This window comes from Agelaius tricolor, unplaced genomic scaffold (assembly GCF_023055355.1).
Source record: "Agelaius tricolor isolate 1412-34295 unplaced genomic scaffold, bAgeTri1.0.p SCAF_12, whole genome shotgun sequence".
NCBI classification, from domain to species: domain Eukaryota; kingdom Metazoa; phylum Chordata; class Aves; order Passeriformes; family Icteridae; genus Agelaius; species Agelaius tricolor.
Window position 1 is genome coordinate 9,633,108 of NW_027269272.1, and position 143,155 is coordinate 9,776,262.

General features: G+C 46.0%; 3 protein-coding genes and 2 long non-coding RNA genes across 8 annotated transcripts; 1 reads left to right on the plus strand and 4 right to left on the minus strand.

Annotated features, from left to right (window-relative positions):
* Positions 1–9,845: 9,845 nt before the first annotated feature.
* WDFY1 (WD repeat and FYVE domain containing 1) lies at positions 9,846–33,273 on the minus strand. Its single transcript, XM_071437492.1, has 12 exons — positions 33,058–33,273; positions 27,055–27,122; positions 26,255–26,328; positions 25,008–25,062; positions 23,507–23,657; positions 20,772–20,884; positions 18,330–18,456; positions 16,699–16,804; positions 15,269–15,370; positions 14,474–14,604; positions 13,384–13,492; positions 9,846–12,689 (listed from the first exon to the last, which is right to left on the minus strand). The coding sequence occupies exons 1-12, from the start codon at positions 33,192–33,194 to the stop codon at positions 12,630–12,632; spliced, it is 1,233 nt and encodes a 410-aa protein (XP_071293593.1). The 5' UTR covers positions 33,195–33,273; the 3' UTR covers positions 9,846–12,629.
* A 7,188-nt stretch (positions 33,274–40,461) lies between these two features.
* Positions 40,462–64,105, minus strand: SERPINE2 (serpin family E member 2). 2 transcript variants are annotated; one of them, XM_071437494.1, is made up of 10 exons: positions 63,980–64,105; positions 50,437–50,711; positions 49,128–49,247; positions 47,755–47,982; positions 46,485–46,682; positions 43,877–44,075; positions 43,636–43,736; positions 42,550–42,636; positions 41,893–41,976; positions 40,462–41,130 (listed from the first exon to the last, which is right to left on the minus strand). In XM_071437494.1, the coding sequence occupies exons 2-10, from the start codon at positions 50,690–50,692 to the stop codon at positions 41,093–41,095; spliced, it is 1,311 nt and encodes a 436-aa protein (XP_071293595.1). In that variant the 5' UTR covers positions 50,693–50,711; positions 63,980–64,105; the 3' UTR covers positions 40,462–41,092. The 2 variants fall into 2 exon arrangements, with proteins under 2 accessions (XP_071293595.1, XP_071293596.1); XM_071437495.1 differs by lacking the exon at positions 49,128–49,247.
* On the plus strand, positions 63,547–81,774 carry LOC139594887 (uncharacterized). Its single transcript, XR_011680766.1, has 2 exons — positions 63,547–63,815; positions 81,197–81,774. It is a non-coding gene; the product is annotated as an uncharacterized lncRNA (long non-coding RNA).
* On the minus strand, positions 70,774–101,557 carry LOC139594886 (uncharacterized). The gene is made up of 6 exons (XR_011680765.1): positions 101,460–101,557; positions 85,289–85,505; positions 81,393–81,481; positions 75,739–75,817; positions 72,404–72,553; positions 70,774–71,214 (listed from the first exon to the last, which is right to left on the minus strand). It is a non-coding gene; the product is annotated as an uncharacterized lncRNA (long non-coding RNA).
* Positions 101,558–129,886: 28,329 nt separating this feature from the next.
* FAM124B (family with sequence similarity 124 member B) lies at positions 129,887–134,590 on the minus strand. 3 transcript variants are annotated; one of them, XM_071437499.1, is made up of 3 exons: positions 134,485–134,590; positions 132,258–133,566; positions 129,887–130,773 (listed from the first exon to the last, which is right to left on the minus strand). In XM_071437499.1, exons 2-3 carry the CDS (start codon positions 132,975–132,977, stop codon positions 130,072–130,074), a joined length of 1,422 nt encoding a protein of 473 aa, XP_071293600.1. In that variant the 5' UTR covers positions 132,978–133,566; positions 134,485–134,590; the 3' UTR covers positions 129,887–130,071. The 3 variants fall into 3 exon arrangements, with proteins under 3 accessions (XP_071293600.1, XP_071293599.1, XP_071293598.1); XM_071437498.1 differs by having other exon boundaries at positions 132,258–133,561; positions 134,485–134,584; XM_071437497.1 differs by lacking the exon at positions 134,485–134,590 and having other exon boundaries at positions 132,258–133,972.
* Between the last annotated feature and the right edge of the window lie 8,565 nt (positions 134,591–143,155).

Below are 143,155 nucleotides of genomic sequence, written 5' to 3' on the forward strand. Positions count from 1 at the left end.
AACATCTTTTGCAGATCTACATCCATTTTCACAATTAAGGGCATTGAGGGTGTTGATGACATCAATATTCAGAAGAGCTGAGAGTTCATTTCCAAACACTAGGGAGGTGTCAGCAGCTGCAGTCACAGCAACTGATATTCCCACCCCAGCTTCTAGATCTGGTTATCAAATATCTTGCTAAGTGGAAACACTGCTTGCCAACTCCTTTTCTTTTCAGGCCAAGTACATTTTTAGAGCAACTGTGCTCAATGGGATTATTTTGATCTTTCTCCAGGGTTTCAGATCATGCCCACAAGTACTAATTTGTCTCCCTGTAGTGATGAGTAGCACAGGTAGGAGGGAATCAGACCCTTTACTATACAGCACCAATTCTGCACGCAGAGCTACGTAAGCAGAGCCGTGTATTTATTCACAAAAGTAATCCTGATAACACTGAGGCAGCAGCAGGATCGAGGTGTTGCAACACTTACAGGCACAAGAGACTAACAGCAACACATGTCCTTGGGGAGACTTATCTTTTTCTCCTCTGTGCTCTCTCCCCACTCTCTGACTTTGTTGAGACAGCAATCCTTCATGACATGTATCTCTGCTGCACCCACACATGAGAGGAAGCAGAATTTAGTCTTTCTAAAAAGTAATTTTTAAAACAACATGTCACAAAGCACAAGCTGGGCATAAAAGCTGTGTTTCTCAGCTGGATATGAAATCAGTTTTGCCAAACAGACTCTTCCCTGAAACTTACATAGAAATCTGCAAGAGAGCAAACAACTGGAACTATCCTCTTGCTAAGACATGGTACCATTTCCACAAGCACCTTTAATTCCATCCCAAAACACAGTCGTGGCAAGCACAACATTTCAAAATTTCAAAACAGAGGAACCAGTCTATGGAAAGTTTAAATGACCTGTGTAAAGTTCATCACTCGTGAGCCTGGATAAGGCTTACTCCTGGTTTGAAACCCAGCAAACCCTTTTTTCTTGACTCATAACCGAGTGCTAACAACCCCTTTCCATAGACTACATGACAGAGAAATTTAAAGCTAGAGTTCCCTGACAAAAGCACTGTTTCATCAGCACCAGACCCTCAAGAGAAGAAAAGGGTAAGGCTGACAGCACTAATATAATGAAGGAACACCAGCAAGTGTTTGTACTATGGCCTCAAAAAAAGGAAAAATAAAATTCTTACTTGTAAGAATGCACACTCACCTTGTAAAATTCTAACCATCAGTACAGCAGGCAGACTCCAGATCGTCAATAGCAGCGCTGCTGTAAAAGCAGTGCTCCCCCGGGACTACCGTGAGTGCTTTGAAAACTGGCATGTGTGAAGTACCCGCATCAAGGAGGGTTCTGAGATCAGATTCCCTGAAATCAGCTCCCATATTTACTGACCTTCAAGGGCAAAATAGGAACTCCAGTTGTTTACATAAGCTTTACAAGAGGAAACTGGGTATGTAGGGCTGTCTCGGGGTGTAACCAGAAAAGTTACATCTCTACAGGGACTTAAGGTGTGGAGACTGCACTGCTATCTGTAAACTCATTACTGTGCATATTCTATTTGCAAATATAATGACAGGTACACCTTTCTAAATACAGGAGACTAACACATATTTAGCATTCTGGCTTAACCACTGAAGAGAAACAACACAGCTCTGCCTTTGAGGATAGAGACAAACAACAGCACTTGGCCTCCACTGAAGGAGTTGAGAGGCTTCTGATCAGCTGCACTGCCAGTAACTGGTATTACAGGTGCACACAATGGGCAAATTGTGCAAGACAGCAGCTCGGGGCATGCCCACAGAACCTGCCTCAAGCCTGAATTATCAAGCAGTGAGATGGTTTCTCTATTAAGAGGCATCACTGACCATCTCACTGCTTGGGAGCAGGCAGTCTCCCCGTGGGGAACATCCAGCTATAGTTCTCTGGATGTTGGCCACCATTCTTTACAAAAGAGAGCATCCACAGCAACCCTTCTGATCTCATCAAACCAACACCAAGGCAGCACTGGAGAGGCAAAAGGTCCCTTCCCGGATCCTCCTGCCCGTAGCCCTTTAACCCGGAGGGCTGCTGCCCCGTCCAAGCTCAAACTCGCCACTGCCAGCCCTGAGCCGGGTCCGACAGTGACACTGGTGACCGACAGAAGGTTCAGAACCAGACCCACACGCTCTCGCTGATTGTTACCTGATGGAAAGGTGCAGCCAAATCCCAACAAGCCCCATCAGACCCGGCAGTGGTGCAGAGGCACCCGGGCTGGAGGTAACGCTGCAGTGCAAGCCCTCCACTTACCTGACAACAGGGAATACACCTGGGGAAAAGCTCTTCCCAACGATCCCGCCACAGGAAAACCCACCGCCAACACTGACCCGCCTTACCCCCTGTCAGCCTAGAGACAGACACATCCACACGAAACCTCACTCGATCCTTCTGCAGGCACTGGAGCCGTCCTGCACCTCAGCTCCTCGAGTTACAGGAAGACTTTATAAATAAAGCCTCTCTGTAACAGCCTTGTTTTCCTGATTGTCCGAGAAAGGCTCTCGGAGTGACCCGGGCTCATCCCGAGGGTCGGAAAACAAAGCGGAAAAGAAGAGAACTTTCATTTCCCCGAACAGGTGCAAACCTTGTTCGAGCCCGCCTGGGAATGGCTTTCAGCGTGCCGGTGCCGAGGGCAGCCCTGCTCCGCCCGGCCCCGCTCCGCGCCCTGGCAACGCGACCGTCGAGGGGCTCGGCGGCTCCGGCAGGGCACGGGCGGCTGCTCCTGCCCGGCCCGGCCCCGCTCCACTCGGCCCCGCTCACTCACCATGGTGCGGCGGCTGGCTGGGAGCCGGCCCAGCCCAGCCCGGCCCGGCCGCCTCCGTCCCGCCCGCCCCGCTCAGGTGAGGCCGGGCCGCATCGCCTTCCCACAATGCCCCGAAAGGGAACTGCCGGCGCTCCTCCCGCCGCTCCGGGCAGCGCCGCGGGGCACGGGCTGGGGCAGGGCAGGGCCCCACAGAGCCACAGCCCGGCTGTGAGGGTGCTGGCAGGCCGCGTGTGCCGGGCCCCGCGCACGGAGTGACCGCACCTGCTGCCCCTACGGGCACGAGCCGCTCGAAGGGCGCCTTTCCCACCTCGGCATTCCCGACACCAATAATGGTTCCCAACACCAGTTCATGTTTTCACTGGCTCCAGCTGCTCCCCTGTCAAGCATTCATGCCCTAAAGACACGGGTAGATCAACAGGCATGATTGCTCTGCTGCCCATCTCCATCAAAATGGAACTCTGATAGTTTAAATACTTTCAGCGGCTGGGCTTGGCTCAGCGGTGCTTTGTGATGCAGCTGGGTGAGAGGGCAAGACATCAGCAAATCCCCGTAACCTGTGGCAGGGATTTGCTGATAAGCAGCTGGTGCCAAAAGAATGTGTAACATCCACAGACTCAGCACTTGAATCAAAAGATCTAAATCCAGGCCTAGGGCTTCTCAGATTTGTACAAGGAGTCTGATCCAGATGCAAACTACCACAGGGGCATAAAGTGAGAAGACTTAGCATGCTTAAATCCCATGTCTGTAATCTAAAGGAGAGGCATCCCCCAGAGCACAGCATGCTTCAGTTCAGGATAAGGATCCCAACTGCTCAGGCAGGGAAGAACTGTGCCCTGCTCCTGGGTGCAGTGGTGCATGTGAGCCATCAGTGAGAAAGGGAAAAGAAATCCAAAGGGACTTGGGGACTTCAGGGATCCCTGTGGTGTCAGAGACAACCCCTCTGCAGCCTCTGGCTTCAGAGAAGGGAGACAGATCCCTGGCCAAAAGCAATTGTTGCATGTACAGATGAGAGGGCAGTTGGGTTGGAACCTGCTCCCAGTTGGAAATACAAATTTGCAAGAACAGAGTGCAAATGCAGGTGTGTGCTCCTTAAGTTCATTTAACAGCGTGGAGGTAAATTCCACATTTCTCTAACTGTGCATGACCCTTCTCCCCTTAGCCCTGCCTAGGTTTTGGGTTGGCCAGTACAGACATACTGCTGCTGCCTGCTGAGCTCTGGTTTCTGCATGTTCCAGCCCACCAGGCAGCACATGGCACACTGTGCCGTGATGCTGCTGGCTGCCCAGTGCTCTGCTTTCACTTCTGGAGTGCACCACACACAAGGTACAAGGCCCAGCTGCCCCACAGATCTCAGAGATACATCTGCTCACTTGTCCCTGCCCTTTCCAAGTTCACATCCAGGGCCCATAAAGCAGCACTATCTGCAGAGGGCAGGAACATCTCACCCTTCCTGCAGTGGGGTGCAGCACACAGCGTGTGCTGGCCTCACTGGTTTTACTGGGGCACCACCTTGCCTTCAGTGAGCCTGCCAAATACATACTTAGTACAATCAGAATCTGTTAAAGCAGACCAAAACCTTTTACCACATTCTCTGAAGGACTCACACAAAGTGCCACAGTACCCACACTGCCTCTCCCCGGAGATAAAGGTCTGCCTTTCTCAAAACCACATTCATACCCCTGTCCCTTGCACCCCCAGCTCTACCTGCTGTGGCTTATGCAGAATAGAGGTCTGACTCTGTACTTAAAGCCCAAACACTGCCTTGGTGAACAGGGAATGTTCACAGATAGCACTGCAGCTCTGGGAAAGCCAGAGAACACTCAGAACAGGATTTGCCTAACACACAAGAATGTGGACACCACAGTGCAGCTGTACTGCAGATGTGAGGCATCAATACTTGCATCTCCAAAAGGAATTTAAAATTAAGGGATGAACATACCCCTCACTGCCTACCTGTCTAATTTACTCAAGTGATGGACAATAATATTTTTTTTGCTTAACAACTGTTCCCCAATCATTTTACTTTTCTATGCAAAGATCTTACCTAATTAGGCCATAAACTCAAGAGAACCAGCCTGCTGCTTGTGTGTTTTTGCAAGTTATCAGAAAAAAAGTGGCAGCAGCAGCAAACACAGCATGCATAGAGTGAACATTAAGAGCAGTGGCCAAAGTCAGCCCATTATGGCCAATCTTGGAAGCTGGCAGAAAGAAGCCCTACAGAAACAAGCCTGCAGATATAGGATCATGCCTAAATTAGATGCTTTCCAGCTCAGAAAGCCAGGCTGCACTTAATGACTGCCTAACTAGCCATGGTAAGGACTTGGAATTCTCCCCTCCCTGCCTCTCTGCCACTAGCACTATGTAGCTGCATAATTTCCTGATAAAGAAGATAACCATCAGTAGTTCCTAGCTGGGAAGTTTGAGCTGTTAGTGTCACTCAGCAGGGGGAGGCAGCTGGGGTGCACAGTTGTGCCAGGTGAACCAATGGGGTGGGTGAACTTATGTCAGTTAAATACCACAACATGAACTACTTCCACTGCTTCCCTTAGGCTCAGTTAGTTAACTTGAACATGAATGTTTGCAAAGTAATGCATATTTATTTCTCTAACTCAAAACTGCTGCAAAAAGCAGATTTGAGACCCTTCTTTTTTGGCTTCCTTTTCTGCATGGAAGGAGTATAAACATTTTCTTTCTTAAGGGTTCTTTGAAACAGGCTTTTAAGAGAGGCAAGGAGCTTTTTACTGCTTTGGCATATTTTATCATCTTTGCTTATATTCCACTCTCTTAGCAGCCTGTCATATTCAGAAGTAGAAAACATTCACACCAAGAGTTACAGCAGATTCAGTGAGCCTTGAGTGCCTACACCTGATGAAAAAACTTCCCTAGCTCCTAAGTAGCAGTTTTGGTGGCTTTGGGCATTATTTATGTTAAAAGAAGTCATTGCTAAAATGTCAGATGCCTAAATCTGCAACAGGCTTTTTCTTGGGTCCTCCTAATCTCTGCAAGCTTTGTGCACTTCAGAAGCTAATCCGGAACCATATAAGTAAAACTATATATTCAGCAGTGATTTACAATGAATTGGGAACTTATTTTCCTGTGCATTTCAAGAGGAACAAATCCTGTTAGCTTCAATTAAGAGACACAAACTACTGTCTAAAGAACAGTAGGGAATGAACAAAATCTAACATTCTCACTTCCTTCTAAACAAAACTGCACAAGCTTTCCTTCTGAAAAAAACCCAAACCACCCTTTTACTGCAGGAAGAAGCCTTTTCACTGACACTGAGTATCACAATAAATGAGACAGAAAATTGAACACTTATTCTGATTCTAGCCAGCAGATGCTTTGGTGTTGTTTTTCAGCACCTGAACTGAGCTCACAGACTCCTTCAGGTAAGCTGCCCTGTGCAAACCAAGGAGTTGAGGCTGATGAACACTCCACTTGGTGATTTTATAGGAGACCTGCTGTGCAGATTTTTAACCACTCGATACTAGTTCTGTGGGGGAAAGAAAAAAACTTTAAAAGCCCAATTTAAATTCAGCTGCAGGAGGTAGCTTTTAATTGCACTTTGGATCAATAGAGAAGCAACCTAACACTTGCACTTGGTTACTAGGCAGGGCTTGTACTTTTCCAGACTGCTTTTCCAATGTTCCTTTTTCCTTATTTGCTCCCAAAGTCTGGATTCTCCACAATGTAAGTGCAGAACAAAGTATTCATATCACTAGAGCACATACCAAACCATGTACCTGTGCCATAGATGTTGGTATCTTATCAGCAGCAACATGTTCAGTAAGTAGTCCCAACATTTATAAAGTATTAGAAAAGTGTTAAAAATAGCAATCCAAATAATTATAGCCTGAAGTGACAGGTGTACACAAGCACTTAAAGGGTGTCAAGTGGCATTTTATTTCCCAGCTGTATAAAATTAAAAGCAGGCCAAAGGTAGACAGGCATTACCAAAGCTCCATCGAGAATTCTTTCAATCCAGAGAAAACTTGTTCCTGTAGCCCTCTTGTGTTCAGCTGGATTAACAGCTATTACAGCCAGAGCACCCTTCCTTACCTCCCCAAAATCACAGCTCTGCATGCCTTAACTACACTGCCAGTCAGTTCTTTGTCCTGTACACCTTCACTCAGTTTCTTTCATGGTTTTCCTCTTTCCATCCTGGTTTTAAAATCAAAACCCCTCCAGGCTCCCGTGCTCCTGAAACAGCAGAGTGCTCAGTTGGTGTATTCATACCATGAAACACGGAACCACTGCTTTGGAGTAGGACTAAAGCACCTCTCATTGCCTGTGAGCATACTGATATTCCCAGCATTTCTTCTCCATAAAAGGACTGTAATGAGCACCATTTACAGCCTTGTTTGTCTCTTTTAGTTAATGCCTGTGAGTTCAAGTTTTAAATTGAGTATCCCACAAACACCATTTAGACACGTGCAATTCTCTACCCTTGCAGAAATCACCCTGACATTCTCCAAACTCTGACCATTCTGTTTATTCCACATCTTCCCTGCCAATCACCAAGTTATGGCTGCACTGCAATGAGTGCCTAATGGGATGGAGTGTTGTACCTGAGGAAAAGTGGGTTGTGTCCTGAACCACACTCACCTTCCATGTCTGCTGCCTCAGCCATCCTTCATTCAAGCACTGCAAGAGACGTCAGGAGGCTCTGGTGAGCTGGGCAGGTGTGCTTCAAGAGCTGCTGTCACCTGTCTCAGGGAGCCAAACTCCAACATGGATGTGCTGCTGTGGAGGAAACCTGGAGAAGGAGCCATATACTAAGGAAGAAAGAGAAATGAATGAGAGCAGAGAAAAGACAAAGGACAGCACCAGAACTGACAGCACAAGCCAGCCATGGCTCAGCAGCAATGCCATCAAGGAGTACAGGCAAGCAGGGCCCGCCCTTGATCAGCTGCACAGGTGCACTTGAGCTCCTGAAAACTCAAGAGTTTTGGCAGATATACACATGCAGATTTTGAGAGAAGCTGAAAACAGGCTTCAGAAAAAAGACTCAGTATAGATACTGCAAGGCATAGAATCTTTACTTGAAAGACAGCTAGAGTAGCAAAGCCAGGAGTAATTTAAACCCTAATGTGTATTTCTCTATAAACAAGGTAAAGAGGAGAAAAACATGTACCTCCACAACCCATAATATCTTTGTGATACAAACCAATTTAGGAATGAATGTGCCAAATTTTCTGCAGACAAACCAATCATCCCACCAAAATTAATATAATGCATCAGGAGTAAGTCAAAGAATATGCTTCTACTTCTTTGTGTGACCAGATTACACACTAAAACTTGTCAGAGACCCTGGGTATACAAATGTGAGTCAGACAGCAGGTAGCTACAGCAACTCAGAGCTGCTGATTTGTTGGGGGGAAAGAGTCATGCATAGGAGCAGAAAGCAAAACTTCTAATGACCCCATATATTTCACTTTATGATTTGATATTTAATTTTATGGAAAAAAAGTATAGATTACTAATACTATTTTGATACTTCCATTGCCAGAGTAATAAAACAAGTAATGCTGTCTTTAAATCTGTTCAACAATTAGCTTTTGCATATTAAAAGTTGAGCAGACCACACACCTGCCTAGAGCCCATGGCCTTCCATCTTCCAAAGGGACAAAAAGCTTTATAGGATCACTTGATAGAAGTCACTTAAGAGATCTTGATCCTTGCCTTTTATGAAGGAGAGGCCACATTAAAACTCCCTGTAAGATGGTTAGTTGATGACAAAATCAGTTTTTAAATGTTAGGCTGGGAAATTAATAATTTTCTGTAGCATTTGATCATGGCATTTCACAGTTAGTCAGGTTATTCATCACTGAGGACTTGGTCAACATAAAAAACCTTAGAAAGCTTTCCTTCTGAACTGTAGTAGTGAATCTGATCAACATTAAAATCTGTCCCTTTCCTGCATCTTTTGTATTCTAAATCTCCTCAATGAGTAAAGTCAACATTACAGGTACTAAGATCTGGCACAGCTATCTGAAACTTAAATGAAGTTTTCAGTATCAGGAATTTGAGAAGTGATCAACTGTGCACTCTCAGTTAGAAAACCAATACATCTATTTTTGTGCTTTCACTACAAGTACACCATTTGCAATTCTCCAGCATCTTCAACTTTAACTAGAGTTCATATGCCTTATTCAAAACATAAGATGGTCTACATAGACATCTAAACAGGCTTTTCTGACTGTAGATCAGCAACGGCCTCATTTTTTCCAGTCAGTTTTCACTGGAATTTGCCTTGGGAAATGTGAGAAGTTTAAGCAGTTCAAAATGAGACATATCATGTTTAAAAAAAAAAAAAACAAACCCTACAAAAATGATTATATACCACACATGCTCTTCAGCCCTCATTCAAAGGTGGCAAGTTGTCCCACTCTTCCAGATTCCCTCTCTAGCTCCCAAATACCCCAAGGAAGCAGTGAGCCACACAACATACTGATCAACCAACATTCAGACATTCCAAGTGTTACCCAGCCAGCCAGGGCTGAATTTGAGCCTGTGAAGGCTGTGAGGGATAAGGATGCTTTCCAGTTTATCTCCATCCTTTCCCTATGAGAAAGTATCCTGAAATAAGTGCAACCACCTTGTGTGGCTGCAGTTTGTGTCCTCTGTATACATATTTTAGGCTGTGCTCACCCCATCCAGCAAAATGAGCATTTCTTTGGCACCTCAGACAGTCCAAGGCATCTCAGGAAAGGATCCTGTGGTACCCTGCAGGTAAGAACCTTTGCAGAGCTCTGAAGGGCAGCCAGATGAAGCAGAGATGATGTCTGTATGAGCTGGCAAGCAGAACACAGGATAGGGTTACACATCCCCAACTGGGATCACACAGCAGTTGCTCATGTCTCAGCTCACTGGTCCATTGTGGGCCTTTGACCTGCTGCAGCTCATTCAGTTCCAACACAACACACCCAACAAGCTCTCCCAGAACCTACAATTTGTACATGGGGCACATAAAGAAAGAGCCACAGCACAAAATGCACATCATGCTTTCACAGGATGGAAAAAAAGATGGATCATCCAAATAGACTAAGTGAATATCAAGAAATATTTTATTGTACATGTAATCAAAATTTAAAAAACAGACAAGGAGGAGCAAAGGACAGATTTATCTAGATTCTCTTAACTATGTAGGGTACAGAAATACAACTAGGAAAGAATTAACACATATTAGTACCCTTTGCTCCCCTTCCCTGCCCCAATGGAAGAGGTTACACAAGCGAGATCTGTAATGCTTCAAATCAAGGCTTCTCAGTAACTGCACACTTGAGCTGACATAGCTAAGTATGTTCAGTTTGATGAGAGAATGAGTGCCTTCCAAATAGTTGTTTATAAACAAAACTACTCTCTCTTTAGTGGTTTGTGAGCATTACTCATTCAACACCAAGAGTATACTTAAAAGACTAATGATTTAGTGGCCATAACTGTCATTATATCTGAACTGACACAATCTTTAAGTATATCAATTATAGAAAATAGATTCCTTAGGCAGTAGAGAATATATTATCTAGTGGCAAAAACATAATGTAAAGAAAGAGAGGAAGTATTCACAGGGAAGGGAGTGTGTTAAGCAGGGGCACATTGAGTAATCAGAACTAAAAAAAGTTGAGTTCTGAAGTGCTAGCTGCAAAGGAGTCACACCTCAGCATTGTGGGTATGGGTTTCAGAATGTCTGGGTTGGAAAATATGGTACTCATTGCACATCTACATCAATCTCCCACCTTAACTCACACCCTAGATCCTCCTAACCTATTACAGTGGGATATTAAACAATTCTAGCACTGTAATTCATGTTCTGCCTTACATGCTGTGAGGAAGAAGGCATCTGTTCTCTTCCAGAACCAGACAGGACCAAGTCTGAAAGGGAATGCAGAGACTTCCCAGAGCTTATTCACCCCACAACACTTTCCTTCCTAGTTTAGAAGGGCGAAGGCCTTCAGAGCATAAAGCTGCAACTGTTCTTTCTCTCAACATCTTAGAAATAAGCCTTCCCAAAAAGCCTAAGCTATACAGCATGTAGGCAAAATTGAATCAAATGGGTGTGACAAGTGCTGAGTCCTGTATTGAAGGCAAGACAAGTTTTGGGATCCCCACAAAAGATGGTTTTGTTTATTCTCCAGTGGCCCAGTAAGGCCAGCAGATAAAAACTCCTCACGAAACTTCCAGAGAAGGCCCATGGAAAAGCAGACAAAGTAACAGTAACTATCATATTCTGGATTCTAATGCCCTGTGGAGACTATCAGATTTTTGGCTTAAAATGCAAGTGAATCACCATGTATTAAATGATCTTAATCTATTTCAGCCTACAGCATGGTCCAATGCAGATTATTAGTGTCAAGTTACACACCTAGGACTTGAATTCACTAACACTCATAGCACCACTTGATTGTTGCTGTAAGTAAAGACAGTCTAACCCTCAACTCTTCTGCCAGAAAGAGCATATTATCTTTGATAATTGTGTAACACCACCTATTCCAGGCCAGCTGACCTACCTTTTTTTGTCTCCACACATATTGCATTTGTTTTCAGATAAATCTTAACAGCTCCAAGCTTAAATTCTGTGACATATCACCTTAGCTTCCAAAGTTACAAAATAAATTCTTCTTTCAAGTATTCAAATGTAGGAGATTCACTCAACTGACAAACCAGTTTACTGACATTATCTCTCACTAGTTATTTCCTTTAGTGCCAACTGCACAGTCATAAAAGCCTCACAGCTCTTCTTCATATTTCTCAGCTTTGAAACAGGAAATGATCAATGTAGATATCTCAGGATTAACACTCCTAGGTGCAGGGAAAAAAGCAGCTGTTCTGTACCTCAGTAATTATTGCTCAGTTTTTATCTGTTTTAAGCAACATCAAGACAAGTATTTGAATTTATGCTGTACTTTAGCAGAGACAGGCTCCCTAACATTAAAGAACATCAGCCTTTCCACAGGAAAAAACCTCTAAAATTTAGCTGGTCATTTTTTCTTAACTGTTCCTTGTAACAAGGCAGATTTGTTTAGGTTTCCATTCTAACAAGATTACAGTTGTCAGAGTACATGGCTCATACCTGTGGCCAGTCTTTAGAGTAGGTGGGCTGCACGTTTTCATAACTACAGAAGTTTATCAGCTATGCTAAAACACTACATAAAAAGCCCAGGATTGTTTGCAGACTCACCAGCTACCTACACAGAACAGCTGTTCCACAAAAGTGATTTCACTAACAATTGAACTTGAAGACAAACACTACAAGAAAGGCAATAAAAGATCTTGTGTGATCAAAGGTTCTCTTACTATCTCATCTGAAAGAAATTACCTTCCACTTGAAACTATCTCCTCCTTCCATAGGAATAACCAAGATATCTTTTGGAGGCAATTTAGACAGTGACTGCTCAAAAACATTTCAACAGAACTGCTTTTTGGACGAGAGAATAAGTTATTTTACTATTTGCACAAATTGAATTTACTACACTCATTTTACTCTGGTAATGTTTTAGCTACAAGGTATCTGTACAAGATATATCAGCAGAGATAGCACATTGTTAACACTACATATGTAAACTGAGAGACAACAGGTCCTTCCACCCAGGTGTCATATTGCAGATAAACCATTTATGTCAGTCCGAGAGGCTGCGGAACCGCGCTTCAGCACCACGGAGATTCCCGGGGAGCCCAACAGAAAAGCTGTGCTCTACAAGGGTGACTGTCCATCCTGGAACAGCAGCAAGAGGAGAATCAAGCAACCAGTGTTTGCAGTAATATTCTTGAGGAGGGTTCCATTCATTCGGTGCATATTGCTGTACATAAGGTGCATAAACCTGCCACCAAGGAGATCAGCGGGAAGAGAACCCAGTGGCAAGGCTGCAACCAACTACTGGTGTCATGTCCCAGATCTGGAGGAGAATTGTGGAGAATTACACAGCATTAGTGTCAGACTCACAGCTCCTTCTGCAAGAGGCATAGAAGAAAAGATATCCCTGGACACAAGGTAACAACTCCTTTTTAACCTATGCTTGAGGAAAAGCTCATCAAGGGTTACAGCAGCCTTACAAACCAAAAGCCAAATTTGGGGCTCAAGAGTCTTGAACTTCTGTGTAGGCCTGCTATAACAAGTGCTACACAGTTTGTCACAAACATGCCCAGAGCCAAACAAGAACAGGATGGCACAGGCTCAGTTCTGACATGCATGGTGAATGTAGAGCCCAGGCACAGCAAGATTCTGTATCAGTCTGAACTCTATGTCACTGTCTTATAACAAGGGCTTTTAGTGGCCATGCTCCAAGCCATGGAGTTCAGAGCAAAGGAACCTGCACATTTCCTCAGGTCTGTGTCTCTGGGGCTGCTGGCAGATTCTCCTGCTGCCCATGCCTGCTATGTTTGTTCAGAGACACAACAGCTGCACTCCATACAGTGGAGCTACAAGTCATTTCCTCATTCAGCTGCAGAAGAACAGGTTAGCAAATACAATTCCTTCTTCACACAATAGATAACTTGTAGCAATACTTGTCAGGAAAAAAGGAAGAACATACAAAACTGAACTCTCTCTTAAATATCTGCTGGAAATGCAGGAAAGAGATGCAGCAATACCTTCACAATCCGGTCGCTCCCACAAGTCACCATTAGCCCTCTGGAGATGTCCATGGACATGTGTGAAATGTTGTGTTTGCCTTCATGAAAGGTTGCCAGGGAGGTACGGCTGCACAAGAGCAATTGAAATGAAAGCCAGCCATCAGATGAGGTTTCATGGCATCATTATAGCAGTGCAAAATAAACTTAAAAGAAAATTAGGTTGCTCAAGTACTAATAAATCTATTCCAAGAGCTGCAGTGACATATTAAAGGGGACAGAATTAAATTAGCAAGTCATGCTAAGGCACTGCTTGTGGTGTTGTACAGGTTTGACATTTTCTGCAGCATGACTGTTAGTAATACTAGAGCAGAAGTGGGACACAATTAATAAATACTCCTACACCCGGTTAACAAAGTCAAGTTCATTTTTCCCTTGCTGGCTACGGAAGTCAACTAGGGCACAGCATCCTACTTTTCAAAAAAAACCAACCCCAAGCAAACAAAAAGTCCCAATAATGAAAAATCCAATAACACAACAAAAAACCCCAAACACTCTCAAAAATTTCACATCTGATTACTCTGTTCATACCAAAAGAAAAGGGGTTCCTTCATTTCTAAGACAGGTTTAATAAGACAGCAAATGATGTTTAACCTGATTTGCTTGCATGGGGAAAATAATGTTGAGTTCTGAAGAACATTCCCAAAGTTTAAAAAAGTGTACATGAACTAATGCATATACGTCCTGGCAGCTGAAATGCATTGCCTGGCACCCACCTAGCAATGTTAAGTGCAATCAATAGCTTTTAACTAAACTGAAATGTTGAGACAAATATATCTCAAGTCTAGATCTGGGCTCCTGGAAAAGAAGAACTAAAAAAGGATATAAATGTTGTAATTCCATATCTGATCCAAACGCACTTGCAGAGGCAGATGGGGGATCTCTGCAGAGGCAGATGGGGGATCTCTGCCATCACAGTGCTTTCAGTCCCCAAGGCCTAACAGAGAGTCAGCTCAGTGTGTTCTGTAGCATTGTGTGTGGATGTGGAGCAAGGCCAAGGGTTTCTGCACACCAGCAGTGTTACTACAGTTTATTACTCCCTAATACTCACTCTTCATCCTTGATGGACTCAAAACAGGAATCACAGACACGGACCTGGAACTCAAATCCCATGATTGGGTAGCTCGACCGTTTGGTGCTGCACTTGCCACAAACTGCCTGCCCACATTTTCTGCAATGGTGCTTCATGGAGGAAGAAGAAAATCAACAAGTCACAATGTCACTTGACCACCATACAAGTGTCCACTGCACAACAAAAACAACAAAGCTTCTGTTTTGCAACCTGCAGAAAGCAACCTGCTAGGAAACCCCTGCTTCTTCAACCAAAGAGCAATGTCTCTGGAGTTCTGAACAGTCACTTGGATCATTTATGGATTTATCTCCATACTCTGTGTCTATCCTCTTCTCTGGCAAGCTCCTTCTGGGAGAAGGGGAAAAAGAGGCTTGAGCAAGCAACCCAGTTAAAAACATTCTGATGCACTAAGAACAGGGCCATTAGTACTTCACTGGAGTGAGCATCTACATTCTCAGTTATGGGGCGCTGTTTGCCATTTTACACAACACTTGAGGATTAGCTGTCCATAGTTCCAAAGCATGGGAACATTCAGAGAAATCCAACAGAGCACGCCTAGCACAGCCTGCTTTGACCTGTGACAGGTTTGTTGCAACACTTTCACAGAATTTGGAAATGTCCTAGCAGTGCTTAGAAGCCGTAACTTCTCAATACACCTCACTTCAAAGGAGCAAAAATACAAGAGATGAAAAGATCTACCAGCCTTAGAGGTCTTCTGTTTACATTTTGTTCAAGTGCTGAAGTACAGCTAAGCACTGAAACCAGCCATCTCACCTGTCTCAACCCTATCGTTTTTGTGTCCCACATTTGTTTGATATTCCAGAAGAAAGGTTGCTCACACTTCTGACAGGAATCACTTTCTAGCCATTGAGGAGCCTAGAAAAGAGCAGGAAATGTAAGCAATCAGAATTGTTTTCCTCCACACAACAGTCAAGGAAGTTTAAGAACCCAAAGTAAAGTCTTACTTGGAAAGATGCCCTGGTTCAGTTCTGGACATTACAACAATAAATTGCCTAGAGCATAGTACAAAGAAAGTTTAGCACAAAAGCCTCAAACCCAAGAATACAGTTACTGGTTACCTACACACCTCCTACACTTTTTAAGCCTCCAGGAATATGCTATATTACTGCCTTAATAAGAAAACTCATTCAAACACCTACGTTACTAAACCCACTGCAGGCATTCAGAGACTGCTGCTCTGGTTGTGTGGATAGCTTTTAAGGACCAGTGTAGTCCAAACTGCAGAAGCTATGAGGCAGTAATCCCCTTTAAGAAAGGGGGTGTCCAGAAGTAAATTCTGTGACTAATTATCTTTTCTACTTTCATGGGATTGCAGTTTGAAATAATTAGGAATTCATCTGCATTTTCCATCCTGCCCCCATCTTCGTTAAGCATCCCTTTTCCCACCCACACACTTTTCCTGCCATAAATGGACTAGGCCAAATGAAAATAGAGCTTTTACACATTTCAGCTCTCTCAGATACTTTAACTGAACATCCCTGAAAGAGATAGAAAGAGAGGCACAATATTTTTACTACATGGACTTGAATTTGAACATGTATATTCTATACAACTTTATACATCTCATGAGGAATTCTCCCTGAAACTGGAGGAGGAAAGCTGGAACAACAAAGCATTTTTTCTTTTCAGTTCATTTACACTGCTGACAGTAAGAAAACAAGAGCATTCTTACTTGCACCACCATGGATATGAACTGATGCAGAAAGAAAGTGTATGGCTGGGTCAATTGCTGTGTACTGAGATCTTTATAAAAAAAAAAGTTGCCTGGGGACTGAACCTCTACCTTCTGAACTGCATCTCAAAATCTACCTCTCACTTCTTTACCTGTTTTGACACAAGTTGAGAACTTATTTCAAGACTATTGAAGCACAGTCCTTTGGTTTCTTTACTGCAAGAGTTTGACTGCTTTAGATTGTTCCAGAAGCAAAGATCACAGCCATTCCAGTGAACCTGTTGCTCTCTTTGACATAAAACTCTAAGCAGTCCAAAGCACCTCCTGCACTTTTCCATTTACTACAATGCAGCACGGACAGCCATTAGAACAGAACAGGTTTCAATAATATCATTCAGCTTTAAAGTGTCAGACAACATGAGGAAAGCAGCCTGCAGAACTGATTAAGGAAAGTCACATTAGTCTCTGAAAAGGGGAAAGAAAATATCTTTGACGTATGACATGAAGTTACCTCTTCTCGGCTGATATCCATGTTCCAAACAGCAATTCCCCCATCAGCTGAACAAGACACCAGCTGCCGTGTCAGCTGGATGTAGCAGATAGCCTGCACCTTGTCACTGCCAACAAAGCACACACCAGTTACCCACAAGTCTTTAAACAAAGCTTGGTTTCTCAGCAAACCCTGATTCCTTCTCGTAAATCAAGCTACTGAGGAAGGCCAAAACTGATTTTCAGTTTGCTAAGTCCACTAAGTAGAGCTCTGAGGATGAGTGAACAAATGCTGTCACCTGAGCACTAGCCTAGCATCAGGATGTTGAGGGAGTTCTTACAGGCCTGACCAGAACACCAGAGGTACAGTTCCATGTTAACATTTGCTGGCAGTAAGCCCTGATGGTGAACTGAGTGTCAACTGACTCAGAGTGCTTGTGCAAATACTCTTCTGTGTTGGCAAGGAGAGTCACTTGTCAAAACAGAAACAACTGAATAAATAAAGAGAAATATTTGTTTCAAGGTGCTACTAAGCAGCAGGTTCCACTTTTGCTAACAAATCACAGTAAGTCAGGCTGTAGGTGCAAAGCAAAGTATGCATTCACCAATAAGACTATTTAATCCTAAAGAAAGTCATGTCAAAACAAAAGTCTGCCCTAAGAATTTAAACAAAGAATCTGACTAGTATCAAACTGCTTTGCAACATCTAAATTGAATTAAGAAGTCATTCTGCTTCTCAGAAAGAACCTAACTGTTACAAGTCTTCACCAGGACACATGAGGCAGCAGTAAGAGCAGTATAAAGTCCTCCAGTTACTTTTTTGTAACCAAGGCTCTATTTTTAATTCTTTAGCCATAAGACTAAACCCTCAAGATTTAACAGGAGTTCTAGAGCTAAGGCTATCAGTCTTGGTCAAAGGTAGATGGAGATCTATGGAATTAGACAAGAGGAGAACACACTACAAATATCTTTAAATATAAACAAAATCTCTACTACCAGTGCATTTCTAAGTAGAATATATCTTCTGTGGTGAACTGCCTGTCAGACTGAATTAGAGCCCTACATTTAAAAATGGCAGATAGTGTTGGGTGTCTAAAAATTAAGAGTTGATTGTTACAGACAACTACCTCAACTTCAGAAGAGGGGAAACATGACACTTTCTGAAGTTGAGAGACAACCCCTGAAATTTAGCCAATCAGTTATGACCTATCAGTTATCACTGACAAAGACAGGGAGAACAGGAACATATTGAAGCTTATTTTATATGCATACATGAACATGATTATACATAAAGGTTCTACCCCTCCTCTCAAAGATAACTCAGTTGCAGTATTTACAATACAGACACCTGCAATTTTTACTTAAAGGCCAAACCAGATGATTTAGGATTTTTACCCACCTTTTTCTATAAACTATTTCTGTGTTACTTCTAAACCACGGTAACATGAAGACATTAAACACGAAAAAGAAAAAAGCTTTATCAGTAAGGCCTTCCTAGTACTGATTATCCTTCTTCTCCTTCAAAGTACTCAGGATTCTGCAAAGAGTAATTTTCTCCATTTTTCACAATGATTCAAATATCTTGCCATGCTATTTAGTCTTCCTGGGACTGTGTGTCCATTACAGGATGAAAAATAAGACTCCATTACATACTGGTGTCCCTGGAGCAGCAGCGTTCTCCCCTTCCTTCCACCAATATCCCACATGATAATGCTGTGGTCAGAGGCACCTGAGAAGAGCAGCCTTTGGACAGGATCCCACCACAGGGAAGTAATGCTCCCTAGGAGAGAACATTCTGCAGTTAGATGTAAGGGACTGGCTCCCCAACACAGTGATGCCCTCCTGGAGCATTCAAGTGAAACCTGAGGTCCTGCCTTACACCAGCAACATATTGGAAGCCTTAAGGCAAAGGAAACATCCAACAGCAAAGTGCAGTCCTGACAGAGTGGCAAGAAGTACTGGACAACTGAACAGATGTCCCTAAGAAGACAGATATAGCATAAGCCAGAAAGTCTGAGTTCTACCCTTTCTATTTAGGAAGGTGATTGTAAGAGTTGCCAGGCTGCCACATGAGCTTTGGAAGATAGAAGCACCAGCAGCTGCCAAGCAGAAATCACTATCTACAACACAGTGAGGTGCTTGGTCAGTGGCTGCAGCGCAGCTCGCACTGTTCTCAGCTAAAGCTACTCCCTCACATAACCACACAACCTTAAAATAGCTGGACTAAGAAACAAAGTGAGAACTTCACTGCTGTTAGCAAATCTGCCACCACTCACTAAATTACAAAACTAGATTTCAGAAGGCCCAGTGCAACTGTGAATTAGGGATAGAAAGAAATGAGTCATCTGACAGTAGCAGCCTTATACTGAACCCATACCCATGGTAACGTTGCCAGTACACTACAGGAGTAATTTTGTTACTCATGCCACCTATAGTTGTGAAGTTGGGACATTTTATTTCCTTGCAGAAATCCTTCCATTGCTCAATTGTCATCAAAAGCCTTGTTAGTCCAAAACCAAGATGATGAATGGTAATTAGAGCCCAGATCAGTTCTTTCCAATGCTCTGAAGCAAGAGATTTTTTTTTTTTGCCTCCTTTAGGGCTATGCTGTTTTCAGACTGACCCATTTGGAAATAGCATGTGCACCAAAGAGGCATTAACTTTGGGTATTATCTCAGCATTACACAGAGCAGGCTGTTATGCATGGTGAATTCTGGAAGCTGAGAACAAACTCTGAAACCATTTAAATTGCAAAGCAACTGCTTGCTTATGAAGTCACATTTAGCAAGAGCTAGAAAGCAAACAAGACTTTTAAATCAGACTTTTAAAGTCTGTCAAACACAACTGCACTCAAAGGAGAATTAGATGCCATTTAAGTTTAGAGTTACTAGATCTCGAGAATATTACACAAATATGGTGGAGAAAAAAAAGTTACACGTAATCTGATTTGCTTTAAAAAAATAAATGAAGGAAAGAAGTTGAAATAAATAGTACAATACCTGTTTAAGAAAAATCTGTTTCTGCCCCTGAAATAATTTTTTATGGTAGCTCAATTCTTGTTTTAAGGATCACAGTCCCCATTTGGAAATATATGAGCCAAAGGTGGCTGCTGTGTGGACAGCACTGCTGAAGCTGGTGCTTGGAAGCCCATCACAACTCAAGAGACAGAACATAACAAGAAAGCACCACACAGACATACTGCTTTAGAGTAACTGTAACATCTACCAAGAAGTTGCATTTGAACACAGACCAGTACAAAAGTATACAGAGGCAAAGGAGTCTCTAGGGCCAAGAGAATTATTTTGTTCTAAACTGAAACAATCTGAAGTTCTCCTTGAAAGCAGAAGAGACATTTATCACTTGAAAATCTCAACTTGCCTCCTGCATTCAAAACCAGCTGTATCACTTTACAGTCATCTGTAGATCAGGAGTCTACCCAGCTTTAACAAAGCCTACTCTATACCTCCAGCTGTTAAACAAGGCAGCCTTTTCCAGTGGGTCAGAGACTCATGACCCAGTAGTTCATCCCTACCCACATGCAAACTGTCAGCTGATTTGAAAGTTGCAAATACCACATGGGAAAAGGCATTCTCTTGTTTATTTTTCTCAGCACATTATTAAGTTACACATTATTCTGTCATTCTTGCCTTAATCATTACAGCAGACAGTAGCTCTGTATTATGTTATGGACCACCTGATTCTTCATTTGATATAAGGACTTCAGCTGCTCTGTAGAGGATGAGACATTTGCCTTAGACTAGGCAGTTTCTCTAATGCTGAGACTAAAGCTTTTAAAGGTGGCCATCTAGTGGATAACTTGTGTTTAACTGAATGCATATGTTTACTTTTGTTTTTCAGCTACAATAAAAATACCTGTAGGTATTTATAAGGCTAAGATTTGCCTTCAGCAAGTATGTTTGTTCTTTAACAGGAAGTCAAGTATAACTTTCAACAGCTTATGATAACCACTGCCCTGGACTGGTTTTTCATCCAGTATCTACCCTAAGAGGCAGATATGCAACTGACCATCTCACCCCAAGTTACAAAGAGGTACTGTACTGGGAGAGGTGGCTTTAAGACAAAGAGTTACTTTACCTTCATGCCCTTTAAGGGTTGTGATAACTGAACAGGTATTCTGCTCCAGCTTCAGAAGAGTGATCTGTCCAGAATAATCACCAACAAATGCATGCTGAGTTTCATGATCATATCTGAACACCAGTCAAGGAGAAGGTTCACATGTTCAAAGAGTATTTTACATGACTGAAACAATCAGCTACAGAGGTGAAAAAAATTGGGAAAGAACATTTTAATACGCCAGATAAATATTTACATAATTACTTTTAAAGTGGTTGGAGACTGTAATAAACCTTTTTGATTCCTTTCTTCTCATCACACTTCCCTACACATTCCAGTAAAACTGTACAGAAAATAAGACAAGAGTTTTAGAAAGCCACTGGAGAAAGCCATGAGATAATCCATGCCCTAGTTTAAGGCAAGCCAAGTAGCTTCAGGCCATTTCTAGCAGCTGTTTACAGAACACACTCATGGCTGTTTACAAGATGCCAAAACTCATCAGGCTACTTGCTGCAGTGCAGAGCTCTCTGCAACTATGAGGAACACCTCACTGGACACTGGGCTGCATTCAGTCTTACCTGGTATCTTCTCCAATAAACCCTTCATTTTCTAGCACGGTTGTAGTTGATATCTCCAGGAGAGGAAAACCAAGATACAAGGATGCTGACCCTCCACAACAAGTTCACCTTACAGTGGAAGTACACCCCCAGTGTTCCAGCTACTGCCAAGGTGAGGCTGTCTCATTTCTTGTCCTGTTCTCTGGACTTTCCAGTTTACCAGTGCAGGTTCTTGAGTGTGGTATTGAAAACTGACCTAATTTCAGAAAGGATTCTGTCAGTTAACACTGAGATCAAAGCCACACTGATCCATTAACAAGGTGGCACATTGGGCAAAAGCGTTACACCTCATAAGAGTTCTGATACTTGGTTATTGCCACGATGCAACTATGAACTCCAGAAACCAAAGCATGGCAAGTCAATGGAACTAGATGATTTGTTGCTTTTAGAAGACTTTTGTTATTCAGAATATAAGCAAGAGCTTTGAAAGACCCATGCAGCTGATAGCACATAATCCAAGAGCTGTGTATAAAGTTAGGTGTCCTCCTTGAACCACACAGAAACACAAGTTGCATCTAGAAAAGTAGCCCCTGGTATCCAACAGAGGCCAACTTCAGGACAGTCTACCAAAAAGCCCACCACCCTAAGTGAAAATGCAGAGGCTCTGCCATCTGATGACATTCCAAAGTCTCTTAAGCCTTCAGGATCATGAGATAAACAATTTGCTTTCAACAAATCCTCTAAGTCCCTGAACATGTGATCTTTTCTTCATCCTGAAGTTCAGGCTTGCCTTATCCCCACTAATCTAGTAGAGAATAGGCACTCTGCTGTGTTTTTCAGAAGCTTACACATAGGATCACTAACAAACAATGTTCTAAGGAACTTCCTGTTGGGAGGCCAAGCACCTGGTACACACACCAGCAAGCTGGTTCTTCCTAACACAAATCCAAAGAGAGATAAATTAAAATGGATTTTCAAATGTCAAGTTCTTCAGTGGAAATTTATTTTTATATTGATATAAAAGGTCATATTCTTTTCTCCATTTTAATAATAAACTGTGTCATTATTTGCCATAGCATTAGCTATAGAAGCCACTGAATTCAGTGAGACTCAGACTGTTCCCCAGACTGCTGTGAGCTGGTCTCCAATACACACACCAGCTTTAACCTATTCTGTGCTGCATTCAGCTGAGGTGAGCTGCACATGGAATGTTTTGTGGGACACAACTCCCCTGGACTCTAAAACAGAGCAGCAGTACAACAGTACAAACCTGGCAGTTTTTCACTCAGTAAGGCAGGGTCTGCACAGATGGGAGACCTCAGAAGGACAGACATGCAGCTGGCAACTGAGTTTTCCTCCCAGCTTCTTACCAGGACATAGGTTACAGCCACTCTAGAGAGGGCTTCATGTTTTCAAGAGATGATGTTGACCTGTTTCAGTTTTTTAATCTTGCTACTTCTAAAACATTACTGCCATTAAACCTCATACAGCAACCAATACCTTCAATTACTGTCTGGCCACATGTAAACTGCCACCTTTAACAAGTGCTAAAAAAACAGTTTTAGTTTAGTTTGCTTTCAAAAGCTTTGATATGTGAACTACCTTTGAAGCTATTGGGCTTGTAAGTCTTTTACATAGGGTAAAGAATGTCCTGAAGTACTTACAGCTGAATAGACAGAGTGCATAAGCTGCAAATGCTGCAGTTAAATATAGTTTACAGAAAGTAAATTGTACACAGACAAATTACTACTGGTGAATAAAGTTTCAATGTACCTGGTAGCTTAAAGATAGAAAAGATTAACTTGAGCAAAGACAGAAAAATTAAAGCAGTCCAAAGGGTTTCATGATGTTTTACGCTCTGGAAAGACTCAAAGACACACTGGCATCTGTTGAACAAAGGCACTTGCCCAGGAGGTCTGTGGGCCATGCTATAGATACTGTCACTGCCACAAGATGCTACAGACAGACACCTCAAAATTATGAACTAGTACAGACTGGGATTTCTGCAGCTCAAGGTCTCTTCTGCTATCTAATAACCACTAACAGAAATAAAGGTAAATAATGAGAATAAGGATTAGCAGACTTGCAAGAGATGCCATGGATATCTAGCTTTTATACATGGAAAGTTGGGAACAAATTAAGGCAAAGGAACAAAGTAGTCTTCCATTTTCAGGGTAGCAATCATTTTTTAAAGGATACTGTAGACATGAGGCCCAAGAGGTGAAATAATGTCTCCCCAGCATGCTCCCACTCCTGGTGCACATCCAGCTGATACACTTGTCATGACCTGTGCTGATAAGCCACTCTGATGCCAGGCAGAAAGTAATAGCAGACACTCGATTCTGGTGAGCTGCAACAAGAAAGAGATTCTGGCTATTTTCCCCCAAAATCCAAGTGCTGTGTACTTCCATTCTCATTCAGACAGACAGAGGTTGAAGATGATATCCAGGCAATGCCCCAGGGAGATTTTTCATCATTATATTATACTTGCATCTTGGCTGAATGAAAAGGTTCCCATAGTTCTGTTTAGGATTTGCCTGCTGAATAGCTCAAATGAACCAAACCCATCACTCAGCTGATGTAAGCCTTTCCCCAGAGAGAGAGAAGCTGAGTTCAGCCCAGATACCCAAGGTTAAGGAACAAGCAAACCCTCAGCTTCCTCTAGCTAACTCAAGACTTCTGGGGAGTAATGCAACACATCTAAAACCTTGAATTGCTTTACTAAACCCATCTTTTCCTAACTCCAGAGAGCTATGCTCACATTTATATTTCTAAGCACCTGAAAGGATATCTAGTCCATGGCATTCAAACTGTTTCCTGTGACAGAAACCAAATCCCACCCAGCTTGGTTGAGAATGCTGCCACTAAGCAAGAAGTTACACATGCTTCAGAAAGAAGCTTCCCCTGCCCCACAAGATGCAAGTACTTCCCTTGACTGAACTGTCAAATCATCTCCCTTAGGATAAAGGGAGGTTTTGTTGCTTTTAGAACAAGGTCTTTTTCTCCCAAGCAAGACCATTGCTTCTGTTGGTGTCAGGGAGCCACAAGACAAACTGCACTTTGTTTTGCTACATAATCTGCAGTCTTTGACAGCTTCCTTCAGGCCTTTCACATTAATATGCCAATTTTAACCAACAATTGAGTTTTGTATTTCTATAAAGGATGTGTATAGACAAATGCTGAAATTAGTATCTCTATAAATATTAGAACAATCCAACAAACCCTGTCTTCCACATATTGGAAAAATTAGCTCTTTTTCATCCTTAAGGTTGCTCTCCTAAGGTGACAGAGAAGGTACAGACTCTTACCTTGAGCTAGGAGTAACCAAGCACATTGTTAAAAGAAGTAAGGAGAGAAACTGCAAATACCCAAATCACCTTTATAAAGCTCTTGCACCAACACTCATGTAGTACAACTACTCCAGCTGAAGAGCAAAATCCAAGCTTACTAGTTCTGGCTCATAACACTGCAGGCTACTGATGCAGTGAACTTAATGATCATGACTACAGCTTGGACTCAGCTGTCTGACAGAACACTCTTCTTATGGCAGTTATCCCCCAACTAAGTGACCAACTGTAAGGTCAGTCAGAATTAAAACAATTCTGGATTTGATTAATCTGTGACTGTGTCCAGTCTCCCAAGCATTGTAGATACTTTCCCTTTACACAAATGTTAGTGTAGATAGTGGTTAACTCTTTACCTGGATAGGTCTTCACAAAGTTCATCTTATTAAAGTCCTCAGAAATATGAAACTCCTAAAAGCAAAGGGAAATTGTTAGAAGATACCACAGTGGCATAAAGCAACACTGATACCCAAAAAGGAGCAGTAACCTCACAGACCAAAATTTGCATAGCAGCAGTATATCCCACAAAAAACAGGCAGCTTCTCAGGCTGGAGCAAAGCACACTGAAATACCAACTGTAAATTAAGGTTTTAAGTGAACTGAATTTTCAACAGGGAACATCCTTTCAGAACTGAGTTTACTGAAGGGAGGTAATAGAAAGAGATAAGATCTCATTTGTCCTCAGCAGGAGCAAACAAAACTATCTTGTAGTACTTAAGATTTGCATGCTTGTGACTTCACAATGGACAGGTTTAAGTGACAGTGTTCTTTATTTGATCCATTAGACTTAATGAAATTTTAGAAGTCTCAGCTTGAAATTTCCAATAGTTATCACTAGAATTCTCTGGAGTTCTTTGTAGGCTATTCATAGCAGTTATCTGTAGAATCACTCTTTATGACACTCATGCAGTACCCTGGCTCCTTATGGGGCAGTTATTATTTTGACCTTACTTTCATAAAGAAAGGAAACTATTAAAGCATCTGAGAGTCACAAGATTTCCCTCCTTTACCAAGGGGGGAAAGAATAAAACCCAGTTTCTGTTCTGCCAAGTGTATGCTCTCCAAGACAGGGACAGCAACTACAGCAAGAGTATACAAAGAGAGAAGAAAGAATTCCCAGCAAGAAAGGAGATGAACCCAGCCTCTTATAATTTTAGAGCTAGTGTTGAAATTTCTACATCATAAAAAGATGTGCAGCAAGCAAATCCAGAGATGTGAGCATGGCAGGATACAGACAGATCCATACTCCTGGCCAGGGGCAAACCAACTGCAGTTCACAACCCCTGTCAGAGCACCACCATGGCACTCTGCCCAGCTTACTGTACTGCCCTCAAAACATTTCCTTGGCCAAGTGAAATTGTTTGGGCCCACTGCTGCACTAATGGCTCAAGGCCTTGAAGCTACCTGGCTCACAAGTAGCCAGAAGAACCTTTCCTTTGCAGTCCTCCCACACATCTCAGCTGAGCTGCCAAGAAGCTCAGCCATTTAACAGTAGCTGCATTCCAAAATGAATGGAAAGAAAACAGACTATCAGCTGCCAGCAACACATGGACAATCTGAGCAATTCTAACCTACATTCAGAAGAAAAGTCACAACAACTTACCATGATAGCTCCATTATCCTGGCCAACAAAAATCCGTCTGCTGTCATGATGATAAGCCATGGCAGAACATGGGGCTGTCAAAAAAGCAAGTACATCACAATATTTAAATAGAGGTATTAGGATACACATGACTTTAATAAAAGTCAATTCTTTCACTCGGGACAAAAGCTGTTTAAGCAGTTTGACAGAAACTAGTCTGCCTAGCTACCATCCCTTGGAATGACAGTTCAATTCCCACATGTGAAGCTGAGGACAGGAACATGACTACTGTAACTCAGATATACCAACAGGAACCATATGCAAACCTGATGTCCTGCCACAAGGTGCAACTCAGCAAGAGGAATTTTACACATGCTGAAAGCTGAGCTAACAGCAACAGCTGGTTACACCTAAGAACTTGAGCTCACTAAAATTATCTCAAATGCAGCCCTGAAAGAAAAAAATGCACCCCTTGGGAAGCTGAGAGTATTCTTACATCTCAACTGTCAGCTAGTGGTTAGAAAAGCTCACTTAACAGGCAGACAAGTTATCTGCCATCATTCAGGCACCTCCAGCTGCACATCCACAATGATTTACCTGGTGAAGGATGTGGTTCTGACAGAACACTGCCACAGATCTCATCCACCATGCAGCTAGTTTTAAATCAAAGTCTGAGCTAGATTTGCTGCAAAGCTCCCAAAATCAAGATCATTGAAGGAACCCAGCTCTTGGGGAAATGAGAAGGAGGTATTCCTACACAGCACAGCTCCAAACCCCATACTATGCCTGGCCACCACTTCCAACACCCATGTTGTACTTACATGCCATGGTGTGATAGATGCTGGGCCAGTACTGCCCACTGTCCCTCTTCAGCCATACTCGGATTGTCCTGTGCCATGGAAGAGCAGGGAGAAGCCAGCTGTAAGTGCATCATGCCCTACATCTGAACCTCTGCATTAGTTATGGGTCAGCTCCACTGCCCTCAGCTTTTGTGCTACTCAAATATAGTAGAGGAACAACATAACAGAAATAACAGCACTCAAATACTGCTCTAACATAACAAGAACACTGGCACTAAGAATAGGCACCCTTGGATTTGGAAAAGTTTTCTTTAAAACTATTTATACATGGAGTTTCAATAGCATGAAATGGAAATATTATTTCAGCTCACCTCAGAAATTGCTACAAATTGCATCCCTTTACCTCCTTCTTGGCTCTGGCTGATATAAGTCAAATTCAAACTACAGAAACTTTCTATCTTCAGCAGAGCTAACCACAGTTTGTTTATAGCAGATTGAGTGTCTGATACATTTTTAAAAAATTGCAAATAATTTCTTATGGAAGTCCAAACTTTTAAATTTTTACAGCATCTCTGTGTAACTCACCCTTCAGCAAGCCAGATAGTGAATATTAAGAACAGAAGCATCTCATCTTCTAGAACACCACATTAGTGACACCTCCATCCCCAAATATGAAGAATCCATAGAGGACAGTATATCTAACTCAGTATTATTTCCTCTAAGCCATGCCTCTAATCCCTCATGCAGGAATGCAAAGGACAAGCAACATTAGTGGTTGTTGGTTTGCACTGCTTCCCTGCCCTAAATATGATCAGGATTGATGAGCTAGTCAAACATTAACTGAAAAGCTGACAAGATGGCTTGGACAGCATGCCAAGATTCTTTATAGAATTGGATTTAGTCTGCAACCTTCCAGAATCATCTCCTAGAAGGAAAGGATAAGTGGTCTTGTGAGCATTTAGCATTACACTACTCTGATGGCTGTCAAATCCTGGGAGGAGGGATGTAAGGGCATCAGCAAGGAAGTGGAAAGTTATTGTCAATCACAAGCATTCCTACAACAGACACATTGAAGGGACTCTACATCACAATGTCAAGAGCACACATGTAGACAGTGTTAAGGTTAAGTCCTCTTGAAATTTCATCTCCAAACCATTGTTTGCCTTTTTGTTACTGTTTAAATCCAACCTCCTCATTCTTAAATGTTCTGTAAATATATGTACCTGGAAACACTGTCAAGAGGCTTCACTGAGATGTGGTGTTCTATTACTGTTAGCTAATAAAAGTTCTGGTACTCAGAATTCTCTGGAAAAGTACTAGGGGACTGATTAGTTAGACATCATGGAGGATCAACAGTAAAAAGTTTAACAAAAAGAGCACAGGAGGGGACCAGTGTCATGCACCACAATCACAAGAACTTTTGAAAAGTTTTACTGCTCAAAATACAACAGTAGCATTCTAATTTTGCAATCCATTTTAAGGATTTTCTTTAAAAGACCACTCAAAAATAAAGCAGACAATGCCCACCCTTAATGAACTACTTTTTGAAAACTTGAAAGCAATACAGGTGAGCATACACTCCCCAAAACAATTTTCAGCTTTTAAATCAAGTTACTTTTTGATCAGTTTAGGGGCATGTGTACATTGGTCTAGTAATTATTAGTCACTAAATATTTTGCATGAAGACTGTCTCTTAAAAGCTATCATTTCCTCTTTACAATAATCAACAGCCTACCTTATATCAGTGAGTCACCACTTCAGAAGAGCAGTTGCTATTTCTTGGTAGCACAGAATATGGGAAAAACAATGTTTTCAAATCATTCTAATGATGCCAACCTAATAGCACCGGTTAGCACCTATGCACCTTCATCAGCTTTTTAACTTGCTTTTTAAAGCAGCTCCATCATACTCAAACTGTTCTGAACATCTCAGATGGTGGCTTCCATCCTTACTAATTCAATTCTTCACTTCTAGGCAAAGCCATGTAATCATCTTTTATTTTTAAAAATTACATGATAAGTTATCATGGTGATCAAAACCACACATTGGTGATTTTTCAAAAGCAGACTTAGCTTCTTCTCAGTATTGTGGTTAACTGTACTGAACTAGAATAAAGGAGGCAAAGATTTGTTTTTTCTAAGAAATTATTTAATGGGAGTATAACTTCTGTGTTGATCATCAATGGTACAGCCCCTCAGTGAAGTTGAGAGCCTAAGCAAATAGCTACAAGAGTTAGCAAAATTAACTTCTGAAAGCTTCTTATTTTGGTTTAAGTAAGATTTAGACTCTGCTCGCCTCATGCTTGCAAGATAAGCTGTCAGACAGCTTTATATCTAATTATATAAAGCTCTGACTGAGCAAAATTTGAAGAGATCATTTCACAGTAGTCAGCAAGTGACCTCGGCCAAAATGCCACTTCTCCCTGATTCTCCCTCCTACAGACCTGGTTTTGTGATGCATCTCCTTATGTTGGGACAAATTAATTTGTGAAATACCAATTCTTAAAGGACTAGAGAAGTCCTCCAGTAATGCTGCTCCCACAATCTCTTTCAACCACTCAATTGTTATGTCTTTGTTATGACAACTGCCTTAGAGTTTTCAGCACTTTCCTCAAAACTTGGTCTTTATTTAATGAAGACTCCTGGGCTCAGTACCCAAGAAGAACTGGCTACCACTCACTTCTCCTTAAGCTCCCTACTAAGGGCCTAGAAAGACACAGGGTTGTTTGACAGCAGTCTCAGTAAGGATGTAAAAATGCTGAAACTCATAAACCCAGAGATAGATGCAGACTTTCAAAATTCTAGACTCATGTCTCTGAGAGTGGCAGGAGGAAGCAAAACATTTTTTAAAAATATTAGAAATTACCCCCAAACTTCCCTATCATTCAGTACTGAACCAGAAGCTGCTTTCAGCTGGCAGCATGCACATTTATAGAAGCACAATTCAAAGGGGTTTTGGCATAGGATTTTTTAACGTAATATAAAGAAAGACACTCAAAAGTCATCTTCAAATAATACTGACTGCGGCATGACCAATTTCTGAGAGTTTTTATTGTTGCAATCACCCTTTCATTCAGAGAGTGATTGAGAGCAGTGACAGTGCTGTGCTCCAACAGTGTTTGTGCTCCTGCTGCACCAGCTGCCCTCTGGAAGCCAACAGCACAGGCACCAGGGAGGGAGAATGATGGAAGAGCAAGAGCCAAATCCAGCCCTGTTACAACACCAGCACTGCTGCAGGCTACTACACACCTACACCAGCCCTGTTCCCAGCACTGCATCTTCCTAACTCCTTCAAACCACCATCAACCACTGGCAGCTTTTTCCTAGCACGAGCAGAACACTGCCTCTTTCTGGTAGCTTAAATCAAAAATATTTTTACTGTTATCAACCTTGTTCCCAAAACAGCATTAGGAATCTGGTTTAATCACAGTGCAATGGAAGCTCAAAGACACAGCTGACAGTTTTTATCAAATTTCTGTTAAAACTAAACCATGTTTTGACCCAATATTTAAGTTTCATAAGCAAAAAAAACAGCGAAAGCCAACACTGTACTTTAAGCAGCTACTGATGGTCACCAAACAGCAGCATTGAAATGTGCCAGTGACTCCAGAGCTCCTGTGAGCCTGTAGTAAATACACGACTTTTGTCTTGCATTTAGGGTCTTGTACACAGCTGATCATCCCTCAGCATTCCAGCTGCAGCTGGGAAACACTCCTCCTGCCTTAGCTGTTTGTCTGCTGAGGGACACACTGCAACAATTCCCAGCATTGTCTTGCAGCCAGGGTCAGACAAGATGCCAACAGGGACACAGAGTTAATCATCCTTTTTAGATAAGTTCTGAGAAAGCTTCCCAGATGGCAAGTGTCCTGCTGAAAAATCCGATTGGGAAAATTAACTCTTTGTCTCCTGCAGGTATTCTTGTTTCTTTTTTCCTCTTTAAAACTTTCTAAAAAAATCATAGAATTTTGTTGGCATTCACAGAACTACTACGAAATATTTTGTATCCTCTGAAAAAGTAAAACAATTACTTTTCATTCTAGGAAATATAATTTAAAATAGGAAGAGCTACAATGAGTAGCTCTAATGAGAGAATAATCTACAACATTCCCAGGGAATGTTTGTGGACCAATGTTTTCCTCACTACCCAACTTGTAAACACATTCCTCTGACTGGTTATTATGAAATACTTGACAGCCTTAGCTGCATTAAGATGCAATAAAAAAAATACTTTAGCCCTGCTCTCAGTACACACAGCAGCTCTTGTGCTCCTTGTACTCTGCACTTTGCTGCCAGGAGCATAAGCAGTTAGGCAGCATTAACACCTACACCCCCCTTGTAGCAAGCAAACAGGGGAGCACTGTTTGACAACATGCTGAGCTGTAGGTGAAAGCTCTGATGTACTGTAGGAGGTATCCCAGATTAGAGGAAATACAGGTTTCTGAAAGTTTAAAGATTTAATTTCTCACAGTAAGGTGGATTCAGCCAAGTCCACAGACTCACTTGGAAATTACACACATCAAAGGTGGGTGGTGGCCTCTCTCTCCTTGCACAGGTCTGCATCTGACCTCAAAACTTGCCCAGATAAAGATGCAGCTCCATCCTTGGCTCTTATCAGCAGTCTAAGCATGCAGACTGCTCAACCTTCGGCATTAGACCTTGAGTTTAAATGCTGGCACTGGCTGCCACAGGCAAGCCTATACCATGAAACTCTGTGAATGCTGAACCCTGATATGGAGTCTTAAAAATCATTATTTCCTCTTGTCTCCTTCAGGAAGCTCATCAAAGCAAACTAAACACAAACACAAACATTCACACCTAAGTGACTGGAATGAAAGAAAGCTGCCTATTCCCATCCAAAAGCTGTTATCCAACATGTACTGCACAAAGCCATCTCCATAGGAAGGGATGACACAAACCAACTAGACACCTGATTTGTTTGCACTTTTTGACCTAAAAATAAATGCCAGAAAACCCAGTTCAGATAACACTGTTCCTCTGCTGATTTTCTGCACTCATACCCTCCTACTTCTCACAAGGTCAAGCTTTACAAACAAAAAGTCATGCAAATATTAATGCAAATTTAGTTTTATAAGTTTTATGGTATAACAGTAAGATTATACCCACACCAAGCTACATCTCAAAGAATGCACTTTTGTACTTTTAAAAGTTCACCGTTGCTTCAAATGGAGCCACAGTTTCTTAAGGAGCATCTCCCATCCCTCTTTACATTTAAGTGTCACTTTCCACATGGCACAGGTGAAATTCCATCTCTCATTATACACTGCAGATCCCTCACCACTTTCCTGACCACAACCCTCTGTACTACCTACTTCCTCATTTCCACTTTCCTTTCATCTAAGTAACTGTTTACCGACATTACAGCTTCTGTGGCAGACGAGCCAGTGCCGAGAACCAGTGTTAGACTGTGAAGACACCTTCCCTTCCAAGCAGAAAGCGCCGTGCACAGCAGCTCATCACCTCCTCTCCCCTCGGATCTGCCAACTCACTCCCTGCGGGGCTTCAGCCAAAGGGAAGCAGGTTTAGGACCCGCACACCGAGCCACCGGAACGGGCTCGTTCCTCTGGAGCAGCTCGGGAAGCTCCAACTCTCCCGACGGGCAAGGGAAGCAGCGACACACTGCAAGCGGTTCAGGCAGTAGAGCGGAAGGCCGAAGGAAGCACACTCCCTGACTCCTGGTTCTGCCCGTGAGCTCTGCAGGATCCACTCACACACAGGGGCAGAGGCTCCGCAGGGCCAGGACAGCGCGCACGGAGCACGGCAGCTTCTCCCCGCCGGTGGGAAAGTGTCAGCCCCGCGTCCCGCACCGGGCCGAGCCGATCCTCCCTCACAGCTGAGGGCATCTTCCTCCCTGGAACGCGGCTCTCCTTACGGCGGCAGGCACGGAGTCCCCGCGCCTCCCGGCAAAGGCACAGCGCACACCCGCATTCCCGTGAGCACCTCCCGCTGCCCCAGCTCCCAGCCCCGCGGCCCAGCCCTGCCCGGCGGGGAGCGGGCCCCGGGTCACCTGTCCTCGCCGGCCGTGATGACGCCGTCCTCCTTGGGGATGAGGAGCGCGGCGCTCACGGCGTCCTGGTGGCCCTCGACCTTGCTGAGCAGCACGGGCCGGCGGCTCTGCGGCCGCGAGTGGATCTCGGCGGCCATGGCCCGCACGGCTGCGCGCAGCGGCGCCGCCCCGCCGCGCCGAGCAGTCCCGAGTAGCGGCGCGGCCCACGCGCGCCGCTGCCGTCACGGGCGGGGCGGGCCGCCAGCCGTAGTGACTGGAATAGAAGGGCTCGGGCCGTATTTCATGGAAGAGCGGAGAAATCAATCTGGCGGTGGGGGCTCCGGCCGCCCGCCCAGGGCGGAACGTGTGCCCTCCGCTGTCCCCGGGCTCAAACACGCCTTGCTGTGGCTCTCCCGTGGGCTCTGTCCAGGAAAAGTCGTCGCCGTGCCCCCGGCTGAAGGAGCCCAGTCGCTGCCCGTCCCCGCTGGCATGGGGCCACCGTAAGGCAGTAGAGGAAAGGCTGCTCCCCCTCGGGTAATTAACGGAGGATATGGGCTCAGGCAGGACGTGTAGTCACAGGAAATACATTAGCTCCTTTCTGTCTGTTAAAGCAGCTGTAATCCTTCATCCTATAAGTTCTTAAGCAGCTGGGTTGTGCTGTTATTTTCTCTGTGTTCACTGCATGGGAATGTTGGCCACGTAGCTGGGTAACCAACAGCAGAATTCCTTCCCTCGGTGCTTGGTTTTTGGTCTTATATCTAAATACTAGCTTTTGGATGTAGCCAACACACGTTAGGTTTAACTGAAAATGCCCAGACAGAGATGAGCTCCAGGATGAGGTGCAGACAAACCTCCTGGAGCAGGGCGCTGGGGATTGTGTCATTTGATAAGCTGCAGTCCGGGTGGGTGAATGAGGCTTGCCCAGCATCCTGGGGGAGGGCAGCAGACAGCAATTATCTTTTCCCTGACCTGTCCTAAGAGAGGAATTTTGTAGCTGAGAAAGACAGTGAGGGAGATTGGCTATACAGCAAAGGAAACGGACACAGGAAGAACGGGTCCAGCTTGAAGCTTTAAAGATACATGTGGTTAAATAGACTTTGTTTTGCCTTAGTTTTTTTCCCTGCTTCATTATTTTTCCTCTGTATTTCCAGAGTGACTTGGTCACTGAGGACAAGGGTATTACTCCAGGTCTGGCCTAACAAATCATCCCAGTCAAGACAACAGGCAATGACCACTGAAGCAAAATACCTGGCATAGCTGGGTCTAAAATCCTTCAAACACAGTACTACAGGTCTTGATCACATTTGCTGTGCAAGATTTCCCTGTGCTTGTGAATAGCAATGCAGTGCTTGGCCCAGTGAACATATCTGTAGTCAGAATGATAATTTGTGATCCAAGCAGACACCAAAAGGCACCTTGTTGCCCAATGCTCTGGTTATTATTCAGTCTTGTACACACTTATTCCTCTGCTTTTTGGCCTGACCTGCTTAGCTGCTGCCAGTTGTCAGAGGAGAGTCTGGCTCTCCGCCCAAAGAGGGGAAGATGGTGTTCTCCACATACAGAGGCTTCACAGCAGGGATTCTGAACGAATGTGCAGCTCTAGGATGGCATATCCATAGAGAAATGTTTTCAAGAACTACTATCCAAACACTTTTTTTTTTTGATGACTAGTGGTTATGAGCTGTTTTTAACCTTCCTTTCTTATCACATGAGACATTCCCTCTGGCCTCATCATCTGCTACTCATCATCCTGCTGACCTTGGCTAGGGACGCCTGCTGGTGTTTCGGCTTGGAGGTACATCCTCCTACCGGCTCCTCCGGCTCCTGCCTGGGGACCCCAGGAGCGGGGATTGTGCTGAGCCCCGGTGTTTTCCTGCTCCCGCACCGCGGCCCCGCCTGAAGGACTGGCACCGGGTGAGGGACCGGGACCGCCTGAGGGACCGGCTGAGGGACCGGGACCACCTGAGGGACTGGCTGAGGGACCGGGACCGCCTGAGGGACTGGCTGAGGGACCGGGACGCGCCGTGCGGGCAGGGCCGCCAGGGGGCGCTGCGGCCTCGCCGGGCCCGCGCCTGAGGGACGGATCCGCGGGAACCCGGGATAGGGGGATACGGGGGTATGGGGTTATAGGGACTGCGGAATATAGGGATAGGGGAACCGGGGATATGGGGGATAAAGGGACAGGAGGATGTGGGGGAAGGGGTACAGGGGAAATGGGGGTGTGGACAGGAAGATGTGGGGAAGGGGGAGAGGGGGACAAGTAGATACAGGGAGATGGGGACAGGGACAGCAGGATATGGACATATGGGAAGGTGGGGACAGGGAGATGGGAAGAGGGTGATGAGGACAGTGGGATGTGGGGAGAGGGGGATATGAGGACAGGGGGACAGCGGGCTATGGGGACAAGGACAGGAAGATATGGGGCAGGGAGAGAGGGACAAGAAGATAAGGGGTGATAGGGACAGGGGTACAGGGACAGCACGATATGGTGACAGGGGATATGGGGAGAGGAGGATAGGGGGAGAAGGGAACATGGGGAAGTTGGATATGGAACAGGGGGATATGGGGACAGGAGGACATGAGGAACCTCCTGCTGAATCACTGCCTTGTGAAGAGGCAGCCAGACAGGAAAATCAGCCCCTCTGCTTGGCCCTGCTGCTTGCAGGACACTGTTAAGAACTAGCAACAGGGAAGAAAAAAACAAACCAAAAAACAACAAAAAAAAAACACAAACAAACCCCAAAAAACAAAAAAAAAAAAAAAAAAAAAAGAAACCAAAAGAAAAAACAACAACCACAACAAAACAAAACCAGAACAAAACTGTTCAAATGCCACCATTTTGCCTCAGAATGGATTTAGAGGGGTTTGGAGACTTTTCTTTGGGTGATGGTTTCGTTGTTGTTGTTTTGGCTTGGGGGCTTTTTTAAGCCCAAAGTGGAGCATTAAGGTGGCACTGTTTCTCAGAGGGACTGACAGTGCCCCGTCCCCCCCAAAGCCCCATTGCCTCTGGGGACAGCCAGCAGCCAGCTGGGTCCAGGGGCAAGAGGGACAAAGGTGACACAGGGCTGTGCTTCCCATGGGCACACAGCTGCCAGCAGAGCCTTGAACAGGCCAACTGCAGTGTCCTCACCTCAACCCTTTCAGGAAGGGAGAAAAGCCCAGGTTGGTCAGATACAGCAGAAAATACATCCCTGCCTTCCCCCTTCTCCACCACCTGTTCTGATCCCAAACCAGCCGGCACACATTAGTCTGGACATGGAACAAATGCTGCCTGTGATCCAAGGAGACAAACCCAGCCCTTCTGTCTAGGACAGGGTGGCTCACAGCCAGTGTAATTAACTGATGGCCACAGGCTCCAGGTGCTCAGTGCCCCAAAGAAAAATCATCTGATTCACTCCCTCTATTGCACAAACGCTCTTCAGGAGCTTATACACTTAATTACAGGGAATGTGGTGCATTAGGAGCCCAGATGCAATATTCAGGGGAGATGCCATGGACTTACCAAAAAGGCTTGGGGAAGATAATCCTCAGATCAGGGTTGGATTGTGCATTGGCAGCACATTGGAATGGAAATGGCACTGTGTTAATGCACAATGCATCCCAGACAGGGCCCAATATTTCTTCCAGTCTGTACAAATTATACTCACCATGGCCTTGAAAGCAAAAATTAGCATTGGGAACTTGAGCACGATCTGAAGAAAAGAGAGGACAGCACAGCACTGAGCTGCCATCCTGCTGTGAGCTGGCAATACAACCCATCACTACTGCTGCAGCAGCATAGCAAAGTGTCATCTGGTGAGTGAACAGTGCCCACCTGGCCACAGCAGCAAGCCCAGAAACAAGAGCAGGGAGAATGCACTCTGGCACCAGCACCACCCCCTCAGGGAGGAGGGCAACTGCAGCTTCCACCTTTAGGCTCCCCTACAGCCTTTGATAGGAACTGGTCTCCTCCTGGGTGTCCCATCCAATACAAGAACATCACAGCTTCCTGGCACCACATAATAATGGAAATTATTAATGTTAAACAAGTTTCAACCACTGCAGGTATTGCTATTATTACTACTAATAAATGCACACAGTTTAACCTGGTGGAGCTAAGCTCTTTGGGTTTTAGTTTCTTTGAAGTATGAGGGAGAGTTTTTAAAATGTTGCTTACAAAAGAGATATTTCAACTTCTTGCTCTTTTTCATCTTCATTGTGCCACGTTGCTGCTGGGAGGCAATGCAGCCATGCTTTTAAGGGAGAGGTTGCTGTCAGAAGAAGGCTGCCAGCAGGGAATGTGCTGTGGTGCCAAAGGGTGAACTGCAGTTGTCCCTTTACACGTGCTGAGGAACTGGGCCTTCCCTGCACTCTCCACTCTGTCCAGCAAACAGGATTTGAAATCAGCCATGTTAATGAAATGTGGAAGTTGTAAAAGAAAACCAGCCTTTTTAGAGCTTTCTGAAGCTAGAAAAACAAAGTTAAGACATGGTTTGGCAGATTAATAGCCTGCTATTTTACCTGTTAATTACTTCATGACTAACTACTTTCTTCATTACGTACCTGGCTCAGAGAATGCATGGCAAGGTTTACCAAACTCTCTCTACTTATTCTCTAGGCTAAAGCAACTGTAATCACAAGCATTTTCCACAGTCATTTCCTGCCAGGGTTTCAGTCTCAGTCTGAAGAGCAATCAGTCTCTCAGGGCTTTCCACCTCAGAAAGGTTTACAAAGGATGTGTTATCTGTGCTTTTAAAGACTGAGAAACTGAGGTGTCTGTAGAGAGCAGCCAGGAACAGCAGACAATGAGACCATCTGGGCAGCAATTCTGCAACTCCTGCTTGAAGTTACCCATCCATTACTACGATAAGTTAAGCTTCTCACATTCATGTCTCTGTTCTTCCTTGAGGATGGTCCCTTCCCAGCCCTCCTACCCTGAAACATCAAAGGGCTCAGGGGCCCAAAACCATCTCAGCTTTGCCAGAATGACTAAGTTCAACTGTGAAGCAGTTGGGAGTAAAGGAGGAATAGGCTGAACCAAGCAGTGTGAGCATTCACCTTAGACCTGACAGTCCTAGAGACAAAGATGACTTTGAAAAAATTAACATGCCACCTCTACTGACTGCAATCAGATTCCTCAAAGCAGCTAACAGACTGCTACACTAAGGGTTAATAGACTACACTAAACACTGCCTTAATGCAAAAACATCATACTGAATTCATTACTCTATCAAGCAGGACTGGAAATTTGATATTAATCAGCTCCCAGGATGGAAGAGCAGTGTTTTCACAGCACTACTGAAGAGGAAGTTTTTAGCAGCTAACCTGACCCCCACCTTCCAAGGCTTTTAACTCGTTTCCTTTCACCCCAAGCTCCTCTACCCAGTTTATAGGCAAATACCACCAGCATCTTTGTTCAAACCTGCATTTAAACTTTTCTTTTCCAGCATTGAAAAAAGGAAAAAAGTGCTGCCTAGGAGTGGCAGAGCTGAACTCCCCTTTTTCTGAGTGGTGACATAATTCACCCTTGTACAGCAGAAGATTGAAGCTCACCAGGAGTAGCGGTGGCGTGTAGCATTCCCCCTGTTTGCTCAGAGCTCAGCTTGGGCAGGTAGTCCTGGCTCCAGCAGGCTAAATAATCCTGTTCACCTTTGCCAAGCCACCCTCTTCACTGTCCACTTTTGGAGAGAAAAAAAATACCAGTTACCCACTGTTCATGCTCTAAAGCAGTCATCTTATTTTACAAGTTATTTCAGAACTAACAGAAGGGACTGAAAAATTGTTTACACAGAAACTGTGCTAAGGCAAACCTGAAAGCTTATGTCACTGCATTTTTTTCTTGCCCAAACCTAATCCCAAACCTGCTTGCTGCCCAAAGCAGACACTGCTGCTGTGTGTAAGTCCTGTGGGAGTTCAGTTTCAATGCCAACCCTGAAATATTTGAATTCTTAACACAGACATTAAATAGAAGTAACTGGAAAATTAATTCCCATATTGCAATTTTATTTTGATATTAAAACAGCACAGCAGCTGTTACTCTGAAATACAATCCTGCACCACTCCAGAGCCCAAAGATGACGTCTTGCACCCCAGTAGTCAAAAAAAATACAATGTCTGTGTGAATTAAGTCCACCTCAGGTCCTGGCTCTGTAGTTTCTGTGAGGCAACATTTCTCTATTCTTACAGGACAAACCATATTCAAAACAGATGCAAGACAAACCAATGCAAATGTCACTGAAATTGTTTATAGCCCAGTAACTATTCTGTTGTTACTTGTGCTCCTTACCTCCATGAGATGCAAGGCACTGAAGGCAGGTGTGGTTGGGTTAGCCAGGAGAGGTCTCCTGCTCTGCAGGAATCTTTAGTTACATGATCTCCATACTAGTTATTTTCTGGTTGTTGCTTTTGAGTGCATCTTTTTTTCATTCCCCACTGCAGGGTTCACTTTCTCCTCAACAAGACAGGTAGACAACAAGGCCATGCTAAGTTTCTCCATTCACCTATTGCAGACCTAGCCCTCAGCATGCAGTAGGAGCATCCCTTCCCCAGCTTACATGGATTGGGTGGTAGGCAGCCAATACATCCCATAGATCACCTACAGATTTATTCTTCTTGATGATTGCAGTGTTCAACTCAAGCAGGAAAAGAGAGGCTAGCAGATTGGCTCAGTACCTGGCAGCATGTTAGGAGCTCTCAGCCTGGGGTTTGGACTGGGTTAGGACTGACCATGCACAACACATTCAGGTATTCTCAGCTGGAAGCATTTTCTCTTCATCTTGTTTTCTTACCTGACCAAGAGGCTCAACACTCTTTGTAGACACATGCTACAGTCACCTAGCTCCACCAGGGCTGAGTCTGCAGGAATTTCTCCCCTGAGACCAGCAGCCTCTTCTCCCTGAGCGTGCCCTTCAGAGCTGCCAAAGATTTCCCTCACCCACCCCAATCCCTCAGTTGCCACAGAAGCAGCACAACATAGAACCATCTGTGACAAACCAAAGGGATTTACTGCTTATCTTTTGCAAAGAGTTTTGCACTCAGGAGAGTCCTGCAAGGGGTATGAAGAGATGCCATGTGCATATGAACTGCACCACAGGAGGAAAGGGCCCAAAGGTGCACTGAGACCTCCTCATGGGGCAGTTTTCAGCAGTAATTTGGGCATACCAAAATAGAATTCTCTTCAGATACCAAACCTATGGATAATTCATCCACAGCAGAATGACTTCAAAAAAGGTCATCAGAGGGAGGGCTAAAACAAACAAGCAAAAATCCAAACAAGCAAAAAATCCAAACAACCAAACAAACCCCATCACAAAAAACCAACACCCCCCTACGCACAACAAAAAGGTCTCACAAAAGATCTCCCTCCTTTCATTCTTCTTAAATCTCAAACAATTACACAGGGCTCTGGACCCCAATATCCTTCAGCACATCTACAATCCACAACACTGACTGTTCATAATGCAGTTTTATTTTTTTCCTTTGTACAAAAACAAATATAAAATTTAAATCCAATAGAAAGTGTATACTAGCAATGACAAGTTTACATTACAATGAGACAGGACAATGCGATGTGTATTGAACACCACATTAGTTTTAAAACTCTCAGTGATACATGCACTATATAAAAACTGCTAGAACTTTTATTCTATTTCTACCAAGAATATCCAGGTACCAAGATACTCAAGAACCAAAAGTAATCTTGATAGGTGGTATCTACAAAATTAGACCTTTTCCACACACAAGAAGAAACCAACATTAATAGAAACATTTATCATTCTTTGTTAAAATCCTCTCACAAAAAGCCATACATAAAATTCTTAGTAGATACAGAAAAAGCTCAGAAGCTGCTAGCATAGGTAACCATTCAGTAGTTTAGAGAATCTTTTAGACATTTTGAAGAGATACTGTAGTTTTCAATCTGTATTTTCCCCACAAAGCCAGAACTATGTTGACTCCTGTTTCAAAACCTAGTCAGTGGTTAAAACTAGTTCTTGAGTGAAGTCAAAGAGTAGTGTACAAAATATTTAACAGAACAGGGGTGTGCCTGTTTACTTCTTGAAGAAAGTCTTTTCCACATTCAAGGTTTGTTTATTTGTCCCATAAACAAGATTGTACCTGAGGGATGAAACAAAAACAGAGGTTACCGTCATCTGTAAATAGAGTTAAACTTTTCCATGAAAATTTTAAGTCCACAGAGCACAGCCAAGCCACCTCTCCAGTCTTGTCCAGCCTCCCTGAGGTCTGTGAGCCAGGGAAGTGCATGTTTGGATAGGTGGCCAGCTCCTATTTCTAGAGACACACAGCCCTGTTGATGCTCTGTGGAGCCTGGGGATGGGGCTGGCTGCCAGCAGCCTGCTCTTCTCCCAGTGCTGGCAGCAGCACCTTGTTCCCAACTAACTGACATATTGATCATACAGGTCACTGCAAGAAGGGCAATTCTGCTCTGGGAGACTCAGCCCATGCTGCAAAGGAGCTGTGAGCATTATATTGGAACACTCACTTATGTCCAGGGCAGGCTGGGGCAGCACCCCAGATCCCCAGCCCGCTCTTCTGCCTTGGCCCTCGCTGTCTGACTGTCCAGAAAGCTGGGTCCTGTTCAGCAGTTCACTACCAGTAAAGAGCTGTTTCCTCTGCACTCAGGGGAGCTATGACTATTAAAGACTCTTCTTTTATACCCACAAACCTGCCACGCTTGCTTCTGTTACCTTGACAGCCAAAATGGATTTTTTTCCCTGCTCCAAGTTGTATTCCCAATAAAATAATATAAAATTAAGGGCAAAAAAACCCCTGCAAGTGCATTTTTATAATAGTTATTGCCACTATTACATAGCTGATACTCAACTTCTAAGCCAAAAAGTACTTACAGATGCTGCTTACCTGTAGGATTGTGCCGGATGAAAAATACAAATGGTCTGTCTACTATGAACCAAGGAGGGGATGACCTGGCTATTAAAATTGCAGCTTGCAAAAAAAAAAAAAAAAGTTTAGAGTGAGACAAATCAAACACCACAATGCATTACATACTCTATCAAAGTAAAGTTTCCTTGTAGATAGATATATACATGCATGTGTGTATGTATATCTATATATATATAAATATCTGCACCTTGAATAGGTGCAGACAAATGCCTAAAACCAAGTAACTTGGACATTTAAAGCCACACAGGTCACATGATATTCTTACAGGAAGCATTTAAAAAGACAAGACCCACACAGAGCTGGAAGTCTTGGGTTGTCACCCAAAGGCTATAGTAGCTTACTCCTCTTTGTAACCTGGATAGCCAGAATGTGCTATCAGTGGCCTGATATAAAGTCTAAGCTATGGGAAGACACTTCTCTAGAAGTAAGCCTGTCAATATTTCTTACAGTGATCAACACTGGCAAGTTGAGATTTGACTGAGAAATCACATAAAACCCATTAACTGAGTCTGAGCACACTGCTGCAGTGATCTCCAAGTGGGCTATCTCTGCCTAGTGCCAAAGCCTTCTAATGGAGTTTGCCCAAGTCTGACAGTCATCAGTACAACTGCTTACTTGTTGCTGCAGAAGCTTTGGTTCCATCTTCACTAACTTCAATTTTTGTCTTTTGCAGAACGTTAGATACATGAAGACCTTCTGTTCCTGCAAGACCCAAGGAGAACAGCACCTTCAGTAAAACTCACCAAGAGAGTCCTGCAGTACTGTGTAGCTAAGCAGCTCTGTCAGCATGGCCCAGAATACTAAAACCTGCTACAATCCTGCTGGAATCCCAAAGCTGCTGTGTAGAACAATACCTTTGAATGCAGTCATTAAGTGAGTAATTACAAAAATATGGAATAACTTATCTTACTCCTTGTTCCTCCTCATTTCCTAAGTTTCCTTATTGATGGTTTAAGTTAGAAGTGCTCACATGCATTTTTAGTTTTAATTTTAAAAATCCTGAAAAAATTTGCTATCTGAATTTAAGTTACACTCCCATGTGTCTCAACGTCAGGGGAAAAAAAAAGCACTTAGCAACATACCTTGCTTTCAATGAAAGACAGGCATTTGTTTTCAAATTAAGCCACCACAAGGTAAGCTTTTCTGTTAAACAATTCTACAGAAGCTAATCAGGATTTTAATGAAAGTAGAGAGGAGAAATAAAATGACATTTTACAGCTATGAGTTCAAAAGTGTTTACACCCCATTTTCAGATACTAATATTTACAGCTCTGAGTTGGTTCAGTCCCCTAAAGTGTGAATGTTTTTCATGCATGCTTTCTTACAGCTCAAGTCACTAAACACATGCTTCAGGGAAGGTTACACGCTGTAGTTGCAGTATTTGCTATAGAATAAAGGTATTTTTTAAGCCCTGCCAAAGATTTCAGACAATGCCTGAGACCCTTAGGCTGCAATATCAAATCTTAAGAAACTGACCAGCATGATTTACTGCTGTAATGTAAGATGAGGGAGGAAAAAAGCCACTGCAATGTTGAACAGAAGCAAGCAGTCATGCCTGGCTGGCTACAACATAAAACCAGCTCCAATGTCATGGCAACACTTAGCCAAGAGAAAGCAGACAACTGCATTGGTAAAGCAGCACTTTATTCAAAGCTAGGAACTATGAAGGACCACCATGAATTAAAACAAAAAAACCCTTACTTGTTATTTTTGCAAAGTTTGCCTTTGACTGGTCAAACATATCTGTAATACCAAGTGCTTTCAGAGGTTCCTTTAAGTCTGTTTCTGCTTCTGCTGTAAATCTGGTTGGAACAAAAACAGAATGCATCATTATTATGCAGGAAAGTCACCTGAAGTATTCCTTCTCCTGTATCTGATTAAATACATATAAATAACCCCCCAAACACTCCCTGAAGAAGCAGTGGATTGTATAAGTACTTACTTTGGTAAAATAACCTGCACTCTTTTTGCTACCATGGTTGTCATCCAGCTTCCTATTGTTTTAGTGCTGATGTGGGGGATGATAGCAGAGAGTGGCGTTGTGCTTTCGGTGGGCAGTGCAACCAACATGCTGATCATCTCCCCGTGGTATGGCAGCTCAATGATGTTGTACCACAGCTCATTTGGGGTACTTGTAGTGCCTAAAATAATAGATACAAACAAACCCAAACAAACTAGTGAGCCATGGCCATTATAGCCTTATAACCTTAACACAGCTACTGTTAGAAGAGTCTGTCAGGAAAGCTTTGCCCACACTTCAAAACCAACTCTAAAGTCCCCAGGCTTCCTGGTGGGCAGCCCTTCAAAAGGCATAGGCTCTGTACAGCTGCTAGTGTGACATAAAACACAGACAGGCACCATGGAGCATGCACTCATTTAACATACACACTGTTTCCCAGACAAATCTCACCAGCCCAGAGCAGCAAGCCTGCTATGCTAGAAGTGGCCAGGTCAGTGAATTAACTGGATCTCTGCTCCAGATCTCAGCTGTACCACAACTAGCTGTGAACTGAGAATAAAAATAAAGCAAGGAATAGCAGTAGACTGACTTTCCAAACTGAAGAGATTTTGCAGACAAGCTCCTTCCTCCAAGAGTTATTTCAAGACCTCCTGGTTCCTGTCTGAATTAGTCTGTTGCATTTGTTTAATTTTCTTGCTTCATAAGGATCTGATTAGGAAACAATCTGAAGTCTTGCAAGATAGTGGAAAGCAGCCACTTTGAGGCAGTGCAAGAGGCCAATTAGATGAGATGGAGGGAGATAGCAGCACATCTAAGTTACAGCAAGACTGCCTTTGAGCAGCCCTCTCCTCCTCCAAGCTCCCTTTGCTTACTGTGGGATTTCTGGCATGTGGCTGGGAAGCAAATGCTTTTTATAGTAGTTTCAAGTTAAAATTTGTCAGTTTAACTACAGACAGTATTTCAGGCAAGGTTTTAGGATAGCAACAAGATCTTATTGTCTTTCCCCTTTCTTCATCTAAATCTGTACTTGACAGTCCAAGCTGAAAATCTACAGCTTCATTACAAATTTAATCTTGTTGCCAGCACCATGAAAGCTGCTCTGAACTCATATTGCTACAAAACTGGCAGTATTGCACCTCTGTTTTCCAAGAATCATGTCAAAGTTGGCAGTTTCACTATTCCTTTTATTATGGCAGTGGTTCTGAGGCTGGATCCTACAGATATAACACTGGCTGCAGAAGTCAGCTCCAGGACAATCACACAAGGCAAACTGTCCAACAGGTAAATGCTGCTTTCCTGATTTGCTGCTTCCATTACTGAGGCAAACTGAACAGGAGGGGAGCTCAGCTTCAGTCAGCAGATGGGACTGAAGATACTTAAGATATTTAAACTTTAGAGATTCCATTCCAAGCATGGATAAAATAGAAGCCCTCTGTTAGGAAATCTAGAGATAAAAAACCTCATTTGAGTCCTCAGGAAATGAGTAACTCAGCAGTATTTCTTTTGTTCCTTTTTAGCCTTAATAGTTTCTCTACCTTAAACACAGGCCAACATAATGGATATTATAACCAGCATCAGCAGTCAAAGCCTTCAAGATAATAGACTTGCTAAACCCCACTTGAAGTTATAGAACTCATTTGAAACTCCAAAATTAGTATGTACTGCAGTATAAACTCACACTTTCAGCAGTTAAAGTATTACATTACATCTGCTCTAGTATACAGGTCTGGGACAGAGTCACAGCTGTTTAACATAAAGTCTACTAATACTAATTGAGCACTACTGACAGTACAAGCAGGCATTTAAAAGCACAGTGTGTCTTGCTTTTAGATTTATAGCAAGCTGTATTTTCAGGCCTATTTCTCAGAGTGTATTTAGCACACATGGAATTAAGTTCCAGGAAGCACTTCTTAGAAGGATGCAACACAAGTTTTTAATCAGAGCATCCATCTTACTTTGACCACTAAAATCCCCATAAGGCTGCAAACTGGAGCTCTGAAGTACATTGTCAGTCACATCAAGCTGCTGGTGTCAGCTCTGAGAGTCTCTGATGGAAGGCTGGCAGAACCTGCTGAACTTCTTTTCACTTGTGACTCAATCTGAAGAGCAGTTTCACACCTCAGGAGATACAGCCAACATTCTAACCCAGCTCCTCTGGCTCCCACAGGACTGGAGACTGTGCAAGTCTCATTTCTCTATCTGCAGTAAAATATAAACTGAAACTCCAATCTTTCTCTCATATACAGCTCACTACCAGGTAAGCCTCCTACCATTCTGCCTGTTGGCAGCTTTCCTTTATTCTCAGCTCTTATAAACATGTACTTTTCTTTCTTACAGCAACATGCAAATTTCTCAATTTGGGTACTTCAGACTTTCCCTTTTGAAGGCAAAGGATAAGGCAATACTTGACAGAGTATCCAACCTCAAGGCAACTGTTAAGTACCTTGCCCATGCCTCAGCAGCAGGAGACACTTCTGTAACAATCCATCTATATCAGCTACAGGAACAGCTCCATTAAATGTACAGCAAGCTCCTGGAAAGAGCCAATTCTACACCCTTTGTTGGTGGCAGTGGGAGTCACTGGGCTTACCACAGCGGAAGATGGACAGCTGGGACAGCATAGGAACTTGGTAGGTCTTCCCATCAGCTCCATAAAATGGGCGTTTCTTGGTATTTTCAGGTCGAAATCGTGATTTCCATAAGCCCTTGAAATACACAGCATTCACTAAAACCAGTCTGGTCAAACTGCCCTCAATATCATCTGGAGCTACAACCTGATCAATCATACCTAGAAGAAAGAAAGGAATTCTTGAGCATTTGCTGTTGTAACACTGGCCAACTGTTTCTGAAGAACCCAATACACATTACTTTAGACCCCTTGACCTGTGAGTGTGCCAGCTCCTCATGGGACAATGTATTTAAAATTCATAAAGTCAGTGCTATTCTTTGTCAAAAAGTAAACTTTCAGGATAACCAGAAATAAAACATCAGGCTATCAGTTAGCAGGATATGTTTAACAACTAACAAGGCTCTACCTTTTCCAGCATGCAAGCAGATCTAAGACTGCATGGAGTAGTTTCAGCTGAAACACCTCCCCATTCACACACTGCTTGCAACATTGCTATGCAAAACTGGTGATGTGGTCGGGAAAGAATTTGACAGCCTCATTTGACAAATACCGCATCCAACATCATTAACACACTCCTCACATCCAGGAGAGACTTGTTTTAGCTCCAGAAGGTACCAAACACATAATTCCCCCTAGACTGGGAACATGCTGCAAAATGTGATGTCTGGCTTCAGTGTCTATAAGCTTTACAATTGGTTCAAGAGGCTTGAAGCATGAGGAGCTCTGTCAAGGCAGGGTTAGTTAAGAATCCTCCACTAAATGTGAGTCCTGAGAACAGGGTCATATCTTAGGACAGTTTAGGGCAGTCAGAGCAAAAGCTGAACTGCCCTACAGCTTCCCATAAGTCTGATTTACTGAGAAAAACATCTGAGCTGCCTGAAAGCATCTATGTTTGAGAGAAAGCATGGACCCCAGACAACTGTGCTTGGATTTCTCACCAGGTACATGAATACAAAGAGTAAAAGCTGCTCTGATCCCATGGATGGATGGGATGGACACACACCCCAGACATCCCTCAAGGCCACCACACAGGCACATCTGCTGGGGCAACAAGACTGCTGGTTCCTGAGCCACCAGCTCTAAAGCATCACACTAATGTCTGCTAAAAGACAGCTTTGAGCTGCAGAACAGAGCTTCCTCCACCTCCCTTTATCTTTCTCCAATATTTCCATCTAAATTGGACGTCTCAGACACCACCCTGCCACGGACAAAGGCACTCCCCAGTACTCACCCCTTGTTTCATTTTTCACCCATTGGTTGATGGAATCACATGCTGCATTTGGGTCCTCGAAGTCCACACTCTTGACACTGCACTGAAACACCTCTTTGTTCCTTGTAACAAAAGGCACTTCCATTTTAAAGCCACTCTTTGCAAACACTGCATTAGCAATTGTTACAATGTCTTTATTCTTTTTTGAGACTATCAGCCTGTTTATCTTCTTTAAGGCTTTACCAACTCCTGGTTGGAAAAAACAGCAAGTTTAATTTAGAATAACATGATAAACCAACAGTTACTTTATATGCAACTATTAATGACATGAAAAGTCAGACATTAAGTATTGGACTAGAAAAGGAAGACCAAAGCAAGCATTCTGAAGGGACTTCCAAAACACCCATTTCTGATGTCTCATCTGCATAATTCCCAGCAAAAACATTAACTCCACTATGATGCCTGCTGCACCTCTAACTGTCTGCTCAGAATGTTACAGACAGTGCTTGGGATTACACTGAGGTTCAAATATTAGTGTAGAGCTACAAATCATGCTCTTCCACAGAACAGTTTCAAAAATATTTCATATCATATAAGCCAGGTCAATTGTCAGTTCTGTGATGACAAAGAAAGTCAAAGGGTCAGCCTACTCTCTCAGAGTTCTGCAGGATTTGCATAACAAATGGTCTTGAGCCTCAGAATGTAAAACAAAAATTCAAGTATTTTCTTTACTTCCTTTCCATTTACTGGAGAATAAAGGAAGCTGTCAAGAGTTTATTATAAAACTTCCAAATTGAGTCTCAGTTTCCTTAAAGACTAAGTCCTGGCCTAAATCAGCTACAAGCAGGAGTTAAAGAGATTAACACATGAGCTTGCCTCTAAAAAAAGGAAAAGGGAAAGTAGTAGGTTCCAGTGCTTAGTCAAGATCCTCAGGACCTGAAAGCAGATTGTACAGAGTGCTTGCTAGCTCCTTCACTGTGTGTGAGGGAAAGCAGATGGCAGCACAGAAGAACTGCTATGCTCACCATACCCAGTTCTCCTGTGTTACACCCATCAATGAGTGCCTGTCTACACAGGGAAGCTACTGCCAGGCAGGCACCTTCATGTTCAACCACTGTATCAAACAGCATCCTTGGGTGGCTGTTACTGAAGGGTTCCCTCTGTTTCCCAATACAATTTAGGCAGAAACATTTCCTGACTACTTTCTTATGTAGACAGAGAAGAGATATGAAAGGAATAAATTAGTTCAGAATTATTCTCTTAGCTGCATGTAAGAAAAAACCTCAGATGGCTTTGCTGTTTCATGTATCATGAATGCTTTAACAGCACCACTGGTATGAACTTCTACATGTTCACTCTCCAATACTATGGGCAAATTCTTTTGGAGAACATACCATAACAGAGGTTCTCAAACTGTATTCTGTGGACCACTGGTGGCCCACGGAGCACTTGCTGGTGGTCCGGGGAGAGCTGGCTGGTCTCATGATGCTGGCTCTCCTCTTTGCTTCCAGCTGCTAAATTGCATTAAAAGACAGCTAAAGACAAATTAAATACTTTTCAACTAATACCTTTCCAAAGAAGCAGTTGCCAAAGGACTTTAAGGTAGTCATGAACAAGAGCAGGGGATACCTGTGCAAGGACAGAGGCAGCATCCCATACCAAGCCTCTAACCAGGCAGTGGCTACCTTCTAAGGGTTTGAGAACCTCTGTGTCTCACAGTTAGGATTAGGAATACTGAAGGCCAAATAAAACCAGTTGATACAGTACTTCAACATTTTTGCAAGTACTTGGATTTTAAGCATTCAAATATTCCTAGAGCTGATTATCCCATGAAGGGCTTTCAATCTACATCATTTAGATGTTAAGGTGTCAAATAATTTAGTTGTACTTCAAATCCAGGACCAAAACAGCAAAGCAAATGAAGACAGGACAACATGTTATATGGCAACATGTTATATGACAATACTGCTCAAGATTTAAATGTGCACTTACCTCCTGGAGGATTTTCTATTCTTGGAAGTAAGGCAGAATGCTGGCACTAAGATGTTAAGTCTTGCTGGCAAACACGCACAAAAATAGCATGCAAATTAAAGCAGTAAGAATCTTCAGCCTACTCCCTCTGGAAGGGGCAGACATTGGCAGAGGAATATGAACACAGATGCATGCAGTGTCAGGCACAGGCAAGCAGAAATGGCTGTTTCAAGAAGAGGGCACTACAAGAACTACACATACAGGGATTCTGACAGCAGAAACACATGAACAAAACTGAAGAGCAAAGTGAAAGTATCAATTGTATGGTTAGTTTGCACTGCTTTCAGTGAGGTGCCAAGAAATATCCTCTTGCCCTGGTATCTAAGGAGTGGCACATTAAAGGTTGTTCAGCCCTGAAATGGAGTACAGCCACCTTCCTGCTCAGAGCTAGCACTGGCCCACCATCCACCCTGTTCTGGAATACCAATGTGGCAAGGACAAAGGCAGTTCTAGCCAGGGCCCTGAAGTCATTAACCAAGCTGCTTATAAGCCAGTTTGGGTATATGTACATACCCATGCTCAAATTGCCAATTAACTTCAAGCATGTCCATTCTGCGCTTTTGTAAACAGAGTTAATTGGTGCATGATGCAATCTACCACACTTTGAAAGCCATCTCATACATCATGAAAAGTCTGACAAAACACACCCAAAACCACCTTAGGATCACTGACCATTTACACTGTATCTCATCATAGTTGTCAGCTGCTTCTTTGTCTTGCCATCAGCTCCCAGCTGCAACACCCCCAGGACAGATGCAATCCCGTGAGGAGAAACAACAACATTGTCCTGAGGCTTAGCTTTCACTATTTGATTGAAGACCTGGATTCCAACATCAGAGCTAAGCTCCTCCAGAGGATAAAAACTGAACTGGGAACATACAGACATTAAAGTCCCAAGAACAAAGAGGAGTGAAAAATGCCAGTTCATGATTCCTGGTTGGAAATACCTGCAAGAAAACAAGAGGAAGAAGTTAAGTCAGCTTTCACAAGTACAGCATTTTTAACATCAATTCTTATTCACCTAAAGAGCAGGCAAGTCTTGCACATGTGCCACACACCATTCACAAAGCTCTGGCAATGGCACTCACACAGCTCACTGTGTTTTACTTAGCACTGCCAGGATTTTAGGTCTAGGGGTTTCCAGACACAATGATAATCATGACATAGCTAGATACCAGTGCCTAAATAAAGGACAAAAGCCACCAAGTTAGGAGACTATCTCCCACAACACCCTGGTTGAGGTATTTTTTTGTCTCAGTTAAACGAGCCTTGGCATTCTATTTAGATTGCCCTTTATGGTAAATGAGTGCTGAGAAGTGTGGTATGGTCCTCACCCACTAGTATGTGATGCACACTACCCCTCATAGATCATTTTCTGCAGTGAACAGAAGCATATATACATATGCAAACAGACCTTCTGCTGTGGGAATTTACACCTGCCTAGAACAATAAGAGTTAGCTGCATAATTGGCATTCTCAATAATGGGAACGTAGAGGAACATTTTAAAATGCAAATGTTGAACTTGGATTTCAACCTGTACTTCTCCATTTAAGAAAACAGAGCACCTAATGTATACAGAATGGAGTTAATATTCAAAACAGGTGTATCTTCATCTGCAGGTCTAACACCTGACAGAACTCAGTATTATTATCCATGAGCTCCGAAGAGCTGAAGCACAAGCAGCATCAACATTTTGTTCAGGACCTATCAGCAACTGATTATAGACAGCCAAACCCAAATGTCAAACACTGAGCACTGTAACTACTGTGCTGTATTTCCTCCTTATGAAACTGCATTCAACCCTTTTTGTTAGGGCAAAGAGATACTTAGAGAAACACGCAATAATCTCCTATTTCCTTAAATTATGTTCCCTGTTCACAACATTTTGAAGACATTTATTTACACAGTTCACAGCCCTGACTTCCATTTCCAGACCAGCCAGGAGCCTGTTCCCTCACTGCCTTCAGAAGCAAGGCTGCAGAAGGTGTCCAAATGAATGAAGTGTTATTTGCATAACAACTGCAGAACCAGATCTGTGGTGCTGCCCTGGAGCCCCCAGTGCAGCAAGCTGGCACCCTTGCTGTTCTGGGTGCAGCACCCCAGGGTGCTGGGGCCCAGCCTTGTCACTGCCAGCCTCCTCCCACACAGCCCAAGGAGCTGTGCCATCGCCAGCCTACCTACGCTGCGAGTTCAAACCATGCTGGAGCGCTTGACTACCAGAAAACCAGCTGGTGTTTGTACAGATTTGTTTAATCATCTTTTAATAGCATGTACTTTAACTGTGCTAAAACACTTGAAAGCGACAAATACAGCACTTTCTTCTACGCCATTTGAGGGGACGAGGTTGGCTTTGTCGCAGTTTGTTGTTGCAGAATTAACCAAATGCTGAAAATGCAATAATGCAGGAGTTTAGACATCTTTCTCCCCCAAACCCAACTTTAGTATACTTCTAACCAGAGGAACCTGCTGATTTAAGTTATGCAAGAAAAAATGAAAACACTATTCTACGAAGCAGGGTAATAGCCCACCCAATAATTAAGTCTTCTCCATAAACCTACTAATCCCCCAAGCAGTTCTGAGGTCACTAAAGCACAATTCCTTCCAAAGGAGCTTCATATCAGCCACCTGCTGCAACTACTCAAGCCTAGTCCAAAATTTAGGCTGGACTGGGCTAGCTGCAGCTGAGACCAGCAGGAACAAACCCCAAGCACCATGGATTGGGTTTGCATCCCCCTGAGGCAGGTTACGTGAGTCACTCCTACATTTGTCTTGCACCCCTCATCACCAGCTACAGCAAGAAAATGTCATGGGGGAGAGCCAACAGCCTGACAGGGAAAGTAAACTTGCACTTTTAAAAATAAATTAAAATTGTTAAGGAACATTCTTCAGTGTTCTTTGATACTAACACAAACCACCTGAAACCTCTGGTTTAGTTCTTAAGGGTAAGAATTCCTTCTCTCACAGGCAGCAGCTCCACACTGATGGCACTGGTGCCTTGCAGGAGGAACTCCATGAAAAGCTTCATTTAGGGCTAGCCTATAGGATTTTCTTTGGTGGTTTGGTGACCATCTCTTCTCCCAAACCTGGAAACCCAAGGGGTAGTTTAAACAAATTCTTAATCCAGATATTAAGCAGACTTATAACTTGACCTAGTATCTTGGTAAAAAGAAACTTCAAGGCCCTGAAACTATTCCAAAGTCTTACTGGAGGCACTTTGAAGCAAGAAGCGGTGCATGTTGGAGCAATACAGCCTGTCCCACATAGTGATGGACAGGGACACTACCAGGTAATCACAGAGCACAGTTTGAGCAGCCATCTGAAAACCAGGCTTTTGACCAAGGCAGCTCCACCTGACCCTGACAGCAAACCACAGGAAACTGGCCTATTTTGAGGGCAATCTACCCTTGATACATTATATGGCAAGAAGCATACTGTGAGGGCAGAGACAGGAGTGACACTTTGAAATCAAATAAAACAATGTTTCATTGTCATTTAGGTACTTCATCTGCACAAACCTAACTGAAGTCAGACACTTCTCTCTTTGACTTTCCCAGAATATATTGCAAGTCTCCAAGTTTTCTACTTCACTGATGACAGCCCCTGACAGACTCAGGGTGACAGCCTTGTATTTTCTCCATAACATGTGAAGCCTTGTCAAAACAACCCAACTCTGCTCCCAAGGCCACTGCTGCAGAATTTTGGGCTTTTTTCTGTTTCAACTGATTACCTCCTGCATCTGGTTTACCCAGAATTCTCCATATTTGCCTAACCTCTCCCTCCTGACACACCATTAAGATGGGTTGGTCTCTGTTTTGGAGCAAAATCTCTAGCAAATACTTATTCAATAAGTGAAATAAAGTCATGCAGTGCTCTGAGCATGGAAAAAGAGTAAAACCACTTTTGATCACAAGTTATGGAGCAGTCACTTCTTGGCCTGGCCCTGCTATGGCCACTGTGTAACTTAACCAGGTAACTGGGGAGACAATTGGATCTTTGAGAAGTGGCATCCCTGCAATTGAAGTTTCCATAATGGATTTCAGTAAAATTAACTTCTATGCAGTCCAGTATCAAGAAGTGCATTTGCATATCCTGAAAGAAACAGCTTAAGCACAGTGCTGGGAGAAGGAATCCAAAAGGATGTATGATGTGTAGGATGGAAAACAGCTGACCTGCTATACAGAATATCAACAAGCTTTCAACAAGCTTTCATAACACTGAAGCTAAAAAACTTAGTGATAGTTAAATCTGAATCTAATGCTTCAGAAAACTAAACAAAAATACAGGCTAGGCATTTCTTTGCCTGTGACCTTTATATTTTTTACAAAGTTAAACTGAGGAGGAGGAAAGTGTATAGGCGAATTCATTTACATAAATGTGGGCTTTTGAAAGATGCTGGATCAAAAAAAAAGTCCCTCTGTAGGGTAGGCTGCCCACTTCTTAGATTGAGCACTTACAGGAAGGACAACATCCACAATTTCAACTTCTCAACACGCAATGGGAATGCTGTCACCAACCCAAAGAAACGTAGCCAGTGTTATCATACATTGCCATTTGTTATGCAAATCCAGTTCTTAACCCTAATGCTAGAGTTTCTGAGCAGGACAGATCAGTGTCACACACTCATCTATGAGAGATGCCATCTCCTCAGCAAGCACACCCAGAACTCAGCTGCCCCTGCCTCACAGAGCAGCACCACCCCAGGTCCTGTACATCACACTGAAGTACCAGTTATAACTCTAACTGCAGAACCTGGCCTAAGCCACAAAGGAATTTTTAGACAACTATTCCAGTCAGGCACAGAGCTCTGGGCAAGGCAGAGGAGGAACACAGCAGCATGTCCTATGTACACTGATAGCTCTGTGTTGTTTCATGACAGATGATGGAAAGTCTTCAGGCTCCCAACCCTGGGATGAGCTCAGCTTCATGCTGGTGTTGCAAACACTGACTCTCAGATGTATTGGGCAGGATACTCAATTCTCACCAGGCTCAACTATTCAGATCACCATCATAGTACCTAGTTTAAATTTTTTGGATAAAATTATTATGGAAGCAATTACATCAACAAAGAGGAAGTGGTGCTTTCAGCCTACATTTATAGAATGCTTGTTACAAAAGCGAAGTTATATTAATACAGGCTGTTTAATCTGTGCCTAGAAAAGCATTTGGTGGAGCAGGGAAAAGTAACATCTTCAGCCCCAGGCAAAAAATACTGCTAACAATGAAGATACTCCTACAGCAGAAAACTAGCTTAGGAAGGACTTCATTTTCAGTGAGCCTAAGCTGCTGCAATCTTCCCAAGACGGAGAACAGAAATTAGTTTGGTTCAAGATCAGAGGCAAAAACATGATCTGAAAAAATGCCCATATTTAATATCCAAGTTGGAGAAAAGGCCTATCCCAGAGAGACTGAAGAACACTTTGCAGTTGATTGAGGATGAAATAATCAACTGTACATAGATTTTCAGATATCTGTAATGACTGCACTATGAGACACCTCCAAGTGTTTATTCTGAAGGCTGACTTCAACAGCAATAACGTATAATCCAAAAGGCTCTTCTTGCAGTTGCAAGATTGATTCTGTAGTTTCTTTAAAGACATATCAAGCACAAGGAAGTTTAGACACCAGACTGCACCTCTGTGAATAGCTGTAACCAAAGAGCAGCAAGCACAGCTAAAGGGACTGAAACTAAAGAGCAGTCTCACAGCATTGCTGGTCTCACTGTATTAAGCACAAAACCCTCAGAGCCCCTGAGCCCACGTGGCATGCACTGGGCAGCCTCTGTGACCAGAGAAAGCCAACCTGGAACAAACATTCAGGGACCTCTCCAAGTCTGAGATGTTGATGTTTCCATGCCACTGTCATCTGGGCTACTAATTTAAAAGTCTTATTTCAATTGACATATGAGCTGAAAGAAAGCAGCTTCACTTCAGGCATTTAACCAATTCTCTCCAGCAGGACTGAATAAATACTCAACCAAACCTGTTAACAGTCATTAAAGGAGCTGGCTGAACATACAGCAATTGTTTCTCCAAGCAAGGAGACCACTCTGGTTGCAGAGGGAAGGTCATGTGGGTCTTGTTTTCCAGCTGATGGTAAAACACTCCAGCCTCTTGGTAGGCTTCCCTGCACCTCACAGGTGTTCCTGACTCCCCTTCTGCCTAAGCCTCCTACAAACCAAAGCCTTCAGCTTCAATATCCTCTCCTCATCCTGAACCTGAGTTCAGCTGCTGAAGTTCTGGCTTCTTCCACATGACAGATCTGGCAAATGCTTCATCTTCCTGAATGTTGGCGCTTCCTTTTCATCTAACAACTCCTTCCATTATTACTCAATACCTGGAAAGTTTAGTATATGCAGAGCATTTCCAAGACAGGATGATTGCTAGATTTTAAATAGCTCAGTACTCACATTGCTCTGAAGAGGAGTAAGTTACTGTCAACAAGATACAAACATAACTTGTACACAGAGATAAGCTGGAAGTGATGGGTTTTTTAAAAAAATAATTTTATATCTTAAGACATTGGTCTGACTTCAGGCACAACAGCCAGCATTGCACATGAATGCAAAAAGCATGGTACTGGTTCTGAAGATTTCCTCTCCCAACCTTAATCCTATCTCTTCTATTCCTATCTCTCTCAGGTTTTTAGGGCATTCTGGAAAGCCTGTTCAGCTGTGTCCAACCAGCCTCCCCTGCCAAGTGGGAATTTCCCTGCAGAGCACCAGCTTGTCAAACCAGCTGGTCCCAAACAGGAACCATCTCTTTGTCCAAGCACTGCTCCCCATGAGCAGGAGGCTGGAGTTCAGTGCTGCTTTATCAAGAGTCCTGACCACCACCATTTTTTCTGGGAGTTCCTGTTAAACATGAAGTGCAGAGAGACCAGCTCCATTTCAAACTGTCTGTAGCCTCAAGACCAGGGTCTCCAGTTCACAAGCCAGACTAATCTTTCTCACCAGTATCTATCAATCTTCTACAGCATTTGGTGGTGGTTCGTGGTAGTTAATGACAAAGATCAATTTCACATCATGCAAAGCTGACCAGAGTTTTTTACTTCACCACTGAGTTGTGACTGTACAACAACTACAGAGGCACTATTCAGAGTTTCAAGAACTCTCATAGGCTTTTATGTATCATTTGCTTTTACTTCCATCCCTCATTTATACATGATTTAAAGAGCCAAATTTGGCTCTCCTTCATGAAGCAAATACAGTTGACAGGGCAGGAGGCTTATAGAGACTATTGTGGTACTGCACAATTCTACCACCATTCTCAAATTTTATGTGTTCTCTTGTTAATGTAGGCTCAACTACAATTGCTAAAGTTTCTAGGTATTATTTATTCCTGTATTTAAAGTAGTTTCCACAGAATTTTCCCAGACCTAGTATCAAGTCTTACAGTATCAGAAAGATTAAAAAGAATTATGTTTTTAATTTACTGGTGTCCCTTTATTAAAGAAGTGGTTTGGTTGATCTTAAGTTCTTTATGCAATGAGGGTATTTTAACATAATGAAGAAACCAGCATGGGACAGTCAGCTCATCCAGACTAAGGCTGCAGCACCAGTTTCCCCAAAAGAGGGAGCACAGCAGTGCTCCACAGCACCGTGGGGAGGCTGGACCCTCTTTTCTGGGCTCAGCCCAGTAGAGGAATAGGGTTTGACAATCAGAGCATCTGCCCTAACTCAAGCCCCCACTTTTAGTTTCTTAGTGCAAGAAAGGCCTCATGGAACCACAGTTCCCACATTTATTGTTCATTAGCAATGCTCACTGTGCAACCACAGGCTCATTAGGAGCCAAAGGCAAGCCTGCAGCACTGCAAGCTCCATTAATGAGGTACAGGGTATTAATTCCTTGGCAATGGGCTGTGTAAGTACAGATCTATGAAGTAAATAGTCCACAAGGACTAACAATGGCGGGTGTCTTATCAGGTACCTCACCACCACCTCCACCCTAAGTCCCACCTCTGCTTTAGGATTTTACCATCTTTTATTCCTTAAAAAAATATTAAAGGGAAACCCAGTACCCTTATGGTACTGGGTTTTTCACTTGGTGCAGGTATCTTGGTGTCATCTGAAGCAAGACTCTCACACCACTACATCCCTGCAGCACAAACAAATCTGGTTCTCCTTTTCTCAGGTGAATTTTCATCTGCTGGCCAGTGACACATGCCCTCCCTGCCTCTTGCACCTACCAGGCTGGGAGAGCAGAAGCAGCCTTGTGGAGATGGCTCCACGGCCACTTGGGAACTGTGCTTGGAGAATACTGAGTGCCAAGGCCTTTCAGGATACATCCTCCTTCAGAAGGGTTAAGGCACCAATATCTCTAACACTTAGGCTTCAAGAACTGTCAAGCAAAGGAAAAAAACCAACTGTGTAAGAAATAAAGGAAACTAAAGGCATAGAATTGAGTCCTCAAGCCAATAGTTAGTACTTCAGAGCTTTGAAAAGGCATGTGAGTCACTGCAGAGTAGAAGAGATGACTCTTGGCCTTCAGATTCAACAACTTTTAGGTTTAGGTTACTCTAAAGAAGAGGTACTTCTATTTCCTACTAAACAATGCTACAAAGCCCAATTTCCATCATTCCACACTCTGTGGTTCAGTCAGGGTTTACAGCATAACTGAAAATTAGGCTATGGAGCCATACTATTTTTCATTATTTACATTTTTATTATCCTGGGAAGCTAAGAGAGGTGGCAGGATCTATCAGCAATACAATATCTAACTAAAGCCAACTGGGTTTAGAGATGCCCAAATGGTATCAGAAGATGGGGAGACATTCTCTCAAGAGGACTTTAAGAAGCCTCACTTAAAATAATGCAAGTAATATTGAATTAATTACATTATTTTAAGTTTTTACTTACCCCTCCTCCTTCAAGAGGAAAGGCTACAGCAGTACAGTGTTGGGAGTTACTCTAAAAGTACATACAGTCAATACAGTCATTTCACAATAAAAATGAATTGGAACTCCAGTATTCTCTGTTCATAACAATGACATTCATAAAAACTTGCACTTGCACAAGCTCATTGATAACCAAAATCTGATACTTTAAGCATTTGTACATGGGAATGCTACCAAATGACAAATTACTTGGAGAGATCAGGAATGCTGTTCTAACCATTTACTGCACTTGTGGTTGGAGACCTGCAGAGTAATGGGTGACTAGCCTTTTATTTATTTATTAATCACACTGCATAACATTAGCAATCAACCACTTCCTATTTGCAAGCTAATTTAGAAACCTTATCTGAAAAACTAGCTGACAACTATAACCCTTAAAGTGTAACATAGCCAAGTTATTAACATTTAAGATGAAAAATGTATACTGGTTTTCTGTATCCAGGCCAGCATCACTGAAACAGACCTAAGCTCACAGGAGATACTAGTTTTTAGTGGCCTCTTCTCAGCCATTCCAGCCCTAGCTTGAAGGTTACTCAAAAAGGATAAGGAGATTCACATTTCTATTCACAGCACAGACATTTACTTATATCCATCTTTTCCCCCCAGAAAGCTCCAGAAGCAGAACTGGCCAACCACAAGAGCATCAGAAGTCCCAGGTGCTGTAAGGATGCAAGAAGGAAACTTTGTGCTGGGAACCTCATCCATATGCTCAGGTAGACACCTCCTCAGTCATCTGCAAGAAGACTTACATGAACCAGTTAGTAAGAGAATTACCAGCTATTTAAAGACCTGTATTTAAGAAAACATGCTTTTTGTTAAACTGACCTCACTTCTGACTGATCCCACTGGCTTTACTACAGATTTCTGGGAAGGGAAGACTTAAATTTCCATAGTAAAAAAAGGGACAACTCAGTATGAACTAAGCACAAGAATTCTCCAAGAGCAGGTCATGACCTGTATATTAAACTGTCTGATTCAGTTCAGCCTTAGAGTTTGTGGGCTGAGTTGTGAGCTGTGCTGGCTGAGGCTCCACAGAGTCCATCACTATTTCTGTAAGGCAGATGACAAACCTCTGCAGAGGAAGTAGGCAATTAGCTGGGAAAGCAACCTCTCCAACCGAGCTGCCAGAGCAGCTGGAGGCCTCAGCTTGTTTCCCTGCTGAGAACGACACATGAACTCCTCTTTCTGGGAGAGGAGGGTGTATAGCAAAATGGAGACATACAGATAATGCACCAACTTCTATATGGCATTTCTTAGATTGCTTAGGGGTGTAAAGTGATAGGATAACAGAATGGAAGAGAACAAGCTAGTCATGTTCAGTTCTCCTCTTGGTTTTGTACCTGTAACCTGTCAGCCAATGGGAAACTGTCCCTCTCCTATTCAAACAGAAAACCTGAAACCTCAATTCAGCTTTGGGCAAGCAGAAGCTTACAGTTCACAGCAGATGACAGAACCATCTCAGAAGCAGTGAGAAACATCACTAAATACCTCAACATGTCCTACTGCAAGAACAGAAGCTTAAAGAGCGAGCTGTTAAATAATACAAAAAGCATTTAATATAAAAACAGGCTTGGTCAAAGCTACAGAGCTGATGAACATAAATTCATATCCCCTGTACATCAGCCAAACTAAGGGAGGTAGAATGTACCAGCACTTCTCACTAGTGCTTCTGGAGACTCCAGGGGGGTTTACTCCTGTAGCTTACAGTCTCTTGGTAACTCCTGTTTCTCACAAACCAAGCTACCTGCATGCCAAGGCCACCACACATACCCAGCTTTGAACAGGCTTCTTCAGCTCAGCACTCACTGGCCATCAGTCTTGAGCCCTTCCACAGTCCCACAACACTGAGGAGAATTTCAGGCTGCTGTTTCCAGAGCCCAGGATGCCAACAGCAGACTGCCTGAAGCCCACACTTTGCACCTCATGGCTGAGCATGGTCAGCAAAACTGACATTTTCTCCAAGGGGAGATAATTCCAGAAGATTAATATGCTTTCATACTTAAAATGCTTTGTGGCATAATAATTGGACCCCAGCATAAGGCACCTTCTGATTTCAGCATGAAAATAAGGGGAAAAAAACCACCTTTCTGGCCATTACAGGTAAACACCAGACCACAGAAAAGACACAGCAGCTGCCAAAATGCATGTTTTTCCACAGACACTGGTCAAGCAGAGGTGCTAATGGATTTAGAAAGCATTTCAGTTAGCATTTAAGTGTATTTCAAGGCCATGATAAACAGCTTAAGAACCTACAGCTTACACTAGCATTGCCACTAAAATTGCCCCATACTTTTCCAGTCCCTGATTACTGGCTCTCACTTCAGCAGAGACCTCAGCTCTGCTTACATTAGTCAAGTATGAACTAGAGTCTCTCCCTAAAGAGACAGGAACAAGCAGAACACAGGACAGCTTTTTTCCCCTACAGCATGCCAGCCTAAACCTTTGTGTAGCTCCAGCTGCAGAATGCTACCACCTCTTATTGCTCTCCTCCCACCACTTTAACCATCACAGATGAGACACCTGAACACACACACGGTTGCACATATTCAGCTTTCCAGTCTTTACACAAAGAAGCTATTTTAATAATAATAAAAACCTTATTATATTTTCATACTTCCCTAACTTACACTGAATCTTTACATTTACACTAAATCTTTAAAATCATATGTAGGTGATTGACTACTCCACACTACCACTACCAAAAAGAGGCAATTCCTTATATCACTACACTTATTCAGAAGATGTTCATGGCTAGTATAGATGCACAGAATGACATGGTTGTTACAGGCCAGCACTTTGCTGTAAAACTTGCCTCATTAGCTATGTCACAGGTGACTGGGAAGATGCTCAGAGGCAGGTAAAGATGACTATCAGCAACACTTTACAGATTAGTGATGGTTATCCATCTTTTCCCTGTCTTCTCACGTATAAAACCTTGGACCCCAGAGAATCGCAGAATTCAGTTAACAAACCAAGTCGACTGGAAATGTTTTGATGATTAGAATTAATTTCCCCATAATTAGTATTACAAAAGCATGCTTTTTCATGCATGCTTGTGATTAAGCAATTCAAGCAGCCCAGACAACCCTAACCCCAGCTTCCAAGAAAAACCTTCCACCGAGCCTCAGCTTTTTCAAGAATGAGCACAGTAGTTCCTATCAAGAATCAAAAGCCACAACCAGCTGCATGAGCCAGGTAGATGCTGTGCCCACCACCACAAATCTCTACCCAGAGCTACCTCTGAGCTGATCCCTTGCTGTGGATACATGAAATGTACATGCATCTCCACTGTAATTCCTAGCAGTAAGGTGAGGTGGTTATTTTTCAGTATTTATATAGACACATTCATTTCAATCTATTCTAAAAATACCTGGTGCAACTTGCTGGGCTCCCTGCTTGACATTTTTCTGCCTAGCAGATGCTGGTAAGAAACTCCAGGTTGGGAACACGTTTCTGGCTGTGTGATTTAGACACTCAGGCTAAAAGTCTCCACATGCCACTAAGACACGCTATTCTCCTGGTTGTCAATGACAACACCAAACAGAAGCTCCAACACTTCTGTATACACCTTGAGACAAAATCCACTGCGGGTTTCTGTTTTCTTTTTTGTTCTGACATGAGTTTCTATTGCCTCCCACATGAGATCCATAGAGCTATATATAGATATAAATGTATGTGTGACTATAGTGATGGCCATATCACCAATCAGAGCAAAGAGGAGTTCTTCCACCATCCTCATACCTGGGGAGGGCATAAAATAACAGTGCCCAGAGAAGCTGCCTTCCAGCATCTCAAGAGCACTTGACACAATTTGCTTATAGGTTGCCTGACATACAACTTGCCTGTAATTGTAAAAATCTGTGGACTAGCATTCATCATTTAAAGTTTGCTCCTATGCCAAACAGCTGCTATTCTCATGAGTTTAATCACACCCCACAAAATGCTAGATCGCCAACCTAGTATATCTTACATGCAGCTGAATTAATCTACTTAATAATTCTACCTTTTTATTTGCATTGGTCTTCCCCTCACACTCCAAAGGCTCATCTGAGCACTCAGCAGGCATGCAGCTGCTTTTCACTTTCCTCAAGGATGTCTGCAGTTTCTCCGAAGCTACACAGCACCACAGCTGCTTACACCTACGTACATTTTGTGAATAGTCCCTACAAAATCAGGTTTCTAATGAATTCCTGTGGCAAGCTGGGGACAAGACATTACTAAATGCTCACACCAGAGAAAGTGAAGGAACAAGAGGTCATTTTTCAGTGCAGTGAAAAAAAAAGTCATTCTACCAGGTTTCTCTTTCAGGAAGTTGCCCAAGAATGCGATTACAACCACAAAAGCCAAACCACGTTCAGAATCATATGCAGGCATGAGAAAGCAGGAGAGAAATAAATCAAAGGCCTCTAACTCATAAACAGATATTCCCTAGTTTTATGGGAAATTTGACATTTTAACATCTATTTGTTACTACAATGGTTTCTCCAAAGGTATTTTTCTGTTAAGATCCTCCAACATTGCACAGTACTGAGCCAAACTATCAAGCACCATTTTCACCAAGAGACAAAGGACTCTGCATTTCCAAACGTTCCCAGAACGCGATACACGAAGCAGCTCCCACATCGCCCCAAGTGAGCCGAGGTCAGAGTTTTGGTGAACCAGCTCTCCGCTCCAGCACACAGCGGGATGCCACCAGCCCTATCCAAATCCTGTTACAGTATCACAATATCACTCGTTCCTCCCCAAAGGGCAATGGCCGTAAATGTTCCTCCCCCGTTACTCTGCCATTCGAAAAGCCAAGCAAATTTCAGTTAGTTACTAAATTATGATTTATTGCTTTTATTTAGCACAACAGCAGCAAGCTCTTTCTCACGGCAGACAAGGGACACGAATGCAAGCGAGCAACTTGCAGTTCCCCAGCGCTCCCGGTGCCCGGGAAGTGCCGCCTCTCCCGCACCCGGGAGCGCAGCGTCTCCCGCGCCGCGCCGGCGGGGCCGCTACCCGCGGGCTGCCAGCCTAAAACCCGCTTCTTTTGGGGCAAAAACCCTCCCTGCTCGCACAAAGCCAGCGCCTTATCTTGGAAGAAACTCGGCGCGCCAGAAGCCCCGCTCCCGGCACAGCGCCCACGCACCAGGTGCTGGGAAACTTCTGCCAGCAGGTAACAGGAGCGCACCGAGGAGCCGCCGGAGCGACCCCCGCGGCCTCCGGGCTGTCAGCAGCCAAACTTTGGGTCCCCCGTTCCTCCGCCCGGTGCCCTCCCTCCCGCCCGCTCCTCCGGCCCGGCTCGGCCGTGCCCGCACAGTGCTGGGCGGCCCCGCTCACCTCGCCCGCCGCTCTCCGCCGCTGCCCGGCCGCCGCTGCCCCTCGCCCCGCGCCGCTCGGCCGGAGCGCGGTGGCGCCGCCCGCCATTTATAGGGCCCGGGCCGCCCCGCCCGCCCGCCCGCCCCTCGCCCCGCGCCGCGGGCCCGCCCAGGGCAGCGCCGGAGCGGCGCGGGGGGCGAGCCCGGCACCGGCTCGGCCTGAGCTCCGTGTTACACGGCCCCGCTGGGTCAGCCCCGCCGGCGACAAGGGGAAGCCGAGGCAGCGGTGGAGGTGCCCACGGGGCGAGGCTCGGCCCGGCAGGACGCCCCGGGGGTGGTGAGGGGACAGGGACCACCGAGGGCAGCTCCATGCGGCCCCTTCCCGGCAGTGCCGTGCTGGGAGCTTGGAGGGTTTTGGCCAAGGGGCTCCTCCCCGTGTGCTCCCACGTCCTCACCAAGGGATGAGGAAATGGCTCAGCCTGGGACCTCCATCCCTTGTGTGGCCCTGGGGTTTAATCTGCACGAACAGCGGGAGGGATCGGAGGGAGGGAAGTTGTTGCTGCTTCAGTGTAACTGCACAGGCACAGAGCAATGCGGCAGGACAGAAGTGTAAACCTGGGAAAACACATGCTAACCGTAACACTCACTGACAGCCCTGGACTCCTTGACTGACAAAGTACAAGAAGGAATTTCCACTCTTTGTACAAAAGCAGTAGTGCTGACAACTTCAGGAAAACCGGCAGTGTGTTGTGCGGCAGTGGACAGCACTGCCTTGTTACACAGCACTGCCTTGTTAAATCATCCTTTCTGATCCCGGTTTCCAAAAAATTTTCATGCATGGCACAGTTCAGCTTTGAAGAAACAGGATGAGTATGCAATAAACCACATTTCTTCCCTCGGGAGTTTGGACTTCTCTGGATAAAAAATGAAAACAACCCATCTCCTGGCACGGGCTGGAGCAGCAGTGGTGGCAGCTGCTGCCGGTCTTTATGGTGGAGAGCTTTGTGTCCGTCCAGGTGGCTCTCAGTGCAGGGCCCTGTGCCTGGGCAAATCAGAAATGATGGAAACACGGATGAGAGAGGTGGCACAGCAAGGCAGTGCTCAGAAGCAAGGAGCTCGGCCTCAGCCAGGGCACGGGGAATTAGGCCAAGATAAGGTGCTGGTGCTAGAAGGCTGGGCTGTCCAGGAATGGTTTCTCCACCAGCTGAGGTGGCCTTTTGTTAGGCTATTTACTACCCAGCTCAATTTTTAAATTTTAATTAAAATGTTCTTTTCCCAAAATGTTTCATACCATCATTTCTACTCAGATCCATTTCTCAATTGAGAATGGAGATTAATTAAAAACCAAAAAAACCACAAAAATACCCAACAGCCACCTTTTGCATATTTTTTCATATTAGCAGAGACAACCCTTGGGTATCCATTTTCTCTCAGGCATGAAGGCAGAAAGCTGGGTAGATCATGTCAGATGCCTTGCCCAACCACTCAGCATCATGAAAACCACATGGGAAAATACCACTGAATGATTTTAGGAGCATTTTGGTACAATCTGACATATGGAAAGGTAGCTGAAGAGCTAGACCCTGACTAGCTAGCTGAACTCAGAACTTGGAGCAGGAATCCTGGTTCTAGTCTGACAGTCTGAGGACCTAATCCAACAGCTAAGCCCCCAAATGCCCTTCTCTTGGATCTGAGCTCATCCTCCTCACGTGAAGACTTTGTAGTCTGCCTTCAGTAGAAATGGGACAGGGAAAAGCGAGTCATGTTCCAAGCAAATGAAAATGACATGAAATTGTCCAAGTTTTGATTCCACCCACTTTGGACAGCACAGTTCCAGTCCAGTGAAGCTGGAGCTGAAGAGTAAAAGCCAGAAGCGCAGTTCCTCCCCTTGGTCGTTGCCACATTGCCCACAGCTCATTCCGTTCCTGGCTGTGGACAACCACCTCCCAGCAGGCAAGAAGGCACTGCTCCTTCTGCTTAGCAAGTGGTTTAGGTGATCAAATTCGTGCCCACTAAACAGTTAACAAGTCAGGCTTTTTGCAAAGAGTGAGGCACCACACCTACTAAGTACTTTGCATCAACAAAGAACTAATTTGTGGAAATCAGGCAAAAATAGCTGAAGTCAAGAGGAGTTTGAGGTGAAGCTGCCTGAGATTTGCCCACCCAACCAAACAGCTGCCAAAAGGGGAGCACTGCCATCCCCTCCTTTCCCCCTACCCCACTCAGGGTCTCAGAGCCCCACCAGCTCTGCTGCCTGCCCAGTCCTTATGTGAGGTATCCCATCCTGGTAGGGGAAAAAGCCAACAATGAGCCTTTTTTCTGAATTTATCCTCTGATTCCTTTAGCTGGGACACACTTGGTTGCTACTAGAATTAATTTCATAGATAAGTACCTATGCACAGAGATGAAAGATGCGTAGATGAAAGCAAAATTCACTGACAAGCTGTATGTACTGTGAGGCTATACTTAAAAGCAGAGAGGTTCTTCAGATGGTATCTCACCTTAGAAAGGGCAGATTTCAAACTGTACACCACATTGCTAATGAGGATACAGGAAATCTCATCCATTTTTTCCTCTTGATGCAAAACATCTCTTCCCACAAAAGGAAATGTTGATGTTTCCCGGTGTGATTTAGGCTGAAAGAGGAAACTGACAGGCAGAAAGTCACAGTGAAATAGAAAAACTGGCTCCAACACAAACAAGCCTAAGCTTGACAAAATAGGCTGTAGTTTTAACAAGCAGGTTAGGAGCAGACCAAGGCGGAGGCCCTTAAAGAAATTTACTGCCTTTTGAGGCCAAAAATTTGAAAGCAACATTTCTCAAGCAGTTCAGATAGGAAATCCTGCATAAAAGGGGGGAAAAAAAGAAACTTCCCAGTTCTCATCCATGTTTTATAAAGCTAAAGAAAAAAAAATGGTAAAAGTGATAAGCCTAAAGAATTTATTGTTTCATGTATGGTTTTGACAGGTTGCCAAGAGAATGGTGCTGCTCTATGGAGAGTAGAAGAAATGACATTTTCTTTGCTTTAGATTGCTATAAAATTTTCAGTTTTTTACAAGCCCCCAGATGGTTTTTATAACCCCTTCAGGGGTTGCAACATATTGACTGAGAAATACCAATTTATATAGCAAACTCCACTCTCTTCTTGCTGGCAAAAATTACTGCTTTGTATCTGTGTATACACACAGTGGCTGAATATAAATAAAAACCCAAAAATAATGAGATCTGAGGCAAAATCCACCACCTGGCAGTACATTAAATTGGATGAAATTTCCCTAAATTTACACTGGTGTAAATAAGAGGAATATTTGGCCCTAAATCATTTAGGTGAATTTGGGATTGACGATTAAAAAGTTTGTACTCTGTTTCACCCTGCAAACAAGTAGGCTGCCTTCATTGGTGTCAGAAATAAGGAAACATTTCCACCAACAATTCTTTGGAATTGGAGGATTTTTTATTGGCTTTCATTGTGTTCATCTGCAGTGTTTTAACTGGGAAGTATTGGTGCCTTGGGACACAGCAGGCTTACAACACAATCACCAAAGCAGGTGACCTTAGCACCTCAGAAGGAGCAACTCTGAAATGCTTTGCCTGTAATGAGCAAATAATTACTGAAGTAAACAGTGTGTCCAGTTTTGGGGGTCTATAGACCACTATAATCATCTGTATTTTGTACATCCATGAGGGTATAAGAGAATTCTTACTGAATGGTGACTTCACAAAGAACGTCTAAATCCACAGTGGACCATGAAGAGCTCATATCCCTTGGGGGACTGAGCCTGAGCTTCTGCACTTGCCCACACTCCTGTACAATCAGGCTGGTGGTTTGGCTCACTGGGTGACTCTGGTCACTGCTGAGACTGCCTAGGTAAAAAATACCACAGTACCTGGTGCTGTGCTCCAGCTCACAGCTAGGGAGGAGGCAGCATCCCATTCTTCCTGTGCCTCAGGGTTAGGTGGTCACTTAGAACACAGGAGTGTGATTTTAATTCCTATGAAGGCAGGAGGAGAGTTGCTGGTATTCCCAAGAGAAGTCTCTGTCTACCTTGTCTGAGGCTTTTCTGGAGAAAGAGAGATTTTGGTGCCTTCCTACTTTGCATTAAAGAATTAAAAATGCATTTGAGCAGGCAGAAGGAAAGGAAGACCACGGCATTGTAGCTTCATATTTAAATCATCCTTTGGGAGGGTGGAGACAGCAGTTCTGCTCCTGGCTTGCCAGGCAGAATGCTTTTGTATTTTACATTAGTCAGCCAGTGGATAAAATACATGAAGAACCCTTAGGCTGGTCAGAAAGTTTAACTGATATCCTCGTACTCAGCATCTCCTCTGCTCCTTTGCATTGCAATACCTCACTCTTCTTGGAGCTGAGCCTTAACCTGTGCCCTGTAGCTCTGCACAGGGAAAAGCAGAACTGCTGCACTAAACTTTCTGGCAGCTTTCATTATGCAGATTTTGAAACCTTTAGATCACAAACTTTCTCTGTCAAGGCACGCACACAGCTCCAAGCTCCTTCAGCCCCCGTCTCAGGCTGATATTAAAGCAGCAGCGAGCTGCTTCCAGATTACCTTGGATTTGTGTGGATTTAGGGCTAAGCCCCATCAGCGAGGCTGCTGCTTAAACTTTTGTGCACTGTGTTTAGGTTGTAGGACCCAAGTGAGCAGAGCTGGCCAGGTTTTAGTGTTGGTTTGACTCTTCCTGCGCACTTGGACAGCTGTTAAAAGAGCAGGCAGCAGAACAGCTCCAGACCTGAAAGAAGGCAGCAAAGCAGACTTGGCAGAGGGAAAAAAGCACAGGCAAGTCAGCTGGCTCAGGGGAGGCAAGTCAGGGAAACGAGCCCAATGCACAAACAAAGCAAATGGCAGCCTCAGGCTGGCCCGGGCCCTGTGGGGCTGAGCCCAGCCTCGGCCAAGGCAGGGCTGCTTCCCAAGGCTGGGACAGACACACGGCCAGGGGGATGATGTGAGTGAATGGCACCAGGTTTTGGCTGAAATGTGCCTGTTCCTTCAGGCTAGAAATGGTGCCATTTGCCATTGTAAGTACCCTATTCAAAACCACGGTCTCTATGGCACTCAGCTGAAGGACTAAAGAGCTCATCTGCAAGTGCTCAGTGCTAGGAAAAGCCAGCACTGCTGCGTCAAGCCTAAATTAACTTCCCCGTGTGGGCAGGATGTAGCGCTTAAACTCCTTTGACATGTATTTCCTAGAGACAAATGGCAATTCCCTCTGTGGCCCATCATTTACTATCTACATAAAAGCAGAAGGAGATGATTAGAGTGGGGAACTGCCCTGCTTTTGCTATATTTAGTGCCCTGTCAGCTCAGCCTATAACATTCTGCTCTTCAGTTGTAAATAATACTCTAAGGAAGGGAATAAAATGAATATCAAACATGGAGAAGCTGGTATAGAAAAGCAGACAAAAGGCTGTAGGTCCAGAGCACATGGGAATAAACCTTTTACTTGGGTTTAAAAGCTGAAGGAGGCATTAATGGAGCTCATCCCACCTCCTGCCCCACAGCTGAGAGCAGTAGAGGGTTGCAGTCTTTGGGGTCTTCCAGCAGAAAGCTGCATAAATCAGTGAGTCTGGCTGGCTCCTTCTGCCTGGCACCTGACAATATGGTCTGATGTGAAGGCTTCCAGCACTATACCTAAAGGAATTCTCACATTTATATTTCAAAGAGTTCTGGGAGGCTGCACATATTTCTTTTACGTGTATGTATTTAAATCTATTCAAATTTGTTCCTCTTAAGAGTGAATTCCTCATCATAAATCATCATCGGGACTTATTAGCTTAAACTCTACACAGCACACACTTGTAAGGAAAAATACAAACTATATATTTGCCTTAAATGATCCTGTGGTATTATTTAATACCAGCTGGACATCTTACAGAAAGAAATAGATTTTCTAGCAACAGCCTCCTGAGGTAAAGTGGAATATTCCCATTTTACAGCACAGTAATGGAGGTGGTCCGTGCATGGCTGTTGTGGACATCTATAGAAAAGATCCCAGATCTCTAGTACTTCAAAATCTTTGCTAACCCACAGGACCAGCTTCTTCTAAAACCAGATGGAAAGGCAATGCATAAAGGAAAAGAACAAAGAAAAGGGTTTGGTTTGGTTTGTTGCCAATGAAGAGTAAAGGAAGAAAGCCATTAACAAAGCATTTTCCCATGTGATTCAAATTAGGGCAGCCCATAATGGCTGAAGACAATTGTGCTTTTATTCTTTTTCAGTGATATTTTCAAATTTGGGAAAGTTTTTGTTGTTCTTTTGCCATTCAACATAAGTAAGCTGAGTTTGGTTCCACCACCAGAATGATTCACTGCACTGAAGAAATTCAGAACACCCCCAGTAGAGGAAGTTCATTGCTAAATTTTAAATCTTGACCACATCAATACAGATTTTTCTGTGCCAGGAAACAATTTGTCTACAGTCTAGAGGAAATGCTCTCTAACAAATGAAAAATGAATCCTGTATTGTAAACCCTACTTAAGTTCACTGGGTTGTTCGTTTTGTTTTTTTTTTTTCATGAGTAAGAAATGAGTAAAAACAAACAAACATCCTTTTGGAAATGCATCAAAAAGACACATAAAACATTAGTCAGGCTTTTAGCCATAACCTACTTGGAGATCCACGGTCTCAGTGAGTTTTTGGTCATGCTCTTCAGGAAATACACAACACATAGTTTATTCAAGATAACTTAATGCAAACAGCTTGAGGCATTTGGGTTACAAGCTGTAGGTTTCTCTATTACTGACTCATTCTTCTGGATACCTGGTGCTGGCTCTGCACTCTGCCTGAGACTGGTTTTTGTAGATTTTAGTTTCTTCAGTTCTTTCAAAATCAAAAAGAAGAAAAGAAATTATAAGAAATATAAAGAAAAAAAAAAAAAAAAAAATTACACACACAAGAATTTCAATCTTGAAGTTTCTCTTCACTGTTTTATGGCTTCTTTTGTCTGAAAACTCCCAAAATTCAATTCTTAAAATAAATATTTATGAAACAAGCATTTGCAAAATGTGCTTGCCTGCCAACTCCAGTGAATACTTACTGATTAACCATTTTTCCAAGACTACCTGGGTGTTTTCATGCTCTCAGTTCATAATACAGTTCAGTGCATTGCCTTCTCTGGGAGCTCACACTCTGAAGCAGCAGCACATGAAGGCACTTTGCATTTGATTGAACAGAGTTTGGATCTGTTCTGCTCCATATGCTGAACATGTCTGCATAATCTATCTGCAGGAGTAAACCAAAAAGCCTGGAAGAAAGGACATTTGATATGATAAATAATGGGAAGTTGTAGAGGTGAGGCATTTAGACTACTTCCTGCATTTTATTGATAGGGAAACAATAAAAAGCTAATATTCTCTCCAGAGATTTACAGATTAGGCATTCAGGTTTTTGGTTTGGGGTGGTGGTGTTGTGTTTTATCCACCCATTCAAGTGACTTTTGGGGCTAACAAGTACATTGTATCCTCTGAGGATAAGTTCTGATATTCAGGCCAAGAACATGAAATCAGTTTTGATTGCTGTTCTCTTTCAGAGTCCTGTAGAGACAAACAAGGGTCAGGGGTTTGATTCCAACCTGCTTGGGTGAAACAGGCTGCTGCTGAAAGCTGGAGACAGCAAGCCATGGCCTGCTCAGCCAGCAGTGAGCACCTGAAGGCCAGAGAGATGCCATGGCTGTGATTCCCCATGGTGTGAACCACCCTCTGAGGTAATTAGCAGCTGCAGCCTGGAATCACTGGCCCCTGGGGCAGGAAGGAAGCCCAGCAGCACCAGGGCACCAGCAAACATCCCCTGCTCCTGCCTGAGCCAACCTGGCTGCATTTGTGCACCAGGGCTTGCCCCAGGCATGGCACTTCCAGCTCTCTGTTGGCACAATCTGCCCCCATCACAGGGCTGCCAGAGCTGGCACCTCAGCCAAACCTCAGCATCTCACCCTAGCCTGCCTCTTCCCAAAACAAAGTCAGCTTCTGAGTATGCAAGCTGAGGTGACACACAGGGAATCTTGCTTTGGTAGTGTTTAAAATAATGTGTAAGATGGCAGATCAGGCAGTGTCTGGCTAAAAAAGGTTTCTTGCCTTTCCACTAACAAACATACTTCAAGGCTTGCTTTGAAAACCCTTTCATTTCTTAGCAAGATATTTCTGGTCTCTTTATTTTCCTGCCTGCACTTGAACTCTAATCATGCTAATGATCTTCATCTTCTGTGCCTTCTGTCAGGTTTTTTTGTGACCGCTCTAGGTCTCTAGGGCTCAGCAATTAAAAAATCAACTCTGGGTAAGGTGATTTTTTTTATATTTATATATGTAGATAGATAGATAGATAGATAGATAGATAGATAGATAGATAGATAGATATAAAAGTTTCATATGTAAAAAGCACCTACCATCATATTGATAAACATTCTTTTTCTATTTTCACCTATTTATTTCTCCACTCACCACTTCTGGTGTGTTTGATGCCTCAGTGTCTTGGGTTTGCCCCTCTCCCTTCTGCATTCCAGCATCAGATTCTCCCAGGAATCCTCTCTGCTTGGGAGGAGAGGTTCTTGCCTATGGCTCACTCCAGATATCCCATTGAGTCAGTTTGTGCTACAACAACAATAAAGACAGGATTAACTGGTTCAAAGCTTAAAGAAATGATTTAAGACTTGATGGGAAAGGTCCTTTCCCATGTCCCCTTCTTAGAGATGGAGTTCAAGCTAACAATTTCTTAAGTTTCTGAAGTTTGTGACACTGCATTTTCTGCAGGCAGAAGTAGACTGAATGGTTCACAATTCAAACTCCTTCTTTCAGAAGAGGGTGGAGTTTGTTTTAGTAATGCCACACTAATTTGTGAAATGATGTCTCCATTTTCTGAGGTACAAGGGCAGTCTGCTTCAGAGGAGTGGTATGTATGTAACAAAAAAAAAAAAAAGATGAGGTCAAATCTAATTCTTTAAGTTTAGTTTCTACTGTGTTTTAAGACTATAAGACCAACTACCCACTATCAGTCAGTCTGTAAGAAAGGTTTAATATATTACAATACAAGGTCAATATATAAAAACATATGACATAAATATTGTTTGGGGATTGGTTTGTTTGGTTTTTTGTAATTAAAAGGTAAAACCCAGCAGCACTGTGGGAGACAGTCTTAAAAAAACAGAGTAAATAACAGTAAGGTTCAGAAAAATAGAGTAAATAATAGTAAGGTTCAGAAAATTTGTTTACAACTACCAATAACAGAATGAGCACCTTTAATCACAAAAGATATTTCTTTAGTACAAACAGCTGGACTGAAGCTTAAATGCATTACATCTGCTCAGGTCAGTGCTCACAGGGAATGATACCACAAGGGAAAAACAAAGGAAGCAGGGAACACACAGGATGCTGCAGTGTTCCCAGGCCTCAGCCCTGCCATTCCCATGGTGTGTGGGTGTTGTGGACAGATGCAGCCCATGCCCTTGCCCTGTGGTTATCCTCCACAACTTCCCACCCACCTCATTTATTTCTGTCCCTTTGGGTGGCAGTGCCAGCGCAAACTCTGTCCAGATGGCCAAGGCCAGGCCCTGCCACACAGAGATTGTCTCTGCCTGTCCCTTCCCTGCTGCACCAGCACAAACTCCTCTTTCTGAGGCTGCAGCAGATGCACCCATCATGGATCCTAGCACCACCAGGAAAGGGAGGGAGGATGCTCAGCCTGTCCCAGGCTGGTCACCTTTCACCATGCCAGAAGGTGGGAGGCTGGACAGTGGCCCCAGCCAGTGGTTCCCCCAGCAATTAGGAATTAATTAGGCACACTGACATCATGGAGTGAGGCTGAGCAGCTCTGGAGGGGCACATTTCCCTCCCAAGTCTGAAGCTCTGAGCACCAGGAGTATCCCTGATCCATCTTGCTGTGGCTCCACAGAGAGTGACTGCCATTTCCACAGCTATCATAACAGTTCTGGGGGTGTGTTCCAGTCTCCAGGCTGTGTGTGCTGTCTGCACTCTGAAACCACATATAAGCTGGTGGGCTCATGGACCAGTCTCAGAAAACCTCAGCTCTGCACCAAAGTCTCTCTCAGGGTCTTCCCTGGGTCAGCACCTTTTCACCCCAAACACACACAGCCCAGCAGACCAGAGATTAAAGCTACCCCTTAACCAAGACGGGACACAGTGAACCAGAGGCTGTTCCACATCCCCTCCTTCGAAAAGAAAAACATGACTTTTTCTATTTTTGTTGTGCTGGATTGATAGTTCTGCCTTCCCTACTGTGTTCCAGTGTCATAAGAGGGGACATAAATCAAGGTCCAAACTCCCAAGCCTTCTCTGTGCCCATCACTGCATGGACTACCCTGGCCACACAAGAATCCTTTTTTTTTTTTTTAAACTGAAATGATCTATATTTTATTTGCAGCTTTTGTTTTGCTCTAGTCCTGGCTTGCCTCCATCCATTTTTGTCAGCTAGGATTTTGCTGCTTTGTTTTCCAGTTGCACCATTTGGGCCCAGTGGATAAGCTGTTCAGTCAGAAAGCTCCCACACAGGCAGCAGCATCCTTGGCTCAGCCTTGCTCTTGCCCCATCAGCCTTGAGAACCCTTCAGGAATGATTGATGTGGTTGCCCCAGTGCCCTCCCTTGGGATGGCAGCACTCAGGAAAGCTGTCAGTGCTCGAGGAGAGAGGATCACCCCAGAAATGATGGCTCATTTCAGCTTGTCTCCAGAGCCACTTACCCAAGGATCATAAATACATGGATTGGGATTTCTACCTTCATGAGTTCCCAGATAATTGACACTGAGAGCTTCATTTCTGCAGCAGGACGTGGATGTGCGTCCCCCAGGTAACAACGCCATGAAGCAGCCAATATCTGCAGCTCATTTGGTGCACTCTGTGGTTCAGAGGTCAGGGAGGGCCATGTAGAACATCTGCCCAGGTTCAAATAACTGCAGCTGAGTCCCCTCACAGAGGGTTGGTTCTTCTAACTGTGCCTGGAGGGGTAGGAGGCACATGGTGTGTGAAGCAACAGGACTCAGACACCTTATGTTGCCCTGGCCTTGTGTTATCATTCTCATGTCCTGTGGCATCAGAGGAAGCTATGTTTGGCAATCATATATCATCAGGAAGGTCCAGGAAGGTAATCCAGATGGCAATGAGCTGCATAAAGCAAATGCAGCTTTTCTGAGGAATTTCCCACTTGTTTCATACACTAGACCAAAGGTTCCTACCTGGTGCCTTTATGCCCGGCCCTTGTGACTGGTGTTTGTTCAGGCTGAACAATCATTTGTGTTAAATAAATGTTACATATCAAAGCAAGGGTTTAGTAACTTGTAGGAGAAAGGCCTAAAGTAGTTTTGAGAGAGCTCAGAGCACCAGCATGTCTCATCCATCCAATTCTTCCAAGAGCACTTCAGATTCCCTGTGCTTCTAGAGAAACCATTTCTCACAATCTCACTGTCATGACAGCCCTGGCCCCAGAGGTGCTCTGGACTTTGCTTTCTTAGGGTGGCTATTTCTGTCACAGAGGAGTTCCTGGTAGCTTGCCATGGTTTCTCTCAATAAATCTTCACACATCCAATTTTTATAAGCTTTTTCTCCATGTTAAGTGTTGAGCAATATAATATTACATCATTTGTACTGAGTGTTCACTGTCATCAAGAACAGAGAACTGCCTACTGGATATTATTTCCTTTCTGAGGCAAAACAAAGACATTTTTATTAAGCCTGTTTCAGTCAAATACAGCAAGTCTGACCCCAGCTTTTCACACATGTGTAGAACCAAAGTCAAGTAGCCACCAAACACCACAGCTCTCCCTTACCTTTCAGGAGTGGTCTGTTCACACTTACAGAGCAACACAGGACAACTGAATTCCAGTTCAGCAGCATTTAGAGTCCAGTCTGCATAGAAATAAATAATTACCCAACATCAAAGACAGAGAGTCAGAGCCCAGTATCCAGATACTGTATTCAAGATGCACAGAACCTTGCTGGTCTGTTTTTGTGATCATCTTGTTCTAAGACACTGCTATTAAACAGATTCAAGGTACATCACATGTCTGGTAATGACCCCCATACCTTCAAGACTCGATTTTCAGGTTTCCTGTTCACACACACCACATCTCTGGCACTGGCATGGCAACTGTGTGCCCAGAAGTGGCACCTGTGCCCACACATGGCCAGCACCTTACCAGATGGACCTGGACTGTGCTCCCAGGTGGGACACACAGGTCCCTCAGAGCAGCTGACCCCTACTTTTATTAAGTTGTTGTCAAAACAGTGCAGTACTAGAGCAGCAGAAGCTAAAAGCCAATTCCAAACAACGAGGACAAAACTGAGCTTACAGCTCACTCAAGCAGTGCCAGCAGCTCCTTTGATCCTGCATCCTGCATCTTTCCTAAACGTGTTGCATTCAGCAATTCACACCTCACACCTAGGGCTAAAACACTTCTTCTCTTGTACAACCCTCTTGCCAAGCATCCCTTATATTTTATTACCAATTCCTATTGTTTGGATTGTTATTCCCTTGGCATGACTGGCTGCCTCCCAGCTGCCTCTGACACCAACAGAGGTGAAGTGGGGGAAACAAAAGCAGCAGACACTATTCCTTCAGTCCCCACCACACTCACTGCTCCATCCCTCAGACCTGGGGATCCATCCTTTCTGGATCTAGAGAGTGGAGAATTGCCACTATTAGCAAGTGGGATGGTGCTAAATTCCATTTTCTTTTTAATTCTTTATAACAATTTCTGTTGGAATGTTTTAAAAAAATCAAAACTAAAGGAGAACCCAAACAAAAAACCCAACACCAACCAAAAAATTTCACAAACCAAACCAAATCAGCCAAATTCCATTGTCCTCAACAAACCTCCTTGTCCTCAGGCTCTTCACATTTTGCCTTTTGGTGACCATTTAACAGAGACTCCCTTAACACTGACAATTATCATGGATTTTGCCATGTCTTACTGGAAATCTCTAAGCAGTCATTTGAATATCAGGCACTTTAAGATACATCATGACAGCACCATCTCTATTCACACTTCTCCAATATGCCCTTGATAAATCATCTACTGTATTTTCAACTCCTTTTCTGGATTGGCATTCAAACCTTCACTTGGTATTTCTGGAGTGTTAACAGCTGTCTCCCTATTCCTGGTGGATGCTTAGTGAAGGTTCTTGAAAATAATCTCAAACACCCAGCAGGGCTGCTCAAGCTTTCCATAGATGCACTGTGGACACCGTGAGGGGCACCGCTGCTGCAGCCACCCCTTGTGACACTGATATCTGGGTTTGCTGAGCACTGGTTGAGATTAGAGATACACTTATAAGAGACAATGCAGAGGTGGGAAGGGAGATAAGTTGCAACATAAAAAGAGCAGATGGGGAACTGAGGCACACTTGGCTTTCAACCAAATATGCAGAGCATGCTCTATATAAAATAGGAGAGAACGAGGAGGTGGCACTGAAAACCCTTAAATCTGTCAAAGGAGAAAAGAACAACAATTCTGGATCATTAACAATGGCCCATTTCACAACTCAGGAAAAACCCCAAACCTCCAGTGGCCAAAGATTTAGCTAGTTCTTTGGGGACTTGGATTCAGTCCCTGACCTGTGAACAAGCTCTCAGTGCAACCTTTAGGAAATCATTCATTTGCTTTCATCTACCTCCCTGTCTGTAAAATGGGAATAGTGACATTTCTCTACTGTGGTGCTAGACAGCAAGAATTTGGAGCATGGAGATGCTCAGATGTCACAGAGTCTACTACTGCTCCTAAAAAGTTGAATATTCCTCATCTTTATGAGTGGTTTTTGATATGCATGCAACAGAGGGTAGCTAGCAAAATGAAACAATTAGTTCTGTGACATTTTCAGCTGCCTAATGAGTTTCTCTTCTGCTTGTCACAGAAATATTTCAGAATTGGAGCTTGTGTTACCAGTTCTCAATATTTTATGCTTTTTCAGCCTGAAATTCAACAGCTGTTTCAATATTGCAGTTGGAGCCAACATATTCCATATAGACTTTCTTCAGAATGTTGCCAGGTTTTTGAAACCTTTGCCATGCCTCTTTGCTTTTTGTGGCTTGATCATGGCTACCTCTTCACTAGAAATCTGGCAGTGGAGTTTTTCTCCTACAAATGTGTGAACTGAGTTTGTTTTAATGTCAGTCAGAATAATTTCTCAGGAAACTCAGGTTTCTGTCCCAGCACTTTCCCCCCACTCTACCAAGCTGCACATCATGTGCTTGTTAGTCAGTTTTCCACAAAAATACCACAAAAGTCATGCACAATAGTGCTCTTTCCAGCCTTTCTACTTCTCTTTCTAGGTTCAAGAAGGTATTGTATTTATCACACATGTTATTGGAGAGATTTTTGGTTTTTTTTGGTCTAGACCTCGTTTCTTGGACCTCGTCCAGAAAAAAATTTCCTTATGACAGCTGTATAAGCTATTGTTAGTATTATTCTCTCAAAAGTACTGTACTGCATTGAGGATAAGCCTCCTTTTTACTCCTCCTGACACATTAAAAATCCATCTGGTGGGATCTATATTCTGAAACTGGCCTTTCTCTCCTGTCCTGAACTAATCTCCCACTTATGCTCCCTGTCCTGACTTCACCAGCCCTAATGACAAGGGACATAAGAGTCTTACTTCCTGCTATTAGAAATAATTACAATACCTGTATTAATTTTAAAATTAAACTGACACTATCTTTGTCACCTGTACATAGATAAATATTCTTTCAAGCTTTTCATTCCTGCTGTGTTGCACATCCCACAAGAAGGGGCTCCTTTCTTTGTTGGAAGGACTCCCTGCAGCAGATCCATCACTGTCTAGGGCTGGAACACACCTGCAGGTTATTATCATCTCTGAAAAGCTTTCAGCCATATACTTTGGGCCACTTGAAACAGATTTTTTTTTTTTTAATACAGTATTTAGGACAAAGGAAAATATACCTTTGTATTTGATAGTACTTGAAAGTACTATGAGAAAAATGGAAAAAAGTACCTCTTGTGTGAGGCTTCTTTCACTGCTGGATGCCCTTTTCCTCCCTTCTGCTCCTGGGGACCCAGCTCTGCCATGAGCCCAGCCTGCTGAGCCTTCTCCTGCCACCCTGGGGCTGGGGGGCACAGCATCAACAAAGCCAGCCATGGGCACCCACAGCTTCCCAGGGCTCAGCCAGGCAGAGCAAAGGGTTAACAAATGGTGAGGGATTTCTCTGTGAGCCATGGAAAGGGCTCAGAAAACGGAAACCAGGCTGAATTTAAACTGAGGACCTCATTCTTCCGCCAAGCCAGTCGGTTTCTTAATCAACTGGGGCCTTGTTTCACAGTCAGTCATCAGAGGCTTTAGAAAGTCCTTCTGACAAATCTGTAAGGGGAGATCCACAAAGGATGTCTTTTCTGTGCCACTCTCTACCTAGAATATGCAATGCTGGGGACAGGGCTGCCCTCAGTGGCGCTTCTGTACCGTGGAGCACAATGCACAATGATGCTATAGGATACTTGCACTGCTGAGCTCCTGCTTATTTAAATATGCATTTCATTAAGGAAAGTACCCTAGGAAATCAAGCAATGAGCTTTCCCAATGGTACTTCTCCTCCTTCCTAGGAGAAAAATCTTTCTCAGGTTTCGGAAGTGCTGCAGTCTGCTCCCAGTCAGACCTTCCTTTCCCTCATTAGCTGTGCAGTCCTGTCACTTACTAGATTTCTAGCTCCTAAGGAAACAATTCCTCTTTATTTTTCTTCTCAGTCTAGTAATGCTTTAAATTATTTCTGAGAACTACACTTCTATTACTCATTATTATTGAGTCAGGAGAAAAAAAAATACCTCACATAATAGCAGAAATCTAATTATTCTGGGAAACTTTGAAATTCCCTTCTCTCGTGGTATTCTTTGATGTGCCTATTAAATAAATAATGATTTTTACATCTAAGGTTTATCTTACAGTGCAAATACACCATTATCCTCAGCATAAAAACACTTTTCATTGTTAGCCACTGTAAACATGGGCTGAAGCTGTGATTCAGGAGTGCTTGAAGCTGACCTGCCCAGGTATGGGGCAGTGTAATTTTTTCACATTAAAAACTTGTGAAGGAGAAATGGGCCATGGAGACAGAGGTACTGCAACAGGGGGAGGGAAAGAAGAGGTTAGATCAAAATAGAAATGTCATGCAGGCAAAAAGAAACTACAGGTACTCTAAAGACAGAAACATATCTGATTAGAAACAGAATATGTGTCTTTTCATAAGATTTTTCAATCACAGCCTCAGGCACTTTGTATGACAGCGGGAAATAGGATGACATTTCTGGAATAGTACATAATTAAAAATAATAAAAAAAAGATCAGCGTTTACCCAAGAAGGAACACCCTAAAGACTTCACCAATGGTACAGGCAGGACATTACTATATAAAGTCACTGGAAAGAATGTATTTTTATGTATTTACTTGGTGTGATAATGGTTTTCATTGTTAAGTGTGCAGTCTGGAGTCCAGCACTGCTCAGTACCTGTTCAGCACTCTCCAGGTCTGCCAGGACTTGTGCTCTGTGCCAGTGACTCGTTCCCCTCCCTGTCCCCCTGGGAACTGCCTCGTGTGCAGCCTGGGATGGAGCTGTGCCACTCACTGTGGGCAGGGCAGGGCCACCTGCACATCCTGAGCTGCAAAGAGGAGCTCTTGGAGACCCTACAGACGTTTGTGGGGAGGTGTGTTACGTGAGCACTGAGAGAGCCCCAAACCTCTCTGCACCATCTGACTTTCACCCACAACATCCTGGCTTGGGGCAGCCCCTCTGATGCCACACACAGTCCCCTGGTCCCCTTGGCTGGGTGCCTGGTGCTGGGCTGGCAGGCAGGGCACTGGTGGGAATGCCCAGCTGCCTGAGTGGGCATCTCCCAGCTGGGCAGCCTCAGGCTGTGTGTGCCACAGACACACAGACATCCCCTGTCTGAGTGGGCATTTCCCAGCTGGGCAGCCTCAGGCTGTGTGTGCCACAGACACACAGACATCCCTGCAGCACCAGGCCAGGAGGAGCGTGTGGGACTCACTGCAGGGGAGATGCAGAGCTGCAACCCACCCACACCGAGCACAGGGGAACAGGGAGCAGGACAGGGAGGGGAAGGTGGAAGAAGAACTCCCATGGTTTTTTTGGCTTTTGTCCTTACTTTTATGTCCTGAGTTCTCTGAGGCTTTTCAGGGTTTTTTTGTTGGTTTGGGGTTTTTTGGTTTTGTTTTGGTTTTTGCATCACAGATTAAACTCATAAATCTTCTGTCTCTCACTTTCAGTTTCCACCTATGTCTTCTCAAAATTTCTCTGATCTGCCTTTCCTCCCAGAAGTTTTGTAGCACCTTTTGTGTGCAAGCACACTCATCAGACAAGACTGGAAGAAGCAATCACCACAGGCTTCTCACTGCAGAGAAGCAATCTTGTGCTCTGGCAGCAAGGCCCTGTGCAACAGATTGCTGGAAACTGGGAACTTACCCTGGCAGAATGCTGCTCTTCCACTTGCTTCCCAAAATGAATGTCCATTTCCAGAAACCAGGGGTGATAAACCTGGGATGTGTTTACACCTGGAATGGAAAAGCTGTGTTTAAAATGAAGGCATAAGAAGAGCAATGATGAAAGAGTGTTTATTTTGGGTTGTGCTCCCTCACAGCGCTGTGCGAGCACTGAGCCCCAGCCCCTCTCCAACCCTTCTCATCCCTGTCCTGAAACAGGAGCAAAGAGCAGGAAAGGAAATGGAAGTGAGCTGTGCTCAGGAGTAAAGTGAATGTAGGAGAGGGCATTTATCTGGAAACCAGAGCTCCTTCCTGGCCTACAGACTGTTCACTTGTATAAATATAAATAAACCCATCAAACCATCCTTGGCTGGCTGGTTTCTTCCAAAAGAAGGCTCCTTGTTTTGCAGTCATGCTTACTGGAGCTTGGTGCAAGGCTCCAGGTTTTGTGTCTTCCTACATGAAGTAGCTAAGAGAAGCTTTCAGTGGTTTTCTGATTTTTAGTCTCCTGAGCTGCTGGATGGGGTTCAGCCCTGGGCATTATTCATTCTGCGCAGTCCGGTTTCCTTTACGCAATCCAGTCAAAGGGAAGGCGACCAAACAGAGCAGCATTTCTCCTTCAGCCCTAGCAGATGGAGCCTCCTAGGTCAGATTCTTGTATGCATAGTTATGGCCTGACACAAACTGAGCCTCCAGTGAACGTCATCTGCTTTGTACTGGGTGAACTGAGTCAACCTCACAGCTCAGGGACACCCAGGGGCAAGAGAAGGGAGAGGGTGGGAGTGCACATGTGGGATGTGAGGAGGCCACCTCTTTTGGAAGCAGCTTGCATTTAAATGGGATTAAGCAGTTTCCTGAATTGACACCCTTGGTTAGATGGGATTTAGCTTCCAGGCCACTCTTAGTCATCACAGTTTGCAGCGTCCCTCCCAGAGGCTGCTCCACAAAGCGTGTGCCACAGCACACCTTCATTTCCAGCCCTTCTGCTCCCTTGTCTGGCCTGGGAGCTGATGGAGGGGTTTCTGCACGTCAGCCCCACTAGTTCCTGACCAGTCAGGGCAGCCAAAGTGTGAAGACCCCTCCAGAGCTCTTCTCAGAGTCAGAAACCAAGGGAAGCCTTGGCCCTGGGCTCTGTCCATGTCACAGCCCAGCAGCTGAGACAGCCCAGGGGACATTGCTGCTGCCCATCAGTCAGCATCAGCCCAGCTCCAGACAAACATGCTTAGCATCTCCAGAGCAAGCTGATTATATCCTGGGCATCACTAAAAGCCACAGGCAGGTGAATTAACAGAGAACAAAAACTAGCTCCAGCCCGTATGGCTTGGAAAACTGCAATTGGTTTCATGTCCTCAGCTGGGTTCAAACATGATAGCAGTTCCCAGTACAACACAAGACTTAGAAAAAGCCCTAAACCTGGCACGGTGGGGATGGCAGCTCCTGCTGTCTCAGAGGATGAGCTAATCAAATTACACAAGAGGGAGAGGGTGGCAATGCTCAACTTTCACCTTTTCTTGAACTGTTGCAGTTTTTCCAGGAAGGGTGTTGGTTCTTTCAAGAAATCCACTCATCTCCTGTAGATTCACATAGTAAAACTGCTTGCAGGTACTTTTAAGAAGCAGCCATGGGCCACACATGTGGCTCTCAGCTCCACAGTCTGCTGAACAGCCTTGCTTCCCCTTCTCTCTACATCTGTGGCCAGGCATGGCAGCACTGTCCCAGTTCAGTAGAACTTGTGAGCATGCCCAGAGCTTTACCCAGCTGCTTTGACTGCAATTCTGTCACTGGGCAAGTGAACCTAAAATCAACATCACTCTGATCCTCTCCTTGCCCCAGCACTGGCTGCATGCTCCTGCCTCTCTTCCTGACATCAGTGGTGATATTTTTCTGACCTCTGGAGCTGAGTGGAGCTCCAGCTGCCAATTGGACAGAAAACTAACCCCACAAGGAAAAAGGAATATGTTTTTGCTGGTTTAAACCATATCCATAAACCCAGAATGGATCTGAACCCTCTATAAGACAGTTTTGAATGGTAAGTTACTGTAAACTTAGGCTCCTCTTATCATTCTGCAATATGTCAGATTTGTTTCACAACCACAGCTAAATTTTTGAAAACATGAGTGTATCTGAAGACCTTATTCTTCAGGAAGTCTTTCTTTCTTAACTCAGGGAAAAAAACCCCAAACCAACAATCTCTTCTTTCTTTCTTAACTCAGGGGAAAAACCCAAATCTGCTCCTAGGAATTTGTTTTTTGAAGCATTTTCAGGAAACAAAAACTTGCAAGATTATTATCCACCTTCCCAAACAATGAAAAACAAACAAAAAGAAAAAGAAAAAAAAAACAAACAAAAAAGAGAGAGAAGAAAGAAAATTTCAGTTGAAAAAGCAAAAATCTTGGATTATTTCTCATAGTCTTTTACTGGAATCCAATAAACACATTACCAAATTACACTGTATATTTTACCAGGCCAACTTATCTCTGTGTGTATTAGAGGCATAGCAAGAAGAAAAACAAAAAAAAAAATATTAACCTCCTTTGTATAACTCAGTAGTTATAAAAGATCTAATTGAATAAACTACATTTGACAAGAACAAATGGTGACATTTCCATTTAATGTTGTCTTTTTGGCTTCCTGACAAAGAAAAGCTTAAGGAACCATGAGTTTTGTTTCCTAAGGGCAAGTTCTTCTTCTTGTATCAACTCAGCAATCAATAATAAAGCATAAGCATAAGCACTTTTAATTTATGAACTGTATTCTTTGAGTGAGTTTAATGGTTTCATCTTACACATGTTGCTGTGTGTTTATTTTTGTTGTACTGCACAGAACTGCTTAATGGAAAATACTGCATTAAAGCTGTAAAGCAGCCATATATGTAGAAAAACAGAAAAGGAATAATTAAGGCACAGTGAAATTAACACTCTGCTGATTTCTTGTAACCAGAAGAGCACCATTGCATTGAGGGGGAGCAAAACCCCAAACAGGGAGCTTGCACTTGTATCATCTGTCAGCAGAAGAGCACCAGATGACCAGGCTTCCTCTTCCCTAACAATCATCTGTCACTCTTCTTTTTCCCTCAGAGAGTAGAGCTCAGCCCTCCTGAATTTTGGCCCTGGCTTAGGTGCAGTTTTGCAGGCAGTTCCCAATTCTGCCATGTGGCTTGTCCAGCAGGTCCCCTCCAAACCAGCACCCGGTGGAGCTGCCAGCTTGCATGGAGCTGGGAGCCAGCCAGGAGGGGCTGCGTGTGCTGGTTTACACTGACCTAGAAAGGGCTTACCAACAATAACACTTGCCCATAAAAATATCTCTCCCATTTGTCTCTGGGAATAAGGAGTGGACTTTATGAGCCTAGCTGTGCAGTGAATCACTGCTGTCCATTACTCACAGCTGAAACTGGACGTGACCTGCACCTGCTGTTAGGGAGAGGGTGGCTCTTCCCACCCAGCTTTTCCCATTCAGACCTGACAAGGGTTTCCACAGGGTGTTTTTCTCCTGTCAAAAGCACACTCTTTCACTTTGGGCTATTGATGTTAGCACACATGGGCTTCTGGTTGCCATGCAGGTGATAATGTTCCAGTGAGTTTCAGTTAATATTAAATGGAAAGTGGCTCAATCTGCAGGTCTCTCTAGAAACAACAAAGCAACCATCTTGAGGATCAATACTGATGGTACTCTGAATTTGAAGCAAAAAAATAAACACAGCAACAAGGAGCACATATGATGTGGTGTCTCCAATAGCTGTTAAGAAACTGCAGTATCATGCAACAGGAAAAGCAGGACATTTAAAAGACAATTTTTCAGAACTGTATTCTAATTAAGATCATGCATTAATTATCATAATTATATAGATTTCATATCATCTATACACAGCAAAAGCTTTACCTGCCAAATCCATATGCTGGTGTAGGTGAGCACCACAGGCAGGAGCAACACACAGGAAGAAGAGGCAGACCCAGGCCAGGTGCAGTGTAGGTCATGGATGTCCTAGGAGCATTCAGGGGCTGGAAAGAGCCCTCTCACCCCTCTTTGGCAAGGGAACACAGGGCTGAGGCAAGCCCACATTTGCATTTTTGGATGTGGGATTTTCGTTCTTCTTGGCCTATGAAAATGAGATGAGACAAAGCAGCAGGCAAGGAGGATTAGTTTAGTAATTCTGTCTCAACCCACATCACACACAACAAAGAAAAGAGATACTTGCTCACTGAGCTGCTTCCAGCAAGGATACAGTGCTCATGACCATGTGTGGGCTCAAGTAGCTCACATGGACCTTACCTTTCTCAGAGAAGTTTAACTTCTCAACATGGTTATGCAGTCAGTAATTCATGGAAAACCGCATTATCTGGCATTTCTACACCAGCCAAACTGATAGCCTGCTCTGTTTTATGAGTGCAGCTTTCTTCTAATTTGTGGGGGAAAGTTTTTCAGGAAAGTCTAGAATTATGGGCCCTTCCAACCCAGAGTGGCCTGGGTTGGAAGGAACTCTAAAGACCATCCAAGTTCCAGCCTCCCTGGGTTTTTACACTTTTTACTAGAGCAGGTTGCTCAAAGAATATGGGGAGTATATTTCTTAGCTCACTTTATATTACCAGTAGCCTGACTTCTGCTAAGCATTTAGATAAAATAGATTTAATCAACTCATCAAAACAGAGAATTGTTTGAATCAAGACAGTTGGTGTGTCTCATCATACAAGCAGCATTCTCTTTTATTTAAACATGAGTGTATGTGTACATGCAAGAAAATTAAAAAAAATAAAAATGCTGTGTTCCAAACAAATTTAAAGCAAGTAAAACCTATGGGAGACAGAACTAGCAAAGACACCCTGTGGCTGGTTTGGATCAGAACCAAGAGAAATGCATTTTGGCCTTAGTTTGTCAATGTGCTTATCCCAGGAAAGTCCATGTTTCATCCTAAACTCCTGAGTGGAGGACAGCACTGAGATTGTGGACACGGGTGAAAGACAAAACATGCAAAACACTGAACAAGGGGCAGTGCTGGGGCAAACCCTGGTTCAGGGCTGGTGCTGAGCCATAGCTATTCCAGCAGCCTGGATGCAGCTCCTGAGGCTGGAGGCAGGCATCCCTCTCATTTCCTGATGAGCAGGGCAGCATCTTCATCATCCCCATGCAAACACAAAAGAGGGATGTCACAAACTAACCTGGAATGCAGAAACAATTTGTGCATCACTCAGCAGAGGGAAGGAAAGCAGTGCATGAGTGATTGCAGTCCTCGAGGAAGGGAAAACAGAGAGCAACGTTGTGAAAGCTTAAGTAAAACACAACTGAGTGTGTTTGTGTGTTCCCTGCTCTGCAGTCTCCGCTCTCCAGCCGGCTTACGCAGGCTCACCCCTCACCACGGCACAGAGACAGGAAAAGTCATCTGCTCAGCTCAATATGCCATGATTTAATGCCCTAGAAATCAACTTAATTGTTGATTTTGTAGTATTTTTTATAGCTTGCAGTTTCAGTTGGACCCAGCTCACTTTTTCAAAAAGATCATCACAGTTTTACCTTTTCTAGTAACAGCGAAGTTATGATGGATGCAAATGATCACATTAGAGTTGTTGCCACGGAAATAAACTGCAGTGTTATAAGCACAAAAATAAAGAGCCTGCTGCAAAAGAAGATGTGGCAGCCACAGCTTCAGGGAAGTGCTTTTTTGGTAGCAAATGATGAACCAATTGCTCCAAACCTCTTGAGCTACAGGAAGTAACACAGCAGCCCCATTTTGCAACTTTATAGGACTGTGCATAATGCCTCAAGTCATTTTAGAAACAGAGTGCCACCTACCTCATGGCTTGAGGTTAAAGGGTAGTTTTGTCATACCAGGAACTCATGTGGGACCTTCTGAAGGGTTCTTGCACTACAGCCTGTTCTTCCCATGCTGAAACACAATCCCAGCAGCACAAGTGCCAAAAAAAACCAAGTCTCTTTTGCAGTGATAATGAGCATTGGTGAGCATGACTAAGGCACCTTAGGGCAGAGCCATCCTTTTAGGATTTCCCCTTAGGCAGGAAGATTTCTCCACTGGCATATCCTTTGAGCCTGTAGCCATGTGACATCACAGAAATGTATAAGGGGGCCAGAGTCTGATGGGATTTAGGGACCCATTATAAAGGATGAAAAAACTCATTAAGATCAGCTCTGCTTAGTTACTATTGCACGGTGAAGGCAAAAAACACATGGACAGAAGAACCTCACCATCAACTAAACAAGGATTTTGAGAAGAGCCATCTCCTCATGCTGCTCAGAGGATCCAACAGAGCACTGGGAACACCAAGCCCCCAGACAGGCTGCATGCAGAGGCAGCTGCTGTGGGGGCACCACCAGGTACTGGGGTGGGAAGCACAGGAGTGGGTGGGTGAGGAGAGCAACTCTCACTGCACAGAGTTCCTGGTTTGCACCTGTGGAGTCTGACTCCAGGGCACAGGGGGGAAGGAGCTGCTCCCAGCTGCTCTCTGCTACCTGCTCACAGGGAGCAGTGGGTGCCTGGCTTTTCCAAGGGTGTGTCTGTGCCAGGGAGGGGACAGGGGACAGCAGAGCTAGAGAGGACACAAGCCCACTGCTCTCACCACAAGCATCTTCCTTCAGTTAACACAAAGGCTTCTACAGAGATCCTCAATGTTTTATTTTCTAATCTGCTTTTCTAGCCCCAGCAGAGGAATCAGAGGATCAGGCTTGCAGTAGCTCCATCCACATCCCTGCCTCACCTGATGCTGACCCACCCTCTCCAGCTGGGATTCTGCCTTGCCTGCTGCAATCCACCAGCCCTGGCAGCTGTCTGTGCCCAACCTGCACGGTGCTGGGCTGCTGGCCAGCCCCACCAGGCTGTTCCCCTCCAGCCTCCCTGGGAGGCACAGGGGCAGGCAGAGCGGGACAGAGCCAGACCTGGCTCCTGGAACGCCCCGAGGCTGCGGTGGCACTGCCAGAGCCCACCCGCTGCCCACGCTGTGTGCACACAAACGCTGCTGGGCCAGGCTCTGGCAGACTCGTGTCACAAACAGCCAATTAGCTTTGTGAAGTTAAATTAACAAACAGAGAGGAGATTAAAACTGATTTAACTGAAGGGCAGGAAACATGAGAAGCTGGTTTGCTAGAAAGAAAAGCTCTTGTGCTGAGATCTCCAGTAATTAGCAGCAACAAGACCTACAGAAATTTATGAGGTAAAAAAAAATCCATGAACCCTTCCTGTTTAAATGTTCTCCTTTCACATGTTTTGCTTGGAAGGCTAACTTAAAACACAAACACAGACTTGGTCTCAAATATGGGATAGAGTCATGTTCTGCAGCAGTCATATACTCGGATTGCAAAACAAATGAATGTGTATCAATGCAAGTCCTTTTTTTTCCCCTCCAAATTATGTATTTTGTTAACACCTATCACATTGACAGCTCTATCCCTCCCTCCCAGCACCTGGAAGGCAATTTGGTTACTGCTGGCAAATGCTGGAAGTGCTCCTTGGAGCACAGTTGAGGACTGAAGCCACTGGAGAGCCAAAGGCCTTTGCCAGGACTGGTCAGTGAGATTCAGTAACAATTCAGCAGCTCCAGTTCAGCAATGGCCCAGGTGAGCTGTTTGCAGTCTGCAGTGGAGCTGCTGTTGCTTATGCAGAAGCCTACCTGCTTTCCTTAGGCTCAGCAGTGTCCTCCTCCTGCTCCTGGAGCAGCACACAGTCAGGTAATGAAATCCCCAGGCAGAACTGGAACCTTGACCTGGATTTCAGTGGCACTCCAAGCTGTATTTATGCATCTTCAGCAGGGCTGTGTTTACTCCCTTAAATTGCAGATAAACTGAAAATTAAAGAGAGCCCTGCAGATCCATGCCTGCTTTGCTGTCCTGGCTTTGCCTTGCTTTGTTGGATAACTCAGAAGACAACTTCAATCAAAACTGAGACTTGCTCCAGTTGGTTGCAAACCTTAGCATACACTCAGAAGAGCAGCATGAGCAGGCCAGCAGTAATTTCATTGGGAAGGGAGATGGCAGGTCTGATCCTGGCTGAGTGCATGGAGCTCATTAGCATGGAGTTATTATCCTGCATTATGGTGTGTCCCCAGTGCAGTTACAGCTCCAGGATGCAGCTCTCTGCACATGACTAAAGATGGTGATTACACTCCAATACAAAGGTGGAGGAAAGAAGTATTGTTCTATTTCCCTGACAGCAAATTGAAAAAAAACCTCAAGGTAAATCTGTGTATCAATGTGAACTAACATAAAGAAGCAGAGCTCTGTGGCCTGGTAGCTCTGGGGAGCCCATCAGCCACATTGCTGGGGTGTCCTGCCCCCTTTCCAATGCAGGCTAGCCCTTGGGTATTTGGACTTGGCTTCCAGAAATCACCAGCATCAGTCAGACACTTCCCAGTCAGGATAAGGCCACTGCAGAGGATTCTGAAAAACCTTCAAACACAGGGCAGCCCTTCTTCCCCTTCCAAAAACAACCAACCACAGACGTGGGGAAGAACCCACAGCCTGACCATGTTCCATTACAGCATGTGGTGGCTGTTGCTGTGCTGGGGAGGCTTTTACCACCCAGTAATATCTTGTGGGAAATGAGCAGAGCAGGGGGCTCCTATATTTCCTTTGCTAATTTGCCACTTTTGCAAGTGTGGAGCCCTTTTTCCAGGCTACAGCCACAGACACAGGAAGAGCTGTTTGACTCCTTGAGCAGTGATCTTCTGGCTGCTTAAAAACCTGCCTGTGGACAAGCTGGAGGTCCCTGGCTGGGGCTGCTCCAGGGCAGAGTGAATGTGGGTATCAATGCTCTTTGGAGCCTGCTGAAGCCTTTTTCACATTAAAAAGCAAATGAGTGGGTGTATATTAAATATACACAATTAAAGTGGTGTATATTTATATTTCTGTCTAAAAAGAGCTCTCCCACAATCCCACTCCACTTATTTCAGCAGAGTGCTGAACTGCCATTAATTTACAGCCACCAGAAGAGAGAAGAAATTAGAACATTTGACTTCTTTAAATAAATATTTTCTATTTTAGTGCCCAACACTGTACACTTCCTCCACAACCCAGGCAAAAGGTAACAGAGAAGGTTGACAGTACTTGCAACAGTAAAAATACATTCTGAGAAATCCCTATCAATGGAGCTTCCCAGTATCCACCCTCATGGTGACACGAGTGGGGGGCTCAGGTCCCACAGGTGCAGAGCTGGGCAAGAGCTCTGCCCTTCTCAGCCCATCAGTTTGCACTCACAATAATCTTGGCTGAGGAGAAAACCAACAGGGCTGAGAGGTGGAGTGGCAAAATCAAGGCTCTTCCTGCACTTGGAGTCAGGCAGGGCTGGAGGAGGTTTTAAGATGGAGAAGGGAATCCAAGTCAGGTTTGAATGCATGGGAAGCTGGAGGCAAAGTCTGAAGTTCCTTTTCACCTCTGGCTCTGTGTTTGTCAGGTACAGCTCCTCCCCAGCCTGCTCTTTGTGCACACCAGGGGAGACCCCACTGAGCTCAGCTCAGCTCTGTGCTGCTCCCAGGGTCTCAAGGAGCCATGGCTGTGCCCATCCTAATCCTGGAATAACGCCCTGCTCTGCTTTATGCAAAGTGAGAGAATGAGCAGGAGGTGCTGATCCCACCCTGCTGAGGGCTGCACCCTCACCAGCAGCCCCTCTGGTAACCCCTTGGCCACTCAGTGGGTCAGACTCTGCTCTCATTGGGCCAAAAGCCACCCCACAAAATGCTTTGGGGTGACACAGGGAGAGTGAGGGGAGCCAGCCCACCCCCTCTACATAACAGCTCTGCCAGCCCGTGCAAACCCCAAAGCTCCTCCTGCTGTGGGAAATGCTTTGGTGGAGCAGGCTCCTCCTGGGTGTGCAGCTCTATGCCCAGGATCCACAGCTGGCCAGGAGGAGCAGGCTCTGTGCAGCTGCTCCCAGAGGAGATGTTTGGGCAGTGGTCCCCACAAGGAGGGGTATGACCTTTCTGCTGTCCTGCAGAGCTTGTGAAAGGCAGGCACTGCCTGGCACTGCACTGCTGCAGCAGCTGGGGCCATTTCTGCTCTGGCCCTTCTCCCCACAGGCAATTCATGAAATTACCTCTGCTCCAAGCCCATTGCTGGCCCTGCTCGTGCAGCCCAAACACTGTCCTGCTGTTGGCAGTCAGGGCTGCCAATGGCCCTTCTGCAGGATGGAGTCCCTGTCTCTGAAGCACTTGCATCAGTAGCCTCTTCTGTCCATTGTTAATCTCCAAAGCATGACTGCACAATGATACAGTTGGTTAAATGAGGAAATCCATTTTTCCAGCCACCCTGATGGCACTCTCATGCTCTGTTGTGCTGGCCATGACCATGTGCACTACAGTGCCCAGAGAATCTCCCCATTTGGCCTTACCTCACTGGTGTGACTTGCTGGTGAGGCTGTTTGCTGTGTCAGCCCCCCTGTCCCACTGCCTCAGCTCCAGTTTGTTCCTCTGCTCCTCCATATGGCTCAAATAAGGGCTCTGATGCTGATTAAAAAGAACTTTAAAATATATCTGGTTGAATTCACATCTTCAAAGGTCTCTGAGAAATGTTAATCTGTATTTTGGAAAAAAAAAAAAGTACATTTTTGAAACAGCTCCTGTTTCAGCATATGATAAAAGGTGAGGAAGCAGAGGGCTGGAGAGAGGAGTGAGGTGGGGGAACCCATTTCCCCTCCTCTGGCACCTGGCTGGGGCAGGCACTGGGGGTCACAGGCACCTGCCCAGGCTTGGCCCTGCCTGGGGACCACAGGCAAGCCCAGGTGTGGGGGAAGGCACAGGATAAAATTGAGTTACAGGATGTGGGATGTTGCTGCACAGCACCATGGCAGCACAGAGCAGCACGTGGTGGCACAGAGAGGGACACGGTGGCACAGAGCAGCACATGGTGGCACAGAGCAGCACATGGTGGCACAGAGAGGGACACGGTGGCACAGAGCAGCACATGGTGGGACAGAGAGGGACACAGTGGCACAGAGTGGCACATGGTGGCACAAAGAGGGACATGGTGGCACAGAGTGGCACATGGTGGCACAGAGCAGCACGTGGTGGCACAGAGAGGGACATGGTGGCACAGAGCAGCTTGTCCTGGCAAGTCCACGGGTGGGGGACTCAGCCTGCCAGTTAGAAAAGCAATATGAATGACCACCAAAGTACCAACCAGCAGCACTTTGCAGGTGCCCTAAAGGTGATACAGGTTCTTTTATGCTCTCCTAAATTAGATTCATGGGAATTCATGTGGCAGTGCCAATACTGCAGGCTCAGGAGCACTACATCATCCTTTATGGGCACATTAATGTGGGTTTCAGTCTCTGTCACATTTAGTATCAGCAATTATTTCACACACAGCTGTAGATCAGCTCCCTTTTGATCACAATCTGCCACCCTTTCCCACCATTCAAATTTACAGCAACATTAATAGTTCAAAAGTAATAGTGTTTACTGCGTACTGGGTTTCAATAAACGAGGGGGGAGCAACACTTCCTGAACAAAGACTCCAGAAAGCACCAAAGATGAACTGAATGTAAGCTTTTCACCCCCATTTACACATCCTTGTCTATTGGCAGAAAGTTTCCATTGCAGCTGTGAGAAAATAATTCCATGGATTATGTCACATCAATTCAAAGTGGAATTCAAAGCCAAAGAGAAAGCAGAAAAGTATTCCCTGTGTTCTTACTGAAAATATCACTGCTTCAATTAGGTGCTACAGATGCTTGGGGTAAACATATTTTCCAGTGGTTTTCTTAGAACCATACCCACTTAAATCTCCAATATTCTTCTGCATGTTCATTTCTCATCCCAGTTTAATACCACGCCTCTGGGTGTTAGTGGTTAAGGGGATACTGCCAAGCAATGAAAGCCAAGGAAAGCTGGGATAAGAAGGGAAAATATGGCCTTTATATAGTAAATAAACTTTTCAGCCTTAATGTAATGGCTGCTGTCAGCATAACTCAGAGAAAAAAAAAATAACCCAGTGCCAGTTGTACTTTTCAGTTCTTGGACCATGTGAATGTCCAGTTCTCCAGTTTTGAATCTGCTCCCAATCCAATGGAAATAATGCACACAACTGAGCTTTCAAGCCTCTAATAAATCTCATCTTTGTGCAGAATCCCTGGGATTCAGAACAAAACCAAAGCTAGATAAGACTTCTCAATATGTCAGTAAACACCATCCCTTCAGTAAAATCTCAAATTCTAGTAAATCTATACATCCTTTTGATGTAACAATAAGGTTGGAATCGAAACACTGAGTAATTAGTACACATGAACTGCACATGAATACGTCACACATCTTCAAAACAACAACCACAGTTTGCAGCCTTGTTGCATCCAAAATATGAATGCTCTGAAGATACAAACCTCCTCTCTTACCAAAATCCTTACCAGAAAATTTTCACCCCAAGTTACTGCTGTGTGTATCCTTCCCTTGCAAAAGCAGAGGAGAAGAGGGGAAGCAATCACTGTGTTTATAGGTGTTAAACTGCAGCTTACTTTAGAGCTAAAACATCCTGGCAGATGGTACCCAGCATCTGGGAGAATGCAAATGCCCAGATATAAAATTTGTTTTCTTTATTCCTCTTTATTGGGACTCCATTTGGTTACAGTGTATTGTGCTAAGATCTATTTCCTATGCTTGTCTCTTAAATTTCAATCTCAAAGCAACGTTTATAAACATTACAACCTATCAGTTATTGCTGTAGTGCAGAATCACTAATCTGAATTCAGATCAGCCACAGTGTGCATAAATATGTCACATAAAAATACATCTAACAACACTTTCCCAAACAAACATCTAAGATTTTTTTTTTAAAAGAGATGGCTGAGGAAGAAGAAAAAATAGATTACATTAGCATACCTCATGAAAACAAATGGTTTGACCTTGTAGGAATAAAGGTAGGAACAGCTCCATTACTCAAGTAAAACCCCCTAAAATTATAAATGTTGGCTGTTTGGGGGGCAAGAACCATCTCTGCCCTTCCCTGTAATTAGCTGTGGGTAAGTGGGAAAATCTGGGTTTACCTGCTCTGAGTGCTGCTGCAGCTCCCCCAGCCCCCTAGGGATGCCATGCAGATTTTGCTTTTCATCAGTGGTGCTGGAAAACCACAGGACCTCTTTGTGCATGATAGCAAGTCAAGGCTGCTCCCAGCTGAATACTGCAGGAGAAAACAACACCCAAAATAAAATAGCTTCTTCCCAGCCCCAGCACCATGCTAAGAACCTTCTGGGCCAACTTTCCCAGGGCTGAGGGGAGTGAGCATCTCTATTTTGCTTCTACATTAGCTGCTAAGGGTATCAAGGGCTATCTGCAACAGCTGTACCTCTGAAAAACCCAGAAAATATTCCCACCAGAGGCCTGGGAGTAAGAGACCTGGAGACATGTCTTTTAAAGGTTGGATCTCTCCTTGGCATTGCTCTCTTGTCTTGCCATAAACACAAGTGAGAGCAGGCAGGCGACAGGAGGATGCTGCTAAACACAGCCTGCTGCAAAACCTGCAGACAATCCAGCTGCTACCAGAAACGTAGAGGGAATGGGAATACTTTCTTCAAAATAAAGTAAAATCTAATCCAAACAGTTTGTTTCCACAGCCCAGTCCCCTCTGTGGTGCATCAGCTCCAGCCCCTTCCCTCCCTCAATGCCACATCCCTGTCCCGAGGTCTCTGTGAGGAGCAGCATCACTGCTGTGCACAGGCTGCTCCCCATGCACAGGCTGCTCCCCATGCACAGGCTGTCCCATGCACAGGCTGTCCCATGCACAGGCTGCTCCCCATGCACAGGCTGCTCCCCATGCACAGGCTGCTCCCCACGCACAGGCTGTCCCATGCACAGGCTGCTCCCCATGCACAGGCTGTCCCATGCACAGGCTGTCCCATGCACAGGCTGCTCCCCATGCACAGGCTGTCCCATGCACAGGCTGCTCCCCATGCACAGGCTGTCCCATGCACAGGCTGCCCCATGCACAGGCTGCTTGCTCCCCATGCACAGGCTGTCCCATGCACAGGCTGCTCCCCATGCACAGGCTGTCCCATGCACAGGCTGCTCCCCACGCACAGGCTGCTCCCCATGCACAGGCTGCTTGCTCCCCATGCACAGGCTGCTCCCCATGCACAGGCTGCTTGCTCCCCATGCACAGGCTGTCCCATGCACAGGCTGTCCCATGCACAGGCTGCTCCCCACGCACAGGCTGTCCCATGCACAGGCTGTCCCCATGCACAGGCTGCTCCCCATGCACAGGCTGTCCCATGCACAGGCTGCTCCCCATGCACAGGCTGTCCCATGCACAGGCTGCTCCCCATGCACAGGCTGCTCCCCATGCACAGGCTGTCCCATGCACAGGCTGCTCCCCACGCACAGGCTGTCCCATGCACAGGCTGTCCCATGCACAGGCTGTCCCATGCACAGGCTGCTCCCCATGCACAGGCTGTCCCATGCACAGGCTGCTCCCCATGCACAGGCTGCTCCCCATGCACAGGCTGCTCCCCACGCACAGGCTGTCCCATGCACAGGCTGTCCCATGCACAGGCTGTCCCATGCACAGGCTGCTCCCCACGCACAGGCTGTCCCATGCACAGGCTGTCCCATGCACAGGCTGTCCCATGCACAGGCTGCTCCCCATGCACAGGCTGCTCCCCATGCACAGGCTGTCCCATGCACAGGCTGTCCCATGCACAGGCTGCTCCCCATGCACAGGCTGTCCCATGCACAGGCTGTCCCATGCACAGGCTGTTCCCCACGCACAGGCTGCTCCCCATGCACAGGCTGTCCCATGCACAGGCTGCTCCCCATGCACAGGCTGTCCCATGCACAGGCTGCTCCCCATGCACAGGCTGCTCCCCATGCACAGGCTGTCCCCATGCACAGGCTGTCCCATGCACAGGCTGCTCCCCATGCACAGGCTGTCCCATGCACAGGCTGCTCCCCATGCACAGGCTGCTCCCCATGCACAGGCTGCTCCCCATGCACAGGCTGTCCCATGCACAGGCTGCTCCCCATGCACAGGCTGCTCCCCATGCACAGGCTGCTCCCCATGCACAGGCTGCTCCCCACGCACAGGCTGTCCCATGCACAGGCTGTCCCATGCTGAGGTTACAGGTCTCTCTCATGCACCTGAGGCCCTTCCTCCCCTCCTCCTGCCTGGCTGGCTCAGCTGCCTGCCCCTGCTCTGGCCAGCCCCCAGCTGCAGCTTTCAGATCTGGCTGGCAAGTGCCAGTCCCACACAGCCAGACTCATGAGAACTCTTACCCATTCCAAAGCATTTGGAAATCAAGCTGCTGCACTGTTTATCCAATTCTGAGCACCTCAGTTATTGACTCAGTTATTTCCTTATTGCTGCCCTTGTGTTATTGGTAGTAGCTGTAGATTTCCTTCCTGCCCCCTGATAATGGGGTGGTTCACTGGTTCCCACAGTGGCATCTCTCTTGCCCATTGTCAGCTCCAACACTTTGCTGGGGATGCCCAGCACCAGGCACAGAAGACCCTGGCCAGTGTGGAGGAGGAATCTGCAGCCCCCCAGGTGCTCCCTTGGGGCTGTCTCTTGCTGTGCCCAAGGGTGTCACAACCTGCAATAAGCTAAAAGAGGTTTTTTACACTCCATACCCACAATGGGACATTACTCTGCACTGAGGTCAGGTGTTGTCCAAAAATTTTCCCTTATCTCTGGCCAAGTAAATAGCTGCATGCATGGGAAAGAGAGAAGAGAAAAACTGCCTTTTGCAAACATTAGCGTGGTCTGCAAGAAATTCATAGGCTGACAAGATAAAATGAGAGTGTGCTTTTAATAGCAAAAATATGTTTTCTTTGGCCTGAATGCAATCTAGGGTTTTCCAGTGCTTCAGTGATATTAATTATTTAACAGGCACAAAAAGAGACCTGAGGAAATTATTTCTTCTTCCTCCTATTCAGTGTAAGGGTACAGCCAACCCTGGGTCTGGGATCACAGAGGGATTTTTCATCTGTTCTGAAAACATGATTCTTAATTTTCCCTTCATTTCCTTCCTGCTAATGACCTGCTTGTGCACAAAGCCTTGGAGTTTATCCATGCTCTCCTACCAGGAGCACAGCTCTGGGTGAGCCCAGTCTGAAGCCCATTGCCTGAAGACCAGCACTGACCCTCAGAGGTGCAGCTGGAGCCCACCAAAACCTGAGCCAGAAGTTTCAGTTCTTTATCTGGTGTCAGGAGGGAGGTGTGGGGTAGAATTGCTCCCTTCCCAGTACCAGGTAAATGCAGCTTTGCAGGAAGGTGCCACAAGGACCAATGTCCATTGGGAATGATCTCCATCCCTGCTGTCTGCCCACACCCCAAGCCCTGGTGCCCATGGCTGCTCGTCCTGGTCTCACCTCTGGCCCTGCTGATTAGAAAATACAGGCAATAAATATCCTGCCTAAACTAACAGCAAACTCTTCCTGTCATGGCACAGGAACTGCTCTGAGGGATTGTCCTGGGAAATTAGCAGCTGTAACAATTTCCAGAAGCCAGTGAGTGTACAGGCAGTTCCCAGGGCAGATGATTCAGTGGATTCATCTTGTGTTTTGTTCTCAGCCTCTCAGCCCCTGACACCAGAGCCCCCAGAAGAACCCTTTGCCTCAGCTTTTGCCCCACAGTTTCCTGGCTTTACACATGGCATGAGACAGACACCGCTGGGAAGCCACAGGGGAGTCACTGCACAGGGCAGGGAGCAGCGCCCCTGAACAGACACCACCAGCAAACTGATGTAAACAGGATTTTACCATCACCACCATCAGCCTTGTGGATATTTGCTGACTGTGAAATTTAATGTCGGCTGCACTTTTTTCACAAGAGTTTGCACAAGCTGGGACTACTTTAACTCAATTCAAGAAACCCAAACCAAAACCCAAATGGTCAGAAATCATTCAGATGAGTCTTTTCTTATTCTCATTTTCCAGGCTGTGTTGAATAAGATTTTCTCCACACTTAACTAGGATGGAAAAAATGTAGATTTGGGGAGGAGCCCTTAGATAAAGCTAAGATGTACTGCAAAAGACAGACTCTGCAAGGGAAAGGAGCTGAAGTAGGGCTGAATAATACAGGCAAAAGGGACAGGTTCCTCATCTATCCCATGATTTTATAAGATGCTGTAAGTGAAGTTAGTTTTAAGAGCTGTCTGCAGCTGGTCTTCCTGAGGAATTTTCAAGAGAAATCAGTAGGGCTTCAACTTGATGTTAACCCTCTATATGGGAGCTTGCTTCATTTCTATTCATGGAATAGAATGGAATGTGGAATGTGAGTGGGGTGATGCTGGGGTCTTCTTTCCAACCACTGGATCAAGTTTGTTATCTTTTATGACCCAGGTGTAGGATTACTATTGAGGCAAAATAATCCAAATGTACCTTGTGACCCAGCTCCTCTGAGCTGCAGCAAACACCTCTGAGGTTGTTTTGGAATAGATCAGTGCTGCAAAGCCCCCAGTGAAACCTCACAACACTCACAGCCAACACAACAGCAGCCCAGAAGAGCTACAGGGAAACAATGAGGAGTCATTTCCTGCTTTTAGCCCTGGGCAGAGCAGCTCAGTCTTTTCCTGCACCCAGCAGCAGCCCTGTCACACAGGCAGCAAGGTGGGGTGCCACTGCCTGATCCCACACCTTTCCAAGCAAGTCAGTGATGTTCTGGTTCCTACACTCTTCCAGCCCAAGGGTTAGCACCTGCTTCTCCCCTGCCCCATCCCTGCTGCCCAGCCATGCAGCCCCAGCATGCAGGAGAGCAGCACTGCAGCCAGCTGGAGCCCCAGGAAGGCCATGCTCCTGTTAAATACAGCTTTGTATTGCTCTGCAAGGGGGGAATACTCTGCAGAGGAGAGCCCAGAGCTGTGCTGCTGTCCTTAGCCAACACATTGAACTGCTCTGTCTTCCAAACTCTGTTTTCTCTTCATTTAAAATCACAGAGCTTCCTTTGAGGCAGGGCTGATGACAGAAGGAGAACAATCTGCCCTGGCCATTTCTGTTGCAACCCTTGGAAAATATTTTGGCTGTCTCTAGGGCCACTGTGTATCTGTGTAATTAAGGCTGACTTACAACACCTTAAGGTGGGCCATGGGTGATGGCTCAAGAATCCCTGGGTTTTCCCATCTGTGAAAACTCCATTTGGCTTTGTCCCAGATCAGAACATGAAAGGTCATGGTTTTGCAACCTCTCTTGAAGCGTGGGACCTCAGAACATTCTTGGCTTAAACCGTCCTTGTGGGGAATCAGCCCCATGGAGCTGCTGAGGTGGGCAGCTGTAGCATTGGCTCAGGGCAGGGCAGAGCACCTGCCCAGGGCAGGGAATCACTCCCAGGACACTGCTCAGGGCTGGCCAGAGCCACAGCCCTGGCCCAGAGCCACTGCTGGGAAAGCAGACAAGGATCAGCGTTCCATCAACATCTCCCAGAGGAAACGTCTCCTCCTGCTTTTCTTGAGAGAGAATTGAATTCCCCTGCTCCTCTAAATCAAGTGCTGGAATTTTATTTCTTAAAAAAACCCCACCAAAAAACCCACTTTGTTTTACTAAAACCACCTATTTGTCTCAGGAAATAGTGAGGGCAACCTCCCAGCCAGCCCAATGCTCTGTACAGCCCCTGCCACCAAGAGACACAAGCTTTCCAGTCAGGAGGTGCCTTTCCAGCCTGGTACACCACACCACACCACAGCAGAGCACACTGCCTGACTGTCAGCAGAGCCTCAGCTGGGAAAAACCATGGGGAACCTGCTACACAAGCATGGGGGAATTTTGCCATACCAAGGAAGGTCCATGACCACATTCAGAACATGAAAGGTACAGAAGTTTCTCAGAATTTGTATGAAAACTTGTAAACAAAAAACCCCAATGAAACACCAAAAAAAAACCCCAAGAAACCAACTAAAAAAAAACCCAAAAAACAAAATACACCCTGAGTTTTGGTTCCTACTCAGTTTGGTCACAAGAGACCAGATGTTTTCAGGCTGACAGACAGAGAACTCAATAGCAGGTTCAGGTCAGTGTCAGCTGAGAGTCTGTAGGATGTCAGTGCTATGGACAAGATCACGTCATATTTCTAGATTAGATGATGACTTGAACTCAAATACCTGTCATGGTTAAAAGCAGATCTTTTGGAAGAATGGAGGGCTAAAGCAAAGGTGATATGGTGCTTATTCAGTTAGGAGAGACTGTCCTTTTAATAAATTAACAGACTTAGATGAACAATCTAATTAAAAGGCTCTGTACACAACAGCAGTTTAGGAAAAAACTTGACTGGAAAAAAACTTTGGGAAAGAACTTTTACTTGTGAGTTGGCAAACCCTTGACTGTTTGACAGGTATCATGAGGACTTCCAGAGATCAGTGATGGATGCTGAATCATGGACATTTTGGCCAAAAGATGTTCTTACCAACAACTCTTCTGGGAAGCCAGGGCCTTTATAGATCTACAAACCTGTTGTGTTCTGCTACAGATATTGTCCTGCCAAGTGCATAGACAGGTAATTGCCAAACCTCAACCACTCAGAACACAATATGCCCTTTGAAAAAAGGTGATTTGAGGAGAAGTAACAAAGGAGAACATAGTAAGCATCTCCTTTGGAGCACATGGCAGCAATGCCATAAAGCCTGGAAGCTGATCTTTGCACTGAGAGCAGGAGTTTTCATTTATAAAGGCATAACAGGGCAGAAAGACAGAGCCTCACAGTCATGCACTCCTAGGAGTGATGTGTGTGAAACCTGTGCCTGCCCAAGCACAGCACATGGAGCCTGCTGAGCCAGACTCTCTAGGACATTTCCTTGACCTGTGCCTAAGAGCTGAACATGCAGAACATCAGTTTTGCAATATGTTAGTTGTGCTTATTAAATAACTTTCTGTAACATGTACAGATATTATCTTCTGTCATGGCCTAAAAAACACTTTAAACAACAGTTTCCTCAAAAATCAAACAGAAATTTATATCAAGCTGAGAGATGATGACAGACTTCTGTGGAATTAAGCAATTTCTCTCAGCATTTTTGTGGGCTTAACTAAACTGAGAGATTACAAGCAGAAAGGAAAGAACCACCCCCAGATTTTCCATTAAAAAAATAGTGAGGAAACATTCTGAAAAAACTATAGAAGATAAACAACTGTTAGACATGACGTACCATAGCCTTGACCTCCCATCAATAACTGTTATTCCCACTCAAATCAATTGCTGATATGGTTTTCTTCTCACCCAGCAGCTCCAGATGTTTCTTCCTGAACATTCCTGCTTGCCAAAGGAGAGCATTCACAGGGAGCAAAGGAGAGCACAGTAAAGAAAAACCAAAAACAGTAAAACCTTTGGCTCTCTGAGCACCAAGAGACCAACCACAAGTGCAGCATCCCTTCCAAGAGCTGCTCAGTGCCAAGGCTGGCCCAGGCCAATCTCCTGGGAGGGCTCAGCAGCTCCACAGCCCTGCCTGTCCCTACAGCCAGGCTTAGGCCAAGCTAGGCAGGTACTGGCCCATCACTCACCCTCTGAGAGGAGCAGAAGCAGGACCAGCATCACAGATAAGCAGGCTGCTTCTCCAGAGCAATTCAGGGAAGTTGCAGTGACTCATTCTTAGTCACAGAGGGGAAAAAAAAACCCACACAGAGGTATTAAGAAGTCAGATGGATTGATTGCACCATCCTCATAGTGGGAATCTCAGATTAAAGCCCCTCACCTGCTGCTTCAGGAGCACTGTACAGCACTGCAGACAGCAGAGTTGGTTATTTTGATTGCACAGATGTATGATTGATAGGAGAATAAACCTGAATCATGCTGGCTGCTGCTGTTAAAACAGTTAGGATAAAGTGTAGTCATCTGACAGAGAAAACCACATTGTAAAATTAGAGATGAAGTCTGCCAGGATGGATTTAGTTGTATTTATGAAGTGCCCATAAGTGATGTGGGTACTGTCCAAAAAAAATTAAACAATGTACTTGATTTCTAGAGGAGGGACCAAAGATCAGCTGAAGTTCACAGAGGAGCTTGTGCCTTTTCACACAGGCCACAGCCAAGGTGTTCATGGAATGCACACCCTGTACATAGGCTGGAACTTCTAAAGGGCTTCTCTAACAGGTTATTTTATCTTTTGGGGCACAAAAATGACATACCAGATTTGACATTGCTGACTGGACCTGGGAACCCTCACCAGGTTTGTAGCTCTGGCACAACCCCCAGGCTCCAGGTGCCCCCAATCCTCTGCCCAGGGATGCTCAGGGGAGAAATGCTGCCTCGAGCCTGGACAGCCCAATCCCCCCTGCCATCCCCCAGCTTGTTGCCAGACATGGCAGTAGAGAGATGAGGGCACTTTTTAGCTTTTCTGTCACCTTTACTTGGTGACACAAGCCTGTGGATGTCTTTCATATTGCAGCAGGAGATCCTGTCAGCTGAGATAAATCTCACTGCAAATGCTGCTTACACACAACTCGTGATTCTGCAGGTTAATGCAGCAATTCTCCCTGCAAGCGTGTCCGTGGCACAGTGTCTACACACATCAATCCTTGCTAGGACCTGAAAACTGGTAACTCTCTAATGCAGCAAACTGTAAATCTATAAATTCCAGGATATTTAACCTGAAATAGAGCAAAAAGAGGGAAGTACATGGCAGTACCTTATGCAGACAAGAAAAGGTGTCTATACAGATTTTCTGAATGAGCTGGGAAGGCTGATTTGACTTCTCTCTTTTAAGTCAGCAATAAAAGGGAAACATTCATGTTTTCACAGCTATTAGCTGCTTGTTCCATGATCACCAAAGAGTTAAGTACCCAAGGCCTGCAGTTTTTCCAGGGTGTTTTACATTTTTCAGGCCTTAGACTGAGAGCCATTGAGCAGCTACCACAGGCAAGCCTCTCTCCTAGCAGAGCCTGGGAGGCTGGGGCACTGCTGAGCCTGCTCTGGAGAGCTGGGACAGCAGCCAAGCCACACAGAAAAGGACAAGTCAGGTAACTCCTTATAGCAGCACTTTTCTGCTCACTCCTCTGGTGCCCGCACGAACCAAAAGGCAGCAGTGAAGCACGGCTGGGTGTGTGGGAGGCAGGCAGGGAGGGGGAACGGGGCAGAAGGGCTGAGTCACCTGCATTGGGGTCAGGGGAAAGAATGCAGCTTGGGGTCTGGAAAGGCTTGGAACACGACTGCCCAGCCCTAGTGCAGCCCAAGGACCCCGGGCAGGGAGCTCCAGGGGAGAGCAGTGCCCAAGGAGCACAGGGTCCCATCCACCTGGGCAGGTCTGGCCCTGCAGCAGCAGCGCTCTGAGTTTCATCTGCAGAACGTTTGGTTTGTTGTTTTCAATTAAAAACAAGGGAGCTGTACTCACTCTGTGCAGGACACTGCCCCTCAGACTGCCCTTCTGCCCAGCACACTGAGCTGATTTAGAGGGTGAGAGAAACTGGTTTGGAAACTCCAGTGTTCTGGGGGTTTGGCAGTGTGACAGTTTCCTGAGGACAGGGATGCATGTAATGCCCTCTCCCTTGCTGTTCTCCTCAGCTCAGGCATCTGTAAGCACTTCTCCTGGGATCAGCTGGCAGTGACATATGGAAGAAGTTAGATTTTAAGTAGAGATTAGATTTTAAGTTAGATTTTAAGTAGAGCTGACTCTGCTCAGGCACAAGGTTGTTGGTAACCTGGATCAGAAGGGCCAGTTCTCTCTCTGACCTCTGTGGAGGAATATTCAACAGATAAACTTTAATAGGTAACAAAAACACATGGGATTCACCAGCTTGGACAGTCACTCACCCATCATCAACACCCTAATGCTACTCTGCTACTTCATCCTCTGCTACTGCAGTTGTGCTGAGTAACTGAAGAGACTAAATTGCTGTTGAAATACCTGTGCAAAAAAAGAACACATACCCAAATACTGGATGAATTTTGCTACTAATAATGTATTTATCAACCTGATTTTGCACGGCTCTGATTTCTGATTATGCACTATGCAAGTGCCTAAACATATAATAGCAATTAGCAACTTGCACAAAACACAAAGGAAAGGTGCTCCCAAGGGCTTCATGCCTGTCTCTGCTCTCTCTTTGAAGTGGTGGTTGCTAAGAAAATAGGCAAACAGAGACTAGAACTTATCCAAACTGTGATCAGCATTGCACCACCCTGCCTTCTCCCTGTTGAGAGGAAAGGTTCATTATTTCCCAAGGGAGCTATCCAGGCCAGCCCATGCTGCCCAGAGCAGGGCCAGGCAGTGAGGCAGGGGACAGGCTCTGAAATGCTAAAATCAAGGTTAAACCAGGGATTGCAGTCCTGTACTGGACAGTTGGTGGCACACAGGCCTGACCCTGCTGATTGCAGCAGAATCTCTTCTCTCTCCAGACAGGTGCCCTGCTGTACTCAAGCAGAGATGCTTTTCCATTCCCCATCATCTCACTTTCCCAGGACAATCCTCCTCTGTCACACAGGCAGGACCCCCATGCCAAAGCAGGGAGCACAAAAAGCATCACTCTGCAGCCCCACCACAGCAGTGATTCTCAGAGATGCCCTGACTGCACAGACTCAGCCATCTGCTGTGATATCTGCATGCAGTGAAGGCTCTCTCTGCTCTGCCAAGGAGCTCCAGACCTGCCAAGGATTCCTGTGGCAAAGCCTTGGCAAGCCAGAGAATATTCCCATTCATTTTCCTCTCTCCATAAATTGGCCAAAGCCTGCAGCTCAGGCTCAGCAGAGCTCCTGGGCACAGGGATTATTTCTTCCCAGGATCCTACACACCCATAACCCTCAGTGCTCTTTCCACTAACAAGGTTTAAAACCCCAAAAGCAAGCAAGGATGAAAATCCAGCAGCAGCACATGATTTGGAATGCAGCCGTAGGCTCATGCCCATCTTTGTGTGTCTCTGTGTCAGTCCCACTGGAAATTTGTGGAGTTTGCTCAGAAATGGAGTGCCAGTCAGGCCTTGGCTCCTGCTTGAGTTGGTGAGGATGCAGAGGTACTTCTGCCTCACAGTCTTACCTCTCCTTCTTTCCCCTCAGTAATTTATGCAATTATGCCCCAAAATACATGTTTTGGCATGAGAGCAAGAGGAGATATCAAAATACTATCTAATAAAAGATTTTAAATGAAACGGCTGGCTGTCTACAACTCTAATTCCCTGCCTGCATTTAAAATTTAACCTGAAGCAGAGTAATTATAGCTTTCTTTTTAATGGTTTTGTGGAGAATTAAAGATATAGGTCAGCACCATGCAATTGTGCAGGATGCCCCCTCAATCAGAAAGAGGAATTTAGACTCCATATCACCCCTGTGCTAGAAATTGCTGCAGCAAGGAGGAGGATGGCAAACTCACCACAGAGCAGCTGGGGAAGGGAGGGGGACATGCAGACACCTGAGGAGCTTCTCAGCATTTCAAAGCAGGTCTCTGCTGTAGCAGAGGATGTAATAAAGCAAGGTGGGTGTTTCACATTCCCTGCTGGGGTACCAGGGTGAATTTTCTCACCATGAAAGCGTGAAGAAGCTCCAGCAGCAGCAGTGTTAAACACAAGTTTTCATCAAACACAAGTGTTGTTCTGGGCTCACATTCCATTACCTCTGGTGAAATACACCATGGATTGGGCAGCAACTGAAACCTCCCTGCCCAAGTGCCTTGGCATCCTCAGGGCCTCCCAGAGACTGTGCTGGGTGGCATTTGCACAGCACAGACAAGCCCTGACACGCTGAGCTCTAAGCTTGCTTATCTCTCTGCTTATCTCCAGCAGCACAAGCTGCAGGACCCTCCCTGCTGGGCACCTGGGAGTGAACATTGCCAGGAAAAGAAGCACCTGGGAAGGAGCTCAGAGACACTTTTTAAAGGCATTTTCCAGACTATTTTTTAAAGAAATTGAAGAGCTTCTTGCCCTCCAGAGGAACCCGAGTAGGGGATGTGCATGGGTGCCAGGGCATAATGAGCATTTATTTTTAAATACATTGCAGGTTTTGTCTGTGTTTGGAGGAGGAGGCACGCCTGGCAGACAGCAGAACGAGAACCACACTGGGGAAAGGGAATAATGTTCAAATTAGGTGGGAGGAGAGGGAGAGGAGGAAAAATAATTGACTTTTCTGAAGTCTGAAGGTGCTTGGCCCAGAAACTACAAGCCTGAGAACAAGAAAACATTAATTATATTTTTAAATGCACATTTCAAAGTATTTGTCATTTCAACTCACCCAACATATTTATATTAAACTGCTTTTCTTTTCTTGGAGACTTGGTCTTTAAAATGTTAATTGGTGACTAAAGAATACCCTTAAGGAAACAGATTTGCTGGCATTTCTGGCTGGGTATGTTCAGATTATAGCTTTGAAAGGCTGGGGTCTTGGGGTGTTCTGTCTTTTTTCCTGTAAAAAGAAAGTAAAAAATAGCTCACAGTTTCATTGCTGAAACTGTATTTCCTCTGAATACCTTCCCACACCCATTATAAAGAAAAAGAGCAAGATTTGAAAGTTTGAGAGTTGGGCTTTTCAGTGACCAAGGCTGGAAGGATTTCAAAGGCTTCCAGCTTCAAAACTGCAGTGGTGCCCAAATACCACTCTGACATAAGCTGCAGGCTCTGGCTTTCAGAAGAGTGGCTGCACTCCTGGTCCCTCTACTGCAGGGAGCCACATGAATCCTTCTTATAAGGAGTGCCCCAAGAAATGAGGTTTCATGGAATGATCTCACCTGAAAAGCAGAAAGGGCAGGAGCTCTGACACACAAGCTCTGTTGTGAGCTGCTCTTGGAGCTGCCCAGGTGAGGTGGAGGAGCAACAGGGCAGGCAAAGATCCTGCAGCAGAGGCTGCTTCTGCAGCCACAGCCTGGAAAACTTTTCTATCTTCAACTTTAATTTCTAGTTTCTTATGAGCTCTGCTAAATGGCAGTTAGATTTATGCCCACTGCAGCTCCTAATGCATTTTTGCAAGTGTAATTTACTCATTTTTCAGTTGACCTACTTCAAGTCAGGCCTGGTATTAAAGGAATCATTCAGAAGGCACTGCAAGCCCTGTGCTATAGGCTAAATGTTGTGATAATGGGCGATGCAGGGGGCCCAGGCAGGTGCAGAGGAGAGCCCTTTACTGCCAAAAACCTTTTGGAGCTTTGAGTTGGCTGGCCATCAGTTCACACAGTTGTAAGCAAGCTCCACACACCACAATGTGGACATGCAGCACCTCCCTCACATCTCTCCATCCCTATTCCAGCTCTCCCATAGCTCCCTTCACCTTAGCCTAAGCAACAGGCCAGGCCCAGGTTACAGGTTCCCTTCCCTTTTACAGCCCTGCCTGCTGGTAACAGCTGAGCACTTACCTGTGAGTGCCCCTTAAAAGCAGGAAAGGGAAGCTTAGAATGACAGCATTGTGCTCTAATTCCTGATGCAGCTGCAGCCAAGCTGGCATGCAGGCTCTGGCTGGTGGCCCTGTGCCTGGCCAGCTGCTCCCTCCCTGCTCTCCCAGGCAGCTTCAGCCACAGCTGCCTCCAAACCTGCCCTTTCCAGGTGCCTCTACAAGCTCCACAACTGAAATCAATCTCCTTGGGATTTATTTTTTCCCCCAAGCTAGATATTTCCCTGAGGCTGAGTTTTTCAAGATGTTTACAGAAACGTTTGTGTCAGGAATAGGAAGGAAAAGGAAACATCGTCATTTTGACTCAGTGAAAACCTGGAAGAAATTTATCCAGATGTGGAGCAATGCTTTGACATGATGGAAGGGTGATGTCAGCAGCCTTCAGTGTCCCTGTATCTGCTGCAGTTGGAGCATGTCCTGTGCCACTGCAGAGAGAACAAGTACCCTGTGAGACAGGGGTGAGAAGTCAGGGATACAGAGATGAGCAGGAAAGCAGCACATCACAGGGATAACAGCTGGGATGAGGGATTTGAGAGGAGCCATCAGCACTGCAAATCTCCCCAAAGCCAGAGGCAGAGCCAGTTTTGGACGTGGCTGTCTCACAGCTGCCCGTGGCACCTGGGCAGGAGCACACAGCCCACCCTGCAGGAGAGCACTGGGACCTTCTGCTGCTGCTGATTGCAGTCCTTGCAAGGATGGTGGGAAGAAACAAGATACACAGAGCATAGGAACTGCATTTCTGGCTGTGGGGTTGAGCTGTGCCTGAGCAACACCCTGGGAAGGGAAGGAAGGGAAGGGAAGTGCGAGCTGGGAGGCTCAGTGGAGCCTGGAGCTGGAGCAGAGCCTGCTGGACCCTGCCGTGGAAACTCAGCTCAGGCTCCTCAGAGCCACAGGCTCCCTCTGGCTCCTGTCCGGCCTGGCAGCTGCAGCTGAGCTGGGATGGGTGGGAGAGCAGCCCAGAGCACGTGCTCAGTCCCTGCTGCAGTTTCCATCTCCCTGCCCAGCTCTGCCTGGCATTGGCAGCAGCAGGGACCAGCCAGCAGCTCTGGAGCAGGGAGGGCAGCTCTGTCCAGCTTGAAGGATGCTCCACATCTGCAGGCAGGCAGCCCAGCAGTGAGCAGAGGGAGGGGGCAGCCCTCTGTGATGGCTGTGCTCTCCTGCAAGCACAGCAAGGCCCTGCTGCCTGTGCCAGGCTTCACCATGAAGGTGCTGGCAGCTCACGTTGGTGCCCTCCTGCACTTTGTCCATGCCCCTCAACCTTTATGGCATTTGCAGGAGAACAAAACTGCCAGTGGCACCTGAGGTCACAGCCTGCACGAGGGCCTAGGGCTGCCTCTGATGCCCAAGTGTGCCCACAGCCCTTCAGTGCTTTTATGCTGAGTGTGGAAATAATTTCAGTAACAGACAGCCCCACACAGACTTACTGTGAGCACAGCTGCCTGCAAAAGCACCTCCCTGAGCAGGACTGAATTTGGGGGATACTCCAGTCTAAATCTGGGCATCACTGGCCCCGAAGCATCAGGACAATTAGGGTCACATCAGCATCACAGCCCTGCTGGATGGCAGCTTGCCAGTCTCTCCTTTCCTGGCTGCTGCTCAGGACTGGAGGGGGCTGTGGTGCTGGACTGTGTCCCACAGGGAGAAGGAAGGGCATGGCACAGCACAGCCCCCAGAACAAGCACTGCAGCAGGAGAGAACTGCAGCTCCTGCCAGCTGGGAGCCCTGGGACACAGCAAGGGACACTGCAAAGAGCTGTGCTCAGCTGGAAGGGCACAGGGACATCCCCTCCCTGCCGAGCTCTCCCAGCCAAAGCCACCAGCTGTCACCACCTGTGCTTGCCAGCAAATCCCCCTGCACCATCAGCTGCTGGGGGTGTGCAGGAACCTTTGCTGAGCCAGCTCCCTGTGCCATGTGCCCAGAGCAGGGACCCCAGGCAGAGCCAGCACACCCCTCCCTGGCCACCACGGCCACCCTGCTGCTGTGCCAGCTCCTGCCAGGCTGGTCTCTGCCCAGCCCAGCTCGTGCATGCTCGTTCAGCCACAGGGAGTAAAAACTCCCAACAATACAGCTCATCTGAGGCAAGCAAGGCTGCTGTGCACCACCCTGTGCATGGTTCTGGACACAGGATATGTTGTTGGGGGGGTTTTAGGAGGTATTAACATGGGAAAGCAGCTTAACACTGATGTAACTACTCCAAAAATATTTTGTTTAGTTCTCCAATCAAACTTAATATTTGTATCAAAATTGACTTACTTCAAAGCCCATGGCATAATCATAATTCTCAAAGGATAGAAGCTGCCAAAGTCTTTCCAGGGAGCTGTGTGTGCTTGCCACGAGCTCCATCCCTAGCACAGGGCAGTGAGCTGTGGATGGCAAGGGTGCACAGCTGCAAGGGTGCACGCTCCCAGCTGCCTGGGAGATGCCAGCTGGTCCCCTGGCTGATTAACAGGACACAGGGACCTGAGGAGCTTCAGGCACAGTGTGCACAGTGCCAAAGGACCCCACAAATCCCAGCACAAAGCAGTGAAGCCCTGCTTGGTAACCTGGGGCACGCAGGGCACCTGAGTGGGCAAATGCCAGAGACCTGGATCTGTCCATGGGATCTTCTCAGGCAGAGGAGAAGCTCTGCAGATGGCAACTGAACAGAGCCTGGGGACAAACAGCACCTCTGAGACCAGAGAGGCCAAAGGAGGCAGAGCAGCTGTTTCTAGTTCAAGTGGCTCAACAGGCTTCACAGCATCCCAGCCCACTCAGCACTGCATTGGTAGAGCACATGCCCAAAGGGGCAAAAGGTGGGCAGGGTCCTAAAACAGCACAGGGAAACAGTGGGGTGGTGGGGCTTTGTCAAGAGGAGGGCTACAGGGAACTGCCCACCAGAGTGCTGGTGGAGAGGATGAAAATATTTTCAACTCCTATTAAAAGTATTTAAAAATCACAATATTCAGACTCACCTTTAGGAAAAAAAAAAAAAGTCTAAAAGGATTTTTGCAGCCCAGCATAAGGAAGGGCTATGTGTGCACTGCAACTTTACAGGCATGTGTCAGCACTGTATTTCCAATAACTATTGTCCCAAAACCCTTTTAAAATGATAGGAGGTTTGCAATAACACTGTGACCCTGCTAACTGCAGGAGGGTTCCTCCCAGCTTCCCTTCAGAGAGATGAGAAAGAAATTATCCTCACAGAAATATCATTACTGTGAGCTCACATAATCCCACTTTTAATCAAATGATAATTTAAGTGTAAGTTCCACTTCATGCATTTAGAAAAACATTGGTGTAATAAACACTCCTATTAAATCCTCATTCTCAAAAAAGATCATTCCCACAGTTGCCATTTAACAAGGCAGGAAAAAGAAACCAGTTCAGAATTTACGCAGCTATTTCATCTCTTTCTCCAAAAAAGATGAGTTTTATATAATATTAGACTCTCATTTAGTAGTTACAGAGCCCAAAAGGGAAACTATAGCAGATAAAGCACACAGATATTTAAGCCTGGCTTTTTTCCCTCTGCAAGATAAACCTACACCTATTCTGTTAATAGCCTTCCTCGAGTAATGCACTAACAAACAACTGCTTTGAAACCATAACTCCTGTGAAGTTTTAGGGACCTGATTTGCTCCTTACTGAAAAAAGTGTGAAAATTGGAATATTGACAGGAACATCAAGAGAGTTGAGATTCATTAGCATGAAGCTCACATCAAAAGCAAGAAGCACACTGGGATAAATGCCCTCGGAGGCCAAGCCACAGAAGGTGCAGCTCACGCAGGATGTGCTGGTCGCTGCAGAGGCCACTCCATCAGCTGGTGTGCCACAGCAGAGGTGATGAGCTGGCTCATTGCTCCTGCTAAATTATGCATGCTGGATTGGGGAGGCAGGGGGGAGGGCTGGGGTCAGCAGTGAAATCAGAAATCATTCCAGTTCCTCGTGTGCCAGATCACTGGAAACGGCTCCATAGCTGCTGCTGGCAGCAAGGCAGGGCGCACACAGGCCGTGCAGGCAGGCACTCCCCACCACAGGAATTCACCTGTGACTGCCCTGCTGATCAACAGTAGGGTTGGGTCAGAATGATGCATCAGTGTCCTCTGCAGTGAGCTGGAGAAAGTCCTCTGTGTTAATCCCACATTATCACAGGGATCCAGAATTGCCTGGCTTAATCAGGAACGAGCAAACGCTTTGGGGCCCAGCAGAGCAGAGCTCCCTCTGAGCAGCAGGAGTCTGCCTGCACCCAGCTGGGCACCAGGGGGAGGAGGGCTGAGTTCTCCTCTCATTTAGCATCTTCACATCAAAGTGTGTGAGGAAAAGGCACACAGGAAGGCTGGGCTGGCTCCTCCTCTGCACAGCCATAGTGGAGTGTTGGGAAAGCTTCAAAGATGTGTGCTGGAGGGAAAAACACAAACAACCCATATACTTTATACATGTATATGATGTTGCTCTGACTTATAAAAATGCATGAGTGTTCAAACCCTTGAAACAGCCTGACAGACAGGCTCTCACTTCCCAGCCATCCCTAACTCTGTGCTGAGGGATGCAGGGATTGCCATACTGAACTGGATATTCCAGTTCCTCTCAACAACAGCCCAATATAGATTTCAAGGCATTTGCTTATTTTAATTCATATGCAAGTCCATCCCACAATGGAAATTCTTCCTTTTGGAGATGCTTATCTGGTGGCTGGGTGTTTAGCCTTAAAAGGACAGAGTCCCAGAGGAGCTGTTCCCAAATGCCTGGGATGCAGTGGCTCCCAGCAGCCCAGGTGCTGTGAGCAGGCTGGGTGGCAGGCCACAGGAGCTGTGGAAAGGCATTTGGTGACTTCCCACCCCTTTTCCCAGCCCCACACGGTGCTGGCACTCTGTTTGCTGGCAGGCCTGGGCAGCACAGCTGCAGAAGGGGCTGGCAGAGGTGGAGCACCAGCCCTGGCAAAGCAGCCCTGCACCCCGGGCTTCTGGCACAGCAGGGATGCCCATGGATCACCCACAGCAGGAGCTCACTCGGGCCCTGGGAATCCTGCCAGCAGCCCCAGGAGCTCTGCTCACCCCTGGGCATCTGTGACAGCAGCTGAGTGCTCCTTATCAGTGCTGGGAGATAGGGCAGGATGAGAGCAGAATAACAAAAGCCCTGAGACGTGATTTATGGAGGAAAAAATAAACTTAGTATTAGTTTCCAATGGCATTTAAGTTTGAGAGGCCAGCCAAAACTTCATTTTTTTTTACCAAAAAAAAAATCTACTTGACTGAAATACTCTTTCCTACAGGGATTTCTCTGTGTTGTGCTTAGGCAGTGCTATAACAATAAACAGGCATCCTTGCCTTAAGGGACTGCAGATACTGCCAAAGCAGGCAACATTTTAAACCTACAATAACCTTTCTCTAATTGCAGAAGTCAAGCCAGACAGCCCAAACAGGCACAGAGCTGGGAGAGCACTTCAAGGAAGAGTGACACAGCATGGGCTTTCACCCAGGCACTGCTGCCAACTGGCTTAGAGAGAAACTTTACATCACCCTAAAGCCCAGAGACTGCCTTCAAAAAACTAACTGGCTCCTCAAATGCACATACAGCTAATGGTCTGTGAAGTGAAGCCAATGTGTCATTTCCCAGCCTCCCCAACAAATGGTGGGGACCAAGGGGAACATGGAGATGCAGCCCCTGACATAGAGACAAATGTTCCTGCACTGAGCCCCAGGGAATGCTTGGGGGAACCAGAGGAAGGGGTTCCTCTGGCCCACAGCACACAGGCTGAGAGCTGCTACCATTATGCCAGGAAGGAAGGAGGTAAATGACTCTTTCTAATCAGTCCTCCCCTGAGAACTGAGGTTAGCAGGAACTGGGCATGCTGGGGAAGCTGCTCAGCTTTGCTCTTTAGTTGCTTTTCACTGATAAAGATCCATGGTAGCTCACTGAGCATCAGCCTGTTATGGGGTCACTAATGGTTCCAGTAGAGCCTCTGGAATATTTTAACTGGGTTGGAGAGGGATCAAAAGTCTCTAAGTAGGCTGATCCAAACAGTGGCATTGAATGCATTGAATGCATTGACAGAGCCCAGGAGCAAGGCCCTGTGGCTGGGAGGAGACCTGGGCTCCCTTCAGCTGCCCAGCAGCACTGGGGTGAGACCAGGCACAAAATCCAGCCCAATCCAAGCCTTCCTTCCCAAAGCCTTCATGGGGCTGTGAACCAAGGCCCTTTCCCCTGGCTCACACACTAGAGGGGCTCAGACACTTCATTGTAAACCTAGTCAATTTTTACAGTTATTGTTTATGAGCTAAGAAAATTTAATGTGAAATCCTACATTGTTGGGGTTTTTAAAATAAATTAAATTGAGAGCAGCCTCCCCCCAGCCTGGTCCACAGCACTTTCCTCAGTGATGCTCAGTTGGAAGGATCTGGAACTCATCACCACACCATCTGCTCTCTCTGCCAGGTGATCAATCATCCTGAAAGTTTAAACACCCACAGTGCCTACTCTATTATAGTGCTCAAATCCACCTATTTTAAACAGTGGAAGGGAGGACATGCTGTCCCCTCACGGCACAGCAGTCAAGCCCCACATTCCATGTCTGCCAAGCTATAAAACCCCAATGTTTCCTACTTTTCACACTCAGCACTGAGACAGGGAATGTCCTTAGGATGGACAGACAGAGCTCTGTGTGACACCACCCTGTAATAGGGCTGCAGGAGCATCCCAACACATCCCTGAGGAGGGATGAGCACTCCCCAAACCCACCTTCCCTCTGCCCACAGGCACAAACTTTGCTGGGAGTGAAGAGCAAAACCAATGCCTCATCCTGCTCTGGTGATCAGCTCTGGAGGTGCACAGAGGGCTCCTTCTCCATAGGACACAGGAAAATTCAGAAACCAGTGAAATCCATCCCCTCTCTGCTAGGAGCAGGTACAAGGCCCAGACCTACCACCTTCATCCATCCCTAAGGGACAGTGATGAGTCTACAGAAAAAGTGTGTGGAAACTCATTTTCCTCGTGCTGTCTGCAGGAGTTGCACAATGTGGGTGTTTTGGGCCACATGAAATCACTGCCTGAGAAGAGGAGTGGCCCCCAGTGTCACTGAGGTTGGCTTTGCCCTCCCTGCCTGGCTCAGGGCACAGGCTGGGTGCTGCCAAGGGGGGTGGCACAGACCCCAGCTCTGCTCCCCCTTGGGTCCCCCTGCCCTGTCCAGCACTTTGTGCCTCAGAGGCATCTCTGTCCTGTTGGGGTGGGGCTGTGCAGAGCAGAGCCTGCCAGGAGAGCAGCAGGCAGCCCTGCAGTACTGCTGGCTCCTCTGGCAGCTGCAGCACAAGGCTCCTGTGCTCTGGACTTGGGACACAGTGTGCAAGGCACCAGGGCAGGCACTGCTGTGTGGAACTCCAGGAAATGCCACAAAGCCTCTAGTGCCAGGTCTGCTCCTAGCAGATCATTACACCCAGACTATTGACAGAGATCAATTGAATGCAGAGCTTCTTACAATGACCCCAGATGACACATGCTGTCACCCCTGGCTTAGAACAAATCCTGGTCAAAAAGTCTCTGTTTGTCCAGATTGGCAACAAACTGTTTGTTTTCTTAAGCAAGAACACCAGGTAGTGCACAAATTCATGATTCATTCTTCACCACAAAGATCTCCACCCCAGGTTTGTATAACACACAAACCTGACTTACTGACCCTCTAAAACCTTTTCCTCAGCTTACCTGGAGACACCAGCCAGCTTCACTGTGCTGATCTTCATCTACCAAGAGAAACAGCTGGAGCAGCTGAGGGCTCTGCTCATCACTTCACAGTTCCAGCTCCTGAATGTGGCTCTCCCATGTTGGAAATGGGAGCTGCAGCTGTGCAGGCTGCAATTCCAGAAAACAGGTGGAGGTTCAAAAAAGCAACTCTAAATTGTCTCTACTGGCACTTGATGGGAAAGGAGGCGATTTATGCACTGTTATGGAGGGCATGTGCAGTACCTAAGAGTTTCCAGGCACACTTACAGACAAGCCTTCCCTAACTCCCACGAGCCTTGTTGTGATAGGGACAAAATAAGAAAATGGAGTGGCCAGGGGAGGAAGTAGAATAAAGTTGAAATATATGAGGATTTTCTAGAGGAGTATGGGATTTAGGGAATTTAGGGGAAAATTAGGCATTGAATTTTTTGTACTAAAACATCCTGGCTTTTCAGTGAAGATATCCAAGGGGCACCTGCACATTGAACAATTGCCAAAGGGACACTGAGCCCTACTGTCACTTCAGAGAGGCCACTGTAGGCACCACAGGATCCATGATAACAGAATAAATCTGACAGATGCACTGCATTTATGGATTGAAAATTTCCCTGACAAACTCTACACCCAAGCCTGTCGTGCTGTGTGCTGACCACAGGGCAACCAAAGCATGAAATGCAGTGTCCAGCCCAGACCTTTGAGCCTCCATCCAGCTGAGGTTCTCTCAGTCCCAGCCATTAGACAGGACAGGATAGGACAGAACAGAACAGAGATGAATCCAAGCCTGGGTGTGAACCCCCCTTCAGAGCCACTTCACCTGCCAGAGCATTGCTAGGCAGAAAAGGATTTCCAGAAACACTCACCTGAGTAATAACTCACTGTCACTGGGAGCCAAAGGTGGCAATTGTCCCTGTGCCACTGACCAGCCAGCCCTGCTATTCTCAGTTAGAAATGACAAGGACAGCCCACAAGATCTGCTGCCTCAGGACTTCACCCACAAGTTCCCCATGGAACTTGTCTTGAAGACAGGTTTCATGAAGAAAAAGGCTTTTTTGAGCTAACAAAGCCACATGAGGATAAGCCAAGACTGATAATTAAAAACTTTGGCAAATGATCCCAAAATTAAAAATACAGTTAACACGTGTGCTTTGGGAAAGAACTCGAAGGGCCAGGATTTAATTTTCCTTAAGTCAGCACACAAAATAATTGGCTAATGACAGAGACACAGTGGTGCCCACTGAGATTTCTCTGGAAAGGAGAGGAAGATAAATGTATTCAAGACAGAAGTAGTGTGAGCTAAGGTGTTTTAATTCCCTCCTTCCCCATCCCCAGGTTTCACTCAGTGTGAAACCCACAGTGTTGGGTTTTTACCAATGTCTACATCTGACACATTTTCAAAGCCCAGAAGTGAACAGCATTTAAAACACAGAGCAAGCTGCTTGAAAGAGCTTCCCAACATTTATACAAACAACCTGGGGCCTTTGAAAACATCTCAAAGCCCCCGTGTCCCACGGAGACCCTCCCTCCGAGGGGGGAGCTCTGCCTTTGGCCCTGAGCACAGGAAAAGGCTGAGCTGCTGCAGCAGAGGTTGGTCACATCTGCCTGAACATCTGGTGGCCATCAGCGCTCCAGGCGGGCGGTGTGATCCCGGCCCTGGGCTGCTGCCATCTCTTACTAATGGACAGCGTACAGGCTCGTCATTGCTGGGCTGTTTGTTGGATTCTCCTCCTGTTTCCATGGGTTTCCTTTCCCAACAGCCATGTTGCATGGGGAGCAGTAATCACATCCAGCAGACAGCTCCCCAGACACCCCGTGCGTACACGGCTCTGTCAGCAGCGGTGGCACTGCCACCCACCCTGCAGGGACAGCTCCCCCTCGGCCTGGGAACACTCTGCTGCTCAGCCTGGGCCAGTCCAGAGTGTTTGCAGCACTCTAAATCAGCTCCAAGTGCCAATCACAGCCAAATGCTTATAGAGTTTGCAATTATAAAGAGAATGTAGGCTGGCAATTGCATGTCCATCCCTGGCAGCAGGGACTCCCTCTCACCCCTTGAAACCCAGGCATTTTTGTCAGAAGCGCCTTCTCTGAGGCAGCCACGCTGGAAAATCCTTGGCCAGAAATGTGTGAATTAGTCAGGAGCTCTGTGAGTAACAGGAAAGGAGGTCTCAGACCAGATGAGTGCTGCCTCGTCACTCGGGCTCCATGGAAAATGAGAATGGCTTTATTCATCCTGCCTCTCACTGCAGGAGCATGTTTCCCCTGCAAGGCTGGGGTGGTGTGGCCTCAGGGATGTGTCTGAGCAGTGCCCAGCCTGGGGACACCATGGATACTGCCATGGGCCAAATGGGGAACAGGAGCTGTCCTCATGCTGTGTGTGTCACCACACACTCACAACGCGCGGAGGAACAGGAGATTTCTGCTCCTGGGAGACAGAGAGAGAGAGGAGCTGATTTAGTGCAGCTGCATGGGTGACAGCCCCAGCTGTTGTCAATAAGAGAGCAGCCCTGCCAGTGGGCACTGTGTACCTCATGGGCTGCCATGGCTCCAGCAGCTCAGCCTGTGCCAGCACTGCTCCAGAGCAGAGAGCAGCACAGGGCACTGGGCTCCTCAGCCGTGAGAGCCTGCAGAGCCCCCATCACACCTCTGGGGAGCTGCATGGGGCAGGCCCCACCACCACACACAGAGCAGAAGAGCCAACCATTCCCAAAGCCCTCAGAGAGGCACCTGAGGCTGACCTGGGTCTCTGAGGAGCCTTGCTGTGCACCACAGGCTCCTTCAGAGCCTTTGCACTGAGCCTGAAGGGATTCAGAGCAGAAATACTTGAGCACACACTTTCCTGAATCAAGGTCCCAGCTCCAGATTGTTTTTCTGTGTTCAAACAACCAGGTTAATAAATCAAAATAAGGTCTCAGAAGAGTCGTGTTCAAAAAGGATTAAAAACATCAGTGTTTTTGCCAGAAATAGTAGGTTCAGACACAGGGTTTGACCCCTCTTCTGCTGAACACACAGAAAACATCTGCTTTGTCAAGCAAAACTATGGAGTAAACTGGATCAAGGTGATTCTGACCATGTTTGTGGTCTCTGAAATCCTTTCTTCAGATGGATAACAAGCTAATTCATATCCAAGTGTTATAAAGTCATGATATGCATCAATTTATGGGGGAGCTTTTATGCTTCTAGGTAACAAAGCAATCTACAAAATGTTTAAAAGAGCACAAGACAGAGAATAGAAGCATTTCCACGGCACAGTGTGAGGCCCTCCATTGTTTGTTAGATTTAATGCACAAATAGAATAAAAAAAGGAAGTCATGCTGACAAACGAGCAAGTTTATGCCTGTTCAGCACTAGACACTAAAATTCCAGTATTCACCCATACCAGAGCAATATCACCAGCAAGTCACTGCCCCACTAAATGCAGAAACACAGCAGAATTGTGGGGCATAGCACTGCCCCACTAAATTCACAAACATAGCAGAAGACCCAGCTCTTGCCAAGAGAACTCACACTGACAAAAGCACATTGGGGCTGATTTAGGCACAAAGGTCACCAAATCCCACTGAAACCAGGTACCTCCACCCAAGGTTCTCTTCACCACTGCCTTTGCCCTAAGTTGTCGAATATCCCATAAAATCTGATTTGGAGGTACTGACCTCAGTGGGCTAAGAGAAGCAGTATTTGTTTAGCTTCTCCCTGACCCGGGTGAGGCTTTGGAAGGGTGTCTGATGCCACATTTCCCTGGCTCCTGTGAGGTGCCTGCCTGCATGGCCCATTTGGGGCAGAGACTGGGGCAGCTCCTCCGCCCTGCTGGGAGAGCACAGCCTTCTGCAAGGTGGGGGGCTACACTCAGAGATCAGCACCACTGAGATCTTAGCGCCCTGGGGAACACTCTTGGGAGAGACTGAAACAATCATGGGCACACCAAGCAGAGCAGAACATTGGAGCTAAAATTGGGTTGTTAGAGCAGCCCCAGCAATGCCCTGTGTGTCCCTGAGCCTGCAGGATGAGCCCTGCTCCTGAGCCTGCAGAGCCCCAGCAATGCCCTGTGTGTCCCTGAGCCTGCAGAGCCCCAGCAATGCCCTGTGTGTCCCTGAGCCTGCAGAGCCCCAGCAATGCCCTGTGTGTCCCTGAGCCTGCAGAGCCCCAGCAATGCCCTGTGTGTCCCTGCAGGATGAGCCCTGCTCCTGAGCCCTGCCCAGCATGGCTGGCCTGGCTACACCAGCCAAGGGCGTGGGCAGAGGGAAAGGGTGGCTTCAGGCTATCACTGACAGCTCCTAATTTCAGTGATTATTTACACAGCCAGCCATCTCCTGGACTCACCTGGCCTTTGGTACCGTGATGACACAGCTAAGCCACTTTGAAATGGTATGAGGTACTCCCATGTTTTAACTGGAACACTCTCATAACTGTTTAGCTCTTGGCTTCCCTCACTCAGTCAGGAGCACTTCTTACAGCACTGGGCCACCTTCCAGGCATAACATCTACCAAAGGTACTGAGTATGTCCCAGTTTTTCTCAGAAAACAGCCCAGAGCAAAGTGACTGCAATACAGCAAGTGCAGGAGAGAACCAGCAGTGAGGAGTCAAATACTAATTAAAACCAAACTGGGAAAAGAGCAAACCAAAACTGCCTAATCTCTGACCCCAGGAGAAAATTATTGCGAGCAACAAACAAAATCAGTTCCAGTCATGCTTTGCAGAACCAGCAGTACACAACTCTGCAGGGCAGCAACATGTGAGCAGGGCCAGCCTCAATGTTTCCAGCACCCAGGGCTGCTGGACCTGCTTTCTGTCCCTGGCACAGCCTGGCAATGAGCACTGCCCACCTGCACACTGAGAAGGGAACCCATGGGCGGGTGTGGGGCTCACCTGGAGCACGAGGCAAACCTCTGCAGATGTGTGACCTCTGAGAGGCAGCACCAGCCACACCTTGGCTGACTGACCCAAGCCACAGCAAAGAGCCCTCAGGATGCGGAATCCAAGCATGCACAGTGCACAAATGGAACAGCCACTTCTTGTTTAGGGGAAGGGTGGGAATTGCATGCTGTGAAGGACTTCATTTCCAAGCACAATCAATGCTCCTGCAAAGTAGGACCATCCTCTCCCCAAGATTTTCCAGCAGCCTGTAGTAGTGAGCATGTCCAAAGACAGGGGGGGAAAAAAGACAAGAGTGGTTCAATTAATATAAACATGTATGGAAAATGGAAATAAAACCAGTCATTAATTATTTCTGTTCCCACTATGCACATCCCTCCCAGATACCCTGCTGTCTGTGAGTGCCCAGATTCCCCAAGAAGGGCATTAACTTTAGCCTAGCTGGCCTCTCAACTCCTACTTCAGGTGGAAGAAAGGCACACTGAATATCGCACCACTGCTCCAAGCAAGAGCCACGTCTTCACTGCCACCCAAAGGCCCCTTCTCCTCCTGCAGATATGCAAAGGCTTCCCTCCCTTCCACCCACCACTGACCAGCCTCCACAGAGCCATTCTCAGCCCCCAGCATCTCCAAATAAAGGCATCACCATTGTTTCAACACGTCCCTGACAAAGAGGAGTGCTAAAAACTGAAACAGGGAGTGATGGTGCAGCACAAGAAAAGAGAATCCAGCCTGAGTACCCGAGATCACTGCAGTTTTTACATAGGCCATAACTCTGCATTCATCCTCTTCCTACTTGTCCTCATCTTTCTTTCTAAACAATAATGGGTTGTGTTTGTTTTTTTCCAAATAATAGACAGGGTTCCAACCTCTGGATGCCTGTTCAGGTGTAGAGTCTTGGTGTGCTGTTGAATTTGTGTTAAGCCAGCTCATTACCACTGAACAATGGCCTGTGAATTGGCTATTGCTCAAAGAAATCACTTATCAAGGCCATGTCTACAAAAACAAACTGTTAGTGCAAAGTTTTGAAGTGTATGAAAGAAGGATAAAGGAAGAAGGATGTCGCTTTTAATCTGTAAGATTAGGAGATGAGAGATCTGGTTTTTGTTAAAGGGAGTCTCCCTGTGATGTTAGGCAAGCTATACAAAATCCCTGTATTTTCATTTCCTTCTGAATAAAATGAGAATAATACTATTTTCCTATCCAGTGGAGAGGTTTGGATAACTTCAGCCCTAATGCTCTCAATGCCAACCATCAAAATGTCTGTGAAGCGTGAGGTGAAAGAAAAAACAACTCAGCCAACCACATCTGATTGACTGAATTTTTAAACTCAAATGAATTGACTTTCATCCAACTTCCAAAACCCAAACCAACTCCACACGATTAGGCTAAGAATAAGCATGAGGAATGGCACTCTGCAGGGTAATTTTCTGCAGAGGCTGGGAGCCCTGGGAGAGGGGCAGGGATGGGAGCAGCTCCTCAGCCGTGACCGGCTGTGACAATCTCATTAATTTGGTGCGGCGGCTCCGCGTCCCAGGGGCGTCTGGAGCTTGCTGCTCACCCTGCCAGCCCCAGCTCTGCCCTCACCACAGCCCGGTGGCTTCTGTGGCATCAAATGTAGCTCTGCACCCGGGAGCAGCCCCACTGATGGCTGTCCTGCCCTCCAGAGCAGGCTGGGGCCTGCATCGCTCCAGCGGGAACGGCTCTGAGTGTCCCTGATGGAGGAACCAGGAACGGCTGTGAGTGTCCCTGATGGAGGAACCAGGTGTTCTCAGGAGGGGCTGTGGAGTGTCCCTGCTGGATGAGCCAGGGGTTCTGAGGAGAGCCACGCTCGGAGCTGGGCCCCGTGAGCTGCAGACGTGCATTGGTAACACCCTGGGCACACCTGGCTGGGGAGGGGATGTGGTCACTCCTCTGACACCTTGCTGGACCCAAGGCCAAGTGCATCCTCAGATTTCTGGGGAAATAACTGCAGTGCTTCCTGTGTGTTTTGCCAAAGGACACAGCCCAGACCCCGCTGCCTCCGGAGCCAGATCCCCCTTCTCCATGACATGGCGCAGCTGGAGCTGCCAGCCACTGCTGGGAGAAAGGGCTTTCAATCACTAAAAGGGAGAAAAAGAACAGAAAAAAAATCACTTCAAGCTTGGCAAAGCTTTGTGGTAAATTTTCAGTGTTTCTCCCACACAACCTCTGCATCAGCAAGGTTATTGTTATTATTGTTATCACAATTCAAGATTACAGACAAATAGCTTTTAGAACATACAACGGGTGACTGCTTTCAAAACCCATCCAAAATGTCAGTGTTTAAAAGGGGCTGCTGCATGCCCAAAACATCTCCTTTCCCATTACCAGCAGCAACCCTGTGCAATCCTCCATAAAGTAAAACCACATGCTGGAGCATTAATGATAATGGATGGACAGGCTGAGGCTGCCAGTGTGCATTGCTGGGTGTAGGTCAAGCAAGACAGAGCACAAAACAGACACAGAAAGAACAAATGCTTTCAAATAATCACCCTCTGAGCAGTAACCATGTGTTGAATCAAAACCATGATAGATCCTCTTGCAGACAAATCCTACCTAGAGAAACAACTGGGAAACACAGACAAGTTTCTAGGTGGCCACCAAGTGTGGGCAGCCAGCACTGCCATCCTCATCCACCTCTCAGAGGCCCAGGGTGTCCATGGTGGGTGTGGAGGAAGGAGATCTCCATTCAACCTTTGCCATACTTGCAAAGTATTTTCATTGTCAGCACAGCTTCCCTCACAAACTGCTCAAACCCAGGCTCTGAGGCTTGTCATTGCTCCTGCCATAAAAGCACAGCAGAACACAGGAAATACAGGAGTCCATCAGATTTCACAGCTACACCAGAGTCAAGGAAAGCTCAAATTAAACCTGGACAAAAATACCACCCTGCTCTGGTTTTGGTGAATTGTGTGCAATCCAGGTGCAGCAAGCCCCAGGGGCACCTTGCCAGGCAGCCCCCACCCTCCCTGGGGAGCCCAGCCCATGGCAGCACCACCTTGCAGGCTCACCAGGGATGCTCTGAGTCACCAGGGGGGTGGAAGTGGTCTCCACACTTCAAAAGGCCGCAGAACATGCTCTCATTAATCAAACAGCTGAAAATAAAACCCAGCAGCCAGATGAGTGGGGCAAGGGCTGTGAATCTGCAAGACATTAGAATAAAGTGTTTTATGGGTTTTCCTTCCTTCCTCTCCTCCCTGTTGTTTTTCTGGCTAGAGGCTCCAGGTTTTCTCTGAGCACAGCTCTCCACATCCCCATGAGTGGAAGTGACCCAGCTGGTGCCAGCAGCCTGTCTGGTGCTCTGGGGGCTGCTGGCCTGGCCTGGCCTGGCCTGGCCTGGCCTCTCCCACTCTGGAACCTGAATGCCAGGAGCTCTCTGCTCCCAGCACCTGAGTGCTGCCTCTGGGTCACACAGGCTGCTGCCTTGGTGTGCTGCACTCCCCAGCAGGATCACAGGAGACAGACCAGCAGCAGCACAGGGAGCAGCAGGAGCCCTTCCTCCTGCCCTGCTGCATGGCAAGGGACCAGCTCCAGCCCCTGGCATGTCCTCCCACAGCACCCTGCTCCTGGCAGCCCCTCCACCTGAGCCTGTTCTGCACCTCTGGCCCCCACACACCTCCTGCTGCCACCTCTGCCTTGGCAGCAATTCCCTCTGTCCAGAACAAACATCACACAGGGCACAGATGGAGCAGGAGGGTCCTTCAGGATGCCCATGGCACAGAACCTGCCCTACCAATGCCAGCAAAGTACAAACCAAGTGCAAGCTCTCAGAGCAAGAGATGCCTGGGAGCAGGGGCTGAGGGGTGCCTTGAGTGGGGAGGCACAGGGACAGCCCAGGGCTGGGCTTGTTCACAGCTCAGCTCCATGGCAAGCAGAGGCAGGGACACAGAGCCCTGGGTGCTGATGAAGGCAGGCAAAGCCAGCACACTGCCACAGGAAGAATTAAATGCTGGGGAGGCTTCTGGCCTGTCATCACGTAGAACTTGTAAATACAACAGTGGTTATGACCAGAGCTGAACAATGAGACTGGAAAGCAGAAGTCTCCACTGAGGCAATTGCTGAATCCAAGCAGCTGAGAGAAGTAAAAGATTTGCTCTTCCCTACCAGAACATGCTTGGCCTCCCATGGCACCTGCCTGGTCTGCTTTGACACTCTGTGCCAGGGGCTGCAGGGAGAGGTGGCTGAGCTGCTCCAGAGGGTGTCAGGGAGCTGCACCTCAGGGTGGCCACACTTCCAAGCTTGTGAGAAATCTAAACCTCCTGAAATCTGGTTTCACTCCAGCTTGCAAAAAAAGCTAACACTTGTGAAATTTCTCATGACACAGAATGACTTTCCCATCTAGAAAGAATATCTGGTAAACATCAGCGTGAGGCATTTCTGCAATCAGCTGTTCTCTCCACAAAGCCCAGTAGCTCCAAATTAAAACAAGATGAGAAAACCACAGTCAAATTCTCAGGGAAACTCTGCTCTCATCCTACCCCTTCCTCTGGTGTCCCAGCTCACACAGGCTGCCTGGAAACCCCCACAGCTTGTCTTAGTTGTAGATTTTGGTTGTAGATTTTGGAAAGCTGGGAGCCCAGTGCCCTCCTCAGTGTGAAACCACTGAACCTGCCAGTGAAAGCAGCTGGTGGCCAAAGCACCCACCCAGGGCAGTGGGGAGCCAGTGGGACCCTCAGTGGAGCCCAGACAGTGTCACTGCTCCAGCAAGGCCCTCCTGGTGGTGGCAGGAGCAGCCTCGTCAGTCACCTTCCAACCACTCACCTTTGGAGAGTGCAGCAACAGCTTGAAGAGCTGGCTGGAGGCCACACAGCATCCCCCATGCCCAGTGGACAAGGGAGCCCCCAGGGAAGTGGAGTATCAGTGCCATGAAGTGCTGCATTTCATCTAAGGTTTCACAACACCCATTGATTCATGCCAGTTTTGTGCAGCCACCCCAGTGACCATTTCCAGCTCCCAGAGCACTACATCCAGAGGAAGCTGCTGCTGGTGCTGCTCCCAGCACATCTGGGCATCCTGAGAGGACACTCCTGTCTAACACAGCCAACAAATAAGGGAGGGACAGGAACACAACCAAGGTCTGCTTGCTTAGTTCTGCTGCCAGACTGGAAATAATACTTCCAGCCACTGGAATGGCCAAAATACATTCCCTTTGTGCTCACTGCACACTCAGAATCCTTTGTGTTATCCGGGGAGGTTCCTTTAGTATAATCTCATTTCTTAAAAATTGTTTTAATTGAGAATCCCTGGGGCATTTTAAGCCAACTCTGGTAAAGCAAAAGCAAAACCACAAACCACACTTCCACTTCAACCATGCACTGGTGAAGCTTCAGGTTCAAAAAGCAGCAAGGGGCCAGGATGGCTCAGGTGCCTGCCCAGCACCTGTGAGTGAACTGCTCACACAGTCTCTCCTTGCCAGGAGCTGAGCAAGGATCAGGATGGGCTCTGATGGCCTGGGCTCCCAGTCCAGGCACTCCTGGGAGGGCCATGAGCACGGCAGGGGCTGATCCAGCCCTCCTGTGTCTGCAGCCCCTCACCAAGCAGCAGCAGCACAGCCAGCAGGGCCATGCCAGCCCCCAGCCCGGTGGCACAAGGGCACAAGGGCCAGTGTTGGAAGGGCTGGGAGGCTGGCAATGCCTCACCACGCCTCCATCTCTCACACCACCCCCAGGAGAGCAGCAGTGAGCCAAACCTAAGGCAGGAGCACAAGGAGGGACTTTCTCCTCTTTCTCCCCACCAAGGTGCTGAAACCCAGCAAGGCCAACAGGCAGGAGGCTACTTCAGAGCAAGCATCTTTCACCTCCAGTCAGCTGTCAGGGTATCTCACATCCTCTCTTCCAGTTTTGGGAAGGGAGGCTCTATCTCCACCAGTAACAGCCCCAGCAGCTCCTGCCTGCTCCTGCCTTCCAGGCTGCACCCTGTGAGGCTTCCTCTGAGGCTGAGATGCTGCTGGAGATGATCCCAATTAAAGAAGTGAGGCTGTCACAACTTCAGTTGCACGAGGGAGATGAGAAAATGAACAGTGTCACTGAGTGTCTGCAGGAACAAATTTACAAACCTAATCACCTCCCAGCATAGCCAGGCTGCCAGTGCCTGAAGAGGGGTGATAGGGGAGAAGAAAGCTTTTGGGACTCTTAAAGAATATAAATTCGCCCTAATAGGAATTGGATCTGTCCCTGCCTGTAATCAGCAGCAAAACTGGGATCCTGAACTGGAATATTAATACAAGTGCTCAATGGGAGATGAAAACCTCTCAAAACCTCTCTCAAATAAAAAGAATTAAACATCAGAAACACAGCACAGCAAACTGCAATGCAGTTGTGTTGTCGGGAGGAGCCTGCTGAAAGGGGAGGCTGAGAAATTCAATGGAAGATGAAACTGCCCCCTGGCAGTGCCTGGGACACCAGATCCATTCTGAATGCACACTGACTTCACACTCCAGATACCCTCCCAAACTTGGGGGTGATCCCTGTTTCTCTTTTAAAAATAGGATAGTTGAATTTTTAGCACAGATTGATCCTCTGCATCCTCTGCACCTAAAGAAGACAAATACCTGGGAACAGGAAAGAAGCTCCTACTGTAACATTTACTGTGTTTTGTATTCTGCATTTCTGCTGTTAGGGTTTGGGGGTGGGGAACATCTCTGACACTTCAGTGGGGTACCAAGTATTTGGGGTGCTCAATTTAGGATATTGCATTGCAAATGAGCAACTTTTCCTGGAAATAAACTTGATGGGGAGCAGCTCAGACACACTGGAGCACAGCTGGGCTGGGAGAGCTGCTGCTGCAGATAGCAGTGCAGAGAAATGCCTTTCTGGCACTTAATATTCCTTCATCTGGTCGTTTTAAAGAAATCTTCTTTGATAACCAAATACTCTGATCTTTAATGTGATTAATCTGATTATATCCATGTGTGTGGGTGATAAATGATGACCAAAGCTCTTTCAAATAAAAAGGTTAACTGAATTTTAGTAGGTAATTGTTATAGAGTTAAAAAGGCTAAATTATTCTGATTATGCCAGCCTGTAAAATAATCCAAGGAAAAGACTAAAAAAATATGACTTATGCCAAAAACTTATAGAGGCTAAAAGCTACTGCTTGTCCCTTTTGAATGTTTGCTTAGACACATTATGTTGAGGCATATATAGATGGAAGCATGGAAAAAACAGTGCATTGTTTATCAAGAATAGGATCAGTTCTATAATGACATCTTCTGTTTGAGCCATTAGTACTTGTAAGATGGATAAAAAATGAGTTTTGTTTAACCTCACGTTTTGTCATAGAAATTTTAGCGAAATCTCTCATGTTCGCTGTCTCTTTCCAAGAGCAATTCTCTGGCAGATTTTAAGCAGCGGATGATGAATGATGAATGATGAATGATCTCATCACGAGTGAGGGACACAGGGGGGAAGGATGCCGTGTGCGGGCAGCAGGCGGAGCTGCTGGGGCAGGGACAGCCCGACCTGCCCAGCGCAGCCGCCACACACGGGGACAACAGGAACCCAACAAACCTGACTGCCATTACAGCAATGATAACACCAATGGCACGGACAGTGACAATAACAGCAATCATCTGGAAAGGAGTGGCAGTAGAGGAGGCGACCATCACTGCCCCAGCCCTGCACAGGTGGGCACCGATTACACACAGCCCAGGCAGGGGCTGGGGCTGCCACACTCATCTTCAGCAAAAGAGACAATTTCTGGTTTGTGTTCCCGTCACAAACATGAGATTTCTGAAACATCTGCTCCCCCCACCAAGCGGCTGCAAGGCTTTGTTTGTACTGGGTGCAGAGCAGGGCAGCAACACGGGTGAAGAGAAGGGAAGTCCCAGCCCAGCCCCACAGTGTAAATCTGGCAGCTCGGCTGTGCCCACAGAACCGCCTCAGGATCTACCGAGGCCTTCATGAAAGCTGAATTTGGGCCAGAATTGAGGAAAAAGTGCTTTCAGCATTTGCTTCCCCGAAAGAATCAAGGCTGCCAGCTTCTTTTTAGCATGAGGCCGAGCCTGTGCTCTCACTGACCTGTGGGGTTTCCTGGCTGCCTGCCTGTGGGGAGCCGTGCCAGAGTGGGCAGCAAGGGAGCCCCCCTGGCTGGGTGCTCGTATCCAGGCATCAGGGGGTGCTCCCGCTGCTCCCGGGCAACTCATCCCTCAGAAACACCACTGTGCTCGCTTCAGGGGAGACCAAACACACAGCTGCTGTTTCCAGGGGCTAAACAAAAAAAGCAACGGCACTCACCCCTTCAGGTTGTGTTAAAAGTGACCCCAGAGCAAGTTCTCCTGCTTCTTGTGAGCCCAGTGTCACGGCTTGCTCTCTCAGCACACACCTGGCTCCTGCAAGGACAGATTTCCTCCCTCCATCACCCAGACTGTGCCAGGGACCCAGGAGAAAAGCCTTTCAGTTCAGAAGGGACTGCTCATCACCTTCCCCCGTGGGTACATGGCAGCATCTGTACCCCCTCTGGGGTCACCCCGTGGCTCACAGGAGTCTCAGGGCCATGTCCCCACTGCTGGCATGGCACTGCCTGGCACAAAGCAGAATCTCACCATCCCCAAACAAACACGCAGCTCAAAATTAGAACCTCAGTTAGAGGGTGTTAATCATTGCTGCCCACCTTGGCTGCTGTCCATCAAAGGAACCAGCAGCTCAGCACCCACAGCACCATGGCCCCAGTGGTCACAGCCATTCCCACCAGAGCGAGTCCTTTGTACCAAGCTCAACACACACCAAAGGTAAAAATCCAGTGAATGAAGTGTCCTGTTCTGTAGGTTTTGGCCCCCAAATTGAAGGGTTTGTGAGAATTACTTGGCAGGGCAGAACCAGCTGGAAGGGCCCAGAGCAGGGACTTCCCTATATCCCCTCCAGAATTCAGATATATTTAAGGGAGAAAATACCTCTTTGTTGTACTGTTTGGAAGGTAAGTATCCCCAGATATGGCTCTTCTTTGAATAATTTCACTCCTCCTTCATATTCTTCACATCTATTTCCCAATGAGATTTATTTAATCCTACTTGAGTAAGAAAACTGATCAAGATGGGAGTTATTTCAGCATCCGTTGATGCTGAATCATGACTTTATTTCTCCTGTCCTTTTTACTCTTGAGGATTTAGCAATTCCCTCCAAGATTCTCAACTTCTCTTGTCTTCTGTTAATTAAAAACCAGCTAGGATTGCCAGCTAATTGCACACTGGTTTTTAACAAAGCCTGGCCTGTTGCTGTGTTTATTTTAAGTGTCAAAAGAATAGGCAGCAGCAGGTTTTACTGGCACTTCTCTTCAAGTGTGTGGTTTTTGCATGTACTGTGCTGAGCTGGGAAAAAGGTCTCACTAGAAATATTTATCGAGAAATATTTAAAAGATTATTCTTATGTTTAAAATCTTGCATAAAACTGACAACACTGATAGATTTTAAATACCAAAAAAGGAAAACCAGCATGACCACAGTGACCATGCCACGAGCTTGTTCCAGTATGTCCTAGCAAGGGATAGGGAGTCCCCATGGTTGGGGGCACCCAGCTGCTTGGGCAGCTCAGCCGAGCTGCACCTTCAAAACCCATCTGAAGTTGTCACTGCCTATTTTTTAGCATCTTAGAACAGCTGTAGGAGTCACATGGCTTATTCCTATTCATTACACAACATACCCCTCACCTATTGTGCATTAAAAAACCAAACCAAAGCAACAGCTTTCTGTAAATACAGTGTTATTTTTTTTTCCTGCAGCTTTTTAGCATCTCTCCATGGAAATTCAGTGTCTGCCTCAGTGACCCCTAGTGGGATGTCACAGGACAGAGGTACACCCTTGAGCAGCAGCAGCAGTCACAGCACATCCCAAAGCGCTCCGCTGTCCTTTGCCAAGCATGAGTCCATCAGGCACGTTTGGTTTCGGTCATATATAGAATTCCTGCTCCTCGTCCGCTGCTGGCGGGGCCGGGCTGGCCCGCGGTGCTGGCGGGGGGCAGCCCGGGGCTCCGTGCGGGGCTCTGTCCGTCCGGGCCGGGGCTCCGTGCGGGGCTCTGTCCGTCCGGGCCGGGGCTCCGTGCGGGGCTCTGTCCCTGCAGCCCGGGGCTCCATGCGCGGCTCCGTTGCTCCGGGCCGGGGCTCGCAGCGCCGAGCCGGGCAGGGCAGCCCCGGCTCCGGGGTCCGTCAGCGGGCGGAGGCTGCTCCGCAGGGCCCCGGGGAACAGGCTCAGCGGGCGGCGGCCGCTCCGCACGGCCAGCCCGGTGTCCACGTCGGTCTCGGTTCCCCGCTGCCCGCGGCTGTCGGCCGGAGCAGCCCGCAGGGCCCTGCCCGCCCGCCCGCGCAGCGGCAGCGCTGCCCGGCCCTGCTGCGGTGCTGCCGCACCGGGAGCGGAGCGCAGGGGCCTCTGGAGGTCACTGCCCTCCCGCTCACAGCCGAGGGCGGCTTCACTTGGGGCACATTTGGTTTTACCCTTCGCAGCTCTGACCTCCTGGCTCCTCCGCCCAGGATCACCCTGTTTGACAGCGAGAGGGGCTGGGACACAGTCCTGCGGGATTCTTCCACTGCCTGTACTGTCATGCTGCTGGGAAAGCCCGATGTTTGTCTCGAGGGTCCTGGAGCTGCTTTGAACCTGTTGAAAATTAGAGAGAAGCCGGTTATCACACATTTCTAGCTTGAGTAACGATGATGCTCTCTGTGCTGGGGTCACCTGCAGCCTGACTCAGCACACGTGGGGAAGTCCCTGCCGAAGGAGACTGTGGATGCAAAAAATCCACATGCATTCCAGGGGAAACTCGATAGTAAAGGAGAGCCACTGCCAGTTACCACAAGGGGCTTCAGGGAGGAATGACAATTCCATGTGGAGTCTGTGATTTAATGTGGAGCCTGGGATTTAATTTGTAATATGGCAGGAGGACAGGCCAGGGGGTAAATTGCAGGTACTCAAAAGAAAGATATACAGTAGGGGCTGAAAAGCTGCAGAATAAAGCACTAGGCTGCCAGCCTGCTCTCTGGAGCTTGGACACAAGATACATCCTCGAGTTCAAGTGGCTTACACCTTCCTTTGCAAGGAGCACAGTGCAGCATGGTCACATCCCCAAAAAAGCTTCCAATTTTCCTGCCAGTGAATTCATGTACATCTGTCAGCTCAAAGACCTTGTATCTACAGCAGGAAGAGCCACAGAGTAATTTAGGAAGGGAGCTCTGGAGGTCACCTGGCCCAGTCCCCTGCACCAGGTAGGACCAACTTCAAAGCTATGTGAAGATACCCAGGGCCTTGACCACTCCAAAAGGGTGGAAACCAGTTTATAAATTGATATTGATTGAGGCAGCAAGGGCTGCCCTAAGATTAGTGTTCAGAGCAGCACAAAAATAGGCGGAACCAAGTAATTAACTTTACCTCTAACAGAGAACTCCTGGGAGGAAAAAGCCAGGTCAAATAATTTAAAATCCAAATTACAAGAAAAATAACCAGAGGTGGGAGGGGTTATTAGAATAACCCAAACTTCCATTCTACTCACATGTGTAATTCTCACTACATATGATCTCAGTACAGACTTTGTCCTTGTTTTTTTTTTTTTTTTAAATTTATATTCATATAACCTCTGGACTGCACACTTAAACAGAAAAGGCAGAGATTTCCTAGGACACAGGTCTTTGTCACTTTTGTCACCTTCAACTCACTTGTGATCTCACAACCTCAATTGCAGGCAGTGCTGTATCAACATTACACTTACAAAACTTCTGGTTTTGGATGCCAAAAATCTGCTTTGAAAAACATTAATACAGCAATGATTTATCAGAAAAAGATTAGGCTGCTACAATCATTTTTTTGAGGCAGAGGAGGGAAGATGTTAAACTAGTGAACTAGTGTGCCCTAGAAAACATCAATAATCTGCATTTCAGGCAAGCAGTAATGATGTTAATTTAACTGTATAAAAACATTCCAAGGATCAGTGCTTATATTTATCAACAGCATCACAGCACCGGCAGACACCGATTACTGCATACACAAATTCATAAGAAAACATGAACAAACAAAATCATAATTTCCATTTTGAACCAGTCCTGCTTCCCTTGGAAACAAGTAGATAAAAGAGTCCCACAGACACATACCTTGAGCAGAATCGTATTTCCTTCATAGTCCTGTGTTTGCCACCTGGTGCTGCTGATGGGCACGCAGGGGTTGGGCAGGAGGGGCACCAGCTGCCCGATCTCCTGCACCCTGAACTGCAGGGCCGCCGAGTCGGGGGGCTCGGCCGTCACCCCGATGGGCAGCTGCTTCAGGCACAGCTGCACGGCCACGTGCGGGCTGGAGTGCAGCACAAACACACACAGGGTGCCCTTCTGCACGGTGCCCTCCTTCTGCAGGATCAGCTCGTAGAGCCTCACCGCATCCTCGTAGTTGTCGAAGCTGCAGTGGAGGGTGACGCGCAGGATCTCGGGGCCGTGGCGCACCCGCCTGATGCCCCACACGGGCAGCTGCTCCTCCAGCCCGTAGAATTCCTGCTGGGATGGGGCACAGCGGGAATTGGCAAACTGGGCACGCTGGTACCGCCAGGGAGGGCGCTGGAACTGCTCGTGCACCTGGATGATGCGTTCTTCTCCCAAGTCCTCGTGCAGGAAAAGGAGGATGGATATTCCAGGAAAGCTGCAGCTCCTCCTGTGGTATCTCTCGTAGTATCTCAGCGGAGGAACTCGCTCTGACACCAGGAAAAGGCGAATGTCCAGGCAGAGCCACTCCAGAAGCCGATCCAGAGTTTGCTGCAGAGGGAATGAGCGTCCCAAATGGGTGAGGAGATGCACAGTCATCAGAGACTCTGCTCCATCATCCATCGCAAACACTCCAGGCAAAAAATTAAACCAGACAAATTGGTGCCTTCCTTTTACTCTGCCTGGGGAACACAAGGGTGGACTCTGAGCCTTGCAGAGAATGAGTCTGGACTCCTACAGGCTTTGCAGTGACCAGATGAAACCCGTGGGTGAGCACAGTGTGCCCCAGAGGGGCCAGGTGCAGGAGGTGACAAGGCTTTAAGCGAGCGGTCCCAGGTCACATCCCAGCGGAGCTCGGCTCAAGGCTCACTCCCAGCTCTGGAGCTCTGGGCACTGAGTACCTGTGACCCAAGTGTCCGGGAGCAGCACTGCATCCTCCTGCTCCTGCCGTTCACAACAGGGACAGCAGAGTCACAAGCAGCGATTTCCCAGGGTGAGGCGATGCCCACTTGTCTCCCGGCAGTGGAAGTGGCTGCTCCGGACCCAGCCCAGTCCCACCGGTGCAATCACTGCCTTTTGCAAAGCCCATGTGGCACTCGTGGCTGAAACCCTCAGCAAATTTCCTTGTAGTCAGCAGGCTGGCTTTGGCTCATTGTAAAAAGCCTGTGATCTCTGTGAGTCCCACCCTTCTGGGGCACACAGATAAGCTGTTCTTTGAAAACAAGGAAGGAAAACAAAATAACAAAAGAAAAAAAACAACCGTGTGAATATGACAGATAACAATAAGGGCAGATATAAATCAGGAAAGAGGAGCTTTGGGAAAAAGCCTAGACTCCCAGTTACACCCTTCTCAACACAGGTAACTTCCTGCCTAACTGGAAACCAGGTCCTGGGTTATTGTACATAGCCCACTAAAGCTGGGTACCAGGCTTTCATTCTCAGTGCCCCCTTTGCTTCTTTTTCTTCCTTTACTTTTTTTTTCCTGAGATACCCATGTACTCAGCAGCCTTAGTCAAAGTCCAAGGGATTTTTTCTTGCTCCTTGGGTTTACATATTGGTACTTAACTTAGTTTACTGCATAAGCTGCAATAGGAATGCTGAAAATACACTGCTTTCCAGCTCTCTTCTAGGGTGAATAATAAATCACACTGTCCCTTCATCCCCCTATTTGCCAGCCCAGCAGCAGCACAATACAGGTCAAGCCAAACCCACTTCCTGTACAGAGCTGCCCCCACTGTAGCCAGTATTTAAACCAAAACTGGGGCCTCTGGTGATCTGTCCAGCTCCATCTAATTAAGAGCAGCACCTCTCTCTCTGCTGACATGCCAGCTTCCCTCCAAACAGCCAAGCACACAAAGCAGTGGTTCACTGTTAAGAAATCCCAGCATCAATAAGTCAATTAATTGTTCAAAATTCAGAACATTTTTTTTTTTTTATAATATGACGCTAACTTTATATTCTACTAAGTAAAATCTCCAAGGTCTAAAGGAATAAGCAGCAGTGCCTTGGTTTCTTTTAGGGAGATCTCTCTCACACACATTCATGCTTTAAAAGGTACACTGACACCTATGTACAATAAAAATTAAAAAGACTGTCTAGAAAATGAGGAAAAAGATTATTTTGCACCCACCTGCAACACTTCGAGCAAGTAACTGCTGTTTGGGAGGGAGACAAAAAACAAAATCCAGCCTTCAGACAATTGCAGGAAGAGAGTGAAGAGTGCAAGTGCTGAAAACATTAAAATGCTCTAGATGAGCTCTGAACAACACAATTTCACTAAAATATGGAAAAGGAAATGATTCATCAACTCCTTGCTACAGGGCAGGGGCAGGCAGTCATCTGCCTTCCTGCCTGTGAAGAACAGGGGAATTTGCCTGTGCAGGAAAACACTGAAACACAAAAAACCCTGAAGAAAGTCAATTCATCAGGCTTGGGTTGTGGCTGGAAGCTGCTCCCATGAGCAGGGTCCCCTATTCCCACCCCAGGTGAAGATCCTTGGGCTGCTACAGCACCCCAGCCCCAGTGCCCCCTCCCTGGGAGCAGGACCCCCACTCCTGCCCTGCAAACTGCTCCTCCCTCTCAGGGCCCTGAGCAGGAGCCAGGGCAGGCTCTCCTCGTGCAGAGCCACCACTGCTGCCTTGGCAGCTCTCAGCCCCAGCCCTGCTCCAGTCTGCTGGGTAAAATCTGGTGGGCAGCTGCAGCTCTGGGGTGAAGGTGACATAGGATAGGGGGTGAGAATTCTTGCAGAGCAAGTGGAGAGCAAGGGCTGGTTAGGGAATGATGCAGAAACCTCGGCCCTCTCCAGCTCCTGCTGTGGCCAGGGGGAGCCAAATTGTTTTCCAGATGGGTAGGTGCCTCCCACAGAGGCTGCTGAAGGTATGCAGCATCTCTCCTGTTTTTACAACAGCCAAAAACCTGAGCCTTACTCACAAAAAGGGCTAAATCTTGAATCCCCCACTGTATTTCTTCTGTGCTTGCTGGGGTGAGACAGGGAAACAGTCACAGCTCTGAAACTCTACCTGATGAAGCTGTCTGGAGAACAGCTTTAGGTCTGGTTCCCAGCTCCCCAGCAGCTCTGGGTCAGGAGCACCCACCAATCCTCCTGCAAGGAGCACGAGAGGAGCTGAAGCTCAGCCTTTGCCTGACCCTCTCCCTCAGAGGAGGGCAGCCCCACCACCCAGCCAAACCCTCCTGTTCCTCTTCCCCTTGCTCTGACAACTCAATATCCTTGGGGAAAGGCTCAAACCAGGCTCCTCAGCCTTGGACAAGGGTGTCCTCATGCCCTCCCTTTGTGTCCAATCCCCAAGCCTTGGGATAAAGCCTGGGTGCATTGGCCCTCACTGCTGCAGCTGCTGAGCTAAGAGCCTCCATCCACTGCTGGGCTCAGGGGAACAGGGATGGCTGCCACCAGAACAGTGCTGGCTTTTGCTGGGTCATCTGAGAAAAGCAAAGTGCTGATTTCACTCTGATCCCTGAATGGAAGGAGTCCTTGCCTTCCTCTCTGCCTCCCCTTCCCCCAGCTTCCCAGTCTGTCTGCCAAACAGAATAGCACATTTTTCACAGTGACCCACTGAATGCACCAAGAAAGATCTATCTCTTCAAGAGATTAGAAAAATATAGCAAGTCAATGGTACATGAAAAGTGGCTGTTCTGAGGGGAGAAGGGGTGAACAATTCTGATATGGGACTCAAAAAAATCGGGGCCTCATTCCCAGCTGGCAGTGACTGGTAACACAGCAGAACATAGAGGGAGCTGCTGGGGCACTCCAGCTGTGTGCAAGAGCAGGACAAATAGGAACTGGCACTAATGCAGACACTGGTAAGCCCTGCTAAATTAAAGTCCAAACATAAACAAGTAATAAACACTTTATGGTATGAAACCTTAGAGAATACTGTCTGCTCTAAATCTAAAATTCTACAGTGGAAAGGCTTTTAATTAATTTAATTAAAAATTCCTTTTCATAATCAATTCCTGAGTTGTGCCTAGTCGTCTGCACGGTTCCAAAGGGCAAAGAGCCCTTAGCTCCAGCTGACACCACCAAAACTGATGATGCATCACAGGATTTAATAAGTTCAGAGCAACATCTGTAAGGAAGGTACTTTACAAAGATTATTAGAATGTAATTAACTGGAGAGAGACTGAGTATGTATTACCTAAGCACCTTGGGAGAAGGCCTTATTAAATACATGACTCAGGCTTCCTAATTTCTTTTAAAAACTTTTTTTTTTTTTTACACCAATCTCAAGCTCTGCCTATAACAAGGACAAAACTACTAAATTAACCTGCTAGATGACAGTTATATACAGCATACACAGTACTGAGATAAAAATCAAGATTAAGACCCTAATTGAATACAAATGTCTTTTCAGAGGTTGTCTCTGGCTTCAAACCCTGTGACTCCAATCCATCACCACTTTGGAGGAACTAAAGACCCAGTAACCAAAAGACCAAAACCCCATCTAGCCTACTGCATTTATTTAAGTAGACTTCTTTCCCAAGGTATTCTTATTTCTTATTTTTAGCAAGCTATCAGAAAGTAGTGATCCAGCAAGGGTCTGTCAGCAGGTGATGCAGGCTTTGGGGCAAGGGCAAGGCTGAAAGCAGCACTGAGACACAGAGATGAGCTTCCCAGTAGTAACAAACATGCTGCAGAAAGGCACTGCATGGCCTTGGCTGGTTGTCATACTCAACTCTCACCAGGTGATGTGTCCTCAGCCAGTTACAGGGCTCTTGCAGACAGTTCCATTTTTCCTCAGTTTTCAGTTTGTCTAAAATATTTTTTAAAAAAGCCAAGACACTCCATGCACCCAACCCAAGACCCACTAAATGTAATGAGCCAACTGGAGGTTATAGCAGGAACAAGTATTTGTAACAAAGATCAGAGGAGGGGTCAGGTTGGAAGGGATCTCCATGGGACCTCGGGTCCAACCTCCCTGCTCAGGCAGGGCCAGCCCAGAGCACATGGCATAGGATTGGGTCCAGACTGTTCTGGAGTATCTCCAGTGAGGGGAGACTCCACACCCTCTCTGGGCAACCTGATCCAGTGAAGCTCTTCCTCACATTCAGGTGCAACTTCCTGGGCAAAAGTTTCTGCCATTGCCTCTTGTCCTATTGCTTCAGAGCACAGCCTGCTCCATTCTCTGGACACCCTCCCTTCAGTCTCTTATAGACACTGATTTGATCCCCTCTCAGCCTTCCTGAGACTGAACAAGCCCAACTCTCTCAGCTTTTCCTGTGGTGTCCTGACTTTGAAGAGGCAGCATTTAGCACTGACCCAAGATGGCATCTCCAGGATCCCTCTGCCACGTCCCCAGTGTCACCCTTCCACAGGTCAGAGTGGGACAAGGGGGAGGTCAGCCTGCTACGTGTGAATTTAAGTGCCCAGCTCCAGAGACCCATTTCTGAAAGATCTAACCCAGCAATGTTTATTTACATTACACCTCAATTAAAAATCATCCAGAAAAAGAAAACAGGCAGATCTGAGCAAACGCAAGACTTGCAGGGCCCAGTGAAGTGTTTAATCAGCTCTCATTTGGCATTGTTGAAGGGCACTCAGAGCAGCATTCTTGGACGGCCAGCAGCAGCCCGGCTGTGACTGCTCCCTGCCGAGTGCTAATAAGGGCGAGTCCCCAGGAGGCGCTGACCCCGCCAGCCAGGCCAGCTCCAGCTCAAGGAACAAGTCAGACCCACGCACTGTGAAAGCTTCTAATTACTCCCTTTCCTGAAGACAGCCTTCCTGAGATACAGAATAATACACCCGAACTTCTAATTACAAGAGCCTTGGCCTGGATACCACATTATTCTGGAATTGCAGATTTGCATAATTAAGTTGATACCAAATGCTGTGACAGACAAGCTGCAGGAGATTATTAGCCTCATCTTTAACAGAATTTCAAAAGAAGCAAGATCCAAACAGCCAACAAATATTAGCAGAAGTGGCTCTTAAGGTCTAGGAAACTCAGACTTTACTGGGATTTGGGGCATGTTCTGGTAACTTTGCAAAGGAAAATGTGCACATGAACTCAAAAGCCATTGTAAGGCACCACCAGGCTCTAATGTAGCATCACTCTGAGGGCTCCAGGACTTCTTATTGTGAATTTTTCCTCCCAAAACCAGGACTGCTAAAATGACTGCTATTCATAAACAGAGGCTGGAAGTTGCACCTTCTGGTGGATGCCCCTTTTCTCCCTCCAGTTTTACTCAGGCAAACAGGAGCACAGGGCTCTCCAGACAACTTCCTCGTCCTGCCTACAGCTAGTCCAGGTCAGCAGTTCCAGGACTGGGGAGGTGAAACAGGCCTTTCCCTCCTGGGCAGCAATTTGGTTCTTGCTTTAGGACAAACTGCTGAGAGCAGGCAGACTGTCAGGCTGGCTGCAGACCCAGGCAGATACTGATGTCAGGTACAATCACACCACATTTGCAAGATTTTCTTTGCAGGTAAAAAATGTGGAAAAAAACCCCTCAGAGATTGTGGTTGAGAAGCCCAGAACCACCAGCCTAAACCTCAGTGGCTTAGAGTGGAATGGGACAGAGTGCACCTACCAGTCTGTGAACTTCCCTAAAAAAGCTGGGCTGTCCTTGAAAAACTTGGCTTAATTTAAAAGATTGTAAAAATAGAGACATTCACATGATCATATTTCCTTAAAGCAAGGACTAACGCTGCGGCTTTCTTTCCACATATTGGATAAATACAGTGTGGTCAAAAATGAGGCTTCAAGTACTAACCTAATGAGAACAAATAGCTGAGATTAAAAACAAGAGGATAAAAATACCTAAAACATAAAACATGATCCTAACAGCCCACCTGGACAGGAAGCATGATTGTCCTTGGGCAACAAGACCACGTCCATGGATTTTTCAGAGCACACTTTTTACTACAGCTAAAGTGCAGAAGATGCCAAAGAAGCTAAAGATGCTAAAAAGTACAGAAGCAGAGTGATTTGAAAACCTGGAGCCTATCTCCTATCCTTTGTGATAGTATTTTCACTCTTTTCTACTCTTCACCAATTTCTAAAAAGCTAATTTTTCTGTTGCTCTTCCTTTTATGATGCCATTATTACCTGAGCAGATTGAGAATAAATATTATTCCATGTTGATATAATTCTGTATCACAACCATCAGACAAGAGCAGAGTGGTGCAGTTTCAGACATTACTCCCTCACCTGTGTTCAAAAAAGACCAGCAGTTTCATTTGAATCACAAGAACTTATACTTGCCTCTTTGTGCAACTTGCATCCCTGGAGGAACACAATCCCCAGCTTCATCCAAGAGTGCAATGAGCAGCAATCTCTCCAAGGGAAGAAGCAGCTGAGCTGTCTCTTCATGGAGCACCCAGGGCTCAGTCATGCAGCTGGGGCTTGGGATGAATCCCTGCAGGTGTCACAGGCGAGTTCCCCAGCTCAGGCTGGATCACCAGTCACACACCAGCACTGGAGCTGTCACCCTGCTGCCATTGGCACTGCTCATCCAGCAGAGCAGTGTCAGCAGCAGACCAGCACCTGTGGTGAACACACCAGAGCAGGGCTCTTACAAGAGCTCAGTGCTGAAGGATCCAGCAGGTGACATTGATTGGTGAATTGGTGCTGCCCCTGCTTTCACACTCCCCTCTGGGTACCACACCAGCACTGACCAGCTGCTCACTGCTGCCTGGGGAGCCAGCTGCAGTGTCATTCTGCCCAGTGCAGCACTTCATAGCAAGAACCTCTATACAACTGAAAAATCACAGTTCATGATCAATTTAATCACTCAAAGAACATGACACGTGCACAGGAAATACCCTGTTTCCAAGATTTCAGGTAATACTCTTTTTGGGGGGGGCTAAATCCCCTGACTTCCACAATATCTGTTTCCTTTTAAAGGTAAAGACCAGTGAGCCCAAGTCCTGTCACAGTGTGTAACTGCAGACTGACTGCTGGAACAACAGAGCTCAAGACACCAGGATTTCAGCCTTAGACAGGGTTGTTAATATTTTTCTGTTCATTTCTTGAAACCACTCCAAGTTCAGGATGTGCAAGACTCAGTACATGCTAAGTCTCATAAGTCACTCCAGCTGTGCCACACTTATCTAAAGAAGTGGTTACAGCAAGGAAGAAATAAATAATAAACATATTTATCACTGTCAACTAATCCACATCCTTCTGTGGCCTGTGGAAATCTCAAAAGGTCTTCAGCTCCTAAGAAACATATTCAAGAAATAAAATGTGGCACTATAACTTAAAAAGGTGTCCCATGACTAGATTAAAAAGCCACGATTTTCAGATTCAATTTACAGATGTGTTTTGTTTCATCATCTGACACCGTGTATGTAACTTTCAGTCCTCATTCACCTCAAACACTTCTTGCACACGGGAATTTGCTTTTCCTGCCAGTCCATGCTATTCCAAAACACATTCTTAAAAGTTTTGAGGCACAAACTGCAGGAGCAGCTGGTTAAAGACGCTGCTGGGTGTTTAACAGAGCTTCAGTCAAGGAAAGCAGAGGGTGGGAAGGTACCCAGGACGCCCTATAGACAGCAGGCAGCGGGGTCCCTGCCCGGGGCACAGCTCCGGATGTTCGCAGCAGGTCTGCTCTGCACTCCCCACATCCCAGTAACACACAATGGCATGCTGCAAGTGCCCCAGGCTGCCCAAAGCCACCAGCACGGGGAACCTCTTACACATGGGGAGCACAAGTTACTGAAGCTGCTTTTTGCACCCCTCTGCCCTGTGACATCCAGCACTACCTCAAACACGTTTTACTCCAGCTCTGTCGCTCCCCCCAGAGATTCACCTTCCAGCAAACAGCCCTTGGGAGCAAACACACCTCCCTCTGCTGCCCTGAGCATCCCCCATCTTTGCTTCAGCTCCTGCCACACCAAATACCACTGCTCTGACAGGGTTTGAAGGAGATGGCACACAAATGAAGTGAGCCACAGCAGCACAGTGTTCACAGAGGAGGAAGAGAGTAGCTCTTAAGATCCAAGGATTCCTCTGTTGTACCTGGAATAAAAGTTGAATTTTAAACTGCAGGAGAAAGAATGATTAACAAAACATCACTGCTATATGTTCAAATGTTACTTCTTTTCCTACCCTGTGTTCATCTCAAAGCTACTGCATGCATTAGCTCCCATGGACTTAGTCCCCATGAAAGCTCCAGTTTTGGAGAAGAAAGGAAGGAAGCAAAGAGCAGAAGTGAAGTTGTTTATACAGTTGACACATACTGATGCCAGCTCAACAGGACTCTGCTGGGGCAAGAGGTCCAGCCATGTCCATGCAGTTACACCCAACCACAGCTAAAAGATTTAGAATATTAAATGCAGTTTGGGGGCACAATCTACGAACACTTCCCTGCACAGTGAAGGACAGAAAAGTAGGTGAACTATTATCCTGTACCTTTATCCAGCTTTCAGCTGGATTTGTAAGTTCTGCATTGTACAGTCTTTTCAAATGAACATTCCAGAGGACCAAGGAACCATTAAACTTACACTTTGGACTGAGCACAATGGTTAATACATTTACTGTCCAAGCTATCAAAATGACAGTTTCAACAGAAATTCACCTTTGTCCCATACACACACAAGATGATGCCAGCTATGCACATTATTTAGTCCAGTTCTTGGCTGTCAAACCAACCCTTGCTCTAAAGGGCTCCATGGAAGGGGGAGCTCAGGATCGAGGAACAAAGCAGAGCCAAAGGGTTGGACTGAGCTATAGAGGTTCTGGCCAGTTTTGGACATGCAGAGGCCACAGGTAGTTCCAGTTTTTGATACTTCTGAAAAGACTGGAACCCCATCTCTGTGCAAGCTTATCCCCACAAATCAGCATTATGAAAGGCTCTATTACCATATGTGTATATATATATATACAAGTGCCACCCATCAGGTACTACAAAATTTGATTGCAATACATGGGAATAAAAATACTTCAGCCACCCAGCATATTTAGTGCAAAGCTTCTGTTTTCACAGGGTGAGGGAAAGTAAATCTGACACCAGTGGCTGATTCTAAATGAGCAGTGGCAAATAGAACAAATTGTGTTACATTGGAAGCTTCAGGGTCAACAGAACAAAGTTTGTCTTTGGAAAAGAGGAAAGACATTGCATTCAGGAGTAGTTTAACATCACAGACTTGGTCTGCTTGGCATTCATTTATTCTGTAAATTGCCAGTGGGGAAACTGTATGGATTAATTCCAGGGGACACAAAGAGTAAACCAAAGCTGTAAAGGTAGTGAACATGGAAAAGAGCAAGAACTGCACCAGGGATCCATAGGGTCATCACATTTGTTATGATGGTAAATGAGGAATACTCTAAATACTTTTAAATAAACTCATGTACAAGGAAAGTACATGCCTACACTTCTTCACACAGCTATAAAACTCAAACCCTACTTCTAATTTAAAGAATTCCAAAGAATTAAACTCCATGTTTATTAAGTCTTGTTAATGCCTTTAGCTGCACATTAATGCAAAGAAACCAAACTTATTAATAATTGCACTCACACATGTAACTACAATCCTACTAATGATATTTTAACAAAATTACAAAGAAGCTTTAAGTAGAAATTAAGAAGGAACTGAAATTAGATAAGGCTTAGCAGAATTCTACTATAGATTGTAAATGAAATCCCACTAAGATACAAACATGTAAACATCAAACTCACCTTAAGCACAGTACTAGTGATGTCTTCTTGTCTCTTCCTGGAACTTTCACATTCTCCATTTTTCAATCCTCTACCTCATGTTCAATGGCAAAGGGCATATTTTTGAAATCTGACTTCAGCAGAAGTCTCTTCCTGAATAGTGTCTTCAAAATTCTATTAAAATG

What these genes read in the sequence shown, in the direction of transcription:
- WDFY1 (XM_071437492.1), bottom strand. Translation starts at nt 33,194, where the DNA reads ATGGCCGCCGAGATCCACTCGCGGCCGCAGAGCCGCCGGCCCGTGCTG. An exon ending in CATCTATCACACCATGGCAT is followed by an intron (nt 26,329 to 27,054) that starts GTAAGTACAACA and finishes CTTTTTTGACAG; the next exon opens with CCCCATGTTCTGCCATGGCT. An exon ending in AAACGATAGGGTTGAGACAG is followed by an intron (nt 14,605 to 15,268) that starts GTGAGATGGCTG and finishes TCCTCCATGAAG; the next exon opens with CACCATTGCAGAAAATGTGG.
- SERPINE2 (XM_071437494.1), bottom strand. Translation starts at nt 50,692, where the DNA reads ATGAACTGGCATTTTTCACTCCTCTTTGTTCTTGGGACTTTAATGTCT. An exon ending in GATGAGATACAGTGTAAATG is followed by an intron (nt 49,248 to 50,436) that starts GTCAGTGATCCT and finishes AATGCAATTTAG; the next exon opens with CAGCTGGAAGCAAAGAGGAG. An exon ending in GCTGTCCATCTTCCGCTGTG is followed by an intron (nt 44,076 to 46,484) that starts GTAAGCCCAGTG and finishes CTATTATTTTAG; the next exon opens with GCACTACAAGTACCCCAAAT.
- FAM124B (XM_071437499.1), bottom strand. Translation starts at nt 132,977, where the DNA reads ATGGATGATGGAGCAGAGTCTCTGATGACTGTGCATCTCCTCACCCAT. An exon ending in GAAATACGATTCTGCTCAAG is followed by an intron (nt 130,774 to 132,257) that starts GTATGTGTCTGT and finishes AATTTTCAACAG; the next exon opens with GTTCAAAGCAGCTCCAGGAC.